The following is a 144,179-nucleotide window of genomic DNA, read 5'->3' as shown; positions in this document are numbered from 1 at the left end:
TCACTTGACAAATCTGAACCAGACTTTCAATTGCAAGAAAAAGACAAATCATCAAACCACTCTTGTAGATTTAAAATCCTGAAAAAGAGAACAAATCCTACTGTTCATTCTTGACTTTGAACACTACAACACTTTGAAAACACTTCCTAGCTAAACTGATTGATGATGAATCACTAGTAATATTGCAATCTTCATTCAACCTTCAAAGCTATTATTATCCTTGATAAAACAATATTGGGAGGCATGAAAATTTAGCATGACCTTGCTGCTAATAACAAACTTTGCACATGCCTTGTTTCTAATCATATTGAATCACCTTTCAGATTCAATACTCCTAGCAAAGTCACCATTTTGTTGGCTCTTGAATTAATATTTTTTGAATAACCCAATGATAAGAACACATACACCTAGGCATAGCTAATTCCCATGTTCAATGCACCTATTCAGACACCACGACCAACTATAAGGCTATTAACTCTCCTTCTTCTTTAGGCTCTACAAGACCTAAATAGGGGGACCTCTAATTCTTTATATGGTACCAGTATCAAAGCATATAACTAAATCTATATAATAGATTAAAAAAACCTAAATCTTCTATGTTTATGCAAACTTTCATAGATATGAAATAGCTACAGACATAACCCATGAATTTGATAAACTGAGTTAGGGAAACTTCTTTTCAATTCTTAAACATAAAGGGAAAAAATATTCAATTAAATATTTGAATAAGCATTATCCATGTATCTAATAGCACAAACATGTACTCTCTAAGTTGATCAGTCCCTTATCTATTGGGCATTCAATAAGTCAAAACATACACATGGATACCCAAAATACATAGATATATGATCTATCCATCTACCTTGCAAATAGACATCTATCTTCAAGCAAAATTCATACTTATTAGATCCTGTTATGATCCCTGCAGTTTTGTCAATGCATATGAAGAAAATTACTTGAGTCCTTGCCCCAAAAACAAGATACACAATGTCATACAACTTCATAAAACAAGCTACAACTAGACAATATGGACTTTGGGTGTATATTTGTTGATCTCAGATTAGTTTTGACAAGTGAGTGTCTATACACTTAAGTCATTTACTTAGTTGATGTTGAACAAGTAATACATGTCGAGCACAACATGCATAAAATAGAGCATGTCGAGTCCACAGTGAGTTTCGAGCCACTCATGTGCCAAGTAACTCAAGTGTCAAGCAAATAGTGTATGTCGAGTGATTCAAAATTCGAGTAAGAAGAACATGTCGATTAATATAGATGTTGAGTCATAGTAAAGAATTTAGTATATGCCAAGCATCAGAGACTTTAGATGTTGAGTAAGATAGTTTTGACATAGTTGTTTGTAATATAACAAACAACTATGTAAAGCATTCTTGAGCCAACTTAAAGATTGAATTACCATATTTTGGAGATAAGAATGAACCTTAAGTTGGATTCCTAGTGCATTACATGTAGCCAATTAGGTAAAGGGAAGGTTTAAGTAGCAAAATGGATGAATCATAGTCATTGAATAATACCTAACCCTAAGTCACCTAAGTCTTCTTAAGGAGGACAAACCCTAAACTCTCTAGAGGGTGAGAAGGTGTATGAAGGAGTGAGGAGGGAAGTTTGCATGTGCAAACAAAACATTCATGTTGGCTAAGGAGTTATGATCTGAGATTGCATTGTAGAATTAGTTAAAGGATAATAGAGGAAGAGAAGAGCATACAACAAAGGGACATCTTATCAAAAGGATCAAGAATACATCAATTTAGAGGTGATTTGTTATCAATCAATCAAATGTTAACCATGGGATTATTTTTGAATCATTCTAGCAAGTGAATCAATTAAATCTCTTAATGAAGAAGTCCTAATAGGTTATCTTGAAATCCTCTAACAAGATGCTTACTTAATTGTGAGTTGAAGTCCTTTAGCAAGGCACACTTCTAACAAGGTGTTGAAATCCTTTAACAGGGTGAGACCTAACAGTCTTTGTAAGCCTTTAATAGGGTAGACCTTTCATAGGGTAGATCATGTCTCATGATCAAAATATTGCAACCTTCATTGGATACACTTTATTACTGTAGTAGTGAAGATTTATGGGTGTCATCCCCACCCTAGTTTTACCTTCTAATCAGAGGGTTTCTAGGTAATCATATCTAGTGTCATATGTGTGTGAATCTTTATATGTATATACTTTACATGGCATTTCAATTTACTTTTTGAATGTATGAGATGGATGTGCGGTGAAAGTTTTATTAGTCAAAGTTTAAACTACTGATTCACCCCCCTCCCCCAACCTTAGAAGTTTACCTTTCCTATTGTAATTCCAAAAATTGGTATCAAAGCCATGTTCTCTAAAAGAGAAGCTTTGTAGCTTTGAGGAAAGATCTTGAAATGGAAGTATACAAGTTAGGAAAGATTATTGAGAATTAGGAGATTGAAATACATCTCATTCTACATCAACTGAATCAAGCAAGAGAAGATTTAAAGAAATCCTTAAAGAGAAGGAAGGAAATTTCTATTAAGGAGAATGACACACAATACAAAGAGATAGAGACTACTAATAAATTTGCTAATGGATATTCCAATGAATTTGATGTAGTACTTGCAAATTCAATGGAAAAGAATAGAGCCCAAGTTGAGGAAATTAGAAATCTCAAGTTAGAGAAAGAATCACAAGCCATACTACTATGTGAAGTGATTGAACAAAAGAAGAAAGTTATGGAAGAAAAAGCCATGATTGAAGAAGATAAAAGAGTATTATCCAAAAGAGTGGAAGAGAAATCATCAGAGCTAACCAAGATTTCCAACATGCAATTGGATACTTTCAATCAAATGATGAATGCCAACTATGAGCTGAATGTCAAGGATATTGAGATAACAACATTGAAGTTACAAAATGAGAAATTGAAAAGTGACCTAAAAGGGAAAAGGAATTTTCTAAAAGTTTCAATAAACCAAGTGAAGCCATCAAATACTTTGAGCAATTATTGAGATCCCCTATACCTAACAATGACACATCTGGACTGGGCTACACAAGTACTGAAGAAGGAGATTCATCCAAAAGTGTTGAATAAAGGAGCAACAAAGGTAATAATTACAAACCTACTTGTCATAATTGTGGTAAGAAAGGACATACTATTAATGTGTGTAGGAGCAGAACTACAAATCAGAATGTCAAGCACAAAAGCATGGTTCATTATCATAAGTGCAACAAACAAGGTTATTAGGCACATGAATGTAGAACCAAGACCATGCACACACAAAGATTTGAAGGATATTGATATAACTATCAAAAGTATGGACATGGAGCTTTTGAGTGCAAATCCAAACCCATGTGGTCATCAAATAGGAAAACAAAGGTAAGGACCAATGGAAACTCTTATAACTAGGATTATAATACAAGATATAGCTATCTCTATTGTCAAGAATATGGACATGTTCTTAAGAATTGTATAAGAACACACTTTAGAGGTGACTAAAAAAGGTGGTTGAGTTAAACCACATGTTTTAGCTATTTGAAAACTGGTCACATTAGAAGATATTTCCCAACAAGATCAAGGGCACCAAGTTGTGAGTTTGATAAAGACAAAGACAAGGTAAATGTTGAAAATGAAAGAAATGAAATGAACAAGACATGGAAGAAGAAAGATGATTGCAACACATCAAATGGATGAGGGATCACTTCACCCAATGGGTCAAGTGATTACACCTCATCGAACTAAGCAATCAAGATGTATGTGGGACTAATATTTAAAAGTTATATCATACATCAGTTCCAAAAGGATTTAATACTAAAATTTTTACATAAGCATGAAAAAAGATGCAAGATTTTATTAGGAATCCAAGAAAAATATTTAAGTTTTTCAAGTTTTTATCGAGCATGAAAAAGTTTCCTATATGTGCCAAGTGAAATGCTAGAGGATGTCGAGCTAATAGACTGGCTAGTTGATGTCAAGCTCACAATGGTTTTTGAATGAGAGAAATGCTAATGGATGTCGAGTGAGTGTAAAATTGGTTGATGTCAAGCTTACAGCTGTGTAAGCACTCAACATTGATTGCAAGTTTTTAAAAGGGTATTTGATCAATTTCAACTCATTTTTTATCATTTCAAAATTGAGAAAGAGAAAGGAGAGCAAGAGGTGATTTGGAAATTCTTTAGAAGTGATTACAAAAGATTTGTGTAGTGATTCAACACCATTTCATCAAATCTTGTAAGGTATTTATCAAGTGTCGAGTTACGATGTTTATATTTTCATAAACCCTAGTTTTTCATAATGGCATCTAGTTCAAAGAATGTAGAGGGTAAGGAGGTTTTGAATGTTCAACTAGTTAGTAATGAGGTTAAGCAACAAATATTCAAAGCCATTGCTAACATTTCTTACAAAGAAGACCCCTCTGGTGCATTATCCATGATACCACTGAATGTTTTAATGGTTCAAGATGTTAGAAAATGTTATAACTATAAGATTGGAAGCATTTGTGATATGGAGATTAGGCAAAAATATGATAGACTTTGTGAGAATGGTGTGTTGAAGGAAGAATTTAAAATTGTAGAAAAGAAAGGGTTAACTCATGCCCTAAGTTTTCTGAATGTGTTCAAAATAGAATGGATTAGGATAGTATTAAGCAAGATACATGAAAATTAACTTTGGTTAGACAATGGACCTATCAAAATAACCAAAAGGATAATCCATAGGGTAATAGGGTATCCAACCCTAGATCCGACTAAGACATTGAGTGATTCAAAAGAGGTTATTAAGAAGAATATATGAGTTGTGTGGAACAAGAGAGGAATGACTATTGATACAATCACAAATCCATTGATAGACTTTGCAATAAGGGTTATTTAACACAAGTTTTATTAATCCAGTACATTGAACAATGTGCCCTATATTGTAGTAGATGTTGGATATAAGATTGTTAAGAAAGATCACATCTATGATCTTGCAGAGTTACAATTACAACAATTGGTTGAGAACCTAGGAGCAATAAGAAAGACAAAGAGTGCTTAATGCAAATTTGGTTCTATTTTGATATGCATTTTCTTTTATGTTCAAAACACTTTTCCTACATTTGGTATAATTGCATGGAAGACAAACAAGTTAGTGGTAGTACAGATTGGTGAGTTCATTGAAAAATTAGGTGAGAATTTTGAGTCAGTGATGACAACTTACTTTGAAGACTTTAAGCAATCAATGAAGAAAAGATTGAGAATTCCAATATCACTAGCAGAAAAACACTATGATGACATTTTTTTCCTAGTGGATGCTAATTGCACATTTGTTCAAGCTGCTATTCTAAGGGTAAGATGGTTGAGACCATTAGGATATGAAATAAATGTAGATGAGGCCTCTGAAGCTATTACAACTTTACTAGCAGAAGAGGTAGATAAAAGTGCCAAGGCATTTGGAAACTATGAGATGGAAAAATCCAAAATTACTATGGAACTATGGAATTGAAGATTGCCTCTGCTATAAAGAATAAGGGGCATTTGGTGAAGAAATTGAAAGCTAAATTTGGTGAAGGTGTTGAACAAGAAGAGGAAGAGGAAGAAGAGGATGAAGAGGAAGAAGACATCTAGATAGAAGTACCACTAGCACTTACACAAGGAATGGGAGAAGATTAGGAAGATGAGGAGATAGAAGTTGTTGAAGGTGTCGAGGGAGAAGAAGTCGAGGAAGCACTTACTCCCACTAATCAAAAGAAGAGAAAAGCTAAGATCCAACCAATGATAAGGGCTAAGAAGATTTTTAAACCAAGCCAACCCAAGCCTAAAACATCTACCACAAGGACTAATGCATGTGTGACTACTCAAAAGGCTAAGGAGAAATCCAAACTAGTAGAGCAGGAAGGAAGAACCAAGAAAAATCCAAGAAGGAAATACATTGCACAAGCTAAATCTGATGAGGAGTCAACAAAATCAAATGGCAATAGCTAATTCAAAGTGGTGAGTCACAATCCATTATCAAATCTAGAAAATCTATGTGAAAATATTAAGAATAGTGCAAACTGGTTAGGATTATCTCATGTTGATTTTGACAACCTTGGTAAAGTAGAAAAGAATTAGGTGGAGGAAGCTATATATGCCATGATGGAAAATTTTAAGAAAGCCCAAATAGAAATTGCTAAATTTGTGCCTAAAAGTTTATATGAGAGAGTTGATCAAAAGTGGCACTATTGTTTGAGCTTGGAAAGACAAATAAAGGATACTTCATGTGCACACATGATGTCTGAACTTAATAAGGCATAAATTGCTAAGGCTATGAAGAAATATGAAATTAGGTTTGTACCTAAATATAGGGCATTTATCATATTGCAAAATAATATTGAAGATGTTGTTAAGAAGTCCACACAAATGTGGAAAGTCACATATGCACTAGCAACAATAAAGGTAGGTGAATAAGAGCCCATAGAGGTCAATAATGATGAAGAAGATGATAACAATGAAGATATTATTGAGGGAGGGACAGAAATGAAAGAAGATGACCAAGCAACAGCTAAGGCATAGCAGCAAAAATAATAGAGTGTACAAGATACACAATTGCCTAATATCAACCCTCAACATGTAACAAGTGAAAATACTAAAGTAATCATAGTAAAGCATGTTTCTAATCTAACGACTCAAAACAGTAATCCCTTTATAGAGGAAGATCTAAAAAATATATTAGATCAATCTACAGTACATGAAAAGTTATGTGATGATCATGTATTGGTGAATGTAGATGAGATCCAAAAATCAGTGACTAAAACAACAACAAGGGAAGAGGTGAATATAGAAGAACCACCTACTATCATCCCTCAAGTCACTCATGTACAACCTTTGGATAAAGTACATAAAGCTACATTAGAAAAGGTTGATACAATTGAAAAGGATGATATAGTTGAAGCAGATAAAGTGGAAACCTAGGCCACTACTAAATAACAAAGTCAAATAGGTCAGATAATCTTATTTGCACCTCTAGCACAAGTACAAAGTACATCATTGGGCATTGTGGAAGAAGGGGACAAGACTAAAGAGATCGATTTGACACCAAAGGTGAAGGAGCAAGTAGCAATTCAAGCCCTGGTAACTTTACCAAAGTCTGGCACACCTTAAGGTCATACTCTTCAGAAGCCGAGCACAGATTCAATGCCATTTCAGATCTTAGTGCCAAGTCCAAGTACATCAAAGGCTAAAAAAGTGATATAATATGGAGATGTAAGTTTTGATGAAGAGATTGTGTTACCCAAGTATGATTATGACATAATGAAAATTGAGTAGATGAGCTTACTCTAGGAAGCCCTAGCCAGAAAAAAGCATCAGGAACTGCTCAGAAGGGAACACAGGAAGAAGCAAGCATTGTTGTATATCAAAGACATCTTTTTAGATGTATTTAGTCTGCCTACTCTAGATGAGACCAAGCCACTCATTGAACAACTAATAAGTATAGTGGAAAAGGTTAGTGATGTAGACCTTGACACAAATGCTAAATTGTTAGAATGGTCTGAAAAGAAATTTCAGAATAAAGTAAATGAGAAAATATCAGGTGATATAGCACTCACACAAGTTGCATTGGCAACTAAGGTAGAAAGTGTGAAGAAGGTACTTGAGAATATTTTCTCATCATACACTAAATTGTGTAATCCAAAACTCTTCACACAAGAGACAAGAAGTCACATTTTGATTTTGGAAATCCAAATTAATGCATCAGGTGCAAAGTTTCCTATAAATCCAACTCAATGTGAAAATCACTTTATAACTTTGCTACAAACCTAGAGTTAGTTAGTTGCATTATCAACAGGTGAAACCAATATAAGGGCAAAAGGGATTAGAATCCAAACAACATTGACCCCACACAGGAGATTTTACACAAGGAATTAGGATGTTGAAACACTTATGAAGAAAGACCCAAATCTATCAACATTAGATGGCCTAGTCCACCTTGTTGTCGAGTTGTTCATCCAAATCAAGTATTTGGATGTAGCATGTGACAATTGGGATATAGCTCTCAAAATTATTCTAGAGGTCCATAAGTCTTTGTTGGACAAACACACTATCAATGTATAGCCCATTGACATAAGTATAAAAAAGGAGGAGTTATTTTGGGGGAGATATAAGATTTTGGGAGATATAGAATTTTGGAGGAGATAAAGAAGAATGGGGGAGAGTAAGAAAATGAACCAAGAAAAAGATAGAACAAGCTACGATGGAGCAAGAAAAGAACAACATGAAGTCAAAGAGTATCAGTTGAGACACATTTACTCAACAAAATTATAGAATTTTGAGTACAAAATAGAACAATCAACTCAGGGGGAGTTATCAAATTTTGAGGTATATAAGTTGTTACAAAATTTTGAAATTTTAAAATTTTGTACATATGTCAAATAAGAGATATGTTATGCTTGTAAGGATAAGGATATCAATTCATGACAAAGTGTTTTTGACATTCATGTTAAGGGGAGAGATTGTTGATCTCAAATTGGTTTTGACAAGTGAGTGTCTACACACTCAAGTCATTTAATTAGTTCATATCAAACAAGTAATACATGTCGAGCACAACATGTGTAAAATAGAGCATACTAAGTCCATAGTGAGTGCTGAGACACTCATGTGTTGAGTCACTCAAGTGCTGAGCAAACAATGTATGCTGAGTGATTTAGGAGCTAAGTAAGAAGAACATGTCGAGCAATACAGATGTTGAGTCATAGTAAAGAATTTAGTATATGCTAAGCATTAGAGACTTTAGATGCCAAGTAAGATAGTTTTGACATTGTTGTTTGTAACACAAATAACTATGTAAACCATTTTTGAGCCAAATTAAAGATTGAATTATGATATTTTGGAGATAAGAATGAATCTTAAGTTAGATTCTCAATGCATTACATGCAACCAATCAGGTAAAGGGAACGTTTAAGTGAAAAAATGGATGAATCACAGTCATTGATTCATACCTAACCCTAAGTCACATAAGTCTTATTAAGGAGGACAAACCCTAAACTATTTAGAGGGTGAGAACGTGTATGACGGAGTGAAGAGAGAAGTTTTCATGCACAAATAGAGCATTCATGGTGGCTAAGAAGTTATGATCTAAGATTGCATTGCAAAATCAATTAAAGGAGAATAGAGGAAGAGAAGAGTATATATCAAAGAGACATCCGATCAAGAAAGATTGAGAATACATTAGTTTAGAGGTGATCTATTATCAAGCAATCTAGTGCTAACTGTAGGATCATTGTTGAATCATTCTAGTAGGTGAATCAGTTAAATATCTTAACAAAGTAGTCCTAACAGGCTATCTTGAAATCCTCTAACAAGGTGCTTAGTTGTGAGTTGAATTCCTTTAGCAAGGTACACTTCTAATAGGGTGTTGAAATCCTTTAACAGGATGAGAACTAATAGTCTCTGTAAGCCTTTAACATGGCAGACCTTTCACAGGGTAGATCATGTCTCATGATCAAAACATTGTAACCTTCATTTGATACACTTTATTATAGCAGTAGTGAAGATTTGTGGGTGTTATCCCCACCCCAGTTTTACCTTCTCATTGGAGGGTTTATAGGTAATCATATCCAATGTCATATTTGTGTGAATCCTTATATGTTTACATTTTTTAGATGTATATGCTTTACATGGTATTTTAGTTTACTTATTGAATGTATGAGATGGATGTGTGGTGAAAGTTTTATTGGTCAAAGTTTAAACTATTGATTCACCCCCCCCCCCCAAGAAGTTTACCTTTCCTATTGTAATTTGAACAATATCATAGAAAACTACAAACCCACAAAAAGGAGATAAATTCTAGAATGAAACTCCCAGCAAAGCTCTGTATTAAATTCTATGAAATCAATACATCATGGTGTATGTAAAAACTCAAAGGATACACAATAGATGATAGTATAACTTAAATTCTTACAAGAAACTACAATAGTGTTGTTCATAATAGAAAAATAATAAAAAATATGGTCTCATAGTAGTTGGGGAGACTCTCGACCCAAAAATTGGAACCCCTACAATGAGAAAAAAGGAGAGATATATAGAGAATAAGAGAAGCATAGATTAAAATTTGATACTACCAAGTGTCCATCTAAGATCCTTCCTTTTTTTGTTTTAGAAACTAATCTCCTCTCTCTACAATTGTCAATTAAATCTCAACAATGCTATTGCAAAATCCTTGAAATATCTTTTTAAAACAATGAGAAAACCCTCTCTAAAGGAAAATCAAATATCAAATAAGATGTACAAAAACACTCTCTAAAGGAAAATCAAATATTAAATAAGATGTACAGGGGTTTTAATTTGATTTTATGTTTCCTTTTTGTCCCTTTGTCGTGAATCTCCATCTGCCTCTAGCGAATAAACATTATCAATTCTAACTACTCTAAAAAACATTCAGTTTATCCTTTATGATCATTCAATGAATCTAATCTCATGTAAATTTGATCATAGTTTGATCCTATCCCATCTAAAACAATCAAATCTATATAAATATTGAGGGTTCCCTAGAAAGACAAAACTTCTTATATCCTTTTCCATTGAAGACCTGTGTAAAATCTAATTGTAAAAATGAAAATTTCATCTTCTCCTGGTTCTGGTGGTATATTATAGTACATATTTCAGATAAAAACAATGCCTTTAGTATGCATCTGAAAAATCTAGGTTTGTGTCATGAATAGAGCATTAAAACTGAAAATTTTGAAAAAACTATATAGTTGAACTATATAATATATCAAATTTGAAACAAAATTTTCAATTTTAAACTTCTGAGCATACAAATTGGAGATTGGAGATATGAGTTTAATATTTCAAATTATTTTCATTTTATATTCTTTTCCTCTAATTACTGGATACCACTTGTCAATTTTCCATTGGTCGATAATCTTAGCAGGCCCCACATTTCTTTATGGGTCATTTGAAATTCATTTACCTTGCAATCTTATGATGACTTGACCGATGTTACGATTAATCGTAACATCTCAACCCTCATTAATCTTCCTTCCAACCATACAACAAGGTGGACCATCATAACATCTAAACCTTATTTATTTCTCCCTATGATCTCTCATCAACGTTGTAACATCTCAAGCCTTAATGTTCGATTCTCCAATCTCCCAATGGGCCTCCCAATCATAGCATCTCAGGCTTTTAACTTTCATCTTAAAATCTCATGCTATCGCAAGTTTGTAGCTGCCTTTGTCATGCCTTGAAATCTCCATATTGTACCACATGGTAATCCCTCCTCAACATTTGAAAGGTGAAGATACTTATTTATCACTCCCAATTGACCTCAATGGGTCTCTCCATGCACAAGCTCTACTTTCAAAAGGCAAGTGTCTTTCAAGACACCAAGCATGTGTGTGATTGTGAATATAAACACGATTAAAAATCAATGTCTCCCCAATGTGAGATAAATACCATCGTACTTTGTGCACAACCTACAAATCAATGATGATAGAGAAAAAACTTTTTGCTGGCATGTCCTATCCAATTTGTAAGTCCTTCTTTGCAAATAAAACTCCTTTCTATAGCTTAATCTATAAGTGAGATGTTAAGATTCACCACATAAAGCCACAAACTTTGCTCCATTCATTATATTGTGGATGCTCTATATCTCTTTACCGTGGGATGTTTGCTCCAGATCTTCCTCTCAAATTGCCACACCTATTTCATTACTCATCTTATTGTATGGAGATCTCTTCAAATTTTCATGCCACACCCTATCTAGATGCCTTGCCCCTAAGCATATGTTACCTCTCACATCTTTTAATGCCCCTATATCAACTAATCTATTCATGACCCATTGTTTAATATGAGTGTCAATATATGCTTCCATTGATTCAAGCCATTTTCGTTGATCCTCAAGAAGATTAATAATATCACTTCTCTTCTAGTCTTGAAAAATATGGAGATGGTCAATCTCATTCCTTTTTATATTTTTTGAATCCCTCATCTTGGCTTCAAGAGTATTCATGAACTACATAGGATGATCTTGAGAAACATGTCTCTTCCAGCTGCCTACGTAGTTTCTCTACCAAATCTCTAGAAAAGGTTAAATCCTCTTGCATAGAAACCTCATATGTGCATGTCTTCAAATATCACAAAGCTCACAATGCCTATAAAAAGCAGAACATGCATGACAATCATGAATCTACTTGTAGATTCATGCTTGGAATATTCATCAAAACCATTTCAAGAAACCTAAAGGGCATTAAAGGAAATGTTTGCCTCCACATTTTCAAATGTGAGAGGATTTAGAAGGAGTTCTAGGGAATTGACACCCCAATATTCCCATTGGCACCACCTCCCCATTGTTCTAAGGCTAGAGGTAGTTTAAATTTGTTAAGCTCTACAAACCTCTAATGCAAGGTTCTTGAAATGGGTGAAGAGTAAATGCCCTGCTTCTGCCCTTCCTCTGTGGATCCCAAGTATCTACTATTGTTCTTAATCTGGGCATCACTATATGATCCAAGATGTTTATGAAATGCTAAAAATTTGATATTAACTCATGTATTGTTTATAGCTAAGGGAACTGAGTTTTATAATTAGAGGTATTCGTGATCCTTCACTCTCCCACCATCATTCTTGCTTCAACTTCTTATATGACTTTTACTACTAGACCCACCCATGCCTCGGTTTCATTCCTTGAAGGACTTTTGTATGTCTTGTTGCTCAATTGCTTACTTTCTGCTCCTGGACAATTTTTTTTTTGAAATATGTAGATTAGTTGTAACTACAACCTTGAGGTACACACTAAAACTCACAATGATGGAAATCATTAAAATCATCTCATGGAAAGATTTTCAATCCCCGATGCCTTATCTAGGCTATTGAATTCACTCGAATCCCAAAGTGGATCTAGGTTTTAAAAAAATCAAATTGAAACACTTAACCCTTCAAATTTATCATTTAATCATCTAGAATAGGTTAAAAACGAATTTGACCACTAATTGATCATTTAAAATTGATTTTACCCTATAATTTGCAAACTATGATTTGTTGATAGGAAGGCCTAGAGGGTAGTTTAAAAATTGACTGAAATAGATAACTAGGCTCTGAAAACTAATGTGTTGATTCTTTGTTCCACCTTCTTGCACCCAGTTAGATCTCATCTCATGATGACTTCGAGGTCAAAAGACATTGACCATCAAAGTTACCTTCATAAAACTGTATGCAAGCAAACATGCTAGAAAATAGGAAAATGCATTTGGTTTCGGGATCAGAAACAAGTTAAATGGATACATGAAGGTACAAAAACTAGGGAATTAGTTAACTATCATGAGGAGAATATAAACTATGATTTGGGTTCATGATGAATAATAAGGCACATTTCACAAGCGTGCAAAGTGAGGTACTCAGAATTTCAGAACTGGAAACATCAACAGGATTGTGATTTTCACAAATGGAATGGACCTAGGAAAGTGTGTAGATGGATTTTTCAAGAGTTAAAAAATGGCACACTTAAAGTATTTTCAGAGTAGAATGTAGTGGTATGATTCATTTGGTTCAGATCATCATGGAGTCACAGTTATTACATCCTGAACAAGGGTACTGATCAATCTACATTTTAAGACACTAGTAAAACTTCACAGGTTGCATTTGGAATCGCATTTGAAGACTGATCAAATGGATTCATCATAAGCTCAAAACTGAATCATAGAGAGTTTTTGACCTCTAAAATGTAGTACAAAAGTAATTTTGTCAGTATGATCAACTAGGTCAAAGTTATATCTAGTCAAATAGGGCCTTCTAGAATTCACAACAAATATGCATCAGCGTGACAAAGATAAGTAACCAACTTTGAGGGATTCAAAACCTAGTTAAAACATATCAAAATGATTTGAAATATGAAATATAAGTTCTTAGATATGTATACAAAACACTCTCAAAGTGGTGAGTTATGAAACATAACTAGGTGCAAGATATTCAAATGTAAACTAGGCTTTCTGTCATTGTTTGACACTTAAGCAAAAATGTAGATCTAAGCAATGCTCAAAATAAAACTTCAAAAAATGACTTGAAAAGGAAATTTATCATTAGGAGATACATACATATGCTAAATGAAAGGTATTAGAAACATAAAAAACTTCATAGACCTTAAAATGATAGCCTAGTACACATGCAAGAAAAGCGCTTATAGGGCTCAAATGGACTAAAAAGTTTAGAATGGTACGAAAAACAAGAATGCAATTTTGAGTCCCATCAACTTGGGCTAAAGTTGATTCCCTAATTTTTCTTTCTATATTTATGTTTTATTGCCATTTCTGCTTTACTTGGTCATAAAGACTCTTAAGTAATGAGTTGGAAATCTCTATAGGAGTTGATTTGAATGTAGCCATCATCACATATATGGCTTCCTCTATAGTATTTTATTCAACTTTGCCTATCTTATCAAAATCTATGTGTGCAAAACTAGCCAAATCTACATTTGATTTTATATTGTCACACAAATTATCTAAATCAGAGGAAGGACTATGGCTTACCACCTTGAATTGACTTATATCATTAGATTTTTTCTTCTCCTCATCTGACTCAGCTAGAGCTACATACTTTCTCCTTTCACATGTCTTCTTGACTGGTTGGCTTGGCTTTGCTGAAGAAATAATCCTGTCACCTTTAGGTTTCTCAGTAAACTTGACTTTCTTAGTGGTTTTCATTGTGCTAGCCCTGGTAATAGGAGTTTTTGGCTTCTATTGTGATAGTTTCACAACCTTCTTCATAGGTTTCTCCACTTTAGGCTCTTTAGCCTTTCTTTTCTTTTCTACAGGCTTGGATGCTTCCTTGACTTCTTCTCCCTTGACACCTTCTTCATGAGCTCCCTCATCTTCTCCTTTTCCTTGATTAATTTCCAAAGGGACTTGGACTTGTCCTACATTTTCTTCATCTTCATCTTCTTCATCATCTCCCCCTTTGCCAAATCTTTCCTTTAGCTTCTTCATAATTTTTTTCTTCTTTCTTACCACAAAAGTTATCTTCATATCAATTATAATTATGGACTTGCCTTCCTCATAATTCCCAAATGAGGTGGCACTTTTATCTATTTCCTTTGCCACTAAGGTTGTAATAGTTGTAGAATCCTCATCAATATTTATCTCATATGGCAAGGGCTTAAGCCATCTGACACTAGGTAGGACTACTTGCACATATGTATAATCAACATCAACTAGAAAGCAAATCATAATGTTTCTCAACTAGTGACACTAGAATCCTTAGTCTCTACTTCATAGACTTCTTAAATTCTTCAAAATAACTTGTCATTACTGACTCAAAGTTATCTCCAAGTTGCTCTATGTATTCTCCAATCGGAACTACAATAGACCTGTTGGTCTTTCAAGCAACTATACCAAATGAGGGAAATGTGTTCTACACATAAAATAATATACAAACTAATAAAGAGCCAAATTTTCAAGATGCACTCTTGGTTTTCCTTATGGCCTACAAGTTTTCAAATACTTTCTAAAGTTGCAACTTGACAAGCTCATAGGTGTGGTCTCTCTTTACTATTTTGTATCCAAAATCTACAACCATGTAGGACACACAATTCAATCTGCTAGATTGAAAGAACTTGTGAGCTATCACTCTCACATCAAAAGAAATTAGGGGGTCTAAGATAGAATATATAGACATTCCTCATTTATTCCATATTGCACATGTGTTCTCAAATAACTCTTTTGAATCACTTCTCATGCTCTTGGGTTGATCAAGGGTAGAATACCTTGACACTCAGCTAACAATCCTTTTTGTGATCTTAATGGGTCCATCTTCTAGCCAAATGAAGTTGTCATGTATTCAACTAAGCATAATCTTTATCCATTTAGTCTTGAATACATTAGGGAAATCTAGGGCACGGATCAACCCTTTCCTTTCTATGATTTTATTCTCTTCCCTTAAAACTCCATCATCATAAAGTTGGTTGTACACTTACCTTATCTCCATGTAACCTATACTTCCAAGTTTGCATGTGAAACATCCGACATCCTAAATCATTGATAGCACACCAGATGGGTCTCCTTTGTATGCAATTTTAGGTATTACCTAGAAAGGTGTTTTTCTAATCTCATTACTAATTAATTACACGTTCAACACTTCCTTTCCCTCTTTCCTAACACTTGCAGAAGAGCTTTCTAGCATATTTGATGCCTAAGCTTTACGAAAACTTAAACATTGAAACTCAGCACTAGTAAAATAACTTTCCAATTTGATGAATATATCGAGTTGCAGTTGACTTTGGTTTGCAAATGCAAGAATATCCTATTGCAATTCACCTTCATGCTCTTTGTGCTCTCTTCAATCTGGAATGAATTTAAATGAGTCAAGAAACAACTATATAACCCTTAAAATTTTGCAATAAATGTTTAATGATTACACAATTGTAAGCTCATTCAATATAGGGTTTCCAACTCACTCGTCTTACTCATGACTTCCACTTCGCTCGGTCCACATAGCATGCTCAGCCAATACTACCATACCTTCACAACTCAACATCAACTAAAATTCCATTCACACTTGGTAGTAGTTGTGAAATCTTGCATGCTCGAAAACAACAAGAAAACTAACAAAACTAAAGATTTCTTCTAGGTTCTAACTATTTCATTGATTTTAATTCATGCATATATAATCTCTTCAGAACTTAGATTCTTGGAATTGATGTAAAATATATCATTGAGATATCAATCCCATACATAAATTTTGATTGCCTAGTTAGGGGTGATGTGATCACCTGATCCATTAGATGAAGTGACCTCATCTAAACTTGATGTGCTAAAATCTTCCTTTTTCTTCAATGTCTTGTTCATCTACACTTTCACTTTCTCAACATCAACCTCTTATTTTCCTTTATTGAATTCACTACTTGGTGCTTTTGACTTTATTGGACAGTTTCTACTAATATGACCAGTCTTCAAAAAGCTAAAGCATGTAGTTTGACTCAACCATCTACTGTAATCACTTCTAAAATATGTTCTAATGCAATTCTCAGCAACATGTCCATACTCTTAACAATAGCGACAACTATACCTTGTATTGTAATCCCAATTGTAGAATTTTCCATTGTGTTGTACCTTTGTTTGCTTGTTTGATGTCCACTTGGCATTAGATCTACATTCATATGCTTTATGTCCATACTTCTGACAATTGTGGCAATATCCTTCAAATCTCTATTTGCTTAAGGTCTTGGTTTTACATTCATGTTCTTGATGTCCTTTCTTTTTGCACTTATGACAATAACCCATGAATTTCTTCTTAGGGTTCTAATTTGCATTGTTTCTCCTACAAACATTTGTTGTATGACCTAGCTTTCCACTATTATGACAAGTGGGTTTGTAGTTCTTACCTTTGTTGTTTCTTTTTTCACCACTTTTAGATGATTCTCCTTTCTCAATACTAGTGTATCCCAATATAATAGTATCATTATTAGATCTAGGAGATCTCATCAGTTTCTCAAAGTATTTGATGGCTTCACTAGGTTTGTTGAAACTTTCACAAAATTCCTTTTCTCTTGTTAGTTCATTCCTCAGTTTTTCATTCTATAACTTTCGGGTTGTGATCTAAATTTCCTTTCCATCCAATTCATGATTTGCAATCATCACTTGATTCATAGTTTCCAATTGCATGTTAGCAATCCTTTGTACCTCTAATGTCTTCTCTTCTAGTCTTTTGGTCAGTGTTATTTTGTCATCTTCAATCATGACTTTGTCTTCCTTGTCTTTCTTTTTCTGCTCGATCACCTCACATAACAATACTAATTGGACTTCTTGTTTTATCTTAAGATTTATGACCTCTTCAATTAGGGCACCATTCTTTTCCATTAGATCTACAACTATTGCATCAAACTCACTTGAGTTTCCATTTGCAAACAATTCAATAGTGTCTTCCTCTTGGTAATGTGTGTCATTCTCCTCAATATCTATATCTTTCCTTCTCTTTAATGAGTGCTTCGACTCATCTTTTGCTTCATTGAATTGGTGTAGGGCAAGCTGGATTTCAATCTTCTAGTTCTTAATAACTTTTCCCAACTTTTAGACTTCCATCTTCAAGATCTTTCCTCAAATTTACAAAGCTTTCCTTTCTAGAGAACAAGGCTCTGATACCAATTGTTGGAATTAACAATGGGAAAGTAAACTCTGAGAGGGGGGTGGTGAAACAACACTTCAAAAAATTAACCATAAAAACATTCACCACACATCCATCTCATAAATTTCATGTAAATTGAAATAGCTAGCTATACATGTTCATCCATATCATGAAATAAATAACACATGACACAATAAATTTGTTACCCAAAAACCCTCCAACTAGAGCTGGGATGACACCCACAAATCTTCACTACTACAGTTGTAAAGTGTATCTAATGAAGGTTACAAATATTTGATCATAAACTATGATCTACCCTATGAAAGCTTCACCTTGTTAAAGGCTTACAAAGACTATTAAATCTTACCCTGTTAAAGGATTTCAACACCCTGCAAAAAGTGTGCCTTGTTAGAGGACTTCAACTTACAATAAAGTAAGCACCCTATTAAAAGATTTACAAAATCCTACTAGGACTACTTGGTTAAGAGATTTACACTGATTCACCTATTAAAATGTTTCAGCCTTGATCCTTTGGCTAGCACCTCTCTGTTAGATATTAGATCTTCTCTTTCCAGATGTGTTATTGATCCTCTTGATCAGATGTATCACTTCTATCCTTTATCTGCTCTGCTCTATTCTCTCTAATTGATTCTACAATTCATATCATTCTCACAACCTCCTTAGTCACCATGAATACTCTCTCTATACTTAGCATTTTCCCTTCTCTTCTAATCTACACATACAAACTCTTTAGGGTTTTCCCTCCTTAAGAAGACTTAGGTGAACTAGGGTTAGGTAGGAATCAATGATTCTGATTCACCCATTTTGTAACTTAGAACATCCCTTAATCTAATTGGTTGCATGCTCTACATAGGTATTCTCAATATACCTTCATATATATCTTTTAGAATCATAAAACAATCCTTAAGTTGACCCAAAAATGGTTTACATAGGAGTTTGTGCCATTACAAACAACTATGTCCAAAACTATTTTCTTGGCACTTGAAAGCTCTAATGCTTGACATTCACTACATCTTGAATGTTGTAACTCATCACTTGAATGACTCGGCATCCACTATTTTACTTGGCATATGAATCACTCAGCATATATGTCTTGCTTGGCACTTGAGTGACTCGGCACATACCATCTACTTGGCATATATTGGTGCTCGGTACTAATTGCATATATTGCTCTGCATACACTACTTACTTGACACATATAGAGTTTTGTTAAGTAATGACTTAAGTGTTTTGTTATTGCCTTGTCAAAACCAAAATGAGATCAACACAATTCACTCACATCTATCAGTAAACTTGTGCATGTGAGACTTGTAATGTAAATCTAGTGTAACATATAAATCTGATCAATCACATGCATGAAAATGGAACACATAACATAATATTTATTATCCAGAAACCCTCCAAGGTGAAGGTAAAACTAGGGTGGGGATGACACCCACAAATATTCACTATTGTAGTAATAAAGTTAACAAGTTAAGGTTACAATGTTTCATCATAAAATATGGTCTACCCTATGAGGGGTCTACCCTATTAGAAGATTAAGAGACTACTAGGTCTCACCTTGTTAGAGGATTTAACACTTACAAAAAAGTAAGGACTCTGTGAGGAGATTTACAAAGATCTATTAAGACCACTCTATTAAGAGACTTACCTTGATTCAAGTCGGTTAAAACTGATTCAGTACCTAACTCTCAATTTTCTCTTCTCCTTGCTAACTAATCCTCTCTATGGATCTGATATTACTTGTCTTTCCCTTTCACTACACTACCATGAATAGGTCACTTTCTCTATTAGATGATAACATAACCCTTTCATTGACTTCTAATCTCAATCCTTCAATTTAATCCATGTTTGCATGCATACACTTCTCTACTCTTGCTCTTGCTCTACACATGCATCTCTCAGACACTCTCTCTCTTCTGGTCTAGGTTAAGATCTTTGCTATTTAAAGAGTTTTATAAAGAGTTTTCTAGATTTTCTATAGTATCCTCTCCATCTAAATTTTTGATCACACAACATAGGGATTTTTAATTCACATCATTTAAATGTTTTATAACAACCTCTACAATCTTTAAATGTTCCTTACAAGTCAACTTGTAAACTACATTACCTCAAACTCTGTTCCATTCCTAACTTTTATGTAAACTCAACATTGCTTGGTCTTTACTATTTCTTGATGCTCAACATTACTATTTCTTGGCCTATATTACTCTTATGATGCTCAACATATAGTGTGCTTAGCACACACTATATAACTTAGCACTTGTACACTTGATACTTGCTCAATCATTGATGAGCTTGGCTTGTATTGAAATACTTGGTGACCATACACTTACTCGACTCGTATAGAGCTCAGTATATACTTGTTTATGTATATGATTTGGCCTATATAGAGTAGCTCGTTCATAGTGATGACTGTTTGACTCTACCTTGTACATGACTAAGTGGTTAACACTAATAGACAACAAATGGTTAGAGATACCAATAAATACACCATATAGAAACAAATCATTCAATATAGTTATCAACACTTGAGACCTCAGTTGGATTTCTTATTCAACATTAACCTCATTTTAAAAATATCTCTCTCATTTAACAGAGTGCAAGTACTAATGAGCTATATTTTTGTCAAATTTTGGGCTCATATTTTGAAAAAAAATTATATGTTATAAAGATTTTTTCATACTTTTATGTTGCTAGACAAAGGCATTAAGTGATAATTGTGGATAATATGTGAATCAATATAAGGACTATTATAATTAGTATAATATGCTATTATGATGAGTCTCTTTATATATTTCCATGGTATTTCTTAATGTTTGTTTATGAAAATATATGTTATGAGTTCATGAGATGGAATCTCTTTCCTGCAGTTATACCTACTTAACCATCCTACAACCATTGGAAAATTGTTGTGGTGTTCTTATTAATTCCTAAAAAATACACGTGGATAAGGTAGTGAATGATTTAATAAGAATTTTTTGAATCTAACTTTCTAGTATAGGAACAATTATTCATTTATGCAAATTTTAGGCCTCAAGGAGAAAATATAGCAACCACTAGATTGTTGTAGAATGAGTTCAAAGAAGACCAAGTTAACAACATGAATTAAGGGATAACTACAAGAACATATGATACATAAGGAGAGGTCTAATAAATAAGGATAAGAAGAATACTTTGGGTGCTCCATGAATCCAGAGAACGTGGCCTAAAAGACACAACAATCTAGGATAGTGGTATTTTTACTCCTACTAATTGATTTGACTGGGCTCTTCTTCTCATGCTTATTTCTTATTTTAAAGAGTCAAAAGATACAAGAAAGTCTCCCTATTTCTTTGGGAGTATTTAGTTAAGTCATTAGAATCTATTTGAATAAATAGCTACACTCTCTTCTAGAGGTGCATAAGATTTTAGTTTATTATTGTCTCATTGTAGTGAAGAGTATCATGTACTTGCAATTATATATCAATAAAGAGCTCACAACTTTCATCTTTTAATCTATCGTGTTCATAAGGCACCACCAAAGAGGGGGCACTTAGGGAGTTGCCTCTCTTTAGATTTCAATAAGTAGATTAACTATTCATCTTTATTATTATTTTCTTAGCATCTCAACATGAATGTTCATGCAGTAGAAAAAGTTGCATAGTTATCTTTTGCCCCTACAACAACTCGGGATAGAGCAATTCTCTTCTTTAAAATTGGGATTTATTTCCATTACAATAGTAGGATTAGAATTTCTTTCTAAAGTACTTTAATTCCAGTATTTAATTTTTATCATGATAATCCTTAGGATAAATTCCATGTCCAACAAGGGTGATTAGTGCACATAGTGTGTTGTTATCTGATTTCAAGTCCAATATCCCTAGATTGATGATTAAATGATGCTCTAGAAGAGAATGTAGCTTCCAAGAGTGATGCCCAATCCCTAAGTAGATGAACAATGAGTTCATAGTTAAGAATACTACATTTTTTGTGTCATTTTCAAGGATGGTGTCAAACTAAGAACCTCTTGTAGACATGATAGTAAGATTGAATTGCATTCCATAGTTAGATTTAGTTTCACTACATACATAAAACAAGGGACCAATTTAGAAGATTTATTCCTAGAAAAGACCCCCACTAAATCATATATTTTCCTGAAGCTAAACCAAAAATTCCAAAAGAAGAAGAACCTTATGAAGATGCTGAACAAAATTTAGTACCCTCATCTTCTCCTTTGAAGCTAGACTTGAACATATTTGATGATCCATGAGCGTTTCACTAGTACATTTTGACAAATATGTGACTACATGACTAAAACTTTTAATCACACGACTAAAAGTTTTAGTCACTAGACTAAAATTGATCACATTATACCATTTCTTTGTAGTTTGCAACTGTAGGTGACTAAATAGGTGACTAATCTAATAATCAAGTAAAATCACAAGATCAACCAAAAAAAAGTCACTAAATAAACTACCAAATAAATGACTAAATAAGTGACTAAAGAATTAGTCACCTAAACAAAAATGATTGAATATGCTACTAAATAAATGACTAAATAGTTAGTCACTAATGATCAGTCTCCCCAACAAAAATGATTGAATATAAGTTAGACCTTAACATTAGAAGATTCTTGGTCCTCTATTTTCTTTTTCATTTAATGGAACACAGTCGCATTCACTATCTATTCCTCCCCAATGTTGAAATTTTGCCCATTCACCTTAACCATCTCATCCTTCGAGCATTAAAAAAATATTCTCAACATCCCATATTGGTCAAAACCATGGAGCTATTTCATGTAGAGTATAATCCCACCATTATAAAATAATTAATTAAATTATTTTAGTATTGTAAGAATATTTGATTAAACTATTTTGAGAATTTTATTGTTTAAAATTTCCTCAATTTGTGGACACCTCTGAAGTGTTCTCTTCACCTTCAAATGCCAATCATTTTGTTTCACACTTTTCTTTTAAGAAGGAAATTGAAAGATTATGAAGTGATTAAGAAGTTAAAAGAAAAATACAATAGTTGTATTTTATAATCTTATTTTTTACCCATGTTCCACTTTCAATATATTTATCTCTATCCACATTGAATCCAAAATCAATATATCAATCAATTTTCTTGGAATATTAAGGTTTGCACAATGTAATACATACTTTTTTTTGTATAGTTTTGATGTGTTATTTAGTATATATATTTTATAATATGCAATCTCTATTCATGATGCTACTTATCTATATCAATATTATTTTTATTTTCTAAGTACAAATATAGATGCTATTCAAATATTTAGTAAGTTGCTCCTCAAAAGCTAGAAATCTAATGTAAACTTCTCATTGTAGGGGAAGAAAAATGCACCAACATATAAAGAATATAGAAATCTTAAGAATATAAAGGTTGTATGTTTGCATACATTGTAAACTTATAGAGTAAATTGTATGAAATGTTCTCATTCTCTATTTTTTGTAATGATTCATTTTAGAGACCCTAAAAGAATGAGTAATTTTATGGAGAATCCTACAGAATGCCAACAATATCAATAAATTTGTTTCTATTTTAAATTAGTTTCCGTTACTATGGTTTTCTATTTGAGAAACTTATATGTAGGATTATCTTCCTATGTAACTATTTTTGCATACTTTAATTTGTTAAAATAAAGTTAGAATTATATATGTAGCAACTCTGTGTCTCTATTATTTTTGATGTAATGAAAACCCCTTTTAATTTAGCCAATAGACTATGGTGGGTGGGAGCCCCACAAAAACCATTTAAAATTTGATGCTTGAGAAACAAATTCATTAGAAAGTCATTGAACTTGAGACTTATCAATGGTAAAGTCTTACCCAAACACCAAAACACCAGAGGTCGGTGTTGGTGATGGACCTTATATGAATAGCCAGTATCTTGACTGTGCTTGACCACTAAGGCAATGGTATTGAAAAGTTCACAATCAAACCAATTGTATATAAGTGAATCTAATCAATGCATGATAACAAATTTTTTTATCTATAGTAATGATCAATGTAGTGACTAATAATTAAAATAATAATGTAGTGACTAATAATTAAAATAATAACGTGAAACTTTATACCCCTCTTCAATATATTAATCCAGATATATCTTTTTTATTATCCTAATCATTGCACCTTATTAAAATACAATTACTAATCATAAAAACTACTAATATTCTTATAATTAGATCCAGAATCATATATTATAATTAAAATCATATTTTCTCCTTTATAATATACTCTATTAGAGCATAAATCTAAATCTAAAATAAAATAATAATAATAATAATAATAAGCTTTGTGTCATAAAAAAACATATTCTAAACACTAAACTTAAACCTAGGTCCATACGATGAAAGTGCAAGGAGGATTTCAATGGACAAGTTTTGGATTTTTGTTTGGCAGGAGATCTGGAAAAACAAAGCCATCTCTTGTGGGCATTAAGCGCTCTTGAATATGGCCAAGGAGATAGAAAGGCATTAAGATTGAAATCATATTATTTGAAGAATAGGTGGATGAAATTCAGGACATAGAGTAACAATAACATAAATCGCTGATGTTCAAGGGTTTGCAATTTTCAGTACAAGCAAAATACAGATCTGGATGCTAGCTCCAAAATAGGTATGGATCATTTTCAAGTTTGCTAAAATTCATATTTTAGACATAAATATATGTTTAATCCCTCTACTATGGATATTAAAATTTTCTCAAGTTCCATTCCCATATTTAAACCCTAGTATTACAGGTATGTTATATTCCAAAAACTACTAAACAAGGTTTCAATATATGCTAGAAGGAGCCCTTTAACAAAGTGACACCTTGAAACTACCCCAAAGGTTAATGAATAATAATTCAAAGAAAATAATGTTTTTAGCTGAACAAAAACAACCCTTTTGACCATAGGGTTATCTAAATACTAGGAATATGCAAAATGGTATGAAAACACCTTGCTATTAGAAGCAAAGTATTCTAAACCAATTCCAAGTAATATAGCATTTCAAGAATGTCTAGAGAAAACAAAGTGTCAAACTCTCACACCTGGTTGACTTAGATTTTAATGGCGTCCTTCAACAAGGTATTATAGATATTATCTTTGCTAATGAACATCTATCCCCACAATGCTCTAGTCTTACCAGGAAATCCATTATTTGCAATCTTCGGTAAACAATTGTATCGTTACAGACCTTATATGAGATGAAAAAGAAGACATGGGAAGGTGTTGACCAAATTCTTTACCTTGATGAGAGAAAAGACATTTTTGTTGTCTATTTCACCACTCATTTTCATAGAGATATAGTATTTCATACCAAATCATGGTCATTTAATAGTGATGGCCTTTGCATGAATTCTTGGATTCCAAAGTTTTGTCTTTCCAAATTTGATGATAGGTTCTTCTCATTCTATATTCAACTTCATAAGTAACCTTTGGAGTACGAAATTATGTATTATTGAAATCATATCCAATAACATTGGCATCTTCTTGTAGCTTGATACATTAGCATTTCATAATCCAAACTTGTATAGACTTTATCATTGTTGATGTTTCCAAAAAGATACCAGAAAAAAATATATTGAAATCAAAATTTGGAATATGGGAACAAGCAATATTCTTTGAGAATTTTAGGAATGTATTCTCTCATTTCTTCTAGTCTTCTTACATCTCTTCCTATTATGTAAATCTTGCAGTTTCAAATACAGTCCTGCAAGATTCCACTTCTCTCTTAAATAGAGATGAGGAATATCAAGAAACTATACCCTTATTAATGACAATATTTAAAAAGGGCTATTGGATTTCCAATATGAAATAAAATCACATGTACTTACTCATATCCCCAATCTCATACAGTATTTTTTTGTCAAAGGTAAGAGTTGTTCTCTTTAAAAACTCAACAAATAGACATTTCTTGCATTTTAGAAAGATTTATTGTGAATTTACCCCCTATCTCGATGGTATTAACTAATGTACAAAAATATTGCATCTAAATTCAAAGTTATGGATCATGTACTAGAGAACCTAGCTGAGGATTTACTAAAAGCAATTGGCTCAATTCTCATTGAAGAGATAGCTAATGAAGTTATGCTAGAGGAAAATCTACCACTTCAACAACATTTACCCCTTGTAACAATCCTTATATCAGCATCATTATCTTATTTCAGAAGCCATTTTTATCAACTACCATAAGGATCTAGAAGGATTCATACCTTGAATAACTTCTAAGAGCACTCAGATTCAAAATTCAACTCAATGTAAAGCTAATGGGGAGAAATGTAAATAATTCTCCTTATTATATTGTCATAATATAAGTGCTACCAACACAAAAAAAAAAAAAGGACATTGATCACATAAATATCAGCGTGGAGGATTAGGTTTACTGATTCTCTATGTTTTTTTGTTAATTTTAGTTATTTATATTTTGTTTACAGGGGAACAATACAGATGGTTGGAGCTTGATTTAGGTAATGTTGATAGGATCCACCTTGGTACAGTAGTAACAAAGCTCATTGTTGTGAAGTTGATTGCATGCGATAGGAAATGCAAGAGATTCATTACAAGTATAGAACTGATGCTATTTTCAATGGCCATGTAAGTGTTTTCTTTCCTATATGACATAATCAATGTAAAAAATGTGCTTGGACACCTTAATCATTAAACCCAATATTATTCTTGAGCTAGTGGGATACATGTTATTTGACCTCTCAAAACTCATGTTAAATGTATGGATTCTTATCCTTGATCCTTATGAATGGTAAGAAAACTAATTTTTTTTTAGAACCAACCCATGGAACAACCTCCTCAAATTTGGGAACTTTACATCCAAGTGACTCAACTTGTATATGATCATTGTTGCTTGATCGGATTCTCATTTATTGTGCTTACTCAAAGCCAAACTCTACTTTTGAATGCATACCTGCAAGTATTATGTTTGGATGATGGAAAAATGAACTCAGGTTTAAACTAAAGATGGATCACCCTCTTACTAGTGGAGTATGCAATGTCTAAGCTACTTGTACCTTATGTCACACATCTTTAGTTATCTCATAGCCAAGACTCACTTTGCTACAATGCTATGAAAGTTGGAAAATTAACGAATCAAACCAAGGGTCTGTCTTCAAAAAGAAGTTTAACTTTGGTTGGTTTCATTGATGCAGAGAATCTGAAAATTTCTCAAAGCTTCATCCAAATCTAAAAATCATCAACATTTATCTCTGTCAAATATAATGGTTAGAGGAAAATTAACCATTTGAAACAAATACAACAAATGTAGCCAATTATCTAATAGCCAAATTCCATATCAAATTCCCACCATCTATTTGTTCAAATTCAAGCTATCTTCTTTACCCATTCAACAAAGTACTACATCATTCAAATTAATACAATAGACATTTGGTTGCATGGTCATTAAAATTCAAGATATTCCTACTCCAAATATGATCTTATAAGTTTCCTCACACAAACTAATGTTATAAAGGCCAAAACCATATCAAGCCATGGTCTAAACTATGGTAAAAAAAAAACCTACATTCGTGTAGAAATTGGGAATAAATCACTGCTTCCATGAAGCAATCAAAAGCCCCATAAAAAAAATTAGATTTTGAAAACTAAAATCTGCTCCGAGAACATGGTTACCATTCTTGTCAAATCAGATTTAAAAAAATTTGATTTTCCAAACACAAAAACTGATTTATGGTTGCAAAATGGATACTATCCAAGACCATAGTTTAACAATATAAATCTGAAATCTACACTGAATGTGGTTGGAATAAAGAACTGATGTCTATCTCCTTAAAAATTAGAATTTATAAAATAAATTCTGCTCTAATGTTTCTACTTCAAATATCTTAATTTTTGCACAACTGAATATGTATCAAATTTCTTTACATTATACAGCCCATTTCATTGCTATGAAATTGGGACTTCAAACCCAGTATCATTCCATTTCCTAAATTGGTTTACAAAACCATAATCAATTCTTGTACAGTTATGAATTTAAATGCAGCCACTGAAAGACTCGATACCATGCAGCTAGAATTTGAAATTCATTTTAACTTTAAAAACCAAATGAAAATTTCAATACAGAAACTTAAATCAGAAACCTTAACTTCATTTGAAATTTCAACAAACTCTAAATCTGATAACATAGAATTCAAAACAACTATTACTTGAACTATTATTAAACTTGTGTGATCTTTGATTATACAATTCCTTCATTCCAATGGCCTGGGACTCTCGACAATCAAAGGTTGTATTAATTATTTTATATTTTCATATCTCCTCTGTTGTGTGTTTGTGAATACTTCCAGCCCTTTATAATCTTTCAAGGGCGATTACAAACTTATCCATTGTTCACTAGAATTTATAATTAATGACCAATTAAGATATTAATGACATAAGCAGATGATGATAAGTTTTTGTTGCACCATTCATGCTAATGAGACATCAAACTGAGTTTTCAACTATACATTGGATCCAAATGTACCTATGTACATAATTTTCGGAGATAGTGGTAAACCATAGCTAACCTACATATTAATAGTGCTTCCAAATCAAAAGTGATAGAGGTAGATTGTTCAAAAAGCATAATAGAGGATTCATTAACAAGGTCATTTAGTCATGTAAGTCAGATCACTGGAATCAACAAGACTAAAATTTAGGACAATACCTTAAAAAATCAAGCGTTCAGAATAATCAAAGAGTAAGGTCTTTTAGCAGATGTGTTAACTAAAGTTTCAAACTTTCATTCCTTTGGGGATGAATAGATTATGATACTTAAAAAATGTTGTCGAATGATCAGGCTTACATTTCATCACAGAGCTCAATTTCAAAGAATTTGAGCTAGATGGAGTAGTTGGAAAAATTGATAAATTGATACATTTTTATGAATCTCCATAATGACATTGATGCTATGGAAATAATTGACAGCTTCCAATCTTCCATTCTAGATTATGGGATACTTATCTTCAAAGATTTTGCCAAAAAATACTAATTACCTGGCAATCAACATTTTCCTAAGGTGTCTTTTAAAGTTAGGTATTGTGAAATGATGCATAATAGCATATTACACTACTAGAGGTAAACTTGCAAAGAGAATTATTGACTAATGGCTAGCCTTGGTAAAGTTGCAAGGCAATATATTTTTATTGCTTTATCATTTGTTGGGACTGATCTCTATTAAAAGAGATTGTTGTGTATTATATAGTAGGGTTCATTGCATTAAATCTATTTGGAAGTGATGATTTATTAGTGATTGTAATATTTGGATCAAGAAAATTGCCATTTCCTTGGTGAAGTTTGATTGTCGTTATAATCATAATTGACTATCATACAAAGAAGTATAAATTAAGGTTGTGTTTTGCATAAATTGTGTTGTTTTCATTTTAGAACACCGTGATCAGATTATACCAAATCAGTAGGGTAAATAACAGTATTAATTCAAACAATTGTACCTATCATAAATTATAGTATATATGATTAATCTAGGTAATTATAAAATGTTTCATGTTGAACCTTATTTTAAAATGTCTTGATTGTAGCATTGTCACTTCAATGTTCCTTACTATACAAATTGCTACAATTTTTATTGAATTATATGTTGTAGTAGTTTATGTTGCATATAGAGTATAAGTTTTTATAATGCATCAATCATATAAAAACTTGACTTTGGCTATAATTAGAGAAATTTACTATTTCATTCATTGGAATAAGTTAACTTGGTTCTAGGATTTGATAATTATCAATACTATAGCTTGCATACATTTAGAATATTGTCAAATTCTTTAGGTTATCTAATTGGGACAATGCATTGGTAACATTCACGCAAAGAAGGCAATAAGTGACACTAAACCAAGGGGAAAAATATAAGCCTATTTGGTGTGAAAAAAGTCATAGGTGCCAAGAGATGGAAATGGGAGTAATGAGCTAGAGTGACTCACAACAAGGAGATTTGACTCTCCATCTTGGGCACTCATGGGTAAACCAATCAAGCCAATACCAAGTTCTTATCCTTTCTGACTAACTATATTGTAATCAATGTTCTTTGAGTGTATAACCTAGGTTGTTATAACTTTGTTTCTGCTGGAAGTTGTAATGAGTTGTTGGAAATTAATCAAAGGAATTGTCAACATTATTATATTGCAACGTCATTGTATTCTTGAAGTATAGTTTGTAGGACTGGTCTTTTGTTCTCTACATCTCTGTACAACCCAAGTTGTAGTAAGGGTGTGAACAAATGATAGATTCAAAACCATATTCATGGACAAGCATTATTATTCATAATGGAATAAGAATAGTTGACAATTACATCAAGGGGTGGGGTATTACGTTACATGTGAGAAATTCCCTTTTTAATGGGACCAAGCCATGTATATGCAGAAACTATGTATACCACCTAATAAAAGGCTTTGTATAAATAGAAATATTCATGAGCCTTTCTTTTCACATTTGATATGTATTTTATTTTTCTGGAGTAAATTAAAATACATTTTATTAAAATGAAAAAGTTATCTTTATTTGTAAAGGACTTAATTTCAGAATTCTTCTTCAAATACAAGCTATATATCATAGTTTTTATTTCTTAGCTCAGAACCTCTATTTCCATGTCCATGGCTTTATCATCACAAGGAATCATACCAAAAAGGTTTAAGATCTCAAGGATGATTTGATGAAAAATGGCAAGAATTCATCTATTGCACGACTCTATTATTATCTCAAAGTAGAAGCAGCCAGTAATAAAATTTGAAGTTCACAGAAAATTAGTTGATTGTGTTTTGCATAGACAACTAGTTGGTTTCCTAATTTATCTCACTACAATCAGATCGATATAAGTTATTCTGTTGAAATGCTAGCCATATTCATGTTAGAAGCCAACCAATCTTTGGATAACTTCAAAGTGAATCTGAAGATGTTTTATGGGTAATTTGCATTATCAAATTTTGTTTTTTTATAGAGACAACTTCATCTCTAATAGTCTCTATCATATTCAGATTAGGTTGACTGCACAGATAGCAGAAGGCTTGGTAGTGTACATTGTTCGATATTGAATCAAATTTAACATCCTCCAAGAGTAAGGAACAAATATATGTAACTCTCTCATAACTAAAAATTGATTGTATATCGACAGTTGTAGCAACATGTGAAACCATATGATTTAGAAGGTTTCTTATAAATTTTAATCATTAGCCAGTAGAGCTAATCAAGTTGAAGATGTGATAGTCCATGTTTTTAATGCAGCTAAGAAACCTATTATATCATAGAAAAAGATCTAAATAGACATTAACATAGTAGAAAAACATATTTTAGACTTTTGACTAAGGATTTCCAAACAAATGATTCAACCAATTCCATATTGGGTGAATTGCTTGCAAGATAACAAATCAATTTTGATTTCATTTTAGTCTCTAGCTACAAAAAAAAAAAACAAATTTGTAATCAAGGAAATTTGGGAGAGTCCTTAAAAATCTTAGATCACATAGATTCAAGTGGCAATTGGAATATAAACAAGAATACAAACATTTGACAAGAATCCAATTCTTCATTCTAGGACAAAACATGTGACAAAATAATTAGAGGGGCTACTAAGCCAATCCTTGTTTATTACATTACAACAATGAACAATTTATTAATGATATAGACACTTTTATGTCATCTTAAATAATGTCTCAAATTATCATATAAATTATAACATTTTTTGAAAAAAATGTGCATTAAAATTACTTATTCATAATCAATGGATATATGACATCATTATTCTTTCATGTTCTATCTTTCATGTCATGCATCTCATAATAACACTAGCATTTGATATATAAACAAGAATCTAAATATTTTTACATAGATAGAACTTACAGCTTCAGGGTAACACACCTCAACATCTGTCATTGTAGTAGCACCAAGCTTGGCCCAACCAAATCCATTCCTTTGGTCCTATCAACTTCTTCTACAACACTTTCATTAAGTACATCAAGAGATCTATTGAAGGTGAAGTACCTCCATTTTATATCTTTCTTTATCTATTGACTATGATACAATACGTAGACTCTTATCTAATTTTTTATAATTATTATCTCATTAAATTTGTGAGGTGGTTATGTAACATGGTATAGCTTTGTTCCTAGATTTCATTTAAATATTCCACAAGTAGTAGTTTGTTCACTATAATCTTTGTGCAGATCATCAATAATAATAAAAATTGCATGTGAAATCTATTATGGCGTCACATTTGCACTACTTACATGTTCAAGAGAACTAAAATGTAGTGATCGTGGATTGGGAAAGGTCTACTTATGGGTTGATCATTGGACAACCTTTTTCCAAGTGATATAATTTTCTTCTTCAACACCAGTTAAATTTTGCTGCATGAAGGGTGGATTGGAGTTTTCTAATGGATTAAAGAATGTATTGCAATTTTTATTTTTTTCTAAAATAACAAAAGTTATCTCAACATTATCTATTTCTTTTCTATATTGATTTTGGTTTGGTTTCTAATTTCTGTGTTCAGGGATATCTTGAGCCAACTATTTTTTGTCATTGAGTTCATACACACACAACATGTAAAGATCTCATATATGTTACCATTAGTAATTAAGTTCAGCATACCACATAGTGTTATATATATTATAAAACCACTATAAAAATAAAATAAAATCACAAACTTAATTTTCCAAACTCAAACATCAAGCTAAATGTTCATTATTTCAACTTTAATATTAAAATACATATAATGCCAATGCCTGCAATCAGTCATTATGCTTGCATATCCTCATCATCAATGTTACCTAATGTAGGTACTTGTATTTTGAAAGAACCACAAATAGTGCCATTGGGGCTTTTATGCTTTCTATATTCATTTTGTTCAAGTTTAGCATGTTGGAAATTGGTGAACTCAAGCAATTATGCTTTGGCCTAATATCCTGCATCCTTGCACCCCTTTCCTTGTAGCTAGTTTACTTGTGTGGAAGACATTACAAGTTGGAATATCTCTACACAAGGACCATTTCTTTTCTTAAGTGAAGTCAATTGTGTCTTATTTAGTTGATGAAAGATAATGCATTATATTTACTTTAAAATATGGATAAACTAAGTCAAAGTTAGGATGCTATAGCTACTCCCAAATATATATGAACTAAGTCAAAGTTATAGAGTTATAAGCTATATAGGTTAATCACAAATGAAGTGTAAAAGATTTTAAAAGTAAAACTTTGAATGCAAGAAGTTATTGGTGTTTGAATGCTTAGCTATGGAATTACTATTAATTAATGTGAGTGTTTGTTATGATCATTTAATTACTTTTCAAAGCTATGAAATTGTTAATGGTACAGTGGATGTTGAAACTAAAGGTGAGTCCTAGAATGAAAATAGAACAAAAGAAATTAAGGAAGAAAGTAAGGAGAACTGTATTCATTTGTAGATTTGTATCATGGGAGAAGTATGTATAATCCTTTATAATTAATTTCAAGGGAAATTTAGTGCAACTTGACTAATATTGGTTGATTTAAACTTTAGATTATTCTTGTATGTTGACTTGCTAAGTTTTTTCCTCTAGAGAAGGGTTCTTGAGTTTTTTTTGACAACCATGAAGAAAAATAAGGTTCTTGTAGTGCAGGTGAGATTTTAGTTTTGCTCGTTCCATCTTGTTAAATATTACATTTTCTATTTGATCATGATTCAATCAAGTTTAAGGTTGTGAATATTTTTATTGTTTTTGTTTCTGCTTATTGAAGGATAGAGTATCCAAAAGGTTCCAAGTTTGATTTTTGCTTTGATACAAACCTTTCAAGAATTTAGTGGTAAAAAGTAACTAGTGAAGAACATTCTTTAAATTTTCTTAGATTGTGCAATAGAGTAGTTATGATATGTTTCCATGTGTTAGGCTTCTATGTATATCTTGCTTGAAATTTGAGTATCTTATTGAAAGGTTTATTAGGAATGTTTATGCTGCTCAAGGAAGTTGTCAAGTTGGAAATTAGTTCATGTAGTTTTAGTTGATCTATAAATTCTTCATTTTTCAATCACCAATGGCTAACCCCCTTCTCCTTTATATTTTAACTTTCTATAGGTACATTTGAGGATGTTAGACCTGAGCCTCTATCAACCTCTCAAAGATGTTATAGTCCTCAATTATCAAGAAATGAAGGATGTACCCCTTACTCTTTATATTGTTTTCTATACATTAAAAAATGTATCTTTCATACTATTTTAGCATTCATATTATGCTAGCTTTTATTAGTGTATATCAAAGAGGATATAGAAATTTCTTGTTTGTATGATTATTCTTTAAAGGGTGCTAGCTCAATGGAAGAGCACTTACTTTACAAGCAAGAGGATGGTTGTTTGATTCCATCGTTCCATCGTGCCCTATTATGATGAAATATACTGCTAAATATGTGACTAAATGTGTTACTGAATATAATACTAAATATGTAACCAAATATACTACAAAATATGATACTAAACATACTACTAAATATACCACTAAATATGTGACTAAATCAACTATCAAATATGTGATTAAACATGCTACTATATATACGACTAAATATGTGACTATATCAACAATCAAAATCAGTGACTAAAATTGTTTAGTAGTAAATCTAGTGGTGTTATAAATGACTAGATATTAACTACTATTATTCACTTAACTAAGTTTAGTCATGTATATACACTTTTTAGTGTTTTTTTTAGTCACATATTGTTATTTTTGTACTAGTGTTTTATTCAATCATTGAGTATCTTGATGATCTTCAAGCCTTTAACAATCAATTTCTAGATTATAATCTCCTTTCCCCTATGGTCTATCAGATAAGAGTCAACCCAAGAGTTAATCCAAGAAGACCACTAAGGATAATGCAACCTAATTTTCCCTCTCATATCCCTAAACTAGATGACAACAACAATCTTAAGAATATACCTGCTTCTGCACTCCTAAAGTTTTATGGACTTATTACAGAAGACAATGACATTATTATATTTGAATTTGACATTCTTTGTAGGAGTTATGACAAGACAATTGATGCACATAAGTTAAAGTTATTTCCCTCTACCTTAAAGTATTCAACCTTAAGATAGCTTATGGGGTTAGGAGCTAATGTGACCACCACTTGGGATGAGTTGAAGAATCTATTCTTAGGGAAGTATAAGGAGTATTGTAGGGGAAATGATATGAGAGGGGATGAAATCTTCAAGATTCCAAAGAAAGAAGATGAAACCTTGGAGGACTATGTGTCAAGGTTTTTCTTTAGCCTATAGAAGAACACTCAACATCTGTTGATTAAGGAGTCTCTAAAGCATCTTTCTCTAAGAAGGGTTAATGATACTTGTATAGAGGTACTCAACCTCATGGATGGAGGTGATAGCAAGAAAAAATTTCTCACCTATTCAATAGAATTAGTGAAAAAAGAAAGAGGGGTTAGACCCTCTGTTGTAAAAGTGGCTCTAGAGTATCAAAGGGACATATTTCCAATCTCTTTTCTTATTTCAAACAAGATATTATTAACAACATTGCTACTCAACTTGACACCATGCAAGCCAAAAGGAAGAAAGATGAGGATGAGCATCAAGAATGCCAATACTTATTAGCAAGGGGACGGGAGTGGTTCCAGATCTAGGGAATGATCATTGAGACTATTTCACTATAGTAGTCAACCCACATTGACCCAGTGTAACCCAATTTAATAAAGTCATGTAAAGAAGCCTTACAATAAGATTAGGCCTACTTCTACATACTAGAGAGAACACTGACATAACCTAATCCCTATCTCTAGACCACTCGACTCGACCATATTCAAATCTCCATGTCCTAGAATTAATTTTGCAGTGGTAAGGGAGGACACCATCCAATCCCGATCTGTCTGACTAGATGTCATTGAGGACTGAGCAAAGGGGGTGTAGGAAGGCAACTATTAAATCTATCCATCTAGAGTAAGAAACAAAAGAAATAAATGCATTAGGAGGACCTAAGGGCCTTCATGATAATGTGTGGTAAGGGCTTCCCAACCAAATTCTATAAGTAACATTCAAAATCACTATAATGTTGTGCTGATGAACCCCACCCCACTAGAATGGTAGGGATTCTAGTCGAACCCCATTCTAGGGTTCCTTTCTTTCTTTATCTATTTAATTTGTTGTGTTGCAACTTATTGTTGTAAAGATTGTAGTTGTTAGGTGTTTAAGGTGGGTCACTTTTCTCTAGGTTTAGGTGGGTTAGGAGGCCCTACCTTTCTTTCTATATTAGGTAGGTAGGGATTCCTACCTTTTTTTCTTGAAAGAGGTAGATGGGTCACTTCGTTCTCACCCTCATGTTACATAGAGAATCTTAACCCCCCTACCCCTAAGGTTATTTCTTACCTAAACTCTATGAAGGTAAGGCCCCTACTATTTATGATAAAGATCACTTTTAGGTAAGGTCCAGTTGAGAGACCCCTATTATTCATGTACTATGGGTCCTAATTAATTGTAAGGGCATAGTCATATAACCAAATGCCCTATATTTGGTAGGGAAAATTATGATCTATTCTTAAGAGGGGAATTTGGACATGTCCCCAATTGATTGTAAGGGAACAATCATATAACCAAACTCTTGATCAATGGATAGATGTTGTATTACATTAATTTAGGTGGATCACTTTTGTAGTCATATCACCCAAATCGACACATCAATTTCAAGATGATCCCAAAGCCAAATTATTGTGGGTCCCCATAGAATAGTAGGTATAGTCATATGAACTAGATGAATGGTAAATGGATAGATGTTTTATTAGGGGCCCTACAATTCTATAGGCTCAAGGTCACTTTTGTAGTCAAATCACCCAGAGTGGAAAATCAATGGAGGGTTGCAAAGATGCCCCGCCCTATTCACATGTAAAGGTTAGGGCCCCTACTATTTAGCAAGTTAGTCACCTACTATTCTATGCTACTATTCTATGGTTATTCTGTATGTTAGGTAGAGAATCTAGATCCCTATTTAGCATGTTATGTAGAGAATCTAGATTATGCAAGTTGTCATGCATGCATGTAATAGGTTGATTAGGGTTCATCTCCCTATTAATCAAAATCAACTTGATCATAGATGGGTATCACAGATGGGCATCCCGAGTGTCATTAAGTTGGGTGGGTAGTTGGGAGAGCTGCTCTTATAGAGTTTGGTTTCTGCATTCGGAGTATCTCATTGGCTTTTGGGATGGACTCAAGACAGGCACAACCTGAGGTAGCAAAGAATCTTGAGCTGATCATCTTCAGTCAATGTTTCATTTTGTGTGCCCCTACCATACTATAGTAGCTAGTAGCTCCTCTACATGCATGCACTTGAAACTAATGGGGGGGTGATTGATGACCTCACCTTCAAGAATTCGTCAACTTGCAAAGTGAGTAGCCTATATTGAAAGGGGCACCAAGTGAGTAGAGAAAAAGGATTTGTTAGATTTTTTCATGTCATGTTCCATCCCACTATTACATGCATTACATCAGTTGCTTCAAACCAGAGCTATCACTCCATTTACTAAGACCTTTCTGTGAAATCAACCAATTGCATCAAGTCAATAGAGAGATTAGTTTAATGAAACAAATCAGGACAAGCATAAGGACCAACTGCTTCTTCAAGTATTCTATTGGTTGCTCATTCTCCCTATGTTAATTTCTCTGTTGATATTTATGAAGGTATTTTTGAAAGGGGCATTCAATCTCTTGACTACTTAGAAAGGGGGGAATGGTTTGTTGAAGTTGAGGCCCATACTTGTACTTCAGCATGGAGAGAGATGTTTTAATCATCATCCCCAACTACTTGAAGAAACAATGTCACACACACCATTCGAACAACCCTCTAAAGTGCCAACCATTTTTGCTAAAACAATATGTGGCTATTTATTCAATTACCTTCTCATTATAGCCCATGAAAACCTCTCTAAATTGTTCCCCTTTCCCCTTTCTATTAGTAGGGGTAGGGTGGGATGCTCATCATTTCATAGAGTGGGGTGGCCCTACTATGACAATAGACATGAGTTTGAATTCTATTTTCTTTAGAATTTGTTTCAATAGGGAATTTATGAACACTTGATTGTCCCCATCTAATGAAATAGAAAACCCAAAATAATATACAAGACGACCACCCATTTGTGTCACACTTATAGAAAGACCCAAACAAAGGTTTTCCCTCATTAATTTTTGGACCATAGAGACAATTGGAAGGGGGGCCAATGATTCCATGAGTCTGATGAGAAGATCGTTAGTGTATCAGACATAACAAAGAAAGGGATAGATAGCCAAGATAAAAGAAGTGGGTTTGTAGATGTAAAATAGTGGCAAACATGGAGGTGCAACATCTACCTACTAAATTAAAGACAATTGATGGTGATGATGAGGAGTTTTATGTTTGTCAATGCATTTCATGGGCTCAAAGACAAGGTATTCTTCAAGACCCTCTACAAAATTTTGGATCTTTTAATGATTGATGGAAAAATTTGTACTCCCAGAATCTTGGTCCCCAAGATCAACCTTATTGGAATAATCCTTGATCTCACCAACATCAAAAGTAGTGGAAGGCACCACAGTAAAACTAGTGGAAACCTCAAAATCAAAATCAATGGAAAGCAACCTATTAGTGTCAACCTCCACAAGGAAATTGAAAATAATCTAATTAGTGGAGAGGAAATCAACAATGGTCTAATCAAACTATTAGTTTCCTACAACAATCTCAACAATAGTTTTTTTTTTCACCCCCTTCACCAAGTCAGAGCCAAAATACTTAGCTAACTCAATTGCTTGCTCAACCATCACTAAACGCAAACAATCAACCCTAGCATCAAAATTTTTACTCTACTGATCCTAGTAAACAACCTACATATGTCATCAATCTAAGCAACATTAGTATTGTAGATGCTTAAAAACATCCCAAATGTTATATTAATTCATTTAATATTTCCTTTGACATTATAATTATTAATTAATTAATTAATTAATTATATTTGTCATATTCTTCTACTTATTTAATTAAATTGATTTAATTAAATAGGTTCATTTCCTGAATGTATTTAAATTTAATTAAATGCTTCCCGCTCTAATGTATTAAATTCATTTAATGCATAGTGCTCCATAAATCCCATTTTAAATAAATTCTAATTTATTTAATTCCCTCCACTTTATTAAATTCTATAATCCTCTGATTAAGTTAAATCTTATTTAATTTAATTATAATCTCATCCTAAAAATCTAGTCTACAACCATCACTCTCATCGTTCTAAGTCTATCCATTAGTTAATCCCACTTATTTATCTTAAACATCTTTATAAACACCTTTTAGCTCCTAAGTGTTTGCTCACACATGTGTGAGAAGCTCATGATCCAATAAAGCTTCCACTTCATTTACACCTCTTGCATTTTTATCCCCCACTCCTTTCCCCAAGGTTGTTCACACCTATGTGAGCACACCTTGAGCCTCTCAACCATAAAGGCTATTTTTGACTTTTGCATGGCTTTTTTCTTTAACCCATGTGTCTCCCTTGTGGCACTTATGTGGATGGCACATAGATGCCACCTCCCCAAGGCCTCTGTCAAACCTATAAATAGAGTTCTTGTCTCAAGAATTTTAGATCTCTCTCATTTGCATTGTTATCATGTTAGTTTAGAGTTAGAGTTTTCTTAGAAATTTGCATATTGCTACTAATTATTTGGCAGTTGTTTGCTTCTTGCATTGCTTTGCTTATTCATGATAGTATTGCACTCTTAGATTTTTTTTCTACATCCACTTCCATTATCCATTGAGTGCTCTCAAGAATGGTTGCTTCCATAGCCATCTCTTGAAGCATTCTTCATCATTTAGCTTAATTGCATGATTCATTATTGCATCTTTCATATTATTGAGATTCATAGTTGTGTTTGGGAGAGCACACCCACATCCCACAATTCTAAAGAACACAATCAAGGCCTCTTATGGGTGCCACATAAATGTCACCTCCCCAAGGCCTCTCTCAAACCTAAAAATAGAGCCCTTGTCTCAAGCATTTTACATCTCCCTCATTTGCATTGTTATCATGCTAGTATAGTTCTAGAGCTTTTAGATATTTTATGCATTGTTACTAACCTTTGGTAGTTGCTAGATTTCTTTTCATGCTTGGAATGATAGTTTAGTTTTCTTCCTTGCATTCACCTCCACTTCTTAGAATGTTTTGAGAATGGCTTCTTCCATAGCCTCCTCTTGAAACATTCCTTACTCATCTTAGTTAAGATTCATATCTCATGTTGCATTGTATTTTAAACTCTTTGGTATTCAAATTGTTGTGTTTGGGAGAGAACATCCACATCCCTCACACTTAAGCACACCAAAAAGGCCTCTTATGGGCACCCTTGTTGAGCTGCTTTGAGGTTGTGTGGGGACTCTTTCATATTGGTTGCATTAGTATTAAAACACAATATTAGTTAGTAGTTTTCTTGATTTCAATATGGTTTTATGCACATGCCACTAACATTTTATTGTTTATGCATGCTCCCGATAGGTTAGGTTTTCACGCATACAAATATAAAGTTAAGCTATTACTTACCCTTGATCCACCTATAATAATAGAAATGATGTCTAAAGAAACTAAACCAAAGGGTCAAAGTATCCCAACACCAATCAAAGAGTTTGTGAAAATTTCACCTTTGCCTAAGGTGGCTAATAAAACTTCATCTCTATTTCCACAAAGATTGTAAGGTGAAATTATACAGAAAATTGAAGAACCTACCTTTGATATCCTAGAATAGTTATAACACATTTTTGTTAAAATACCCCCATTTAAAGAAATAAAGGATGTCTCTATCTATATCAAGGCTATCAAGGAAGCATGTCTAAAGAAGCCAAGTAGAAAAAGGAAATATCCTCAGTCTGTACATGTCCTAGGACAAATCTTTGGCTAATGCTAGGGAAACTTACCATCCCAAAATATTTAGATCCTATTAGCCCTATGGTGGAGGTTACTATTAAAGGAGTTAAAGTTAGAAAATTTATAGTAGACCTTGGAGCTTCTATAAATATCATGACTAAAGGAATTATGGTGTAGTTAAATATCTCTTACTTATAATTACACCCACAATTTTGTAACTAGGTGATAGTTCAACTGTAAAGCCAAATGGGGTGGAAGAAGATTTTATTATTACTCTAGATTCATGGAAGTATCCTACTATTTTGTTTTGTTTCCAAAAGATACATTGGGAGGGCACCCTATAATTTTAGGATGACCTTGGTTGTCTACTTTTGATTCTTACATAGGTTGTAGGTTTGGTAATATGATAATCTCTTATGTATATAGTACTAAGAAGCCCAATTTGTATACTCATGCTCAACCTCAAGTTGAGTATGAAGAGGTAGTTTGGCCTAATTTAAAAATATTTAGGAGAAGAAGAAGAAGTGGAAATCAATTCTATCATGAGATTAGGAGGGAACCATTTATTGAAAAAAAAAGAGGAAGAAAAGGTGTTGTCCAATGTTCTATAAAACAATTATGGGATAGAATATCCTTCCCATGAATAAAGCCCATGTTCATTACAAACCATTTTGCCTCTATTTTCTTTAGCAGATTATCCTACAACACTTGATTACTTACATACTCTATTGCCTCATGAAATAGAGATATCTTTCCCATCTAACATATCCAATGTCGAGTTGACTATGCAAGTAGAAGTAGTTGTAGGAAGAATACTTAAAGTTAATAGTAAGCTTACAGTTGAACAATAGAATTCCATAGTCCAAATACCTACAAAACATAAGTCATCCTTTGGAGTGGATTACAGTGACATGAAGGAATTAGATCGTAAACTATGTACCCATTAGATATATATCAATAGTGAATTCAAAGCCATTAGACAACCCCAAAGAAGAGTTAATCCAACCTTAAGAGAGATAGTCTAGAGGGAGTTACAAAAATTGCTAAATGTTGGTTTCATTTACCCTATTTCAGACAACCAATGGGTTTTAACCATTGGTAATTGTATACAAGAAGCGAGGAAAGTGGAGAGTATGTGTGGATTATAGAGAGATTAAATATTGCAACAAAGAAAGGCCATAACCCTCTTCCCTTCATTGCCCAAGTAGTGGATAATTTGTCAGGGAAGAAGTATTTTTCTTTTTTTGATGGATTTAGTTGGTACAATCAGATAAATATTGCATCAGAAGACTAAGAAAATACCATCTTTACATGTATTTGGGAAATATTTGCTTACTTGGTCTTTCTCTTTAATCTCTACAATGCTCCTACAATATTTCAATGGACTATGATAAGTATATTTTTTGATATTTCATATGATTGTATATAGATCTATATTAATGACTCCATTATTCATGGAGAAATTTTTGAGGAAGCTAAAGACTATTTGGAAAAGGTGTTATAGAGATGTAAAGACATTAATCTATCCTTCAATATTCATAAATTCTTCATGATGATGAAGGAGGGAATTGTCTTGGGTCACTACAACTTTGTTGGAAGAATTCAGGTAGACCCTTCTAAGGTAGAATTTATTTCTATTCTACCTTTTCCTTCTAAGAAGAAGGAGCTAAGAAGTTTTTTTGGTCATGTTGGTTACTACAAAATTATTTCAAGGACTTTAGTCAAACTATAGGACCCTTATACAACCTTTTGAAAAAGGATTCAGAGTTTGATTGGACAACAAAATGTGAGAAAGCATTCCTTGATCTCAAAATTGTCTTCATCCATGCACCTATATTAAAAGGACCAAATTGGTCCCTTCCTTTCCGTATACATACAAATGCATCAACCTATATTATTGGTGTTGTCCTAGGTAAGAAAAATGGAATAACATAGCATGTTATATATTATGTTAGTAAAATTCTACAAGGAGTAGAACTCAATTATATTATTATAGAAAATGAGATGTTGGCAATAATCTATGCCCTCAAAAAATTTAGGCACTACATCATAAGATATCTAATAATTTTTCAAATAGATCATGTATCAATCTAATACATCATGAATAAAATCTCTATCATAGGAAGATTGGATCGATAGTTGTTGCTTATGCAAGAATTTGATATCATGATTATGGACAAGCTAGGGAAAGATAATGTAGCAACAAACTTTCTTTCTAGGATCTAGAGGCAAGATAATCCTACCATCATAGAGGATTCATATCCTAATGAGATATTTTTTTCCATCAAGACTATACATCCTTGGTATGCAAACATAGCTAATTACTTAATTGAAGGATGGACTCCTTCACACTTCTCACCAAAAGAGAAAATGTTATTGGTAGAGAAATGTTCTAACTCTTTTGAGGTAGCAGATTATGTGTTTTATATAGGTCTTGATCAGATCACAAGGGGTGTGAGAGAAGAGGAGACCTATGAAATCCTACATGCATGTCATGATGGGTTATGTGGTCGAAATTTTGTTGCTAAGAGGACAAACATGAAAGACTTAAATTCTGGTTACTATTGGCCATCCTTGTATAAAGATTTGGCCAAGTATAATAGAAGATGCAATAGGTTCCAAAGAATAGGAAAAGTAACTAGATCAAATGAGATGCCCCTTTTTTCACAAGTCATTATAACACCTTTCGACAAATAGGGACTGTATTGTGTTGGTTCTATTGATCCATCTTCAAATGGTAAGTGTCGTATCCTTATATGTACTAAATATGTAACTAAATGGGTAAAAGTATGAAACATGCTAGAGATAAAAAAGTTGCATGATTCCTCTATGAGGAAATATTTACTAGATTTGGTGTTCTTAGGGAAATAGTTATAGATTAGGGTGCACATTTCATTTCTACCCCGTTTATAGACCTAGTAAATGAATACAATGTTAGGAATAGAAAGTATACCTCCTATCATCCTCAGGTCATATGTCTAGTAGAAATTAACAAAAGGGATATAGAGATCACCTTAACAAAAATAGTGCATTTACATAGAAAGGATTGGGCTAATAGATTTCATGAAGAAAAATGGGCATATAGGATTACATGGTGTATGCTCAAAATGTGAGGCACACTTCTATAAACCATTACACTTGAGAGAACCCATGAAGTAGCAAGTCTCAAGAAGTAGCTTATAGCTTCCTACATGTAATGTGCAAGGGAAACTAATAGGATATTATGCTTATGGCTCTCAAATGAACCAAGATAAGTGACACTTGCAAGGTGCACTACAAGATGGAAAATTCAATGGAGTAAGAGCAATGACATGCTAATATCTAAGGATTCCCAACTGAAAATGCAAATGAAAATGAGAGTAACCAAGATGAAGATGGAAGAGATAATGTATGGTGCAATGCAAGTACAAGGAAAACACAACTAATCTAAGTACAAGGAAAGTAAAATCTGTTCTAACAAGATGAGAGTTACTCCTAGTTAGACTATATTATTTAAGCTAAATACAATAAATGAAATGTTAAGCTAATGTGCAAGTAAACTAAATGAGGATACAAATGTAAGTGTCAAGCACTCAAATAAAAGTGCAACAACATAAAAACATCATGGAGTCTAAGATATGAGAGAGTGAGGAGAGAGCCTCAATTTAAAGAGAAATGGATAGTTAGAGATTAAGAGGCGAAATAAAGGTGGAGAATTGTTCCCATTTAAACTTTACTCACAAGATTATCAAGAGGCAAAATCAAAGGCTATGTTTAAGAGGAAAAATAAAAAATCGAGCAGATTAAGAGGCAAAAGAGATTCAATTGACCTTGGAAAGTGTGCACTCAATGTATAGAAAAAAGCCTTTTTATTTTATTTTTAAATTAGGAAATTCATTTTTCATGTGCACACATAGGATAAAGAGGATTTTCAATAATAAAAAAGGAGCATGTTCTTCTAATTAAATAAAGACTGAGGATGAGGTGGCCAAACCAAAGGATAAAGTTGAATAAATGATAAAGTGATGATTTGATCAAGGAAAAATGATTAATAAATTATGCAAAATTGATTAAGTGAAAGATGTAGTCTAGCATAGATATTAAATTACTAAAAATGGGGCTTATAGTTTACTAGACCATGTTTGGGTGATTACATGTGGAAGTCTACTATGAGATTTATACCATTTGAAATGGTGTATGGAAAGGAAGTTGTTATACCCATAGAATTTGAGCATATGACTCTAAGAATAGCTCTGGAACTTGACTTGAATCTGACTACAATACATAAGGTGTGAATCATTTAGCTCAACACTTTGGATGAACTATGGAAGGAAGCTCTACAACATACATAACTAGTTCAGAATCAATGAGTTAGGTGGCATAACAAATACATCAAAGAGAATAAATTCAAAAGTGGAGATTGAGCTATGTTGTATGACTCTAGATATAAGTATAATCAGGGGAAGCTACAAAAAAGATGGGCGGGTCCTTATGAGATTACAAAAGTATTTGACAATGGAGCAGTATAGTTGATCACCATAGATGACATTAGGTTTAAGTTGCTAGTCAATGGGCACAGAATGAAAATGTATTTTAAATCTCATTGATAAAGAACAATTTATGAAACAATTTAAGTAGGTGTAGGAATTTTCATATCCTACAACTGAAGGTGGGGAGATGTGTCTCACTTCCCAAGGAGGTTTGTAAGGTATGCATAAATTCTTAATAAATTGGTCACTTTTGTTAGACCCAACTCTTTTTCATCACCACCTCATTATCCACTTCATTCCTCTCTCTTCCACCTCATCCATCCATCATCAATCCATCTTTTCTCAAAAACATTTTTTTACAATAAATGAGTTAGAGTACGATGAGATGGAACTATCATATACACTCATGGGAGTAAGGTACGCTCCACTTTAACTTATGATTGATTTATTGTTTCATTCATGTGAATTAATTAGACATTAATTACAAGAACACAAATCTTTTTTGGCTGCCTCCTTTTTAGTCTTATCACATGAGTGAGATGTTGTCAACCCTATAATTCCCTTACTACCTTGAATTTATAACTTTTTCATTTCCAATAATGATTTTTTTTTGAAATTTTTGTTTTTCCACTTCCCAAGTTTTTTAAAAATTTGAGCAAGGAAGTACTATCATGACTCCTATGATAAATCTTTTTGAATAAAATTTGTTGCCCTCAAACTAACCTTGGCTATCTAAACAAAATATTTTGAATTTTTTTATGTCTAAAAAATTGAGTACGACTAAGGATTTAGGTTGAGGGGAGTGATGGAAAAGCATTTTGATATTGTTGAAATAGAATTGTGGTGAAGAGAGGAAGGTTTCTGGTTGAAACCTTGTGGAAGTGGTAAAATAGAGTTCAAGCACAGAATGGGTGGCCAATCGATATGACATGAGCCTACTAACCATAGAGGACTACTTCAAGATGCACAAAACACACCTTCATTTTTCCAATATGGATGGCTAAATTATTTTCTCAAGCTAGTCACTTATGATGATGATATTATAGAAGAGTTCATTAGGACATTCTAGAATGGATGGGAAAGGGTGAAGATGATTGTGATTGATGCTTCTATGGACATAATTTATGAAGTAACAAGGTTACCCCAAGTTAGTGAACCATTTCCATAGAACAAAGGTGCTTGATGTGCTTGACTAAGTTCCAACATCCCATTATCTTGCATGGAAACTGACAAGAAAGGAATTAAGAGATTAAGACTTCCACCATAATGGATTCCTAGAGCTATGCATGTTATGAAATATTTGATGTGTGAAGGAAGGTACATTTTTCTTCAATCCCATCAATTTAAATTTTTGTCTCATTTATGCCATGGTATATTAATGAATATCCCCAATTTCTTGTATAATTGTCTCTCAAACACTTCCACTCAGTATAGGAGGGGAAGGATTAATTCTATTTCACATCACTGTTTAATTAATATTTTAGTGGAAAGTGTTGTGATAAGTGCTCCTCTTATGCTCTAGGAGGAGTTTTTAGTTTGTAAGATATTTGACTTGGAAATTCATAATGTTGGCCTTAGAGGGCAATCAATCACTCATAAAAGTAGTTTCCCAACCTCAAGTTGAGTCTTGTGCATCTAAACCCTCTAAAGCTGAAGAATCTAAATTCACTTCTGATACTTCTAACTTTGATAACATTGCCCTTTGTGAAAGAATCAAGAGAGTTAGAGTGCAAACCCTAGCTTTTGAAGTTGGACCTTCTAGCTAAAAAAGAAAGAGTGTTTAAAATGCATGAAGAAACCCCACAAAAGACACTCCCATATCTACTAAAAAACCTAAGAAATAAAAGGATCCAAAAAAATATTCTACTCTTATAGCTAGTGCACTTAAAAAGAAAAGAAAAAATTCCTACCCCTCCAAGAAGAAGCATTAGGCTTCAAAGTCAGTCAAGTCAAGAGTGATGTAATACCCCTCCTTTGCTATCATTGTAGACTTAATTGTTAAAGTTCTATATGACTCTTCTATAAATGTGTTAGCCCTTATTTGATATTTAAAATGGGATAGTCATATGAGGATACATAGAAAGGCATCCAAGAGATACCAGAAGTAAAAATTACGAAAGTAATAGTTATAGATTAAGTTTATTCTAAGATAGAAGAATAATTTAGAATTAACCTGCAAAATAGTTTTACTAAGGAACAAAAGAACAAACACAAGAAATATTTGAGGTGTGATTTCCAGAAGAGCCTCTATAAAAGGGGGAAGTATTGATTGAAGAGGAAAATATTGTGCAAGAGGAGAAAATAGCCATAAGAGATGGTCTTGGGAATAATGAAAGATTAAATGAGGAACAACCTCTTCCTAAGGTACAAGAACTTCAAGTACCACTTGACAGACAACCACCCACCACTGAACCAATGCATATGGTCCCTGAACCTCCTTAGGAAGTAGATATGCATGATCTCATTGAGGTTGATATGTGGCATGAGAATGTTAATGATTTAAAAGTAGTTCAAGAAGCACTTGTAGCAGTCCCTAGGGTAGAAACAAAGGAAACATGTGGCCAATATAATCAACAAGTAGAAGGCGAAGAAGAAACAAAGCAAGAAGAAAAGAAAGATATTATCAAACTCCCTCTTCATGTAACCAACTTTGTTGCAGGGATGGAGTGTTATATAGAGATGAATGATCAAAAAATTTCATACAAGATGGATATTAGGAAGCTAAAGAAAGAAATATATAACAAAGATGTGGAAATTGCTAATCTCAAAGACAATTAGGCAATCAAGTTAGTTCTACAAATGTTTGAATGTAGGTCACCATCTCTAGTATATGCAATGTACCTAAGGAGTTGTATTTAAATTTTCAAATGATAAGGTTATGGAGAGGGGAAAATGCCTCATTAAAAATTCCTTATGAGTTTTATAAATCATACTGAGATTCCTCCGAGCATGTAAAATATTTACTCTATGAGTTTTACCTACATAATTGTGTTGTTTTACAAGACAAAGAATGGAATCTCCTATGTTATGTTGGAGATATCTATGCCAATGCTTCGATCCTATGGATTCAAAATGATGTCACTATAGGCAACAAAATTGATACTTATAAATGTGCAAAGATGACTAATCCCCTTCTACTTAGGAAGGAATCATAGAAAAGGGAGAGGATATATTTTGATTGGAAAAAGTTATGAGTTGATTAGCAGGCCAAAACACACATAGAACCTCTCAAAAGGTAGGTATTTGATCAGTACCATGGGATTGTGAATTTAGACCTTCATTCTTCTTTAGTTCATAGTATTGTTAGGTGGGAAGACATGCCAATATGTTTGCAATAGAAAGAATCCACTTCTCCTAGAAACCTTCGAGCTGCTTCTAGAAGAGCCAAGAGGTACATAAGGAATGGTTTGGAAAGAAATGAGAACCAAATTCAACTAGTGATGCAAAACCCTATTCTTCTATGGCCATTTCTTTCTATGTGAGGAGAAAATAGTGTATATGACAAAGAATCAGAGGAAAAGAGATGGCAATGCCTAGAATAGATGAAAGGTCACTAACAGAGCTTTGTGGACAAGAGTTGAATGTAGATCTAAGAGGATTTTATAGGAGACATAACTTAAATTGTTGCATGGTCCAACAAGATAGAAGATTGAGGGGAATGATGAGCCCTATTTTTGTCATATTTTGGGCTCATATTTTGAAGACTTTTTCATATTTTTATGCTGCTAGACAAAGACATTAAGTGATAATTGTGGATAATATGTGAATCCATATAAGGACTATTATAATTAGTATAATTTTCTATTATGATGATTTTGTTTATATATTTTCATGGCATTGCTTGATATCTTGTTGTTTATGAAAATATTTGTTATGAGTTCATGAGATGGAGTCCCTTTCCTATAACCATTCCTGCTTAACCATCCTACAACCAATGAAAAATTGTTATTTTATTCTTGTATTGTCTAATGAATACATGTGGATAATATAGTGAATCATTTAATGAGGCAAGGTATGAAGCCAACTTTTTGGTGTGGGAATAGTTATTTATTTATGCAAATTCTAGGCCTCAAGGAGCAAATATAGAAACCACTAGATTATTGTAGGATCAATTCAAAGAAGACCAAGTTAACAACATGAATCAAGGGATAGCTAGAAGAATATCCAAAGAAGAAGAAGAAATCTTGGGGTGCTTCGTGAATCCATCAGATGCAACCTTGAAGACATGGAAATCTATGATAATGGTTTATTTTCTCCTCTAAACTGATTTGACTCAATTCTTCTCCTCGTACTTAATTCTTATTGTAAAGAGTCAAAAGATGCAATAGAGACTCCCTATTTCTTTGGGAGAAGTTAGTTAAGTTGTTAGAATTTGTTTGAATAAAAAGCCACACTCTCTTTGAGAAGTGCATGGGATTATAGTTTATTGTTGTCTCATCGTAGTAAAGAGTATCATGTACTTGCAATCATTTATTAATAAAGAGTTCATGAGTTTTGTCTTTTAATGTGTTACATTCATAAAGAACTACTTAAGGGTGCCCACTTAGGGAGCTATCTCTCTTTCAATTTAAATAAGTAGATTAATTATTCCTAATTTATACTATTATTTTCTTAGCATCTCTAAGTGAATGTTCATGTAGTAGAAAGAGCTACAAAGTTATCTGTTGTTCCTACAACCACTCAACACAGAGCAGTTCATGTGCTTAAAATTAAGATTTATTTCCATTACAATAGTAGGATTAACATTCCTTTCCAAAGCACTTCAACTCGAATATTTACTTTTTATCTTAATAATCCATTAGGATAGATTCCATGTCCAATAAGGGTGATTAGTGTGCATACATTATTGTCCCATTACAAGTCAAACATCCTTGGGTTGATGATCAAATGATCTCCTATAAGAGAATGTAGCTATTAATAGTGATGACCAATCTCTGAGTAGAGGATCAATCAATTCTTAGTTAGAACACTACAAGTACCACCAAATATCATGCCTCACTAGGGAACATAGAAGGACAATTCTAAAAGTTGATAAGTTTTAATGATTTTTTCTTCTTCCATCAGACTACTTATCATAATAGAGAAATGAATTATACATCATATACATGTTCATAGTGCAAATCTCCCCTTCCCTCCTACTAGAACTACCCTCCAAATTACATCAGTTTTGCTTGAATTTACATATACAACATTTTGCATTTTGGGTCTTAAATTTAAATTGCTTTGACACCAAAATGGAAGTAACAAAAGGAGATCATCATTTGCATCTGGGTTTGAATTGCAACACATCCAATACCTCAAAAAGGTTTATTTCCCAACCATGCGAACCATAAATAGTCCACTTCCTTATACTAGGAGATGATATCATGATCCACATACTTTCTAAGGCAATCTAAGGCACACACAAGGGGAAAAAATCACATAGACTTCCAAAGGTGACTAAACTAGAGTAAGGGCTTATAATGCATCTAGGTGAGTGTCATCACACTTTCCTTAATGTTCAGATTAACATCATGAACTCATGACACGTATTGGATATCAAACCTTCTGTAGGATGTCATGTAGTCCTAGTACTCCAACAGGACAAGTATGGCCCAAAGAATCACTTATCTTGATTAATGTGTTAATCCCAAATCCCCAAAACCCATTCATTAATTAATGTTTTTACTTTGTTAAAACCTCACATGTAGAGCCAACCTCCTCTAGGTTCTGACCTCTTCTACATAGGATCCCCTATGGTACCACTTTGGGGTGCTAGCACCTATGGTGAGCTACTCACTTAGGACACCTGACCCTACTCCACAATATCAACATTGAAAGCTTAAAAAAGGGAAACTATCAAGGTAACATGTTCTTAGGTTCACCCCAAATCGTAGCATTTTCATCCAAGATACCTAGAACATGATTTGGAACATAAAAGCTTACAACAACTTCAAGAGTTGGAAGAAAATACCACAAATAGTGAAGACATCATATAATAATCCATTCGTTTACCATTAGTACATATAAAATACATAGGAACATATTTTAACATTTCAAGACTCACTCATGGAACCAAACAACCTCTAGTGACTATGGGAGGGTTGTTATGGTTAACAAGAAAACTAGAAACAAGGGTCACCAAGGAAATGAAACTAAAGATTCAATTGAAAAGTCTGCTCAATGATTCCATCAACATAAGTTAAACAACGATCCCCCCATCCTCTAATATACTTTGATTTGAGCACTATATCTATCTAGGCATTTGTAAAATCCTTGAATAATATTATGTTAATAACAGGAATAAGTTTTGGTAACATTGTTATAAGATAATTCTCAAATATGTAAAGACAAAATTTGTTCTTATAAAGTTCTCTATCTTCTAAACTGCTATTTATTATGTCCATCATAGAAACTTCTTAATTCCAATTTGATCTATTTCTAAGTGATTTGCCACACCTATACCTAACCTGTTTAACTTAAGGTCTTTTCCATAAATAGTTTTGATCTTACTCATACACTTTTAGCAACATTGTTGATATAAATTCTTAAATGTTCTCTATTATATATTAATTTCTAACTTTATGAAATGTAAATAAATACACTATAAAGTCACATATTTAGTTAGCCTCATAAAACTTATAAATTTGTAATGTCTCACTTCGAAAATGAAATAAAAAATAATTAAATGACAAGATTTAAGATGAAATAAATACATGAATTAAGTAAACAATAAACAAATAACATAACATAACATAAATAAACACTCATTATAAATGATAAGTTGATTAAAGATTAAATAAATAATGATTAATACAATTAAAATATAATAACACATAAAATATGTATTAATAACTAATTACCCAATATAAAAAACATATTAAAAATCTCTTAGAATTAATATAAGCTAATAAAATCTAATAATAACATAAAAAATAAGACCCTCTTTCCTTACAGTTGAGGCCCACAATGAAAGGACATACACCATTTTAAAAACATATAGAAATTATTGCCATTATGTAAGTGAAGGAAGAAATATAGAAGATAGGATATATTTAAAAAATTAGGAAAATTGACCAAATTAATAGGGAGAAAAAGAGGTCAAATTAATAGGGTGCCTATTATTTTGGAGAATAAAATTTGGTATGGTATTGAGGGAACTTGATGGAATAAAAAAATTGAATTAAGAATGGTTGGAAAAGCTTAAAGCATCCAAAACAAATAAGATAGCTAAGAAAATGATAAAATGATAAAGAAAATAAAGGTGAAAAGCATATAACAAGCAACTAAAATATGTAGATGTTAATACAGTTGCCCTCACCCCTCTCATATTATTGTATATTATTATCACGGGCTTTGGGAGGATCTCGTGCGACACTGGATACACTGTCCTATTTGGTTGCAAGGTAACATTACAAATACAAGACATTGGTATACACCTCTCCTATGTGCAATGCAACAGCTTTAAAATGAACAAAACTGACTACCTCCCAATTATGCAAGACTTAAATAACACCTAGACATGATGACATGTGCTAATTTCTACCTTGTAATTGCATAGTCTAGTATGGGAAAATTTAATGGTACAATCCTAGATAAAGATGCAAGCAACACAAAGCAAAATGATATATGGTGGGATGAATTGCCCAAATCTTCAGTATCAATTGCAAACAAGATGTTACAAATACAAAGACAGATCCAACCATGCATTGAAAAATATAGATCACCCTTGTAAAATATGACCTCGCCAAGGATTCTTGATGTAGGCCTATTACAATGCTATGAAAAAGAGCCCTTGGCTCAAATACACAAGTACACAACAACAAAACAGTTATGTGCCAAGGATGCTCGACTTCAAGATGGATCAAATCTACTCCTTGTCATACTTTGTTGGCCCTTCATTGCTCCAATGCTTCCTGCTTGATCCCAAATGAATGAAAATTGTCCTTATATAGGAGAGTCTTGGGTATGCTTCCAAGCCAGTCTTTGTAAAATAGGCCTAGACCCATTTCCATAATTAATGTAATAGTCATGCTACATCAATTAATTTCTCCAACAACTACATTAGTGTCAACTCTATAGCAATATCCAAGGTAGCAATTAAGATACATGTCTCATGAGGTCAACTTGCCTCAGTATGCAAATTTTTGATGCAAGGAAAAAGGGAACCCAGGCCTGGGACCCAAAATACCCATGCTCCAAAATAAATGCAGGTTAGCCTCATATGTTGACTCCTAGTCAAATATGAAGGACCTAGTCATCTCACATAAAAGAAAATGCCCACTGTCGACTGTGCCAACAAGAAAACTTAAGTCTCCAAGATGAATCAAGTATGGTCCTATTACATCCTCCCCCACTTAACTTGTAGCAACATCGTCAATGCTTGCACATCCAACAATGATGCACACGAGGTGATCCCTTCTAGAAGTCCAAAACTAACATTAACAATAAACATAAGAATTTTACATTTTTTTTTTCTTTCCAAGAAAAACTAATGTGAAGTAAACCACCTATAAAACTATTAAATTCAAAAATGCATATTCTTTACATAAATTGTTTGAGTTTTGTGCTTTAAACAAGGTTTAAAATTAAGATCCATGAAATAAAATGAACCACCTTGGATTTATTTCTTCTTTTTCTAACAATTTGCTTTCACTTGTGATGTTGCAGGTGCCTACTCCTTATTGATTGTTGTAGAATTATACAGGGCACTTGCAATTTGAAAACATCGAATGTAATAAACCTATTTGATAGAACCATTTATTAAATGCAAAATATTTAAGTATAGAAGTCATGAGTCACTTTTTGCGCAACCCATATGCAAACTATTCAAGCACACAAAAGCCACATGATAATGCATGCAAACCTTGGAAGCACAGACAAGGCTTCTATGTTCTCAAAGGTTCGATTTCTTCTTTCCAACAATTCCGCCCCACATGTTTTCTAAAGTGCCCTTTCAAATTTTGAGACAGTGAAATGGTGAAGATAAATACATCGCCTGCAAAATTAGCCATAATAACCACAAAAAATCAAGCCTGTTTAGTCAATAAGTTGTTTAATGTACAAGGAAAAATAAACACAAACTCAAGTTGAAGTGAATTTAAATTAATAAATAGAATGATAGGAAGACATACAACTACGAGCTACTAGATAAAAATCTAAAATATACGATCTATATTTACATTCTACCATATGTTATCCAAATGACAAGTCAAGACCACAATGTTAAATTTAATGAAGCTCTTTCAAAACTTTCGCCCCTGAAAATTGGACAAACATTTGGCTTCCCCAAATCTTCTCTCTTTCCACTGACAAAGGAAGATTGGAACAATGCATGGACAATGAGAGGAACTTAAAAGAACAAGGGATATTTTTGATTGTCCTATTTGCAGGTGCGTGCAGGCATGCCTACCAAATGTAGATTTAGATAAGAGTAGAGTAAATGTAGGCATGCATACAAACTGTGGAAATACAAAATGGACACATAATCTCATTCTGGCCAATTGTGAAATTAAAAAAAAACTAGGTACGTAAGTTGGAATTCAAAATGCCATGTTTCAATGAGCCTTATTTTCATTCAATTTTTGGGAGAAAATGAAAGATTACTAGAAAAAGGAAGACATCCAATAAGAAAATAGAAAATAAAATGCAGAAAATATCATTTAATGAGAAAATTTGGACATACCATAGTTTAAGCAAGAAATTTAGGAATGTGCGTGATGCATGAGGCAATGATTAATAGGGAATAAAAGATTGAAAACTTTAGTCTCCTGCCTTTATGATAGAGACTAAAAAATGAACTCTATAAAAACCACACACCATAATGGAATTACAAAGAGAAAGAAGAAGAAAATCTGAGTATGGAAAAATGGTATATGTTTTTTGTGAACTTTTATTGTTGATTTTGATAAAATAAATAAATTTATAAGTGCAAATATAACTTTCTCTTATGAATATCTTTTAGTTTCTTTAGTCTCTCTAAATTCTTTTATTTAAAAGTTTAATTAATTTTTTAAAAAACCTTTCAATTTCATAATACACTAAAAATCTATTAACATATAACATATTTTAAATTACTACAATTTAATACAACCTTTAACTATATTTTATAAACTCAAAATAAGTTTCTAATAAAATAGTAATAAAACCTAGCACTAGAGTCCTTTTACCCAATTTTGACCATGCCATCTTCCTAGCTCATGTCCACTCCTTATCTCGACTGATTAAGGAGTTTTAGTATTATTAAAAAAAATTGAAACAGTATTATTATGGCGTATTTTGGCTGCAGCGATCGAGATCAAAGATTATCGCGAAGGCTTGTGGAGGAGAGTTGGCCTCATCACAGGCACTGCCCAATATTGATTTTTCAAGCACATAATAAATATAAAATTTGCAAGCTTCTGATTCAGTTTGAGAAAACTATTTTTAAAAAAATTTCCACATTGTCTTGTTGCCAAGACCACCTTCTGTTCTGTTTTGGTAACATATTTACCCGATTTGAGTCTTCAAAATGCTGCACGGATTATGATGGGATCATCTGAGTTTTCGTGCCACAACTTATATCGTCACTATTCTACGTAAGTCTCCAAATTCCAGACCCATGGAAACAGTGGTCGTTGGAATTCAAGAAGCTTAAGGGTTTTGTATAGAAACAGAATTAGGCCAATGGAGGACCGTTTCTGGTAATGGATGAATTAGGTTATTACCTGTAATGCCGTTTTCTGAAGGTCATTTCAATACCAAATTAGATAAAGTGAACTTGATGGTCAGTTTGGAAGAGCTCGCTGTATACAGAAAGGAGCTTGCATTACATTTTAGGATAAATAAGTGTTCCAAGAACGAGTAGACTGTATTCCGTCATGATTTGTTTTTATTAGTTTGTTCTCATAAGAAGCCCTTAGGTTACAAAAAATGTTTTTATTGCCAGTTACAGAAGTATAAATTACATTAAAAACACGAATTCAGTCGTAGAGCTGAATTGCTTTGAATGAAACTACTTCCTATGGCTAGCATCATATGTCCCACATTTTCACTCGAGGCACCTGGGCTTGGGTCATTTGTTTGACTTGTTTTAGGATTCTGTATAGTCTTGTTATTGAAAGCTGATCAATATGATTAATATGGTTCCAATGAAAGTAAGCCCCGCCTTTATTACACAAGTGCGACGGGGCGACTCGTTGAATAGAGATAGGAGGTTTTTATCAATTCCCACTGATTTTCAACATTTAAGTAGCCTGCATTTTTGGAATTTAAAGAGCGTCAAAGCATTATCGACACCAGTTAAAGATATCAACAATAGTGTTTTCTCACCCTTCATAAGAAATTCTGTAATAAGCTTTTCCGGATCAACCCCAAACAGAAGTAAACAAGAATCATTAAAGCATTATGCTCGAAATGTGACCGTTGGAATAAGAAAAGGGTTAGAAGAAGCTAGAGCTTCAACATCAGCTGTACAAGAAAAGGAATTAAAGTATTTGGCAAGTGACTATGGATGGAAAGTGAGGCTTCTTACACTAGAAAAGGAGGAGATGGATGCAGTAGCAGAGATTCAATCTGCAGCCTTTTACAGTCCAGCCCCAATTTGGGACAGCTTTTTCTACATGCTTTTTAAGGTTAAGCCCATTTTAACAGAAGATTTTGACAAGTTGATACATTCCACTTCTTTGTTGTTCTTTTACTGATTCTGATGTCTTGGCGATCTATTCTGTTCAGAACATTATAGAAAACATATTATGCTGTAAAATTAAAGTGTGTATACTTTAATAGACAATCTCTGCATATTGGATACTGTGGTTTGGGCAATAACTGGTCTTGCTATTGATTGAAATGTGGAAAAGCTGTGATATGCTCAGACTTATCTCAAACTAAGAAACACTTCAACTGTATATTTTGGTTGACAGCTGACTTTTCCTAATTCTATTTTTTGGAACTGGATTTTATTGAGTGATCTACGCAATTGTTTAAAGGAGTATAAAATTGCAATTCTCATTTCAGCCCTTTGGTATCCATTAACAGGCAGAAGTACTCGCCGCTCTCTTGTACAAGCTGAGGAATTCACCACCAAAAAGGTACGGTGATTTTTTGAACGGGAGCATCTGTTCTTTTCAATGTTACAACATGGTTTTTCTTTCTCATTCTCATTCTCATTTCTTGAGGAAATCTGTTTCACTTTTTTCTGTTGAAGTTGAGAGCCTGTGTCTATTTGACACGTGGAGTTAATCATTGTTTCAATCAGACTATTATTTACGAGAATTGTTGATCTGACCAAGTGATTACTATTTGACACGTGGAGTTAATCATTGTTTCAATCAGACTATTATTTACGAGAATTGTTGATCTGACCAAGTGATTAATTCAGAGGACAGAACACTACTTGAAGAACTTATTTATTATAAATAACAGTTGACAATGTTAATGTTTTGCCCTGAAATAAAGATGAACAACAATAAACAAAATAAAGAACACTTAAACACAGAAAGATGGAAAAATTTATCCTAGGCAAACCATCCAACTTGAGGAAAAAACTCAGCCACACCAAAAATATATCTCTTTTATTAAATATTAGAGCTTTGAGTAGAATGTCTCTAATTGAATACAATACTCATCACATAAAGCAATGGTATATATCTAGAATTAAGAGACTCTTCATATTATAACCAAAAGTGTCTTCATTTACCAAATGTGTGTCTCTTCATATTTCCAAATGCACGCCTCTTCGCATGTTGCATGTTTCTTCATATTTCCAAGCACGTGCATATGAAAGACCACCATTTAGGTAATCAGGATATCTCCTACAGCTTTAAGCATCAACACTCCCTCTTATCAAAGGAGAGACCATTTGCTGATTTCATGAGATCTTGACAAACATAATGGCTACACCCATGTGTGGATCAACAACAAAGCTTTATCACAGATTTTCTCAACATGATATTCACCATGGCTATTCCTAGAGAGTGAAGAAACAAGAAACTAAGTCATGGCGTCTTACACATGACTTCCACCATGCCTATAGGCAAAGGGTGGATCCACAATATCTTCTCGCAAAGGGTGGAACGAGGGCTTTCAGCTCATATTTCTCCTAGAGAAGAATGCATCTCCACCATGCTTACTCGCAGAGGGTGGATCCACCATACCTACTCGCTGAGGGTGGAATGATGGCTTTCAGCTCAAACTTTTCTCACAAAGAAGAATGCATTAACAAGGGATTGCACCTTGAACTTCTCCATCATGGAGAAGAACTCATTAACAAAGCATTGCACCTCAGACTTCTCCCTCATAGAGAAGAACTCATTAACAAGGGATTGCACCCCAAACTTCTCCCTCACAGAGAAGAACTCAACAAGGGATTGCACCTTGAACTGTTCCCTCTTAGAGAAGAACTCATTAACTAGGGATTGCACCCTGAACTTCTCTATTGAAGCTACAAAAAACTCATTGCAATTTGCAACATATACACGGACTAATGAACAAGAGAAACTCCCTCATTTGCTGTTATCTTACCTGCATTGATACCATGTTAATGTTTTGCTTAGAAATAAAGATAAACAACAATAAACAAAATAAAGAACACTAAGATGTAGAAAGACAAAACAATTGATCTTGGGAAAATCATTCAACTTGAGGGGAAAAAACCCAACCACACCAAAAATATATCTCTTTTATTAAATAATAGAGGTCTGCGTTACAATGCTTCTAACTAAATACAATACTCATCACACAAAGCAATGGTATCTATCTAGAATTAAGAGACTCTTCATGTCATAACTGAATGTCTCTTCCTTTCCAAATGTGAGTCTCTTCATATTTCCAAACAAATGTCTTTTCACATATCGAGTGTCTTGTTATATTTCCAAACACGTGTATATGAAAGAGCACCATGCAAGTAATCAAGATATCTCCCACAGCTACAAACATCAACAAACAACTCAAACAAAACAAGATTAACAATTACAAATTTTTATATTAATTGAGACCTTATACAAAATGGGCAATTTTCATAGAAGAGATGTATGCCTTTTACAATGTTTACATGCTTCAAATCATCTATTCCCTAATTTTACACTAAGATATCAAATGTATTTCATAAATTATGATTTTTGGTGAGAATTGAAGAGTCACACAGCCTATTGACCTATGACAAGGATAAACTTTAAAAAAAACTGTAAATGTTTTTTGGATTTATTCTAAGTTGCTAGTACATGTACAAGAACCAAGTACACCAATGTGGGAATTTTTTTCACCCTTGGATGCAGTACATTTGGGTATGTGTGTGTAATAAATATACAAAATTATTTAAAGAAATATACAAAATTGTAAAACTAAATATATTTGATAGTATGATACTCATCATTGATCAATGCCAAGTGTTGAATTTGTAGTGACGAGGATAAATATAAATGCCAATTAATAGTTAAATATCAAATATATATCTTTATCAATTGGCATTTAATATTGTTGATTATATTGTCTAAGTTCTTGATTTTGGTCTCCACTCCTACACCCCCTCATTGCAATTAAATTTATTATATTGCAAGAGACCTTAACAACTAGTGCAGGTTTAGGAGTAGAGTGTTTCATATTCCTGTACTTGCTCTAAGACAGGCTCCTCACCAAGTATGACCTGTTGTTGTGCTGGAGGAACTTGTGTCTCTGAGAAGAGGACTTGATGTGGGAGGTCGGGGAGGACTACCCCTGGAGATATGGAGATTCGTCATGCACTAGAGATTTGTATTTGGGAGCAGATGAGTGGGACATCATCAACAGGCGACATACTTACACTATCCTCATCTATGTTAATTGGCCTTATTGTTGGCTGGGAGGATATCCTTCCCCATTGGTCCTTGTGCTTGCACTTTAGGCTTACCCATTCCAAGGGCCGTGAGGGGAGGGGCCATCGACGCAATTGGCTCTGCCAAGGGGGATGCTACTCCTTGGTCGACGACAGAGGCCAGTTTCTTTGAACGCCATATTTTCTCCCCTAATTTCTGCATCAGCTCTCTGGGGGTAGTGCTCTAGGGATCTACATGTTTGGTGGTCTTGCCACCTTTATATTCTTTATCTTTCCTCCTCTTGTATGGAAAATAAAAGCTAAAAATGTCTTATTTTGTTACTTTTTGAGCTCACCACCTCTGGGTATGCCTGAGTATGCCCAACTATGCTTGGGACATTGATGCAGGAGCATACTAGGCTTGCCTGCAATCCTGCATGTTTGGAGGAATTTTGGTTAAGTGTTGAGGAGCATCGAGCTTGGATTTCGATGGAGTTATGTTTTCATGGTTAGGGATGTGTTGGAGACACATTGGAGAACCTTTTCTCATGATTGCATAGAGATTGGATGGATTGAGTTGAAGTTTGAACTGTTTTTACCTTGCTACTGGAACTGTGTTTTTTCTGGTTTCTAGGTGCTTGTTGTAGGCTGTATAACTAATTTTGCGCAATGAATGAGAGGCTGCACACTTTAGGGATTAAAGAGGGCTTAGAGTACTATCTATGGTCTAAGGTGCAAGTTCTAACTCCTTATATGTTGGGAGATATGGCAATTCTCCTAGAGTATCGACTTTTGGCAGTTCTGTGCGACAGGTTTCTGTGCTTGACTTTCGAAATGGATGCGCAACTATCCTTAGTGAATCAACCTTTGCGCCTTTAAGGGGTTGTAGAGGACCTAAAGTTCTACCTTTGGTTCGAAGCACGAGTCCTAATTCAATCAGAGCAAGGAGATATCACAATTTTGCTCGAAAATAGATTTCTGGACATTTAATTGCTGTTGCAGGCTGACTTGTGGCTCTTCAAGTATTTAATGTTAAGTTTTATTTAATTTGTAATTGCTAGGCTGACTTGTGGCTTAGATTGGTATAAGTAGGGGGCTTGTGGAGTCTTTTATTCATTCAGTTGGGATGGAATGAATGATAGACGTGAATTTGAAGAGCTAGAGTTGCGGCTTAGGAACTAGAGGATCTCTTGGTGGACCTAAGGGTACAAGTGTGGATTCTTCTTGGTGTTCTTATCTAGTTGTGTATCTGGGCTAGCTGAGATTGGTTTGTAAGTTGGATCTTGTTGGATCTTGTAGAACTGATTTTGTAATTGCTTTTTGTAACTGGCCCTAACCCGGCAGGCCTTACAGCCGGGCATATTGCATGTAATCAGTTATATTTTATGAACAAATTATTATCTGATCTTGCATTATTGCTTCTTGCTGTTGTGTTTCCGTTGTGTGATTATATTGCTGGGGGCTAGGACATCTCCTTTGGGGATTCTCCTGCCTTGCACTACATTAGACACACCCTGGGTGTATCCAAATGCTCAAGTACATGCCGTGGGCTTACCCCCTGCAAACCTGTACTTGGATTTGCCTGGTACAGGTGTGGGGCAGGCTCTAGGCATCTATGATAACTTAAGATTTATTCAATTTTTTATGTGCTACTTGTCAGGGTCAATACACTTTGCCTGTATGGTGCAGGGGCACCAAAACATTAATCAAATTGATCACATCTTGCAACAACCCCAATGTTGAAATTGCTAAAGTTATACCCATGTCAATACATATTAATTAAAAAGCACAAAATTACATGGGAATATAAACAGTTTAAAATTGTAACCGCCCAAAGTTATTTAAATAGGGCATGGAAATGCACAAAGACATAGTTCAGAGGGAGAAAAGAATGTAAAAGATATATCCAGCCCTCTGGTTGTCGACAGTCGTAGAAGTTTTGTATTGTGATGTTTTAATGTTGATATTGAATAAGATCTGAATGTATTTGGAAATTATATATGAGTGAATTTGGGCTCTGCAAATTGATTTGAAAACCCGATTCATTTCTCAGTTTATTTGTTGTCAGTTCTTAGTGTTGGGCATTTTATGGTGTTTCAAGAATCAGTTTTTTTAATGATTCATAGGCCATCGGTTCATATAGACTGATTTGCTTTGGGTAGAAAGCCATCAACTTGTGAATTCCAGATGGTTCTCACATTCTTATGATTCTTTCTCAAACCAACCAAGGATCGGTTATGATTTCAGTCCAACTTGTTTGCCTGGTTACAATTGATCTTGCTTACATTGCAAGCTCTGCTTTCAATTTCTTTTGGTATCAATTTGTTAATTTGGTTACACAGTACATTCAAATTTCCAAAGATTGATACAAGAATTGGTGGATAACTAAAATGAATATTTTTATTTGAGCTGTCATAATCCAATTGCAAAGTATCAATTTTTAAAGGCTTAGCGTTATTGGTTATTAGTTATAGCCCATTCAGTCATTATTAAATTGCAGCCTTAACCCAATTCATGGTATCAGTTTCACATTTCTTATGTCAAAATGAAATCTTAAAAACCAATTTTCAAGAATTGGTTATGGAGCTGATTTAAATTTTAAAAGTTTGCATGTTTCTATTGGCTTTCCTGTAGCTGATTTTACTTGGGCAAAATCTGATTTGTATTAAATTCTAATTTGGTATAAACATCAGATTCTAAGTGGGCTGCATAAAGTATCATCTTGGTTTAGAAACCACAAATGCAGATTTTATTTCAAGGTTAACACATAGTTGGGACAAATCTGATTTTTAAGAGTCTTTTGTCTAACTCATGAGCATCGGTTTTACAAAGCATTATGGGGTGCTATAGCCAAATCTTAAGAGCAGCTTTTATTAGTAAAATTCTGTTTGGTTTCGGGGGTTTTGATTACTTCTTAGAATTGGTTCCTCTGCCATTATATTGAGTGCAGATTTCAGCATAAATTAATATGATTTGGGATTCTAGAATGCTTGTATGCATTGAATATCAAATGGTATCAAGAGGATTGTGTTCGGTCATGAATATTTCAGATTTTGGTTTAATGCTATCTGAGGGTGTTTGGTACTGTTTGGTATCGGTCCTGTGTTCTGACATTTCTATCTTATAAAGTAATTTTTGAATCTTATCGACTTTCTCGCTGGAATCAAGTCAAGCATGATGTTGCTTAATCTGAAATAACAGTTGAATGTCAATGTGACAAAAACAAATGACTACGCTACAGGAATATGAGTGGATAGGCAGGGTTTATATGAAAGAATATTCAATTGTGTATTGTTTGCCTTTATGTTGGTCAGTGTTATGACAGTGAATGGAGTTCAAATGTGTAGATTTGGAGTTATTCTCTGATGCTCTGCATCACTGTTAATCAAAATTCAATTTGTATGTGTAGGGAAGTACAAGTCATGAACTAATTAATCTGTGTTGCATTATACCAGAAGCATGGTCCAGTGGTTGCACTGCTAAATTCCGCTCCAGAATAGTAAAATACAACAAACACAAAAATTCCCCAAAAACAAATATTCAAAATATTCAAAATTTCTGTCCAAAATTGTCACGTTGATGATGTTGAATGTTTTCTGGCTCAACTGTGCCATTATACTTCTCATTATTTTTGGGAGGCTCTGTCTCCAATGCAATTTTGAGATTGAATTGTCTCAAATCTCAACAATGGAATTCATTATGTACTGCAATTTAACACAGAAACAAATCTGAAGCTAGATTCGTATGAAATCAACATTGACTGGTTAATAAATTTACATTGAAATCAATATCTTTTTAATTTTAGAGCTATTGAACTTCATTTTCTGTTCATGTCTGCCTTCGATTGGAATGCAACTTTGGCATTTGCTACCATAATATGTCTCATTACTTCTTTGGCAGCTGTTCCAGATCAGTACATATAATTATAAACTAGGATTGCTTCAATGCTTGTTGAATTGTTTCAGAATTTCGAAGGATATAGAGCTGTGATCTGAGTAAATTTTTGAATTGTGAGATTCTCTAAACATTATGTATTTTATGGTATTATATCCATCTGCACCTCTCTCAGTTTGGATCCAAATTCCATAGTAGCACTAGGAAAAAGCTAATTAAGTGTCTCATCACTTCAAGAAAGATCCAGCAAAATAGAACTTAATGCACAAGTAGCTATACAAACAAAAAGACTATTTTAGTCTTTGTTCTTTTGTAGGTCAACCTGGAAATATGGATTTATAGTGATCCTAGGTACTTTATTCTGACTCGTGTAAATAATTTGCCATCCATAGGTGAAATTGGTCCCGAATTTGTGGTGACTGAGGCTTCCATTGTTTTGTTGACCTCCTTGTTTTGGTCATCAGCATTAGTTTTGTAAAGATCACCATAAGTTAAAAATAACACAATTTCATATAATTTAACAAATTACAAAAATCAAGTTTACATTAACGTCGTGTTTCAAAAATATACAAGGTCTGAATCATGAAATTACAATTCAACATAAGATGAAGTACATAAGTTGATAGCAAGGGTATTCACAAAGACACAAATATCTTTACAATGGACTGCATGGTCGAGTACAATAAAACCATAATGTACCAAAACAAGATGACCACCCTGACATGATCTCCTGACACCTGCAACCCTTATAGACAAAATGGGCGAGAATATTGCTGGAGTGCATTACCACCCTACCACGAAGCAATTACACTTCCTTGTAATCTTTCATGACACAAAAGATACCCTGCCCACCACGAGGAAGACTAATATTGTGGTACCGACAAGAGTAATGGAAGTTGTAAAATATGATATATCCAAATACGAATATAACAATATCATGAGAACAGAAGATGCATACAACATACATATGAAGACAAAAGAAATAACTTTGCTTAACTAACAAAAAACTTTTCAAGACCTCATCTCCATTTTAATCACATTTTCCCCAACAAATAAACGGAGAATCATGAGAATTCATGCATACACGAACATATGATGATTGCATGAGCAGGAGAGCAGATATGGGCATGCCAATGCCATCTACTCTCAACTTTTGATTATAATTCCAATCTCAATTATACTAAGATAATAAACATAAACAGAGAAGTTTTCAGTAAGTAAAGCAAAAAATGAGGAACTTCATAATGGGTGCTTCCACATTTAGTCATGAAAGTTCATGAAAAGTCCTCATTGATTAAACTCGCACATCTCTATATATGAAAAAAATAAGGTAAGAGTCTTTACTCTTAATTGTAGAAAATTATGTGTGGTAATTAAAGAAATATTAACATTTAGGAGAAAGGATCGAACATGTTGTGAACTAAAAAGTTGCCTTACTACAATACATGTGCCCTTATAGTTGGTAGATCATAAGCTTCTTTTTAATAGTAAGGTCTGTGTAATAAGAACAAGTGGAAGCATCACTGTCTTGCATAGGTGTTCTTACCCTAAATTTTCCCTTTCATTATGGTGCTATAAAGTAAATACTCTAAAGTTTTATCATTAAAAATCCTCAGAGAACCATCTTTTCCTTCACTATTTAAGCAAGAATAATTATCATAGTCAGGAGGTTGCTCCAGACGTGCAAATCTGACTTTATATTGCAAAATTGATATAAGCTATACAAATACTGCAGTACCAAGAATTAAGCTCTGTACATTGCTTACTACATAATAAATGTACCTAGGGATGAATTATTGCACTCATGAGACACTTTAAATATGGACTGGAATGCAAGACATTCTAGATTCCCCAGAGGCAAATGATTCTAAAGAGATTAGTTTAACTACATGGTATCTTTCATAATACATGTAGTGGAGCAATATTAACATTATTAACCATGCTCCATTTACCTCTCATTAATAATCTAATTAATCTTGAATAAGAAAATAATGGAAATAAAATGACTTAAGTATCAAAATCTGACATATAAAAATTACTTTCTTATATAATTAAGATAATTATATATGTTCTAAACTTTAATCAATTTTAAAGACACTTCCAACTAATTTTTAGTATTTGTTATCTTTTAAATATGCCATTCTTAACATATTAATATATATCTCAAGGCAATAATAATTTCCAGACTTAAATAAACTTTGTTCTTTAAATGCTCTTCATAACAAGTTAATTTTATGTAGGCTTTCTAAGTCTTTAGTAAAGTTTAGTATGTATAAGTTTTGGCATCGATGATATACAAGAGGGGGACTTCAGACCTTGGCCTCAAGTTTACTGTATAATGGAAAAAAATATATTGTGGGAAACATGCTGTGACAATAGAGAAGAAAAACAATATATTGTTAAGTAATGTGAGATCTTAGATAGAGAACAAATTTATATTTCTTCTGATCTTGAACAGTAAGACTGATGTATGCACTTTAAAAAAATTCAGATTCTTATATTATATTTGACTGAATTGATATATGCTTTCACAGAATTATGTGTAATCACTTTTTACTGTGATATGTTTGATTTTTGCCAGGAATAATAATGGTTCAAATACTAAGTATCAAGTGCAGAAGTGAAATTGCCGTCGCTATTGATTTCACTCTTCACCTATACCTTGGCAATATATATTGTATTGGAGAGTGTAACATGCCATTTTTCCTAAGCTTAAAGAAGAAACATATTATAAGGTAAAACTGGATTTCATAACAGAATGACATAAAAGTAGTTATATTCATTATTTTGCTTAGAATGAAAAGGTATCAACTGATTTCATTATACAAGAATAAGTTAATAGAAATAAAATAACAATCCTTTTCTAATTCACATGAAGGGAAACTAATTTAACTTCCATAACTAACTACTCAACGCATTCGATAGGAACATCATAAGGAAATATTAAATTAAGATAAAGAATGTACAAAGGAATCATACATGTATCAGATAAATGTCATTGTGTTGCTCAAGCTTCAGCATCTAGTGAAGAGGAGAAGCATTGGCATGGGCTTAACCTCCAAACTATGGACCTTAACTTATCGCCACACAATCTCATTCGAGAAAGGCCCTTCCTACCCCGGGATTAGGCTTGGGGCACCTTGTGTAACATCCAGATTTTCTAGGTCTAAATTAACATCTAACATAAGCATAGAATACAATTATAACTTCAATGTCATAAGAATGCAGTTACATCATTCATGTTCAAGTGAAGAAGATTTATCGTTAAAGTCAGTTAAACAAATTTTTTTTAACTAAATACTTGAAATACCATTAAATGAAATTACTTCCGAAATTAATAATCACATACCTCGGAAAGCTGAGACTGAAAATCAACAAAGGATGCTTTTGCAACCATCCGGATTAGTCCACGAATACACTATAACAATTTCATAAGTCGACTATCATCTAAAAATTGCTATCTCAAAAATCATTTGAAGATTACAACTAAATACCACTATAATTTGAATTAGGGCATCACATATCATTTACCAATTAGGGCACCAATTACCATCGGTTTATTTAGGGCTTCTAATACCGCTTACCACTTAGGGCTTCCGTGACCACGAATTCAATTTAGGGCTTCCGCGACCATGGATTTTATCTAGGGTTTTCGCGACGACGGATTCTATTTAGGGCTTCCCCAACCATGGATTCAACTAGGGCTTTCGATACCACAGATTCAGTTAGGGCTTCCATTACCACTGTATCAATTAGGGCTTCGGATTTCTTTTCCTTCCGATTGTTTATCTGTGACAGTTTCTCAAGATTAGATAAATACTTATATTCAATATTCATTTAAAGTAAAATGATGATAACAATGAAATACTTCAATTTAATCTTACCTTGTCATAAACAAAAATGATAATACTTGTATCCAATAAACATGATGCAGGAGCATCCAGAGGTATAAGGGCAATCCTGTGTCACCCAAAAAAATGTACTTAGACTTAGTTTCTGTTTCATGTGTTTTCATTTTTGGACACCCATTTGGGTCAAATAAAGGTTCCAACTCTCACAGTTCAACTATCAGTGTGCTAGAAAATCCTGAAAAAATAGGAGCATGCAATTTGGCCATCATTTTGGTGACCTAGAAGGTGTGAATTGGCCAGATGAATGTAATTGTGATTTAGAGCATTCCAGAAAAAGAATCAAGTCAAAAGGCCCCACGGTTTGAAAGTTATTGCAATTTTTTGAGTTTTGGAGACCTCTTAAGAATGCTTCAAAGTCAGGTTAGGGGCATTAAATGACCTCAAAAAGGGCCGAAAAAATGGGGGACGAGTGAAGCTTGTCCATAGGGCTATAGAGTGCTTTGAGAGCTTTCCGAAAATGTAAACGGTTCGTCAATCGGAGCTACGGTTCAAAAGTTATGCCTCCCGGAAGTTCGGAGTGGAGTTTGAGAGGAGGTACTGAAAGGAGAAATTATCTCCGGATTTATGCTATTGTAAGCCCTTAGGGAATGTTTTGAAGTTTATTTTCTCTGTACTATTTGTACTAGCTTATTTTCTCAATTAATATAATTTCCCCTTTTCTGTTGTGTCCATTCTGTTCTTGGGTTGTGTCCCCATCAAAACAATTGAATGCATGGCTTATCTCTGTCTGACGCATGTCCGATATTTGGAGAGAGGTGAAACATTGTCAGGGGCTTTACCACCCAACCTCGGACCACAATATGTATATCCCCACACGATCTCTAACGAGAAAGGCCCTTCTTACTCGGAATTGACAGAGAACATCTTACCATCCACTGGACTTCAAAACACCCCATACGACTTGGCAGCAGGAGATCACGATAACAGGATTATGCACGAGTTATTAATTTGTTTAAAATATTGAATGTCATAACTGATACTGATTCATACTATTGAGGATTCCTTTCTTACCACATCACCCATCTTCTTGGCTTCACAGCCGGGTGAGTCCCAATATTCGGAATTCTTAGAGCAGACAGCTCTGTATATTCAAAAGATTACATACAACTATTACTTCGTATTCTAAGATTATGTTCTTAAGAGATCTCAAAATGTCAACATTCCTGTATTTCTTTTAAACAAGTTCATCTACACCTCCTCACCATAATAGGGCATCAAGTCGGTGACTCTTTGGTGCCTGAACATTTATCTTTATTGGTATAGCTTACACCTTCATCATCTCATCCAAGCATTAGCCGGGTGACATCCTTGGTATTCTCAATATTGTTTATCAATATTAAGACATATTTTCTAAAATGTAAAAGTAAAGTTATAAATGAAAAACTTTGGAGATTTATTCAAGGATTGACAATCATTAATATCCGACTAAGTTTAAGCTTAGCAAAATTATGTGGACATAAATAATGACTTATGACGATTTACTTATGTTCTAAAACATATGGAAGACATCTTGTTTTAATATTGACCAGAAGCATGGATAAAGACTTAAAAACCGTCTCAGCCTAAGCAAGTTTATGCAAGAAATAAGGTAGAAAAGACAAAACATCTCCTTACGTGGTTCACTGCCCTGCAGATAAATTACTTTGACTGGATTCAACGCCTCCTTTAGATTCCACAGAAAGCAGTCGTTTAGGGATGCAAGGAAGTAATTATTCTGGATGCAAAGTCGTATACACTCTGAATGCAAAACGTTTAAACTCTGAAAGCAAGACGTAAAAACTCTGGTGCTTATTGGCTCATGGCTCTACAGTTGAAAATGCTTTTCCTAGACTCATTACTTCCTTCTTAGACTTCCACGGCAACAAGAGATTATAGATTGCAAAAGAAAATGATAAAAAATTAGGTGCTGGTGGCAACGTAGCAAGAAAGGGCATTGCACAGAAAAAGTCGTATGGAAATAGGGAGTCAGATTGCAGGGTTGGTACCTCAGAACACGACAAAGCTCCCATTAATATATTTCAAGCCGACCTTACGGCTTCCTTGTTGTTACAAGAAAGATCCGAGTTTCTTTTGTTTTCGCCAGTTACCAAAAGATTTACAAAATATTCGAATCCAAGATAACCAAAGTTATTAAATCGACTAAGAAAAGAGAAGGGAATAAAAAGGAAATGTTTGAATGTCTGGAACGATTATGGGAGTCTAGAAATAAGCCAAAGTTTGACTCGGCGACTTCCAATACAAGGAACTACCCATGACTTCCATAAAAGATGCAAAACCATTCGAATCCCTAATAAATAAATTGAAAGGAGAAAAGAATAAAAGCAATTAACAAGTTGGAAAGGAAGATCATAATTATTCAATCATTATAATTCGAACATAACCATTAATGTACAACTAAACATCATTCTAATAAATTATTTTAGTATAATGATGCTAATTCATTTTTATATTTAAATGCACAAGTTTAAATATTTACAATTAAAATCTTTTAAGATACGTTTTATAAATAATTAAATTATTTTAATTAAACAATTTATTAAAATAACTCATGCAGTTCCACAGGTGTGTCCTATTTCAAATCGCTAGGTCCTTTACTCGTTTGCAAGTGATGGTGATGCCCTACCTAATTCTTTTTTGACAATGCTTCCACCCCTTCGATAAGCTCCCTGCAAAGAATTTCTCTGTAATTAAATTATAAAGTCATTCCATGAATTCGTGATTAACGATCAACTAACTTGTCATCTTCTCTTGAAATCATAACGACTAACTATCTTACCATTTTGCCAGATTATATCAAATTAAACTGCCAACTGACTTCATGTGAACCTCAACGTCTATATTTCAAACTAGGTCAAATATTGGGATGTAACACCTTGATCCTGCCACCTGAGCATTCCGGTGTCAGAGTGTCAGCTAAGCAACAAACAAGGCAGTGGATATCCTCCATCAACCTCCCCTCTGTCAACTAGCACTTTGACCTCTAGTGATCAATTGTGGCAAGTATGCCACTAACCTACCTTGGCCAAGGATTTAGATGGGCATTGTATAAGCCCGATCACCTATCGCTCAACTTGACAACCAAAATGTTTTTTGGACAACCATGAGCTGACTCGGTATATGCAGTTTTAATAATTCATTTACTCTCATTATTGACTCGATATATGTCGTTTTATCTCAATGGCACATGGACAATACCACTGTATAAGTCAGATTGATGCCTCATTGAATATATTAGAGCTGACTCCTTATTTAATGTACATAGTATGCATTTTAGAATGTGTTTGCTAAACATTCACAGTGGTGTCAAACTGTTTATGGCAGTGTGGATTTGTATGATTATCAACACCCGATAGACTTGATAATAAATGAGATGAAACAACTCTATACTTTCTAAATCATCATACTATGGCCTTTGGTTACGGCCATTATTGCTTCATCCATGATTGAGGATGCATATTGATACTACAGTCATTCAATTTAATTAAGATAACCATCTTGAAACAACCAAAATGACAGAGAACATATGAAAATGAAATTTGAGCAAATGGTTGCATGACCTGAGAATGGTATTTGCGTTCTGTTACTGCAGTTTGAAATCACAAGCTCCAACACGAGAAATGAGGTTTGTACTGATAGCAAATAGAGTGGCTTATCCTGTAGTTTGGGATGCCTCAATGTGTAACAAAAAATAATGATATACTTCGGATGGAAGTTGCAATTAGAGAAGGAGAATGAATTCTTTGCTAGATAAAACTCAGAGCAAGAAAAAAAAGCGAATAGAAGAGAGAGTCTTTCTCCAACAGCGGGGAAAGATAAATAGATTACCCGCTCACTCCCTCAGTTACATGAAAAGGAGTCATGGTGCATGGTCATTCATTGGTCACAAGTAACTCCTCCAAAATTAAAAGATTTAAAAACAAATAATGTTGATATGAAGGTGGTAATTGCTTATTGAAATGGATACAAAATTAAAGACATAAAGATTATACTTTCTAATGGTTTATATATCAAATATATTGGCATCATGTTATTGGTATCACTAATAGTTTTACGTACACACACACACACATATGCGTGTGTAATTTTGAATCATATAATTCCTTTTATCAACATATTGATTGTGTGTACACACATACATATATACATGTAGGTGCAATTATAGATGTTACAAATATCATGATGTCAATATATAGAGTTACATCCTGACGACCACTTAACAGTATCAAAATAAAAAGAAGGTAACAATTTTTTTAATGTTATTAAATGTTTAATGTTTTTCTTGTACTAAGAACCGACCGAGTTGCTCATGATTGTCCAAGATATACTCTGTGTTTTCTAGCCATTAAATCCTTTACCAAGATGGTTAGACCCATACTTGATGGCCTATCAATGGACCTTTTTGGTGCCCCATCCCTTAAATCCCATTTAGCAATGCTTTCCCCTCCTTCGTTTGCTCCTACATCCAGAAAGAATATTTCCACAATAATAACATATTCCTCCATTTTAAAGTCAGTATAATCAAAATCAAAAGTAATTCATAACTGTCATAATGGCTAACCTCCATTACCATTAACAACTACTACTTTTATAGTTTCTTAAAATACAGGTCTTCATTTTTTTGTTGAATTGCAACAAACAACTAACAAGTCATTTTCACATGAATCAAAACAGTTAACCGTAATTTCCATTTCATATGATCATAACATTCAACTGTTTTAACTAAACAATTATCATTCACATAAAAAAAATACAATGGCTATAAGGCTATTTTAAATGAGCAAAAAATTGGGATGTAACATACCCTCACCCTTGTGTTTCATCGTCCCCGATGAACTTTATAATATAAAAGACCAAAATTCTATTTAAACAAAACAATCCAAAGTTCAAATGACAATTTAACAGGATTTATTGTTGGTTCTAGTCTTTGAGAAAAGGTGGGGAAATTTTTGGAAGGTCTCATCATAATCTTCCTAGGTAGCATTTTGCTCAGTGTACTGGTCCAACTGGACCTTGCACTCAATTATGTTCTGATTTCGCAAGCGAAGCTTACGCAACTCGAGTATTCTGAGTGGCTCTATTTCCACCACCCTTGGCTCTCGCACCTGCAAGAGATTCTAGTCAATTATATGCTCATGGTGGGTAATATATTTCTTAAGATATGATACGTGGAATACATCATGCATTTTGGCAAGGGGTGGAGGTAGTGCAATCCTGTAGGCTACTACGCTCACAACTTCTAACACCTCAATGGTCCCACGTATCTTGGGGCTAGTTTGGCATTCTTCTCAAACTTGATAGTGATCTTTTGTGGTTTTACCTTTAAAAGAACCTTTTCTCCCACTATAAATGCTCGAGGTACTCTTTTTGCATCTGCATAACTTTTTTGTCTTTCATTGGCCTCCTTCAGTCTTTGATGGATTTGAACTACCTGTTTTTCCATCTCCATTAGCATCTCTGGCCCAATGATAATTTGGTCTTCAATTCGGTTTCAACTTACAAGAGTCCTACATTTGCAATCATATAGGGCCTCAAAAGGTGCCATCTTGATAGAAGATTAGTAAGAATTGTTATAAGCGAACTCTACTAAGGGAAGATACATTTCCCATTGGTATTGTTGATCCATACAATACACTCTTAGGAGATCTTCTAATACCTAATTTACTCTTTCTGTTTGGCCATTGGTTTTCGGATGATAAGCGAAACTTATATTTAGCTTGGTTCCCAAAGTTGAGAATAAAGTTTGCCAAAATCTAGATGTTATCCTAGCATCTCTGTCAGATATAATCTTTTTTGGAACCCCATGAAGTCCGAAAGTTTCTCTGACGAACTTGTGAACGATCTTTGGTGCTCCATCTGTTAAATTACCTGGTACGAAGTGGGTCACTTTGCTTAGTCTATCCACAACCACTAAAATGGTGTTGTGTCTGTTCTGAGTCATGGGTAGCCCTTGAATAAAATTCATAGTTATTATCTACCACTTCCATTTAGGAACCTCATTTGGGTGTTGTAAACCTGCTAGGTAATGGTGCTCTGCCTTGAATCTCTGGCACTTGAGGCATCCTACCATGTAATTTGCTATTTCTTTTTTCATCCCCTTCCAAAAATCTTGGTCACCCCAGGATGTCCAGAATATGGAGCCGTGTGAAATTCTCCTAAAATCATCCTTCAGACTTCCAAAACCTTAGGTATATACATCCTACCTTTGTATCTCAAAAGTCCATCCTCTTCTAGTTGGTAATCTCCATACCTGGGGTCTCAAGGATCTCTATGAAGTGCTTGGCTAATCTTGCTATAGAAGTTGTCACTGAATAGGTGTTGTAATACTTGCTCCCTAAGCCCGGTATTTATTGCTACCAGAGCTGATATATGCCTTCGCCGTCTTAAAGCATCTGCTACCTTGTTTTCCTTGCCCTCAATGTAACTGATCTCAAAATCATAATCGGCTAGAAATTCTAGCCATCTTCTTTGTCAGGCATTAAGGTTACGCTGAGTAAATTTATATTTCAGGTCGTGATGTATGAATGGAGCTCAAATTGTTTCCCTATCAAATAGTGCCTCCACATTTGAAGGGCATGAATAATGACGGCTAATTGCAGATCATGTGGCACATAATTCTATTCATAATTTTTCAACTTATTGGATTCATAGGCAGTAACTTGATCTTCCTGTGTTAGTAGACCTCCTAACCTCTCCTCGGATGCATTTGTTATAACCACGAATTGGCCTTGTGGATCATGTACTCTAAGTATTGGGGTAGTAGTTAATTTCTCTTTCAGCTATTCAAAAGTTGCTTGACATTTTTCAGTCCAAATGAACTTGTTTCCTTTCATTTGGAGTGAAGTGATGGGGTATGCTATCCTGGAGAAATCTCTAACAAATTTTCTATAAAATCCAGCTAAGCCCATGAAGCTTTTGACCTCTGTCACGTTCCTAGGTACAAGCCATTCTTTGATCGCCTTGATCTTAGTGGGATCTATAGTTATTCCTTGAACTGATTTAATGTGCCCCAAGTAGTGAATCTCCTTTTGATAAAAAGAACACTTGGATAGTTTTCCATACAATCTATGCTCTTTTAATCTCTGTAAGACTATCTCCAAGTGCCTTTGATGTTCCTCCTCATTTTGAGAGTAGATGAGAATGTCATCAATGAAGACAAACACAAATTTATCTAGACAATTCTAGAATATGCTATTCATAAGGTTCATGAAAGCTGATGGAGCGTTGGTTAGCCTGTAAGGAAGTACGATAAATTTGTAATGGCCATATCGAGTTCTGAAAGTAGTTTTATGGATATCTTCATCTTTGATGTGGAGCTGATAATAACTAGATCTTAAATCGATCTTGGAAAATACAAGTACACCTCTCATTTGATCAAATAAATCATCGATTCTGGGAAGCAGATACCTAATCTTGATAGTAACCTTGTTAAGCATCCTATAGTCTATGCACAACCTAATTATCCCATCCTTCCTGACAAACAATACTTGAGCTCCCCAAGGTGAGACACTGGGTCGAATAATTTTCTTATCTAATAGTTCTTGAAGTAGTATTTGAAGTTCCATTAATTCAGTAGTGGTCATCCGGTAGGGTGGTCTTGATATAGGCTCTGCCCCAGGTATCCAATCTATAGTGAAATCAAACACCCTAGATGGTGGTAAACTAGGGAGCTATTCTGGAAACACATCTTGAAATTTCTTAAGATATGGATACTTGTTCTCGAAGGATTCCTTAAAGTTCCCTCCAATTTCTCCATCCTCTAGAGTGTGGTCACTCTGGTAAGTATATCTTGACTGCAAAGATTTCACACCCTCTCCTACCACATCTCTTAGGCTGCATAGCCGAGATTTGGCGAGATTTGATCTCATGCATAATTCCTTTAATACTCATGGGGTTCCGTTGTTCATCTAGACATTATATTGCCTTGGTAAGACAATCCACCTAATCCTTATGTTCACTAAGCCAATTTATACCCATGATGATGTCATAGGACCCAAGAGGTGCTACATACAGATTCACTTCTATAGTGAAGTTTAGAAAGTCAACCCGGGTCTCAAACAAACACTGCTCTACCTTGGTCCTTGACTAGTTCGCATACTCAAGGGTCCACGGTTTGCCATAAAACTAGTTCTCTTAGGAAATCTACTCAACAATTTTTGGGAGATAAAACATTCAATTGCCCTTGTATCAATTAGTATAGAAATAGGGTTTTTATAGATCTTACCCAGAGTTTCTATTGGACCTATGCTACTGTCCTTGCCAATTATCCAGTGCTGCATGAATCCTATGCTGATAGATGACTTGCTGTGGTGGTAATGGGGGTCGAGGTGGCTGATTGGTATTTGGCTTGCCAGGGCACTTGTTGGCATAATGGTCCCCACCACATGTAAAACATCTTGACGGTGGTCCTTTCTTTTCATTTCCTTTATTGCCTTAGTTGAAATTGGAGTTATCCTTGAACTCTTTACTACCATTTCCTTTGGTTTCTGGTTTATTGGTCTTGAAGTTCTTAAAATGCTATTTATGTTACCCTAAATTTGAGCTTTCTGGGTTCCAGCTAGTTTTCCTCTTATTATCCCGAATAGAGTCATCCCTTTTTATTTTGTGCTCTTGTCTGAAGGCTCTCTTGAGAGCTTCCTCCATAGTTTGTAGAGCGAGGACATCCATTGCTCCCCCTATCCTATTGTTGAAACCCATAATGAACTTTTTAACTTTCAGGTTCTTGTCTTGCTGCTACGAGGGTACATACTTCAGCAGTTGAGTAAACATTTCCCAGTACTTGTGTCTAGACAGATCTCCTTGCTTAAGGTTCTGGAAGTCTAATAGTTTCTAAACATAGAGTAACTTTAGTTGTCTAATAATACCTCTTTCGTTGTGGCTAGAATTTTTAGGTTCAGTTCTAGGTGGAAGCGGGAGTGTCTCTTCTTGGTGTCGCTTGATCTGGGCTGTCAGTTCATTCATTTTCTTTTCCATTTTTTCCATCTTTGTTTGCGTGTCTTGCAAAACTTGAAGCAATAGATCCAAGGGTGTTTGCGGATTGACATCATTGGTCACTTCATTGTCTACAGTGTTTCCACTCCTGTTTATATTTCCTATGTTTTTCTTTTCTTTTAGAATCTCTTGTAATGTACAAAATTTTCTTAAGTCAATATCATGCTCGCATTTAGATGTATATTTTTTCTTAGATAAATGTAAAGACAACAAAGATGTTTTGCTAGTTGCTCATTTTAATTATATTATTCAAAATTGTTGGTTACATTTGTAACAACTTTTTATTTACAAAAATCTCCTTTTCTGAGGACACATTTACAATTTCAGATACCCTATTCTTGGGTATTTTGTTCAGTTTCATTCTTGGACTTATTCTGCCCTATCCATGTTTTACTAGTCATGAGGAGATCAGTTTGTAGGGCATTCCATGCCTCGATAAGTTTGTTTCTTAGTGTTGCCTTCTTAGCAGGAGTCTATTTGACCCTTTCTTTCTTTATTCACCGTAAGGCATGTGCTAAGGTTTCACCATTTGGGGGCATGGAGCAATAGGAATAATCACGATTCAACATGTTCTTTATTAGATAAAAGAATATGGGGTGCCGGGGTTTCTTGCAAGGAGTCTTTTGGATATACACCCTGCTAGCATTTAAATTTATATTTTCAGTTTTCCTAGTGTGGTTAAGTGATGAGCCCAAGGTTCAGAGTTGAATCTAGCACTTTGATATCATATGTAACATGCCATTTTTCCTAAGCTAAAAGAAGAAACATATCTAAGCTAAAACTGGATAACAGAATGACATAAATGTAGTTATATTTGTTACTTTACCTAGAATGAAAAGCTATCAACTGATTTTACTATACAAGAATAAGTTAACAAAAATAAAATAACAATCCTTTTCTAATTCATATGAAGGGAAACCAATTCAACTTCCATAACTAACTACTCAACACATTTGATAGGAACATCGTAAGGAAATATTAAAGTAAGATAAAGAACGTACAAAGGAACAAGTGTCATACATGTACCAGATAAATGTCCCCGTGTTGCGCAAGCCTCGACATCTGGTGAAGAGAAGCATTGGCTTGGGCTTAACCTCTCAACTATGGGCCTTAGCTTATCCCCGCATTATCTCATTCGAGAAAGACCCTCGCTACCCCGAGGTTACGCTTGGGGCACCTTGGTCCTGCCACCTGAGCATCCCAATGTTAAGAGTGTCGGCTAAGCAACAAACAAGGAAGTGGATATCCTTCATCAACCTCCCTTCTATTAGCTAGCACTCTGATATCTAGTGATCAATTGCGGCAAGTATGCCACTGATCTACTTTGGCCAAGGATTTAGATGAGCATTGTATAAGCCTGATTATCGACCACCTGACAACTGGAATATATTTTGGACAACCATGAGTTGACTCGGTATATGCAGTCTTAATTATTCATTTACTCTCGTTATTGACATTCAATTGTTCTTGCAGGAGTACTCCCCACACATTCATGCTTGACCTTCTAGGTCTTGGGCATATCCTGGGAGATTTCTGTGTGTGTAATGTAATTTAAATATATTGATCTGAATTACTTCCTCCAATCTGTTCTTATCTCAATGACATATGCACAACACCACTGTATAGTCAGATTGATGCCTCATGAAATATATCAGAGCTAGCTCCTTATATAATGTACACAGTTTGCATTTTAGAATGTGCTTGCTAAACATTCACAAACATTCACAGTGGTATCAAACTATTTATGGTAGTGCGGGTCTGTATGATTATCAGCACCCAATGGGCATGACAATAAATGAGATGAAACAATTCTATACTTTCTAAATCATCATACTATGACCTTTGGTTACGACCAGTATTGCTTCATCCATGATCGAGGATGCATATTGACACTATAGTCGTTCAATTTCATTATAGATAACCATCTTGAAACAACTAGAAAGACGAAGAACATATGAAAATGAAATTTGAGCAAATGGTTGCATGACCCAAGAATGGTATTTGCATTCTGTTATCACAGCTTGAAATCACAAGCTCCAACACAAGAAATGAGGTTTGTATTGATAGCAAATAGCATGGTTTATCCTGTAGCTTGGGATGCCTCAACGGGTAACATAAAATAATGATATTCTTTTGATGGAAGTTGTAGTTAGAGAAGGAGAATGAATTCTTTGCTAGATAAAACTCAAAGCCAAAAAAAAAAGCGAATAGAGGAGAGAGAGCCTTTTTTTGACAGCAGGGAAAGATAAATAGATCACCCGCATGCTTCCTTAGTCTCAAGAAAAAGAGTGACGGTGCATGGCCATCCATTGGTTACAAGTAACTCCTCCAAAATTAAAAAAATTAAAAAGTAATATTGCTGATATCAAGGTGGCAATCGCTCATTGATATGGAGCCAAAATTAAAGACATAAAATCATACTTTCTCATGGTTTATATATCAAATATACTGGCATCATGTTATTGGCATCACCTATAGTTGTATGTACAAATACATACATACATACATATATATGCATGTGTAATTTTGAATCATATAATTCCTTTTATGAACATGTTGATTGTGCGTGTGCATATACACACACACACATACATATACATGTAGACCTACAATTATAGATGTTAAAAATATCATGGTGTCAATATATAGAGTTACATGTTGACGACCACTCAACGATCTCAAAATAAAAAGAAGGTAACAATTTTTTTTATGTTATTCAATGTTTAATGTTTTTCTTGTACTACGAACCGACCAAGTAGCTCATGATTGTCCAAGGTATACTCTGTATCAGGGTATTATTTAGTGGCTAATATTCATGAATTGGCTATTTAAAAAAAATTTGGTTAATAATTTAGTTCTTAAAAATATTTAAAATCGCCATATGTTAATAAAATTTAGTTCTAAAAATATTTCAATAATGTAAGATTCACCACTTAAATAATAGAAATTATTTTATTTTTCAAAATAATGTAAGATTTCCCAATATTTTTATATCTTTTTCTGGAGGGGGTTTGCTTAAAGTTTACCTTGCTCTGTGTTGCCTAGCTCTTAAATCCTTCACCAAGATGGTTAGAACCCATACGTAATGGCCTTTCAATGGACCTTTTTGGTGCCCCATTCCTTAAATCCCATTTAGCAATGCTTTAGCCTCCTTTTGCTCCTGCATTCAGAAAAATTATTTCCACGATAATAACATATTCCTCCATTTTAAAGTTAGGGTAATTAAAATCAAAAGTAATTCATAACTATCACAAAGACTAACCACCATTACCATTAGCAACTATTACCTTTATAGTTTCTTAAAATATAAGTATTCATTTTCAGTTGAATTGCAACAAACAACTAACAAGTCATTTTCACATGAATCAAAACAGTTAACCGTAATTTCCATTTCACAAGATCATAACATTCAACTATTTTAACTAACCAATTATCATTCACATCAAACAATATGACTATAATATTTTAAATGAGCAAAATTTTGGGATGTAACAGAGAGTCATGCCAATGTAAGAACATGACACTTACGTGGTACGACCCATGAAGGGTCATGGCCTTATGTGGCCATGATTTTAAGTTTTAACTAATTGTATGTTAGTGTCTTAACAATATTCACGATGTATTGAAGAACAACGATAAAACACAATGTGATCCAATATGAAGAATGCCAATAATATATGGCAATTTGTTTGCATGATTAATCACAATACAATATGCAGTTCCTTGTATAATTTGCCGATGGAAGGAGTCCATGACAATCATTGAATCTGAATACAATTTGACAACACGAATACTTTTGTATAGATACCAACATTAACATACAGTTCTCAAACTCGATCATTGGGTGAGAAAAGATAGCAGATCACAGATTGATTCGTATGAAGCCCAATTTGAGCATACTCAGCTTCAGATATTGATATGTAAGGGAAATCAATTACATGAGTATATATATATATATATATATGTATGCATGCATGTATGTATATGTATATTATACATATACATACATACATGTATGTGTAGATTTGTTTTACATACTGATATCAGATCCGACCGAAGCTATTACTTCAACACTCCCTCTTAGCGAGGGAGGATATGGTCAATTTCTCAATCTTAATAACTCATGTTGGAGTTTAGCATCAAAAGTACCTATACACAGTGACATCCTTTTAATAATATAGTCTATCTGATTTCCAACACATTTCGGGACAAAACCTAGTCTATCAAATAGATAGTCTTGATCTCAAGTGACAAGAATCATGATCTCCGGCTCACTTCGGGGCTGAAGTAGTCTATCATGATCACCTTATTGTCATGATTTCCAGCACAATCTGGGACAATAAGTGAATGTTGTCTATCATGATAGTGAGTCAAGAACTCAAAAGAAACAATACAAGTAGCATCATGATTTCTGATTCATTCCAGGGCAACAACTTAATGAAGTCATATGATAATAGGTCAGTCTATTGTGAAGGTTGTCACCTTACTATAGAGACCTTACACTCAAATAAAGGATCGTCATCTTCATAAAACAATAGACATGTGCACAAGAGTATTCACAAAATAAATAAATAAATAAATAAATAAATATATATATATATGAATTAAACAAAATTGAGATTCAATCCCAGAAGTTACATTTACATATTGACCATACCATGTTTACCTCTAACATATTCTACTTTTAATTTTGCAAGAGGTTTGGTAAATATGTCGGTAGTCTGCTCTTCAGTGCTGATATATGTCAACTTGATAACATTTTTGTCCACCATATCCCTTATGTAGTGATAGGGAATTTCTATATGCTTGGACCTGTTGTGGAAGATTGGATTTATAGAGAGTTTAGTGTAGCTTTGATTATCACAGTGGATAATTGTGGGATTCAGGGGTTTCCCAAATAGTCTGACTAATAACTTCCGTAATCACATTGCTTCTCGAGCTCCCATAGATGCTGCTATTTGTTATGCTTATGTAGAACTTTGAGCAACTACATATTGCTTCTTGCTAAACCAAGATACCATCACAGATCCCAGACTAAAATAACATCCTATAGTGCTCTTCTAATCAGTAGAAGTCCTGGCCCAATTAGAATTAGAAAATCCAAGAAGCTGTAGCTCAATATGGTGTTATTTTAGACCAAGTCCAATAGTGCCTCGCAAGTACCTCAAAATGTGCTTGGCTGCCATGGGATGAATCTTCTTCGATTCACACATAAATTGACTTAGTGGGTTTGTAGCATAGCAAATTTTAGGATGAGTATTCACCAAGTACATTAGAGATTCAATAATCTGCCAGTAGTATGTAGGATCAACAGTTTTAGATTTAGACGCATCACTCTCGAGCTTAAGAAGATTTGTCTTCATTGGTGAAGACAATGTTTTACAATCCATCATACCAAATTTGTTTAATATATCAATAGTATACTTTCCTTGATTCAGGAAGATAGTCTTCCTTCTGCCATACTTCTAACCCCCAAAAGTAGTGAAGTAGACCTAAATCTTTCATTTCAAATTCAGATGTAAGATCTTGTTTACACTTTGTAATAAGGTAATCTTCACTTATTAGAAGATCATCAACATAAAGAACAAGTATTATCATATCACCCTTTGATTCTTTGAAGTATGTATTAGGGTCAACTTCATTTCTTGAGTACCCCAATTTGATAGGATAACTGTCAATTCTCTCATACCATGCCCACAAAGATCTTTCTCATACCACGTGGCTTGTTTAAGACCATAAAGAGCTTTCTTTAGTTTACATACATGTGTGTTCTTATCATGGATAATAAACCTTTCTGGTTGTTGCAGGCATAGTTGGCGTAATCGCCAAAAAATCGGCGAGTGGCTACTAATTGTTGAGTTTTTCTGACCGACAAGTTCTTCCCAGATTTTATCGCCACTAGGCTGGCGAAAAATTGTTGACTAATCGTTGAGTTTTTGCAAAAAACAAGTTTTCCAAAAAAACTCTTTTTTTTTTAATTTAAATTTTTTTTTTTTTTTTTTAAACTTTTTTTTTTCCGTTAAAAAAAGAGAGGCAAAAAGCCTATATACATTATATAAAATAGAGAATTATAGTATGCTAGTAGAGTTGGGAAAAGGAAGATGTATTGTAATGATGTATTTACTTCTAGTTTGACACAAACTATTTATTATTTTGCTTCCTGGCATCAACATTCCCCATTAGAATGTGATTTTTTACCCACTATGCATTTATATATATTTAAACTCTACTTATTTCTTTTGTGTTCTCTTTAATTAACTCATTACATGCATCTTCTTGTTGAATTTTGCAAAACAAATGTATTTTTAAAATTAAATTTAAGTGGCTTTTTAGGTTCTCGAGCTTTTCTGAGAAACTGGTCGATTTTTTCCTGAATAAACTTTTTGGGGCTTGGCGAGTTGTTGCCAAGTGAGTGTTTTCCAACTATTGTCCCTGGTATATGTCCACTTCAATGACACCATTTAGAAATGTTGTCTTTACATCCATTTGATGTATTTTCCACCCTTTGGAAGCAACAATTGCAATGATAGTTTTGAGAGAGGTATATTGAGCAACAAGAGCAAATGTTTCCTCATAATCTATTCCAGCCTTTTGGGAGAATCCTCTGGCCACAACTAGCTTTATGTTTTTTAGTACTGCCATTAGGTGCTTGTTTAAAAATGAAACAGCCACTTTGAGGAAACAATGGATTTGTCTTTGGGTCTTGGTACAATTTCCCAAACATCATTTTTTAGTATAGATTGATATTCCTCAATAATGACATCTTTCCATGTTTGAGATTTTAAGGCTTCTTCAATGTTTGAGGGCTTTTATTGAGTGGGCTCATTTATATGAGTGACATAACATGAGTGACTTCTTGTTTTCTTATTTTCTCTAAATATTTCATCAGGAGCTACATTATTTTCTTTAATAGTTTTTCTTCCCCATAATGGTCATTCTTGTTGAATGCATTTGAGTCATTCTTAGGATTAGAGATTGTGGGTCCATTATCTTCTGTACAACTCTCCCTTTCAATCATAATCTCCCTCTCAATCATAGAAATTTCATCTAATTCTGGGATGGGTTCATCATTTGTTTCTTCTATATTTTTGGAATGTTTATATGCAACATCTTCAAACTTAACATCTCTACTGATTTCAATTGTTCTTGACCTTGGTATGTATACTCTGTAAGCTTTGGAAGACTCACTATAGCCAATAAGTATACCTTTCTTTCCCGAGGGCTCTAGTTTAGTCCTTTTCTCTTTAGGTATATGAATGTATATAGGACACCCAAAATTCTTAGATGACTTAGGTTAGGTTTGATTCCCGAGAAGACTTCTTCAGGTGTTACATTTTCTAGAAATGAATGAAGACATCTATTTTGAATGTATACTGTAGTATTAGAGGCTTCATCCTAGAATGTTAAGTGAAGATTTTGGTCATGCATCATAGCTTTAGCTGCTTCAATAATAGTGTTGTTCTTTCTTTCAGTTACTCCATTCTATTGAGGATTATATGGTACTGTATACTCCCTCTTAATCCCAACATCTTCTTTAGACTTAACATCTCTACTGATTTCAATTGTTCTTGACCCTGGTATGTATACTCTGTAAGCTTTGGAAGACTCACTATAGCCAATAAGTATACCTTTCTTTCCTGAGGGCTCTAGTTTAGTCCTTTTCTCTTTAGGTATATGAATGTATACAGGATACCCAAAGATTCTTAGATGACTTAGGTCAGGTTTGATCCCTGAGAAGACTTCTTCAGGTGTTACGTTTTCTAGAAATGAATGAAGACTTCTGATTTGAATGTATACTGTAGTATTAGAGGCTTCATCTTAGAATGTTAAGTGAAGATTTTGGTCATGCATCATAGCCTTAGTTGTTTCAATAATAGTTCTGTTCTTTCTTTCAGTTACTCCATTCTATTGAGGATTATATGGTACTATATACTCCCTCTTAATTCCCAACAGATATGCAATTTTTTTTGAAGTCTTCAGAAATATACACTCCTCTATTGTCAGATATTAGGGTTTTAATCTTCTTCCTTGTTTGATTTTTGACTAAGGCTTTGAAGTTTGAACTCTTTGAATTTAGATAGAACTTCAATTAATTCCTTTACTTTCAAGAAGTCGATCCAAGTTTTCCTAGAATAATCATCAACAAAAATGATATAATACAAGTATCCTTCTAGGGAGGCTACTGACATAGGTCCACATAAGTCAGTATGAATGAGTTCAAGTACAATCTTAGATTTATGTTCACTATGAGGGAAAGATGTTTTACAGTTATTTTCTAATGCACAACCTTTACATGTTTCTTTCATGTTCAAATTTTAGGGTAGGTATACCTTTTACAATTTTCTCTATGGAGGGTAGAGCTCATAAATGTAAGTGACCTAGTCTTCTGTGCCAGATCTCATTGTTCTTTATGACTAAATTTTGAGTATTGCATAGTTTATATAGACTTGCGCCTTTATTCCAATTGAGATTTCATTTTTAATGTTTGAATTTTTAGGCCAAGATAGGACCTTATCTTCTTGAAAGGTAATGCGATACCCTTGATCTGCTAAGCTTGAGATAGAGACTAGATTTCTCTTGATACCTGGTACATATAGGACATCCTTTAGTTGTAAGGTAACTCCAGTTTTCAGTTGGACTAAGTGGGTCCCAATTCCTTTAACAAGGTAAGTGACGTTGTCTCCTATTGTGACTTCTTCGGTGGAATGTCTTTCGAAGGTTTCAAATTTGTCTCTAAATCTTGTTATGTGTCTAAATGCTCCACTATCAGCTATCCAGGTACTTTAATTGGAGTTTAGCTCACTTGATAAGGCAAGGAAGAAAAACAAGTTTTTAGGTTGCTTGACTTCAGAAATGTTGACAAGGGCTTTCTTTCTTTTTGGACAATACTTGTGTGTATGTCCAAATTTGTCACACTTGAAACATTCAACTTTTGAGAAATCTCTTTTCTTATAATTTTGATTTTTCTTCCCTCTTTTCTTAAAATGTCTCTTCCTTTTATTGTTGGAGTTCACATGCAAGGCTTGAACTTCCTCTTGTTTATTTGGTACGATTCCTCTTGTGATTACTTCCTAAGCACAATCATTGTTAAGTTGATGAAATTTAGTTTAGAGTAGGACGAGCACTAACCCCTTGAATGAAGGATTCCCATGTAGGCTATCAAAGATAATTCTTCATCATTTTTGATAGTTCCAAGAGAAGAAAGCTGATCTCTTAATTTTGATATCCTCAAGAAGTATTATGTGATAGTTTCTCCTCTGTTCATCTTGATGTGAAGGCGTTGAGTTTTTAGAGTAAGCAATCTACTGGTGTTATTGATTTCATATACATTTTGAATTGTCGTAAACATTTCATATGCCTTTGAAGATTTTTCTATATATGGAAGAATGTGATCATTTACAGAATCAATTACACTCTTCATGGCCTTATTGTTGTTTCTTTTCCATACTGTTTTGTCAAGTTCATTTTCAGGCATGGATTTGTTCTCTTCCACATATTGCTCTAATTCGAGTTCTCTGAGAATGATCATGATTCGTGTTCTCCAGGATATGAAGTTTGATGCTCTATCAAGTCTGTCTTCTAGCTTGACTCCCTTCACTATGATTGTTCTTTTGAGTCGATTAAATAATTCAGGAACCTTTTAAAAATGTTTTCACAATCTGTTTTAATCTCTATCTACCAACGAGACTCTGATACCATGTTAAGGAATGTGAGATTTTAGATAGAGAACAAATTTTATTTCTTCTGATCTGAACAGTAAGACTGATGTATGCACTTTTAATAATTCAGATTCTTATATTATATTTGACTGAATTGATATATGCTTTCACAGAATTATGTATGATCACTTTGACTGTGATATGTTTGATTTTTGCCATGAATAACAATGGTTACAATACTAAGTATCAAGTGCAGAAGTGAAATCGCCATAGTTATTGATTTCACTCTTCACCGATATCTTGGCAATATATATTGTATTGGAGACTATGTCAATGTAAGGACATGGCCCTTATGTGGCATGACCCACGAAGAGTCATGGCCTTACATGGCCATGACTTTAACTGACCGTGTGTTAGTGTCTTAACAAAATTCACAATGTCTTGAATAACATCGATAAAACACAATGCGATCCAATATGAAGAATACCGATAATATATAGCAGTTTGTCTGCAACTTTAATCACAATACAATATGCAGTTTTCTGTGTAAACTGCTGGTGGAAGGAGTAAATGAAAATCACTGCATCTGAACACAATTTGACAACACAAATACTTCTGTATAGATACCAACATTAACATGCAGTTCTCAAACCCGATCACTGGGTCAGAGTAAGATAGCAGATCACAGATTGATTTGTATGAAGCCCGATCTGAGCATACTCATAGCTTCAGATATTAGTATTTAAGGGAAATCAATTATATGTGTGTGTGTGTGTGTGTGTGTGTCTATGTATATATATGTATATATACATACATATCTGTAAGTGTAGATTTGTTTTACATACTGATCACATCCGACCGAAGCTATTACTTCAACATATATGTCAGTCAAAATGTATGTCTTGCAAACAGATACGAACGTCCCTTTCAGACAGGAAGCCATCCCTTGTAATGGTCGCCCATACTGCCCATACCTCCTTATTAAGTTGGTAGTTGCCAGTAAGTTAAATGGGTAAACATTGCGTAAACATTATGAACACGAAGGTCAATGAATGCTATGCCAAAGTTTGCAGAGATATTTATTTATTTTTCTCTAGTTAAGAGAATTTTTTAAGGTTGTGACAAGTTTGGACATTGTCCTTTTTTGCTCTGGTTTCACTTCACTCAATATTGCAACCTGCTAAATAAACATTACGTTTTGTTCTGAACTTCTGATAGCCTATAGACACTCCCCAAATTTACATTGACACTTTTCAAACTTGGTTTCTTTCTGCAAATCATATTTCCAAATTATCATGTTTCAACATAGTTTCCTAGTTGCATTAATGATTTGCAGCAAACACTCAATTTACAATATCTTAGTCTGTGAATAGATTTTATTATGAATAGCACTACTTATCTCTTTCTGAAGATGAAAATGGTTCCTTAATCCCCAGCTCTTCTTAGCACTTCTTGTACTGTTGGCAAGTCAGTAGATCAAGGCATGACATACTGTTAGTATGAAATCCCAACTTTACGTCTTTGGGAAAAAAAAACACCACCCATCTCTCGGAATACTTAGACTTGTTCCATTACTTGAAGTAGCACACAGTACTTCAATTTTTGGTCATAGGTAGGGCATCTTTTGTAGCACAAGGAAAACAATTCTCTGAACAACATAGTGGTTTATCAAAGACCATACCAAAAACGGAAATCTATTTTTGGGCTATATGTTGCCTTTCTAAATCATGCAGTATCATCCTTGTCATATAAAAAAATGCATGGAATACTGCAGCATAACCCAAAAATGGCATATGTCTTTTGAATACAGAGGTCACTGGTTCACAATAAACCCAAGGAATCATCAATCTTCTCTTTAGGTCCCTGCTTCTTGTTAATTTCTTAAGTCCAGTATCTAGGTAAATAGATCAGATCTTGATTTACACTAATGGATTTATTTAACGAAATAAAGCAGCGGAAAACCAGAAAAGAAAATCACATGCATGCACAGTTATTCTGCTCTTCAGTCAGTTCATCATTCAAAATTACTTAAGGACTTACAAGAGCTCGCAATACTTGGGAAAATGGCTCTGAGACAATTTCCAATCAGAACAGAAGACCTGGAAAATACCTCTACCTGATCCATACAAACTGTATGGCCCTTTTACTGAATGGTCTGCACAAAAATCAAGGTGGCCTGTTTTCCTCCATACATGTAGACCTGCTCCTTGAACTCTGTGCTGCTGGATGTCTTCCCGGTCACTGCTAACTGCTAAAACCTTTCTGTTTACCCTGCTGAAAATTAAAAAAATCTCAACTGATTTTCGCACTCAAAATCCTTCTTGAGAAAGATAATCAAGCTGTCCTCTCTAACTCTCAGCTTCCTTTTATAATTTGAGTTGGGCCAAATTCCTGATCTCAACAGTCAAGATTATGTTTAATTAAACTCACTTAAAAAAAAAACATTTACTTTATTAAATAAATTAATAAATTGAATCTTGAGTGTAAAAGACATTTGATGGTGATTTCCACGAGCATGTTACATCCCAATTTTTGCCCTAATTTCTTTTTAAAAGATAGTCGTTGTGATCATGTGAAATGAATATAGTTTATAGCCGTTGTGTTCATGTGAAATGAATATAGTTTATAGCCGTTGTGTTCATGTGAAAATGAATATAGGTTATAGCCAAAACGAATATAATTTTTCTTTAACCATTGTTCAATCAGTTATTATGTATGATGAAATTCCTAACGATATTATTTAATTATAAAATTGATGTTTTGGCGAGAATGATTGTTTTTGAAGGTTGCAGGATAAATACTCGAAAAAGAGGGGTAGCATTACGAAATGAGGTCATACGGAAATGGAATGATCATATGATAGAGTTATCAGGAATATCAGGGTTGATCAAAAGTCGCCATGGCAGGACTGTTAAAGCTTGACAACAAATAACAAAGTGGGAATTTACATGAGCTAAAAATAATATAAGATTTAAAAAAAAACTAAATAAGAAAATTCTTACCTTATTTAATAGTAATATCATTTAATAATATATCATTATTTTGATTAAAATCATAATTAAATATTTTAAAGTGGCACTATTATATTAGATCTATAATACAATAATGTCACCTTATTTATACTTAATTATAATTTAACCAAAATAATAATACAACATTAAAATTTATATTAGCAAAACCTTTATCCACCTCTTGTTCCAACTTTTCGTATTCCAATCGATGGAATTTCAAAACGCAATGCATTCTTGTAACGGCGGAAGATGTAAAGCCTTGCATATGAATTTATATGTTGTCTTGTCGTTTTCGGGAGACAAGAAGAGACATCCGCCTATTCACGTTCTTGCCTTGGTCTGAGTTTTTGTTTTCTCTGTAACCTGAGCTAGTGCATGAAGAAGTCTCTCTCTCTGTTGTGAGAAGCCGGCCCTGGGTCTTCCACCCAAATATCCATCGACCTCTCTGATTAGTCTCCAACGTATTGCTTTAAGATCTGATTCCATTACAAAGCATTCAACAGTATTTACGTGAAGCATCCTTGCATACAGTTTGAGCTACAAACTTCAGTGTGGGCTGTAGACTTCCTCAATCCGAATGCACAAGTATACTATAGACAAGTAAGAGTGAACTGAAAACGTTTACATTTTCTTGCATACGATTCATTTTTCCATCTCATTTCCTGTCCTCTTTTCTGAGCCGAGTTGAATCACTGTGAATAAGATAAATATACAGATTGAGTCATATTTCATCACTTGTGCTTATCACGTAGTTGTTCAGCAATAACAGTGAGCAGTGTCTTAGACTGAGTTGATAAAGAAATTAATAAAACCTCTGATCTCTTTTATTGTCTGACTCTGCCTCAATGATATTTCTTTCTTGTCTGAAAATTATACCAATATCAATCCATGACATAAAACTGTGAAGTTATGTTTTAAACTGTTCTATATAAATCCATAAAAACCAGTAATAAAGATCAAGTCTGAATACTAAGGAAGATTTGAGTAGGTAGAACCAAAATCTTATAATTAAGATGTAATGGATTCAGGCACCGAGGAATCACCGATCTAACGATTTGCTGATGATGAAAAGTGTAGATGAATCTGTCACAAGATAAATAAGAAAGGTTATCAGTAATTGTTATTAAATATATAATCCGATTTAGCTCATGTAAAACCCTCTTTGAAGAATTAATTGTCAAGCTGAGCGGTGGAGATCAGGTTATAGAAACCCACCTCTGAAATCCCTGGCCAGGGCGATAAAAGGGCGAACATGCCACAACAAAATGATCATGTTGTTGTCCTGATACTTCAACTATTCAATCGAATAGTTGTTGGGACCTCAACCCACCTAAGTACTCCGATGACTGGATCGATGAACATCCCAAGCCTGACCTCAGGGTAGGGAGGGCCATTCTATTTATTTAGAACTTGTGGGGACAAGTAAAAAGGTCCGTGGTTGGGAGGTTAAGCCTATGTTAATGCTTCTCCTCCCTCCAAAGTCAGAGCTTGGTCAATTAATTGGAAAAATCTTTCGAGTAAATCAATACGTATCTTTGTTTCATTTTTTCTTTATTTCTATAACTGATAGATTCTTCCCTGTAATTAGATGTTTTATAAATTGGTTCTTAAAGTAGAATAGATACAGTTTCCTGTCAATAATTTAGAATAAATTTGATAATCAGTAATGAAATTAGATGTAAAATTTTAGGTTAACTTTAGTATTAGTTTAGATATTTCTTATCAGTAGAATTGTAATTGTAGAATAATCTGATGTTACATATGGAGGTAGAGTACTCTGATGTTACAGAGTAGGACAACCCCTGTAGAAATACTTGTTTGAGCTATAATTAATGATCATCAACACTTCAAACTTAATTTTGAGGAACATTTATATAAAACCCAGGGGAAGCAGTGATAGGTAATTCATCAGAGACAGCCATGGCTCTCCCCAGCTCTGTGAGAGCATTTGATAGGAATCCTCCGAAATGTCCCGAAATTGGAGTTTACATATTTTATAGTTAAAACAATAATTCCAACAATAAAACACTAAAGTGAACTAATTATGAGAAATAATGACAATTACATCAATTAGTAACTAAGGAGAATAAGATATGCATTATGACTAGCTAACTATTTCAAAAGAAATCATAACTTAGTCTGGTAGGAAAATCAAAAGGGTGCCAGTAAACTGCCCAGCCCAACTAAGTTGGAGAGCACGCAACATTCGCATCATGGCAAGTTGCCCCTTATCCCGCAAGCAGTAGGAATGTCCAAGTATGACCAGTTCCATCCCTTGGGATATCATACAAGTGGCAGGGATGTCCAACTTTGACCAATTCCATCCCTTGGGGTGGCATACTTAGTTCGGGGGAGCTGGTAAACTGCATCTCCCTCACTTATGTCCTCCAACTTACATTTGATTGATTATAGAGTAATAATATATATGTATGTATATGGCCTCTCTACTTAAAGAAATATGATTCAAGGAATACTCATATTAGAAACAAGGCCTATGAGTAATGCATAAAACTGCTGTTGGCCTTATAGCAATCTTTTCTGCTGTTCCTTTAGATATGTGTGTGAGAAATCCTCTCTCATTCCTTGATTGATTCCTTATATTAGATTAACCTTCTCTTGATGATGTCTGCTGCTGCTTATATTCCATATATAAAGATCATATAATAATATTATATTCTCAGATTTTTTGTACACATTACCCAAAGTGCGTAATTATGCATAAGATCCTCCATGCTGTCTATCATAAGAATCAATACTTTGTACCAAATTGGAGTTATAATATCAAGTTCCTGTATTTCGGGGTACGACTGCCTTGAATCAGATCTTATCCTATTTGATGCTATGCAACTGCTGATGCTTATTGATGTTCTGACATCATTGTTCATTCGATTGTTGCTGAATGATTGAATAAATTCCTTTGATTTGACAATTCAAGGTATTGCTGAATTATGATTAAGTAATTGTGATTAGATGATTGGAGAATGATGATATATGTTAGCTAGTTCGATATATTTGTGGATGATGATTGAATGAATATTGATTAGATATGTATTGCTTGATTGTTGAATTATATGTTTTCTTGATCCCAAGGAGTGATGGCTGATGTGCATTTGATGTTTGTTTGCTTGATCTTTGTATTTGATTGTTTGCTTGATTTCTTGAGGGATTAATCGGTGATAAATGAAGGACAAGGAATGAAATCTCCTTTTTACTTTATTAGTGAAAGGGTCATAAACTTTAAGAATTAAGTCACTACTCTCCCTTGTTGCCTTTGAGAATGATATATTATTCTCCAAATTAGTCTCCCTTGGATTCCCTCCTCAATTGAAACCTTCCCCCCTTTATATCTTCCATTGTGAAGGAGAGTCACACCTCTTTATCGTGTCTGCCTTTTGTGATGGTCACAACCTTTCAATTTTACTACTCTTTGGAAGAGTCACAACCCTTCATAATTGTCACTCTTTGAAAGTCACAGCCCTTGTAACTTTTTCTCTTTGAAGGAGTCACTTCTATAGTTCTTTTCATTTCTTTTTCCTTTTCCAACCAATTCTTACTTGATTCACAACTTCCCTTTTGTCTTCCTTCCTCAAGTTCCCCTTTAAAATGAAGTTCTCTTCTCCTTTTTTCTCTCATGTACTTTTCATGCCTTTTGACCCTTCATTAAATTAACTAAATTTTAATTATATTTATTCTAATTTTATTCTTTTATATTTTTAATTTTAATTTTATTTTTGTTCTCTTATATTTTAAATTTGTATAGCTGTTTCTTATTAAATCTTATTTCAAAAAGGGAACAATACAACCCACCCTTCCCAAAATTCCTTGCTGTCAAGCAATGCCAATTTTATCCAATTCTTTCGATGTGAGGGTCCGTAAACTAATAGTTGAAGATTTGTCATCCTTAGATCCTCATGGGATGTAATTAATTCCTCTTGTGCAACTTTGTTATTAACTCAACTTGCAAATTTGATCAAAATATACCCTTTTGTCTTTACTCCTAGATAGGATGTCTCGATAAGTCTTAACAATGTGAACAAGAGTTTATAATAAGACGAGGATTAGAGGCATGACATACATAAATTCATATCTTGCCATTGCCTTTAGTCATTGTTGTATATTTGGATTGGGCTAATAGATTCTGCATCATTGACTAGAATGCATCCATTGATTTATCCATAGTTTGCAGACTTGGACTTGGGGAGTACTCGTTAAGCCCAAAATTTTCAGGTCAACAAAATATTTGGAGAAAATTTTCTTTTTTCCTTTTGCTCTCTTATGCTTGGTGTCATTCTGATGATGGATCACGGAGTGTCATTCGAAAAGTTGATGATAAAAATCTTTACACAATCAAATCCAGAAGTTCCTTTTAATAATTATCATGGATTGTAGAAATCTGTTCTCATTAACTTAAAAGAGAATTAAATCTAAAAATCTCTTAGAAAAACACATTTTTTGTAAAATTCAATTACAAAATGTATTAAATACAAAATTGACATCTTGAAAGAGAAAATGCATGGTTATATAGCAACAATAGCATGTAGACATTTCAACCAGTGTTCTACTTGCATCAACATTTTTACCCATGGTTTTATGTGCCTATAAAACTGCGAGAGTTAAAACTTGTGAGTACTTGCCCAACATAAAAGATAGAGAGTACTCAGCAACTCGGGGAGTACTTGGAGAGTTTGTAAACATAGTCATTTATCTTTATCCTATAGGCTGGTAAGATCAATTCTCCAACACTACTTGTTATGCCCCCAAATTGCAGTTTACCTATTTTCACAATTGAACAACAATTCCAATTTCCAACAATAACACACCAAAGTGAACTGCGTTAGTCATCAACAAATTTGACAAATAATGAAAAAAATACATCAATTAGCGGCTAAGGAGATTAAGATAGGTATTATGACTAGCCAAGTGTCTCAAAACCAAACATAACTTAGTGTGGTAGGAAACTTGAATGGGGTCTAGTAAACTGCCCAGCCCAACTAAGCTCGAAAACATGCGACATTCGTATTATGGCAACTTGCCTATTTTCCCACAAGTGGTAGGAACACCCATGTATAACTAGTAACATCTTTTGGGGTATCCCACAAGCTGTAGGTATGTGCAACTATGACCAAATCCATCTCTTCGGGTAATCAATCTACCTCTTGGCCCACAAGAGGTAGGAATGTCCAATTATGACCAATTCCATCCCTTGGGGTGGTGTACTTAGTTTAGGGAAGCTGGTAAATTGCACCTTTAACTCACATTTGATAGATTATATTCATGTGTGTGTGAGAGAGTATTGTTTGAATTATATTTATTTAAGTGTTAGTTTAGGGAAGCTGGTAAACTGCACCTTTAACTTGACTGGGGTCTAGTAAACTGCCTAGCTCAACTAAGCTTGAAAAAATGTGACATTCATATTATGGCAACTTGCCCATTTTCCCAGAAGTGGCAGGAACACCCATGTATAACTAGCAACATCTTTTGGGGTATCCCATAAGCTACAGGTATGTCCAACTATGACCAAATCTATCTCTTCGGGTAATCAATCTGCCTCTCAGCCCACAAGAGGTAGGAATGTCCAACTACAACCAATTCCATCCCTTGGGTGGTGTACTTAGTTTAGGGAAGCTGGTAAACTGCACCTTTAACTCACATTTGATAGATTATATTCATGTGTGTGTGAGATAGTATTGTTTGAATTAAATTTATTTAAGTGTTAGTTTAGGGAAGCTGGTAAACTGTACCTTCAACTCACATTTGATAGATTATATACGTGTGTGTGTGTGTGCGCACGTGCGTGTGTGCGTGTGTGTGTTTGTGAGAGAGAGAGAGAGAGAGTATTGTTTGAATTATATTTATTTAAGTGTATGTACTATGTACACACACACTTCAAGAAATATAATTCAAGGAATACTCATAGTAGAGACGAGGCCTATGAGTAATGCAGAAGTCTGTTGTTGGCCTTATATCAATCTGATCTGCTGCGCGTTAAGACATATATAAGTGTGGGAGAAATCCTCTCTTATTCCTTGATCGATTCTTTTCATCAGATTAAACTTTTATCGATGTCTACTGCTGCTTATATTCCACATATAAAGATCATATAATAATTATGTATTCTCAGATTGTATACACATTATGTCATTATCCATAAGTGAGTAATTATGCACAAGATTCCCTGTGCTGTCTATCATAAGAATCAATACTTTGTACCAAAATGCAATTATAAGTTCTTGTATTTCTGGATATGACCACCTTGAATCAGATGTTATCCTATTTGATGCTATGCAATTGTTGATGCTTATCAATGTTCTGACTTCATTGTTTATTCGATTGTTGTTGAATGATTGATTGAATGAATGAATTCCTTTGATTGACAATTCAAGGTATTGGTGACTTATGGCTAAGTAATCTTGATTGGATGATTGAATACGGACAATATATAGTGGTGGGTGATGATTGAATGAATGTTGATTGATGGGATGATGCTTTATTGCTGAATTGAATGTTTTCTTGATCCCAAGACAGAGTAATGATTGATGCCGATTTGATGATTTTTTGCTCAATCTTTCTGTTTGATTGTTTGCTTGATTTCTTGAAGGATTACTGATAAATGAATGAAGGACGAGGAATGAAATCTTCTTTATACTTTATTGGTAAAAGAATGACCACCTTTCATAAGAATTGAGTCATCACTTTTCATTGTTGCCTTTGAGAATAAAATATTATTCACCTAATTGATCTCCCTTGGATGTCATCCTCAGATAAAAACTTCTCCCCTTACAACTTCCAATGTGAGGGGGAGTCACACTCTTCATCATGTGTGCCCTTTGCTATGGTTACAACCTTTCAAAATTACTATCCTCTGGAAGAGTCACAACCCTTCATCATTTATGCCTTTTGGAAGTCACAATCCTTCATAGTTGTCACTTTTTGAAAGAGTCACAACCCTTCATAACTTTTTCCCTTTGAAGGAGTCACTTATTCTCTTATGATTTCTTTTTCCAATTCCAATCTTTTTACTTGATTCACAACTTTCCTTTTCTCTTCCTTACTCTCTCCGTCTTTCACTTGTAGTTCTCTCTCCCTTTTTATATCTCATGTTTGAAGGAGTGACAAATTTCATTTCATGCCTTTCGAGCCTTCATTAGCTTAAATAAAATGTAATATGCACAAATTTAATTTTTTTTTCTCTTATATTTTAAATTTATAATGTTGTTTATTATTAAATTATATTTTAAAAAGGAGACATAACATCCTCACAAACAGTTGGGCAGAAATCAGGCCACTCTTTACAAGAATTCATTTAGCAATTGAGCACAATGTTAACAATTTCTACATTTAAGGGAACAATTGGCTAATCATTAACCTTGTCCAAAGGCAATACATTATAAGTACAAGGTCATAAATGGCATGTTACAAAAAAACAAACGTCAACAAGAAGAAGAAAATCATTGTCTAAATTCACAAGAACTGAACCTGTTGAAGGCAGTTTAAATCATAGTTGGAAAACTCTTCCTTGGCAAAAACTAGCCAAGCCCACCAAATAAAACTCAGGAGAAATTTGGCCAATTTTTTAAAAAAACTCAGGAACCTAAAAAATAGCTTAGATTCAATTAAAAGTACTTTTTAAAAAAAAATTTAATGAGAAGATGCATCCAATGAGTTAATTAATGAGAAACACAAAACAAACAAGAACAATTTAGATATATATAAATGCAAAATGGGTACAAAATCAGATTTCAAGCAGAATGCTGATCACAGGAAGCAAACTAGTAAATAATTTCTATAAAACTAGAAGTAAATACATCATTGTAGTTAGTTTCTTTAAAAATAGAAGTAAATACATTATAGTAAATAGTTTATTTAAAAACAAAAGTACTGTTGGACTAACCGCCAATGTTCCCCTTTGAGATTCATGACATGGCTTAACTGCTCCTATGTTCTATAAGTCTAGTGGTTGTATCAGGCATTAACAGGTCGATCTTTTGGTGCAACGATAATTCTAGCTTGTAACAAGTGGTATCAGAGCTTGGTCACAGGTTCGAATCTCCTCGGGTAACCCTGGGGGGGGGGGATTGTTGGACTAACCGCCAATGTTCCCCTTCGAGATTTGTGACATGGCTTGACTACCTCTTCTGTTCTATAAGTCTAGTGGTTGTATCGGGCATTAACAGGTCGATCTTTTGGTGCAACAACCCTAGCTTGTAACATGTACATCATATCAAAATAGTTCGAGCGTGAGTTTGAGCAATTTTGGCCTAGTGGAAAGTAATGCTTGTCTTGAGTGCGAGCAAGTGGTTGAGCTAAGTCTATCAGAACTCAAGAATATATAATTGAAACCAAGTAATTTGTGAGAAAATGAGGTAGAATCATTAGAAAATCATTATTCTAGCTTCAAATTTGCCTCAAATAGTCAGGACAATTTGTGGGAGATAACACTACTAAATCTTGAAATTTGGCTAAGCCTGGAATTTTTTGAAAACTCCTACAATCTAGAATCTTCATTTTAACTCCTATGAAGCTGAAACTTGTCTCAAACATCCTGACAGTATTTATACAAATAGAACTTAAAAGTATAACAAATTCTCATACTTAAATGTTATATTTGTATAAAAACTCCTGCTACTGAGTTGCAAAAATGACTAAACAATGTTGCAAATGCAAACTGGTATAAAAAATGACATTTTTGGGCTTTTGACCTCTAATTTCATTTGTAAGGGCAAGTGTTTTCCCAAAACTTGCCGAGTTAAATAGTTTGCACATTACAGTAAGAGAGGTTGTATGCTTTAAATTTCCTGCTTGGATGGGATATTTGTGGAATCGCCCATCGTTGATTTGCATCAGAAGGTATCAAAACGGGTTTGATGGTGAAATGTAAGGAGAAGAGTTTGAGGGTGGGTCTCCAATAAGGATAAAGATTTGGGTAGAAGCTTAGATAAATTCCTTTATGGTTGAAAGTGGGTAGATGGGATTTTGAGATTACATCTTCTAGAGTCATTGTTGTCTAGAGGACAGTTTTTCTTTGTGAGTTTTATTGTAGATGTGAGATATACCCTCGTAACCGTAGAGGGTTGACATCCCAAAGTGAGAGAGGTAAATGCAAGGAGGACTTGTAGCTGCAAAGGGATTTGTGAGTCTTTCAAAGAAGAGAATAGGATGGGACATTAGAAGAGCTATGAGGTTTTTATTGTTGGAAGAATGGCATGCTAAGAAGTTTAAGAAATTTCTTATTAAATAATTAAAGAAGATTGAGGCTAGATTGGATGTGATAGAAAATTAACAAAGAAAAGATATTGAAGAGGCTAAAGTTTGAATGAAGATTATGTGAAAAAGGTATGGTGGCTATTGAGAGGTTAAAAGCTGAGAGACATGATGAGAGGGTGAAATGCTATCCAAAAGTAGAAGTAGATATATATCTTGTGAATAGAGAGATTGGGTAAAGAGGATAGCAACAAGAAAGATACATTACTAAAATTGTATGATGAGAAGGTTATAGAAAGAAAAAGATGTGGGAGCAGCCAACACAGTTGTAGCAAAAAGAAAGGAAGAAAATCAGAGAAACAAAAAGAAAGAGTGGAGAAAGATATAGGAGAAAATGGTCGTAGTGGACTAGTAATTTTGTAAAGTTTATTTTTTTCTAATGCTTTCTTGATGCAAAAACTAGAGAGGACAAAGAAAAGGTGAAGATGAAGGTATGGAGAATGTAGAAGTAAATGTTCTACGAAGGCAAAGTTGGGACCATAGATAAGATAAGATAAGATAATGATATTAATGTCCAACAAAAGACCAAAAAGAGGTCTATGGGACTGAAAGGATTACAACAGTGAGGCTGACAACAACAGGAGCACACAAAGGTGTCCGAACAAAAATAAATACAACTAAGAAATAGCAACAAAGAACAGAGACAGGGAAAGCACTAGGAGTCTTTCTTGGGCGAGAAGAAATCTGTCACTGAATGATACGTATGCCAAAGTGTAGAAGCCCTGCACTGTCTCTGGCCTCTCACCGAAGAGTGTCGCTGGTACAAATAGTCTGAATGAGATCTGACACATCTGGAAAGCCTGTTAGACTGAATAGAGCTGGAAGGTCACACCACACAAAGGGGATAGTGGTGTGAAAAAGGTATTAATGAGCTGAATAGATGAGCGGCTGTGAGGAAGCAGTGTCTGGATCGTGCTATCACGGAGCATGGTGGCCTCACGAAGATAAAGTGCAAGATATCTCTGATCATAGTAGCTGAAAAAGTCATGGAGAGAGAAGCACTCCCTGAACAGACAAAAAAATCTACCTCTAATCTCATAGTAAATAGGACATCGGAAGAGAAAATGAGCCTCATTCTCCACCTCTCCTAAAGTACAGAGAATACAGATCTGCTCCCCACTATCAATATGATGATTAGTTTGAGCCCGAAGATGGTGAGAACCAACTCTAAAAGAACCTAACGAGATTTGCAGGGCATGAGACCACCACTGTGAAAGATAGCTAGGACGGGCAATAATACCATCAGAAATCTCCAAAAAGTGCTTTGCATAAAAAGACATACGTGGATGTAACCCGCTAGGAGGGTTAACCCAGGTAGTAGTAATGTAATGTCTATAGATATCAAGATGAACATGCTCATTTAACTCCTGCCGAGAAGGGAGAAGATGAGCAGGGGCATCAAATGAGAATTGAAAAGGAGGGAGATGATCAATGTCAATCCCAATCGAACTTAGCAAAGAAGAAACCTGCGCATACCAACAATGCGCTCGAGAACCAGACTCAACATTCGCAATAGAAACAGAAGAGCAATAAGCTAAATAGGAGTAGCGGTTTTGGTCCCCAGTAGTATCAGCAAACCCACGAAGACGATGAAGGAACCAAACCAATTCAAAAATGGCCGAGAAGCAAGAAAACACATAGGTAAAGGGTCATTTTTTATGACATTTGTGAAAAATGGGTTTGATGTTAAGTTGCTTGCAAAAGAATTTGATTGATTTGTGGATGTGGAAATGAGTGCAAATAATAGTACTGTTGTAGAAGAAGATTGCAGTTGGATAGATGAAGAATAGTCAAGTTGCAATAGAGTTTGGTATTAACAAGGACATGGAAATGTTCAAAATTTGGGACAGCAATGTGAAAAAGAATGCATGGAAGACATTACAAATGAAAGAAGTGAAGGGGCAGTAGAGAATAATGAAGACGATGACACCATAATGTGCATTGTAGAAATTGAAAATGAATAGCTTGCATTGGCAATAGATAGAGAAAAAGTTACAACAGAAAATGAAGAGGTGAAACATGAGTTTTATGAATTCTTTGTTGATATTGATTTGCATACAAATCACCTAGTTAAAATGGCAAGATATGAGGAGCTTGAAAAGGATTTTATAGCAACAGATGAATGAGGTATTATTGAGGAAGAAGAGAATGAAGGAGACATAGGTGATAAAGATAATGAGATAGATTGGGTGGATGAATCTTGGTATAGTGAGGCAAGTCTTGTGAGAGAGAGAAAGAGAGGAAAGATGAAGAAGGGATGAGACAAAAAGGTGCAGAGGATGGCGAAGGAGGAGGAATAAGAAGATAAGGGAGAATGATGGATGGAGAACAAGCACAAGACCTTCAAATTTTTATGAGTGCAACTCATGAAGCACTTCTTACCTGTGGTGTTTGATGAATGAGCATCCAAGGGTATATGTAAATCTTGCATCATCAAAAATTATTTTATTCTATGATGCTTTTTTTGTGTGATTTTCAGCCATGACCAATTTTTGAGCTCTTGATTCAGGCACCTTATGAGCTTAAGAAAAATTGTCACCTAATTGGTTGATTAATTTATGGATAAATGTTATCCTAAGGTGAAAAATGGGGCTAGATTAATACAACTTATATTTTTTTTATGGCCCAAACTTTACAGTTCAGTGATCTATGAAATGCATATTTTAATGTGCTAAAAAGGCCAAAATGTTAAGAAACTGAAGCGACGGCCAAAAATAAATGTTGGAATGATATTTGTTTGTTTGAGAGAGTGTTCCACTATCCATCCATGTTCAGAGTTGAATTGGGCACTTAGGGAGTTACTGGAATGATTACATGATCAATTTCAGACCCTAGGAGTTACAAAAACTTAATGCAATTGCTAGGAGGATTTGAATTCCTCTTTGGGGTTTGTTTGGTATATTTTATTTGTTGCCAAGAAAAAAAAATACAAATGCCCATGTCTTGAGTAGAAGAAAATCAAATGAAGGGTTTGACCTGTGAGGTTGTAGGAAGATGTTGCAAAAGAAGAACACACTGCCCAAGATGAGGGTGGTAAAGGACTTGTTGATGGGAGCATGCATAATCAAATACTCAATGTTGTTGAGGTGAAACAACAAATTTTGGGCCCTTTCCTAGGACTTCAGAGATGGTCCACCTGTTTGCAGCGTTCATCAGAAACAACAAAGTATTGAAGTCGTTAGAGGGTCCTAATGTCTGGACTGCATAGATTTAATAGCCTCCCTAGTGCATAAATAGCCTTTCATTCTGTATAGTTTGATGGTTAATTTTTCTTGATCATATAGTCCAGTAAGTGTATGTTATAAAGCTCTGTGATATTTGAAACTTCTCCGCTGTCTCCATCTTGGATTTTTTGTATGTCTCTGGATCTGAACTGAAAATCACTGGTATATTGGAATGCTTTTCTGCTTTATATTTAATAGAAAAAAAAAACTGTCAAAAAGTTAATCTTCTCTTGATATAAGGTCATTTCTCATGCTAAGCTTGCAAAGTAAGATCATGAAATGACTTCAAGGTTCCTTCAATTGTGGACACTCACTCATCGAAATAATGTGAATTGCTGGTAATCACCTAGGGCACTTATGCTTGTTCATTTGAGACTTGTCAACTCATGCACTTCTAAAGATTTGGCTTCACAATGTGCAATGAATATATAGTTTTTATTTTCCAACTTTTCTACTTTAATTCAAACTTAACTTCTGCTTCTACTCCTAACTATGAATGCAAGGAATCTACTATATGCAATCTTGTCACCGACTCAACCCACCTAGTGCAAGCTTCTAAGGTATAATTAAATGATTTCAAATCAATATTTCCTCTTCAATCTCATCAAGTGGATGCAAACTAAATATTAGATTTCAATTGAAGTTAAGTGTTATCAATCATTGGCTAACCACACAAGGCAAACTTACAATCAACAAGAGGCTAGTGGGCTAGATTTGTTCTAGTCAGGCAAGTAAACATCCACAGTTTCTTTCATTCAACTAAACTACTTCTAAATGAAATCTACTTCAAGTGAAAGATTGACAAAAGCATGCAACACTTAAAAGAAACATTAAGTAATTCACCATGACGAATCACGTAACTTCAAATGTTCACGGGTGCAACTCATGAAACACTTCTTACTTGTGGTGTTTAGCATGAGCATCCAAGGGTGTATGCCAATCTTGCATCATAAAATTTTGTTGTTGTTCTGTGATGCCTTTTTTGTGTGATTTTCAGTCACGAGCAATTTTTGAGCTCTTGATTTAGGCATCCTACGAGCTTAAGAAAAATTGTCACTTCATTGGCTGGTTTATTTATGGATACATGTTATCCTAAGATGAAAAATGGGGCTAGATTTATGTAACTTATATTTTTTCAATGGCCCAAACTTTATAGTTTAGTGATTTGTGAAATGCAGATTTTAATGTGCTAAAAATGCCAAATTGTAAAGAAATTAAAATGACAGCCAAAAATAAATGTTGCAATGATATTTGTTTGTTGGAGAGAGTGCTCCATGATCCATCCATGTTGGAAGTTGAATTGGGCACATGGGAAGTTACTGGAATGATTACAGGATCAATTTCAGAGACTAGGAGTTACAAAAACTTAATGCAATTTGTGAAGTTAAATTTCTAGTTTTGAGTTACTACAGGAAGTGAATGCTAGGAGGATTCAAATATCTCTTTATTTATTTGTTTGTTTGCAAGAACAAAAAACAAAAATGCTGATGTCTTGAGTAGATAAGATAAGATAATAGTATTAATGTCCAACAAAAGACCACAAAAGGTCTATGAGACTGAGAGTTTACTATAGGACAACAGCCAACAGCAGGAGCACCAAAACGGTGTCCGAGAAAAACAAACAACAAGAACAAGAAGATGAAAAGCGAAGAGTAGTGCATAGAAATGCCAAGACAAAGATTAGGAGTCCTTCGTTGTTGAATTGAAATCAGTCACAGAAGGATAAGATTGTGGGAGGACATGAGCCCTGATCTGCCTTTGTGAGCTCTTGGAGGAGTGTTGCTGACAAAAGCAATTGCTGCAGGGTCTGATAGATCTAGAATGACCGGTAGAACTGGTAGAACTTGATGTCCTTTTCACACCCCATAACGGGGATATGGGTGAGAAAAAGGGAAGTACTAAGCTGATTAGAGGAATGCTGGGAAGGAAGAAGTGACTGTAAAGTACTATCGCGGAGCAGGGTGGCCTCCTGAAGATAAACCGCGAGACACCGCTGGTCAATGTAACTGAAGAAAGATGAAAGAGAAAAATAGTCCTGGAACAGACAATGAAATCTACCTTTGGTCTCATAATAGACAATGCAATGAAAAATAGAGTGAGTCTCTGTCTCGATCTCCACTAAAGTACACAGTTGACAGATCCGTTCATTGTCAATATGATGGTCGGTCTGAGCCCGAAGGTGGTGAGAACCAACTCTAAAGGACCCCAAAGAGATACGCAAGAGCATGACACCAACATTGAGATAGGTAACTAGGACAAATAATAACCCCATCACAAATCTCCAGAAAGTGCTCAGCATATAAGGCCATCCTTCGACGTAACCCATCAGGAGGGTTAGTCTAGGTGGTGATAATGTACTGTTTGTAGATATCTAGTCTAACGTGTTCATTTAACTCCTAACAAGAGGGGAAGAGATGAGCAGGGGCATCCGATGAGAACTGGTATGGAGAGAGGCGGTTGATATCAATCCTGATCAAGCTCAACAGAGAAGATGCCTGTGCATACCAACGAGCACGAGAGCTAGTATTAGACTTTGCAGTTGTAGCAAAAGAGCAGTATGCTAGGTATGAGTATCTATCTAGTTCTCTAGCCGAATTTGCAAAACCACGAAAGTGATGAAGGAACCAAATCAGGTCAAATATGGTTGCAAATCTGAAGGTATGAACATCGAACTCAGCAAGAATGATACTACGAGAAGTGAACCTATGACATCTAATGATACCCTGTAGAAGCAAAGTCCGCAACCATTCGATTGAGGCCTAGCAGAGACAAGGAGAGAAGGCCCCCAAACCATAGAGCCAATGAAGTTGTAGTGGAAGAAAATCAAATAAAGGGTTTGACCAAGGAAGTTGTAGGAAGAGGTTGCAAAAGAATAATAGATTGCCCAAGATGAGGGTGGTAAAGGACTTCTTGATGTGAGTTTTGTACCACTACAACATGCATAATCAAATACTCAATGTTTTGAGGTGAAATAACAAAACTCAAGCCCCTTCCTAGGACTTGAGACAACCCATTTGTTTACACTGTTCATTAGGATCATTAGAGTATTGAAATGGTCGGGGGGTCCTAATGCTTGGATTGCATGGATTTAATAGTCTCCTAAGTACATAAGTAACCTTTCATTCTATATAGTTTTATGGTTAATTTTGCTTGATCATATAGTTTAGTATTATTTGTTATGAAGCTCTTTAATATCTGGAACTTCTCTGTTGTCTCCGTGCTTGGAGTTTTTGTAAATCTGAATTGAAAATCATTGGTGTATTGTAATGATTTTTTTTAAATCGGTAAAAGGCCGCAACTATATTATTTATATTTATTAAACATAAAATTTACAATGTCTCCGTTCAAACGGGCACTGATAGGAAAGAACGAAGAAGAAAACTCTAGTCTTGCCCGGGATGATTGTCCTATACACTTTTACATCATAAAAGGGGCATACCCCAGTTTACAAGTTTTACAGAATTATCGTTTCTTTACAACAATGTACATGTATTCATTTCTGTACAATTATTTTGATTCCATTTACAACTTGAAAGGTTTTACTTTCATTATTATTCCATGTGTACTTCTTGGTGAAATTTGAGCTCTCAGTTGATTTTTGCTTAACTTGGTATATCCTTTCATTTGAATTCCCTTAGCTTTGATGTTGTTACATTATTCGTGGTCTACTTCTGTATTTGAAAGAAAGGATATGCTCCCTTCCTCCCTTCCTGCAGGCACTAGCATAATACTTCTTTAAAGCATTAGTATTGAGAGAAAATAATTTTATTTAGCAACCTTTTTGTGCCTAGTTGATATTAATTGTTTTACTTAGGTATTAAAATCTGTGTTTGAGTTTTATTAAAATAATATAAACTGCCCTTAAGCCTGTCCACATTTGATGATTCTTTGCTGAGTTTAAATTGTTAATATGATTCTTGCTATTTCTTTGTTTCAAATTTCTAAAGATTTCAATTTAATTTATCTGTGCAAATTTGTGATGAACAGGTGCTAGCTTTATAATGCGATCCGTGTATGTGATTGATTGAACATAAGCTACAATGATAACTAATAAAATATTATGACTGAAATATCAGGGGTATGCGGTAACAACCAATAATGAATACAATCAATGATCCAAGCTTAATCACCAAATTAGTCTAAATAGAGAAAAAAGGGAGACAGTAGAAAAGAATACCCAACTGCTACTACAGTGGCAAGATAAAGCTAGGATCCAAATCAGCGATCAACATGAATGTGCAAAGGTAGACAAAACCCATGAATGAATAAGATCCAAGGATGCAAAGCAAAGACACAAGACCAAACTAGATCTGTGATAAAAGTCGATATATTGCTATATTCAAAAGATCATATATGAAGATATCTACAAAACCTTATAAGCTGAAAGCCAAACAGGAATATACAAAGCGGATCTTGAGCAGAACTGCCGAGAAGCCAAATAACGGGAAAACAACACAAGAAAGATAGAAACTAGAGGACAAGTTACCCAAAAAGGTAAAACACCAAGTAGATAAAGTCATGAAACAAGCATAACGCCGAGAATAGAGAACCAAAGAACCACTTTGGAAGCTCAAAACAAAGAAGGGAGCGAGCCCAACAAAAGCAACCACTGAAGGACAGTCGAGAGCAATACAGAGTTAACCTCCCAAAATGTCCTCCATTATGTAGTACCATTCCATGTCCCTCCAGTCAACACAGATGCGTGTGTTGGTGGCAGCCAGAAGAAACATCCAGTTGCAGGTGATTTGCTCCATACACTGCATAAAAGCTCTTTGGTCTTGCATAATCAGGGAAGACTTCAATCGACTTATCCCAAACATTGAACTTGCTTCTTTTGGGGATGCAAAGGTCATCATCAATATTACCCAAGACAACATCTAGTTCACAGAGAAAGGGAAGTTTAAAACCAGCCTTGCAAAAATTCCTAAGCGCCATTTTATCCCTATCCATGTGTGAAATGATAGCTATAAACATAGCCACTATGTCAGAGTTATGCTCGGGCCTATCAACTAAAGCAGAAAATTCCTTGCCTAGTATGATCTTGATGGCTTGATGAACCAGAGGGTCCTTGGATTTGACCATCTTGCTAATTCTAAGGATAGAAATCTCCCCCCAAAATGCCATCTCTCTATGACCAGGCTTCATCCTAATCGACCTATCCATCCTATATACCTGACAGTTAAAAAGCTCAAAAGGATCACTATCAAACCCCTACAACACACGACAATCTCAATTGCAAATTCACAGACTAAATGTTCTTAAATAGAAGGGGCATCAGGGGATACCTTCCCTTTGGGAGCTTGTGCCGAAAATTTGGAAGATCTTACAACAAGATATCCATAATTGATCGCTGTTCAATATGTCCTATATCAAGTGCATTGTCCATTATTCGGGAGTTTGCAAGAAATAGGGTACCAAAAACTATATTGAGAGTGATCGGTGGAATGTGTGAAAAGGTCTGCCAAAATATGGAAAGGGAGTCGCAAGTTTCCATGATTAAGTCCCTCCCATCTTACTTACCAATAAGTGTCTAAATTTGATGATTAGAAAGAATAATTATTGAGCATCCACTTTGGACGGTGGATCCATAGAAATGGCTATTTAAAAGTTTAAAATTTGAGTGAGTTTGGGCTAGAGCTATCCTAAAGGGTTGCATAACTGACCAATTATTGCACCGATGAAGATTCATCAGAATTGTAGATAGTAAAATTTTGACCATCAGCTCTAGAGTTTGCTAAGATATCTGCTATTTTGTTGCCTTACCTATATATGCTGAAACCTAATCTCTTTAAATTTGTTCTCCATGCTTAGTGCTATTTCGAGTTTTGAGTTTAGTGACCAATTTGGCATGCTTCTTTTTCGGAGTGCATTAAGGATAATTTGTGAGTCCTATAATTAGTTTTGTAATTCCTACTTCCAAGCTTAGTCGAAGCCCTTCTGAGAGGTTCCAATTCAGCTAGGTTATTAGTTATCCTCCCTAGCGGTTTAGCCCGTTTGAGGATCCATTTGTCTGAGATGGTGATGTAGCATCCTAAACCAACTATACCTAGGTTGCCCCTTAATGCACCATCAAAATTTACCTTTGCCCAACCTAAGGCGTAGGTAACCATTTACAGTTCTCTCGGGCTTGTTTGTTAGTTTTGGTGTAGACCCTAGGAGGGTTGATTAGATTTTTCCAATTCTTTTTGGTTAGTGCATCCCATTTTGAGAAAACTCCTTCCTTAGTGTGATTTCTCAAGTGATTATTAATAACTTCTGTGATGCTAGATTCTACTTTGTTTAGGAAAGAATTAAGTTGCAATGCCTCCTTGTTGAAGATTCTCCTATTTCTTTCCTTCCAAATCTCCCATAAGAGGATGGATGGAGAAGTTTTCTAGAATTTGATATAGATTTTGGATTGTCCATCTTTTGGCCAGCTTTTAAGATGTTCCCAGAGGCTAGAATGGAGAGCTGAAGACCGGTTCAGTTTCTTACATAGCCAATACCAGTATGATTTAGCAAAGCTGCACTAATAGAGAAGATGATCTAGTGTCTCTGATGCGGTGTATTGTAATGATTTATTGCTTTATATTTAGTAGAAGAAACCATCAACAACTTAATCCTCTCTTGATATGAGGCCATTTCTCATGCTAAGCTTGGAAAGTAAAATCATGAAATGACTTCAAGGTTCCTTCAATTGTGGATACTCGCTCATTGAAATAATATGAATTGCTTGTAATCACCTAGGAGACTTACGCTTGTTCATTTGAGACTTATCAATTCATGCAATTCTAAAGATTTGGCTTCACAATGTGTAATGAATACATAGTTTTTATTTTCCAACTTTTCTACTCCATCTCAAACTTAACTTCTACTTCTAATATTAAATATGAATGCAAGGAGTCATGGATGAATTTGGACTCTACTATATGCAATCTTGTCACTGATTCAACCCACCTAATGCAAGCTTCTAAGGTATACTTAAATGATTTTCAAATCAATATTTCCTCTTCAACCCCATAAAATGAATGCAAACTAAAGATTAGATATAAATTGAAGTGCTATAAATCATTGGCTAACCACACAAGGCACACTGATAATCCACAAGAGGCTAGTGGTCCTGATTTGTTCGAATCAAGCAAGCATCCACAATTTCTTTCATTCACCTAAACTACTCTAAGTGAAATATCAAGGAAACCATGCAACATTTAAAAGCAATATTAAGTAATTCAACCTGAAGAACCAACCATAGATTGATATATCACAGATATATCTACAATATTTTAACTTAGCATAAGAATTTTCATGTGCCGACAAATTGTGTCAAGTTCTTGTGCAAAGAAGTTTTAAAATATCGCTGAGATTTTTGGAAGTGATCGGCGATAAATCACCACTTTATCATGTTAAATTGCCAACTTATTGCCTATGGTTTCTATATAGATTGTGACAACCCATTAAAGGGAAAACCATATCAACTTGTTTGGAAGAACAAGTATGGAGAGGAGAGAAAGGATTTGGAGGAGAAAGAAGATCATTTGCAGTGTTCTAGAGCAATCTCTTGTGGATTTCAAGACAATTTGCTTATGCTTTTACAAAGACAATGTACTATTTTTAGTTTTCTTTAGAGTTTAGACTATTAGACTATGGGTACAAGCCATCAACAATCCACATGAGGATGCAATTTTGTGCCCTATTTGCATTTATATATCTCTAGATCCGCTTTTTTGGTTTGTTTACTCATTAACTCATTAGATGCAACTCACTATTGGATTTTAAAAAAATGCATATCTAATTAAATTTAAACAATTTTTGAGTTCCCAATATTTGCCGATATCATTTTTTTCCCTTGGCGATACGTTGTTGATAACGATATTTTCAACTATGGAACCAACAATGAATTATCAATCACTTTGATAGCATCATAGCAACGATTTGATCAAATCTCTTTGCTAATCTACTCTAATCTAACCTCCTAGTAGCTCTCTAGCTTCTAACTCCACTATTCCTTTGTAATGTTCTGTTCTAGGATCTTGTTAGTTGAAACCAGAAGTGGAGTCGAATTGTATAGTAATGACTATGCCCAACAAGTAGGGTCGTATGGCCGTACGGTAGAGTAGGTGACAGTGGGGAATGATGGAGGAAGATAGCATATGGAATGACAAGGAAATGAGTCTGTACAATTGTGTGAAATGACCGTACGGTGGTAAGGAAGTGGATGTGGCCGTACGGTGGAACCAGGATGCCCATATGGTGGAATTTGAGGGGTCCGTACAGTATGGCAGGAGAATAAAGTGAAGGTCGTATGGTAGCAGGTGGAGGGGGGGCTGTATGGATGTTATGTGGGGGCCGTACGTTGTGTAGTGGGAGGCCGTAAGTCTGATGTATGGAAGGCCATACGGTCTGTAAGGGAATGCCGTATAGTTGGATGGAGGGCAATTTGACTGAGTTTTGGGCCGTATAGGTAGGTGGTGTAACAGTGATACAGAAGGTTGCGAGTTGTAGAGGGAGTATGGAGGGAAGACAATTTCTATTATAGACAATAAACTACTAACCGATATTATTAATCAATGCCAAACAACAATGTAGATTTGAATACGAATAACCTCCAATGAATATTTGCCAGAAGATGGTGCTCCGATTTGCCAGATCCGAGCAAAGTATTACATGCAACAACAACAGAATAGGGTGAGGGTTGAATCCTGCCGAAACTGCACGAGCCAAATAGGGAAGATCTTTCACTTCCAAAATGGCAAATAATCTCGAACTCCAACAAGAATTCGTAGTACAGAGAAAAATCAATCCAAAAGCATACCTACTACTACCTACAAGCCGTGCTTAAATACCGTTCGGATAAACATCCTGAGGGTTTACAAAAATAGCCGACAGCCAACACCTATGAAATAATTAAATAAAATAGGTCTGAGATATACTAAATCAATCGGAACCCCTAAATACAAACATTAATAACTTGAGCCCAAATTAATTAAAATTGGGAATGTTACAAATCCTCGCCGCCCAAAAATCGCTTGTCCTCAAGCAATTCGCAACGCCAAGATCCCAAACCGAACACTGACGTGGATAGCCATATTTGCTGAAAACTCCATGCTTCTTTAGGATCACATGAGCATGATTGAATTCAACTGAGGTTAGTAGACCACCATTAGGATTCTGATGCACCACTCTGATATAAATGTTGTTGTATACTGAGTCACCGGGATCCCAAGGATGCCAATCATAACATATATAGATGTCATCATGTTTATCAATTTCTTCGGGTATGGTCATACACACAGACATCGATGTTGGTACAAACCCAACAATTCTAATTGTAGATAAAACCTTGGCAGCACACAGAACCTTGGTTGAAACCTTGACGATGGATAGAGCCTTGACAATGAGCAATGTCTCAATGATTATAGTTTCACTGGCAGGCACACAATGATGACATGGATGACCATGATGGGCACAAGCTCGACGACAGACATAGACTCGGTGTTGGTGATAGACACAAACTCGGTGTCGGTGACAGGCACAAACTCGACATCGGTGATGGACATAAACTCAACGATGGACACAAACTCGGCGTTAGTAACGGACACAACGACGGTGACTGACACAATGATGGTGACAAATGCAATGACGGCGACAAATAGAAGGACGGTAATGATGGTGATGGATATGACGATGACGAATACAAACTCGACGACGGTGATGAACACAACAACAAAGATAGGCACGATGATGGCGGACATAACGATGACTGACATAAACTCGACGACGATGATGGACACAACAACGTTGATAGACATGATGACGACGGATATGGCGATGGACTTTGCAACAAACATGGTGACGATGATAGACACGGCGACGGCCATAGTAACGGTGACGAAAACAAACACAACTATTGTGATGGATACAACCACAATGATGGACATACAACCTTGGCGACAGACATGATGATGGACATAGCTTTGGTGAAAGACACAGTTTCAGCAACAACCTTGGTGACCGGTATAACTTGATTTGTACATGTCTTCACAAGATCCATGCGAGAAACTTCTTCAGTTTTTTGGTGTTCTCCCCTGGTTGGTGTAGAAGAAAGTTTTAGCAATTCCTCTTGGAGCAGCCCTGTAATAATGTCTTCCTTTTGGTGTAATGCATCGTCCTTATTGCTGCCATCTATTTTCTCCCACTTGTGCAAATGAGATATTAGTTTTTCTTCACATTGCTCGAAAATTTGACTAACCAATTTACATGCGGCTATAGAGGGGACACATTCAAGATTACGAACAACCCATAACATAGATGTGATGCGTTGGGATATTTCATCCATCTCCTCAATGCACGAAATCATAAGACTCTCCATAGCAATTGGAATCTTAGTATCATGATCTTCCTTGATGGTGACCAAGAAGTGATGAAACATATCATGGAGCAAATTTTGCAATTCGAGATCTAAGAGAAGATTACTTTGACATTTGCACAATTCTCCAATATTGTAGATCTCCTACCAAAAGGGTCACTACTGAAGTCATCAAGACTTTGAAAGCTGTCAACTATCAATTGCAATATCTCTATCATGGTGTTATCATCATATGATGCTTTAGGAGCCGAAATTCTCAAGACCTAGCTGAGACATGCTACAACTGCCAATCTTTTATCCTTGTCATGGTGTCTCAAAAGCTTGGGTTGACTTAGGGCATCCTTAATCGGCGAGAGGATTTTCTATATAAATCTTGAAGGTAATTGGTCCACCTGCACAAACATACTTCCAATATATCTAATGAAAGATCAACACCCTCACTGAGCTCTTTGCCAATCCTTTGTAGTGTCTTCAATCACCACTCTCCATCGCTGTTCGGGGCCATAGTGTGATCCAAGTACCAAAATCTCTTAATCATCCTAGCAAGTTGGCAAGATCACCAGCTCTGATACCACTGTAATTTTCCGTTCTAGGATCTTGTCAGTTGAAACCAGAAGTGGAGTTGAATTGTATAGTAATGACTATGCCCAACAAGTAGGGCCGTACGACCGTACGGTAGAGTGGGTGATAGTGGGGAACGATGGAGGAAGATAGCATACGAAATGGCAAGGAAATGGGTCCGGACGACTGTGTGAAATGATTGTACAGTGGTAAGGAAGTGGATGTGGCCATACGATGGAACTAGGATGCCTGTACAGTGGAATGTGAGGGGTCTGTATAGTATGGTAGGAGAATAAAGTGAAGGCCGTACGGTAGCAGGTGAGGGGGGGGGGGGGGCGTACGGATGTTATGTGGGGGTTGTATGTTGTGTAGTGGGAGGCCGTAAGTCTGATGTATGGTAGGCCGTACGGTCTATAAGGGAATGCTGTATAGTTGGATGGAGGGCAATTTGATTGAGTTCTGGGCCGTATGGGTAGGTGGTGTAACAGTGATACAGAAGGTTGTGAGTTGCAGAGGGAGTATGGAGGGAAGACAAGTCCTATTATACACCATAAACTACTAACCGATATTATTAATTAGTGCCAAACAACAATGTAGATTTGGACATGAATAACCTCCAATGAATATTTGCCAGAAGATAGTGCTTCGATTTGCTAGATCTGAGCAAAGTATTACATGCAACAACAACGGAATAGGGTGAGGGTTGAATCCCACCAAAACTGCACGAGTCAAATAGGGAAGATCTTTCACTTCCGAAATGGCGAACAATCTCGAACTCCAACAGGAATACGCAATACAAAGAAAATCAATCCAAAAGCATACCTACTACTACCTACAAGCCATGCTTAAATACCCTTCGGATAAACATCCCGAGGGTTTACAAAAATAGCCGATGACCAACACCTATGAAACAATTAAATAAAAATAGGTCCGAGATATACTAAATCAATTGGAACCCCTAAATACAAACATTAATAACTTGGGCCCAAATTAATTAAAATTGGGAACATTACATCCTCTACTAACAGTTACAAATGAGAAGGCCTTGAATTTTTATAGTTGTTCTATTACCATGAAGGACCAAGATTTATCCCTACAAACCTTAGTTAGGGTTGCCATAATATCAACCAATTGCATGAAGGCACCAATTCGTGGGCGAATAAAGAAATTACAAAGCTTTTGATAACCATGTATTGGGCTTGGTTGTGCTTGAATTTGGAATTTTGTGACTAGAAATGACAACTAGGTGCCACCTCATCATTCTTATCATGTAGACTTGATCAATCTTTTGATGAAGAGAATCCCTTGATACTCAACGTTGTCTAGCTCTCCAATATGATGACATTCCTGGATTGCTTCATATTTTAGATCTTCTTCTTTGAAATTTTTCTTATGGTTTTGACCTAAGCTTGGTTGAACCTTCAGAACCTCATGATGATGTCTTCATGTGATTCGATCTTTCTTGCAAACTTTGATTCTTCCTTGATCTCAAATTGGATTTTCTTTGGATGACTTTGATGTTGAATCTTCTTCTCATATGAAAGTCTTTGAGCTAGACTTGAAGCATCCACTTATAGCATCTGCTTGCTGGAAATCCTTCCCCTTCACTTGACGTTGAGCTTGAAGCATTTACTTGCACTCTTGAGGTTTCGAGCATTTTCTAGCCTTTTAGCTTTGCTGGCTTTTTCTCTCAACAATTCATCTTGCAAGACGAGAGACAAAAAACATGCACTAAGCTTGTGAAAATGACAAGCAATCACAAAATAGTGGAAATCTGAAACCTTCTATGAAAACAAATTATATCACATCAAACAAGAATGGACCAAATCATGGATTATTTCAGGTTAGAAGTTAGATTCTTCCATTGTCTTGCAAAATTTGAGATAAAATGAGGCTAAAATCTGGAAAGTGAGTAAATTTTCTAATCAGTATCATATCATGCCCAGGTTTTGTTTTCAACTTTTCTTATAACCTTTCACCTCTAATTTTGAAGGATTGCCTGTACAGTAGTCGTCCAAAATTCTTTCCCTTTGATACTACAAGATACGAATTCTGCCACATCTTTTTAATTTTGAAACTATTTCTGATGACTTTAAACAAAAACTTCCTAATAATATTCCAAGCTTGTAACTGTTGCACTTTGATTAGTAGAAACAATTCTTTTTCAAAATCAAGAGCAGAGCATGTCACAAATCTTTTCCTTTTCAGCATCTTCCAAAAGTAGAGGCATTACCAATTCCTTTGATACCAAAAGAGTGTCGTTGGGGAATATACTATATATTTTAATATGCAATTTCTAGTAATAAAGTTAAAATGCTTTCTGCTGTTTGATATTTGTCAAAATACACAAGAATCTATGTAGCAGATGACATCTCAAACATCTGGAAAGAACAAGTGATTGTCACCTTTTTCTTTTCATTTGTATGCTTTCATGGAGCTCAATGTTTGTCCTTCATTTGTGTGAACATGTTTTAATTGAGAAATTAGTTTTACTTTTTATCACATCTGAAACATCTACCTTTAGGCTCAGGAGATTTATTTCTAATCATCATTTTTCTTTCACTTTTTGCTAGAATTTAAACAGGAGTTTTCTTGCTCAGTCATATTTTCATATACATCATCTATTTCTGCTTACTAAGTGCTAAATTGGAAGTCATAATTTCCTTTAAGTTGTAATAGAGATGGTTGCTCCATACTGCGCTTTAGAAGGAAATAACATGTCATATACAACCTGCAAGACCTGGAACCAGCATGATATTGTGTCTGCTACCATGTTTAAACTAGCATTCTGCACAAATGAATAATAAACTGCAGGATTCTTTGCTCGACTCATTGACTATATTTCTTGTATGTCTCATGTTTTCTTATCTATCAGCCAGTGACCTTGTTGTAATAATGTAAGCTGATAAATATTCACCAGGTTTACTCTGACTTATAAGAATAAAATCAATCATATGATTAATCCTTATCTGATGAATTTGGGAAATTCCTATTGTATAAAATATACAAATTGGTGAAGCTTGAACAAATCTCATCTAATCGAGGTAAACCTAGCGTACCATCATTCTGCTAAATATTATCTGATCACATGCCTGTTGATATGTTGCACAAGAAAAAATAATATTATATGGCTATCAACATTTACCTTTTGGTATTGTGGATTCCTTAATGCTTACAACTATACACCATTGTCAAAAAACCTGTCATTTACTTACAAAACTTGGGAGTAACTTGCTAAAAAAATCACGAGTGATTGTGTAAAGATTCTGCAAATTCCTTATCTCTGAATCAGACTTTTAATCCAGTCTTTAAATGCTGAGAATGGTCTTCTAAGAATTCTGAATATTGATGGAGTTAATTCCTAATTTTATGCAGATCCAATAATGAATATTCGACTTTTGTTTGTGAGCAAGTATCTCTGATATTATTTGCAGGATATAGATACTTAGAGGGCAGACTTTGTTGTAGCTGTGTGTCCTTAATCTGCATCTATAACCTCCCTATATATCCTTCCTAAAGGGTATTTCCCTCAAAGGGACATAACCCTTCCTAAACTAACTAAACTCCCTCTAAGTCGGCGATTAGAGAAGACAAATTAATAACACCTAACTAACGATGTGTTAGTTTAGTTAAGCATCATACTATTGCTTCTTGAAAAGTCGCTGGCTCCTAGGAAGAGTTATATATATAATATACTGCCAGTTTAGAGATATATAATAAGAAGAGGAAGTATGGTCTGTACTATTAGACTTGTAGGTTATGTGGTTAATATTCTTAATACTCCCTCTTAACCTAATAATCCTACAGAGAAATATTATATCTAGCAACACCAATACAGATGAATAAGCAAGAATTAATACTCTATATCTGTCTATTTCTTCTTAGTATGTGAGATATTATATCTAGCAACACCAATACAGATGAATAAGCAAGAATTAATACTCTATATTTCTATGTTTCTTCTTAGTATATGTTATCATAGAACACATGATACAAAGTCATAGTACTAAACCGGTGATATGACAAATCACTGCTACTAGTGATATTATACAGGATAAATCTGAAGAGTAATCTGTTCATTTGTCCAAGGTGTGATTTCATAGAAACTGGTATTTCTATATCACAACAAGATCTTGAGTTTTAAGATCTATCAGAATATAGGATAAACCCGAAGAATACTAAGATTCTTCCTTTATCCAATTTGTGACCCATGAACATAGCAATGTCAATATCACAATATGATCTAAAACTCATCTAGATCTTACAGTAAAATCTACTGTTTAGAACATTATCTAAAAGATCATCATCTCTCATAATGCTTTTTATACAAGTGTTCATTATTTCAAAGATCGTCACCTCTTTAAATAAGAAATACATATGGTGGAGCGCATAACAGTCAATAGCCTGACCAAATAAAATAATTCTATTAATAATCAAAAGAGTACAAATAGATTATAACTCAACCATACCAAGTCTCCTCTTGAAATGTTCTATCTTCACTCTAGATAAAGGTTTGTTGAGTATGTTTGCTGTTTGATCTACAGTGCAAATGTATTCCAATTTTACAGAATTCCTGTTTACCATATCTCTTACATAATGGTAAGGAATTTCAATATGCTTGGACTTGTCATGGAAAACTGGATTCACTGAGAGCTTGATGGAACTTTGATTATCACAATGAATAATCGTAGGATTCATGGCTTGCCCAAATAATCCCACAAGTAACTTCCTCAGCTAGACTGCTTCTCAAGGGGCCATCGCTGCTGCAATATATTCGGCTTCTGTGGAGCTCTGAGCTACTGAAGATTGCTTTCTACAAATCCAAGATATCATAGGTGATCCTAAACTGAAATAGCATCCTGAAGTACTTTTTCTATCTTTAACACTTCCACCCCAATCTGAGTCGGTAAATCCATGCAAGTCTAAAGCAACTTTCTCATATTTGAGTCCAAAATTAAGAGTGCCTTGTAGGTATTTCATTATGTGTTTAACCGCAACTAGGTGAATCTCCTTTGGTTCACACATAAACTGACTTAAGGCATTAACTGCATAGCAAATATCCGGCCTTGTATTTACTAAGTACATAAGGGACCCAATCATCTGTCTGTAGAGAGTAGAATCTATGGAAGGTGATTCTACTACTACTTCCTTAAGTTTATGTAGATTAGTTTCCATTGGAGAAGACATAGGTTTGCAATTCCACATTCCAAATCTCTTCAAAATGTTTGATGTATACTTTCCTTGATTAAGTATGATACTATCAAAATTCTATCGTACTTCCAGTCCTAGGAAGTAATGAAGGAGTCCCAAATCTTTCATTTCGAACTCTCTAGTTAGATCTTTCTTGCACTAATTTATGAGATGATCATCACCTGTTATTAGTAAATTATCGACATACAGTATCAGAATTACCATATCATCTTTATCTCTTTTATAATATAAATTTGGATCAGCTTCATTCTTGAAGAATCCTAAGCTGGTGAGATACTTATCAATTCTTTCATACTAGGCCCTGGTAGTCTATTTAAGCCCATAGAGAGCTTTCTTCAGCCTGCAAACAAATGCGTTACGATCATGAGTTTCAAATCCTTCCAGTTGCTCCAGATATACTTCTTCTGAAATCTTTCCATTTAGGAATGTTGTTTTTACATCCATTTGATGCACCTTCCATCCCTTTGATGCGGCAATTGCTAAGACTGCTCTTACAGAGGTATATCTAGCAATAGGAGCAAAGGTTTCTTCATAATCAATCCTTTTTTTCTGAGAAAATCCTCTGGCTACAAATCTGGCTTTATACTTCTCAATACTACCGCCAGCAGCATGCTTTATTTTAAACATCCATTTGAAAGAAACAACAGATTTTTCTTTAGGTCTTGAAACAATTTCCCAAACATCATTTTTCATAATAGATTGGTATTCTTCTCTCATAGCTTCTTTCCAAGCTCTATGTTTAATAGCATCAGAAGGATTGGTTGGCTCTATTTTGGATAAATCACTCATGTTTGTTGTATAACTAGAGAATCTTTTAGGTCTTTTTCTTTCTCTGACTGTTCTGAAAGGTACATCAAAGTCTTGTGCTGCTTCAATTGTTTTAATGGCCCAAAGTGGTCTTTTCTTTGAATTTTCTTCAAGGTTCGTATTTAGAATTTCATCTTCGATTTCTTCTAAGTTCTCTCTCTAGGACCTAGATTCACTATTTCTTTCAGAACTAGATAAAGGAGAAGGTTCATCAGAACTTATGGCTCTTTTGAATGCAAGATCTTCAAAAATTACATCTCTGCTAAGTTCAATATTTTTCTGTCCAGGTATGAAAATCCTATATGCCTTAGATGTTTCACTATACCATACAAAAATACCTTTCCTCCCAGAGGGTTCTAACCTGGTTCTCTTTTCTTTTGGAACATGGATATATACAGGACACCCAAAAATTCTAAGATGACTTTTATTGGGTTTTACTTTAGTAAATACTTCTTCAGGGGTTTTATCTTTAAGATAGGAGTGAGGACTTCTGTTTTGAATATATATAGCCACAGATGGAAAAGTTGCCAATTACTCGGCAAGTTTTAAACACTCGCCGAGTATTTTAGCCTAGTGAGTAAATCCCCCAAAAACTCGCAGAAAAAAAAAAACTCGGCAGCAGGGGAAAAACTCGCTGATTACTTGGTGAGTTTTTAAGAAAAACTCGACGAGTTTTACTTAAAAACTCGTGGTTCAGGAAACCCGCGCCTAGTGATGGCTAAATAGGGCAAAAATCATTTTTTTTTGCATTGTTTGTTGCATTTGTGTGGAGGGAAGAAGGTTTTAGCTGATTGCAAGTGATTCAAGGCAGATTTGAGTGAATTTTAGAGGATTCTAACCAGATTTAGAAGAGAAATTTCTTTCTAGGTATGTTCATCTTATCATAGTTTGAAAACTTTTTATAGTTTTAAGTAAAGTTTCTATTGTTTTTGTTGTTGTTTGTAAATGATTTCAAATCATTTAAAATCATTTTAACTATATGCTTGATCTTTGAATCATTTGAAACCCTAGTTGTTCTAAACTTCTAGCTTTTAAGTTCTAACTTTGTTTATTCATTTTTCTATAAATTTATGTGTAGGGCAGCGGTCAAGCATTAAAAAAACATGACAAACCTGCAAGAAGAGTGGCCACAAACATCATGCCCATCTGGATATATAGGCACTTGGCCTAAAAATGCAAGAGATAAGGCATGGCGGTATGCCTATGAAGCTCCAACTGATGTTGGAAAAGTGATATGCATTCCATATGAGAGAATTATTTCTGGAAGCATAAACTGCCTCAAATACCACTTTGCAGCATAAAGAAACATGATTCAAATCCTTGTCTCAAGGTAACTGATGAAGAAAAAAGATTCATCAATGCCCTACTTGCAGCTACTGAAGAGAAAAAATTGAATAGGGAGAGGGCGAAATTAGCTATGAAGGTAGCCATAGCTGAATCTGAAGGAGCTCCTTTTGATATGCAAGAAGAAGAAGAAGCACTTAAAAACATATCAGGATCTTTTCGTGGCCCACGGATCCGCAAACAAAATATCTCTTTTACCGGTTCCACTTCTTCTACATCTCCTACTTCTTCATCACTATCCATATCAGGGATAGGGGGTTATTTTGTGCCCAAGAGCACAACCATCATTAGAAGGCACTCCATGGTTCAAGGAGGTGCATGAGCAAACTGATATTGCAGCATCTGATTTTTGGTTTTTCAACAATATCTCAATGAATGCGGCTGATAGTCCCTATTGGGTCAATATGGTGAATGCAATTTCAATATCGGGCAAAGGTTACAAGCCGCCTAATCGCAAGGATATGAGTGGAAGGTCAGTATTTTACTATTTAGTAATTGTAAATAATTGTGATTCAATTTAGTTCATTGTTATATTTTAAATCTTAATTGTTATAACTTATTTCCTATTTTTTACTAACACTTTATTTAATATTACACCTAAATTTTGTAGGTTGCTTGACAAAGCGGTTGGTAGGGCAACAGTATTGATAGAAGACCAAAAGAAAGAGCGGAAGAAGTATGGTTGCACCATTTAATCTAATGGGTGGATAGATGGAAAAAGTAGAACCATTATTAATCTTTTGGTTGCTTGCAAAGATGATGTGGTGTTTTGGAAATCTATTGACGCCTCCAACAAAGTGAAAAATGCAGTTACATTGGCTTTAATGTTGGAGAATGTTGTCATGGAGGTGGGAATAGAGAATGTGGTGCAAATAATCACAGATAATGCAACAGCATATGTGGCAGTAGGCAAATTTAATTTTTTATGTTTGAATCAATATGAATCATGAATGTAATGCTATGGTATTATTCAATTTAGATTTGATGTAATTTGTAAATACTAAATATGGAAAGTTTGTAACTAATTATTGATTTTTTGCTAATCTTTTAGGTAGAATCCTCCAAGAGAGGCATCCCACACTTTTTTGGTCACCTTGTGCAGCACATGTCCTTGACCTTCTTTTGGAGGACATAGGAAAACTTGATTGGGTGAGTCCAGTTGTGGAAGATGCTAAGCGAGTCACCAAATATATCTATAGTCACCCACGAGTTCTCAGTTTGATGAGAAAGGCCACTAAAGGCAAAGATTTGATGAGACCTTCTATGACAAGGTTTGCAACGGTCTTCTTGATGTTGCAAAGTATTCTTGACCACATATTGGCTTTGAAACAAATGTTTGTGTGTGCTGATTGGGTTGCTTTAGCTTACTCAAAGAAGCCCGAAGGAGAGGCTATGGCACGGATGGTCTTTGATGATAGTTTTTTTGCAAAGGCTAAAGAGATTGTGGAGGTAACTTCATGTTAGCCGACTGGATGGTTCCGGCGGTATTTTGTATTCTGTAGTCGACGGTCCGGCGATGTTTCTGTAGCCGACGGTCCGACAGTAAATAGTTTGTAATGGATAGAATAATTGTGGCTGACGGACTCCTTCGGGAAGGTTCGGCGGTAGTATTTATATCCCGTCCGGGATCATTGTAAGTCAGGAATCTACTATTGCGAATATAATTCTGCTATTCTGCTATTATTGTCTGTATGTGTTGACTTCTTTACCTGTACGGTAAACACTTCAAGAATCAAAACATTATATTTTTAGTTTATTCAAGTTTCATTAATAATTCATAACTTACTATGTTATTAACTAATTTTTATTTTTCAAATTTCAAATGTGGAACAATATGCTCCACCATTTGGGAAATAATTGATAGGAGGTGGAACAATATGCTCCACCAATCCATTCATGCAGCAGGCTACTTCCTCAACTCCAAATTCAGGTACTATGATTGTCCTTGAAGTTGGGATTTTACTAAGACTTTATTTTACTTTACTTTTTAAGATCATGTAGTAAGACTTGATATCATTTTCTATTTGTTTTAGGGCTGATGATTCCCACTCAGATCCTAATTCTCGGTCATGGAAGGTCTCTGTAAATGCATTGAGAGAATGATATCCAGTGAAGCAGAGAGAGACCTTATTGTGACCGAACAACAAATCTATGTGGAATTGAGGGGTCCTTTGTTCTCTTCTATACTAGCAAAGAGAGCAAGATCTACTCAAGCACCAGGTAAAGCGTCAAACTTTAAAACTTTTGCTAATTGATAAGTTGTGCTTCTGATTATTATTTTTTATTGCCTTATAATTTTTTATATTTTGTTTTGCAGATTCTTGGTGGGCAAGTTGGGGTGGTAATACCCCCAATTTAAAGAAATTTGCTCTCAAAGTCCTATCCCAACCTTGTAGCTCATCCCATTGTGAGCACAATTGGAGCTTATTTGAGTCCATCCACACAAAGAAAAGAAACAGAATGACTCAAAAATGGCTTAATGACTTTGTTTATGTGCACTATAATCTTAAGTTGCGCATAAAAAAGACATAGATCTCAGAACTACTTGGTCCACTTGATCTAGATGAGATAGATCCTTATTTTGATTGGACAGCACAGGAGCTAGGTCCATTGTTTACACCAAATGAGGTCGCTGATTTGGAGAGGCAAGCCATGGAGGGGGATGCTGAAACTGATTTTCAGTTCACAATGGATGACATTGAGGATGAGGGCGAGGAGGATGGTGATTTAGGCTCAGAGGATGAGGCATTACCATTAGGAGGAGATGCATCCTCTTCCAAGATGCCGAGCCAGTCGAGCAAGGGGGCATAGCCATAGAGTTCACAGTCACGCAGCTCACGCCCTATCCCAGTGCGGGGCACTTCTTCTAGGACTAGACCCCCTCGCTTTCTTGCTAGTGCAAGTGGAAAGAGGAAGATGTGATTGTATTGATGTATTTAGACTTTTAGTATTTACTTCTAGTTTGATAGATTGAAACTATTTACTATTTTGAGCATTCCACATGAGAATGCAATTTTGTACGCACTATGCATTTATATATATCTAAACTATGCTTGTTTCTTTTGTATTGTCTTTAATTAACTTATTTAGATGCATCTTCTCATTAAATTTTGCAAAATAAATGTATATTTATTTAAATTTCAGCGATTTTTTAGGTTCTCGAGTTTTTCCTGAGTTTTTTTTTTAAATTGCCGAGTTTTTCCCGATTAAACTTTTGGGGGGCTTGGTGAGTTTTTCCCTTTGGCGAATTTTCCAACTATGTATACAACAATACAAGAGGCTTCTGCCGAAAGATAATATTTTATATTTTGATCAAAAATCATAGCTCTAGCAGCTTCTATAATTGTCGTATTCTTTCTTTCTGCTACCCCGTTTTGCTCTGGATTATAAGGAATAGTGTACTCCCTCTTAATCCTTGATTCTTTACAAAACTTTTTAAACAAATCTGAGGTATATTCTCCTCCGTTATTAGTTTTGATGGTTTTAATTTTATGCCGTGAAAAGTTTTCAGTTAATGTTTTGAATTCTTTAAACCTTTGTAGGATTTCTTCTGATTACTTGCATTTAAAAAAATAAATCTATGTTTTCTTAGAGAAGTCATCTATGAACAAGATATAATACTAGAATCCTCCAAGAGAAGGAATAGACATGGGTCCACATAAATCAGAATGAATTAATTCTAGTATATTATTTATCTTCCTTGTACTATCATGAAAGGGACTTCTGGTGTTCTTACCTAGAGCACACCCTTTGCAAATACTTGGGTGGTCTTTATTTAGTTTAGGTAATCCAGTAACCATCTTCTCCATAGTTGATAAAGTTTTGAAATTTAGATGCCCTAATCTTATATGCCATATTTCATTTGTATCTGCAACTTTGTGAACTAGGGCTTGAATAGAACGACTAGGTTCTGTCTTCAATTCATACAAATATCCTTTTCTTTGACCAATTAACTTTGCTTTCTTGATAGAGGAGTTCTTAGCCCAAGTTAATACTTTGCCATCTATGAATGCAACATTGTGTCCATCATCTTCAAGTGCTGTGATTGAGATTAGGTTTCTTTTAATTCCTGGTACATAGAGTACACCTTTAAGAAGAAGAGTATTTCTTGATTTTAGTTTCAAAGTACAATTTTCAATTTCTTCAACGGAGTGTGCTGATTATCACCAATGGTAACTTCACTGTTAACCTTCTCTGATAAAGAATCTAGAGTTTCTTTGTATCCCATTATATGTCTAGAAGATCCACTATCAATTACCCATGCTTTATTTGAAATTTCATTTGATAGAGGGGAATACAAAATACAGTTCTCAAGATCATAAGTATCTTCTTCTCTAATGAGATTTGTACAATTTTCTTGTTGTTTGGAATTTTCAGGACAATTAGATCTATAGTGTCCAAATTTTTCACATTTGAAACACTTTATTTTAGACAGATCTTTCTTGGGTTTTCCATTCTTTTGATTTCCCTTTTTCTTCTTGAAATGCTTCTTCTTGCCCTTATAGGAGTTTGTATTAAGAATGTGAAGTTCTTGATCCTCTACTTTTGGTTTCCTTCCTTTCTTTAGTTTTCTGGATTCCTCTTGAAGACAATCATTCTTGAAATTGTTAAAGTCCGGAAGCTTATCTTTGGCACTTATTCCTTGTGCAAATGTCTCCCATGAATCTGTCAATCCATCTATAGCCATAAGTGTTAATTTTGTGTCACTAATGATGGTTCCTATGCTTGATAGTTCATCTCTAATGCTGGCAACTCTTAGAAAGTAAGAATTTATCGATTCTCCTTTCTTTATTTGAATGTGATTTAGTTGCCTTTTTAGTGCAAGAACCCTAGTTGCATTGTTTACTTAATAGGCATTTCGTAATGCATTTATCATATCAAAGGCAGTTTGATGTTTTGTAAGCATAGGTACAATATCATTTTTTATTCCACCCAAGATGATTTGAATAGCTTTTCTATTTCATCTGCTCTAGATAGATTTGTGAGGTTCAACTGGGGGTTGTTTGGATGCTCCATCAATGAATTGTTTTACATCATTCTCTTCAAGAATCATCATGATTCTGAATTTCCAGGCTTCAAAGTGCTCTTTCCTATCAAAGCTGTCCTCGGGTCTGATTGAGTATGCCATTGAAGATAGAAGATAGTTGCTAGATATATATAGACTATAGAGTCTGATGATTGAATTTTGCAGAGCCTAGGTTCGATTACCAAAGCTCTGATGCCATGTAAAGATTCTGCAAATTCCTTATCTCTGAATCAGTCTTTTAATCCAGTCTTTAAATGCTGAGAATGGTCTTCTAGGAATTCTGAATATTGATGGAGTTAATTCCTAATTTTATGCAGATCCAATAATGAATATTTGACTTTTGATTGTGAGGAAGTATCTCTGATATTATTTGTAGGATATAGATACTAAGAGTGCAGACTTTGTTGTAGCCGTGTGTGCTTAGTCTGCATCTATAACCTCCCTATATATCCTTCCTAAAGGGTACCCTTCCTAAACTAGCACTAACTAAACTCCCTCTAAGTCGGCGATTAGAGAAGACAAATTAATAACACCTACCTAATTATGTGTTAGTTTAGTTAAGCATCATACTACTGCATCTTGTAAAGTCGCTGGCTCCTAGGAAGAGTTATATATATAATATACTGCCACTTTAGAGATATATAATAAGAAGAGGAAGTACGGTCTGTACTATTATACCTGTAGGTTATCTGGTTAATATTCTTAACAGATTGGTGAGTTGTCAAAAATCAGAAAAAATCATCTGTTACTTTTACATCAAGGAGTTCTATACTGAATGGTTCATAAAGCTCCACACTTGGTGGAGGTTTTGCAAGTGGGGTAGCAAGCTAAGTGGACTTGATCTTGGGGGAAAACTCCATGGTTGAGTGCGCTTGAGTCAGAGTAATACTAGGGTAGGTGACTGCTTTGGAAATCTCAGTTCTTTGCCCCTATGAGCACTGCCTAGATGCAATGAGTGCTAAGTAGACCATTCATGTTAACGAGAGATGGGTTCTTGTGAGAAAACTACTTCTGAAGTATGGGTCAATGTAGGTTCACTCAAAACAACACAGTTGAATCCCAATAAAACATTACATAACCATCAATTACTTGCCACAAAATCTCAAATTTTGTGAAGAAAACACATTGATGGTTTCATGATGTGATTTTGTGTGAAAAAGAAGGGATCATTTTGCATTGTTTTTGAGTCTTTTTTTCAGTGTAGCAGTGTTGGAGCAGGATAGTTTCAGTGTGTGGACATTTGGAGAAGAACAAATCACCTCTTATCAATGCTTATTTGGCTCTTATTCAGTGTCATTTGCACCTATTTCAAGCAGGCAGCATACTTGAAATTGTGGCCATCAAGGCAGGGTGTGATAATTTTAGAATCTTTGCGAATGATGGAGACCCACTGCTTCTTGTGACTGAATCTAGGTTAATTTTATACTTACTATATGGGAATATACATGGTATTGTGTTTTCTTTGCAATGTTTTATTACTTTAGGAGATAATTGGGCTTCCCATTTGTGATTGTTTACCGTTTTATGGATATGATGCATTGTACTGCTGAGTATCAGATGTAATCTTAGTTATTGTACTCGTGTCAAATACAAGATCCACAAACAAGATAGTGTCAAATGTGATAAACATTCATTTATTACCTAGAGGGCTCTTTCTTTCCTTGGGAATGATTTTTCCATTAAAAGAGACAAATGAATAAAACCAGAGGAAGGCACCATTGCATACAAATCTGATGAAGAGCATGACATGGATGCTAAACCATTTAACTTTTACTATTTGATAAATAATTTAAAAAATGTTTATGCACATTTTCTTTAACTTAAGACATTATTTTGGCTGTTTGTTATTATTCATCAATAATCTGTACTATAAGCTGAGTTTTGTCTCTTATTGTTCTGGTGAAATTTGAATTTTCCATGAAACATGTGAAGGGACAGGATGCTACATCAAGTATTACCTGTAGATGTTCATATCCCCTCACTAACTGTCACACTTTTTCTTGCAATAGTTACATTTAGCCAAAAAATGTGCAGATATGCTTGCTTGGTTGCTGAAACTGATTGTGATACTGTGGATCATGGAATGGCCAATAAACCTAGGCAGAAAATAGTTGGTGTTGTGGATGTGACAGCATATGCAGATAAGGATGTCCTGTTTCATTTAGGAGGAGCAGTGGAATATCTCTATGTTAGTGGTATAGCTGTCAGAGATAACTACAGGTAACTTGCCACATCATTTTCATGCAGTTATCATTTTGTCATATAACCATTGCGAACAAAACATATGTATGCAGGAGGAGAAAGGTTGCAACAGTTTTACTCAAAGCATGTGATTTTATAGCGTTTCTCTGGGGTTTTGAGTATCTAGTCCTCCGAGCATATAAAGATGATGTAGCTGCAAGAACCCTGTATAGCAGAGCAGGCTACCAAGTTGTCTCACAGGATCCACCTTGGGCAAGTATTTGGATAGGGCAGAAGGAACGTGTCCTAATGATTAAGAGGACTTCAAATGACAAATGGTAATGCTGATATACCATGCTACTGCCAGTGTAACAATGAAGTTTGAGCACCTTAAAGGCTAAAACGTTAGAAGGATAAAAGCCAATTCTCTATGTAGAAGTAAATGTATAAAATGCATTCCATGTTGTAAAGTTTTCCTAACCTGAAAGTTCATTTCAGCCTTCTTGTTGCTTCAAAGGTTAGTGACACCTTTTTAAAATTGTGGCCAAGGAGTTAAAGGCTTGTATTCTTGAATGCAAAATGGTGGTTAAAAATGTAAAACATGTACATAATTATAAGGGCGGTTTTTTTAAAAATTGACAATGTAGCCTTGAGATATATTATCCATGGTGCTAGTTCTATTCTTATATCATAGTTGCCAACTTCTTTCCAGCTCCCCATCTGCATAAATACACAGCCCCAACAAAAATGCATACATGGTTAACGTGTGTCAAATTGTTTTATGCCAATCTTTAACAAACATGGAATGCACTAAATGATACATAATTCTCAGTGTTTAGAAGGTTGTTATACTCCACATTACCATTGTTTTGTGCCTTTTTTCTGTTCCATTAAGCTCCCCTTTGGGTATGGGAAGAGCCGGTAAAGGAAACACCGAGCAAATGATTACTGATTAGTTAAGGAATAGAACAATAGATAAAATGAATATTTCAATTGAGTGCCTTTATTCATTTTTAAGTTGGAATTTAACTACCTTATATATATATATATATATATATATATAAAATAAGCCGAGAGATATCTTTGTTGAGGCGCCTATTTTGATAATCCCATAAATTTCATCATCGCATATTTATGTGAGTCTAAGAGGCGTGAGGAAATGATTCGAAACTCTTGATCTGCCTCATTTTTACTTCCATTTCCTCTCTGTAATTTTCACAATTTTAATTATTATTATATTTAGTCTATTTCTATTTTGTTTTTCTGACATGAACTTCAAATTTTTTTGAAAATAGAAAATGTTTACATTGAAGATTGCTGCCACTGTAGAAAGCCTCTCGGCTTAACCAATAGACAATGCTAGCAAGCAAATGTCATAAGCATATCTGTATCTATTTACTCAGTTTTATAATCACTGTTAATAAGGAATTATTGAAGAGAAAAAACTGAGGCTGGCAAATGTGCCCTTCCATTTAAAAAAATTTGGCAGCTCTTTCTGTTTGATGCAGATTCATTTTGAATATTATAGAACCATTAGTATTATTATCGATTTGTTAACCATTTTTAAAATATAATGTAAACAGCCATTTTATTATGATAAAGAACAGATACTAGTTTTTTTGACAGCATTATATTTGCTGCAAGGACAAGTCACGTTGCCAATTCTTAAAAACATATGACAATGTCTTGCCAGTTCCCTACAAGTTGGCCTCGAATGATAAATGAATATGGGCATTTTTGTAACATCCAAGTTTCCTAATCCTTAATTCTCTTATATTTTGTAAATCAAAATAAGCAATCTACATAATCACATGCATGGAATTACTAGTTATAACATATTAACTTATTTTTAACTACCAATTGAAGATTTACTTTATTTAATAACAAATAAAAATGAATAATTTGCACGAGAGAGTGATCATTAACTAACTAAAACATTTAACTATCACTTCATATATTGCAAGGAGTGTATATATACATATATATATATATAGATAGATAGATAGATAGATAGATAGATAGATAGATATATATATATATATAGAGAGAGAGAGAGAGAGAGAGAGAGAGAGAGAGAGAGAGAGATGAACTTGAAATAAAAACATGAAAAGAAATACAAGCACATGCTAAGATCGAATCAAATGAGGCTAAAAATGTAGACCAATTATGTCTTGAGCAAGTCTTGGCATTGGTGGAGAGAAGCATTGTCAGAGGCTTAATCACCCAATTATGGACCTAGTGTATCCCCCACTCATTCTCAACTGAGAATGACCTTACCTTTCACGAGATAAGACGTGTATGCCATCTTGTTCTGCCACCTAAGCAACTTGGTGTTAGAGTGAACTAACAACTGGCTAGACCGTAAAATCCTTCTAACCATCTATGCATTCGATTGCAAGTTGTCCTGACCTCTAGTGATCACAACATCATTTGCCACTAAACCTACCATAGCTAGGGATTTCCATGGACATTGTGTGCCTGATCACCTACCACTCGACTTGACAAACAAGACATCACCCAAACTGCCTATCATGAGATGACTCGGTTTATTTTTAGTTTTCTTATCTTAATGCTGATACAATTTCCTTTCTCTTTGCAAGGTTGTCCCATAATCCAATGTTTGTAGACTACACCATTCATCTTAGCTATGCTTGGCCATCCTTGATGATTCTTGGTTTAATCATCCATCTTCCATTGTTCTTGTAGGATGATATAAGTAATAGTTTTCCTTGCCTTACATAAAAGTTTCTATGGATGAAAATAAGAATAAGACAAGACTTTAAAGAATTTAAAATAGTATATTGCAAGGGGGAATGTCCCTTTGTCTTGACATATAGACTTGATGCCTCAGTACAAGGGGTATATGAATGTGCATATTTCTCTCCTTATCATAATACACAGTCTCCCTTGATTGAGATACTATGAAAATAATGCAAATCACAGCTCTATGTAAGGCTGACATGATAAATTCTCAATCACACATGATGGTTGGCATGAATCATCTGGTCGATTAGATCACATAAATAATATTACATAGATGCACAATGATTTGTTGTCAACTGAACATAAGCTTTTACGAATGATAGACCATTTAATAAAATCATATGATTCATATGCTAGGAAATAAATATGAAATAAGTACAAGACTACCATGAAATACACGAGCATTGCTAAAAAAACTACTCGATAGAAAGCTGATGGAATAAAAATATTTTAGTCTTGAGTGCTAACCGTGAGTTCTAGAGTCTAGATTAATGACCACTATTTGGCCACTAGTAAAATATGATTATTATGATATGAATTTTTAAGGGAAATGTATGGTCTACAAATGAGATTTCAAAACAAGGAACTAGTCCTCGAGTGGCTGTCGATTTCCATAATATAGAACCATGCTCGGTTACAAAGGAATCGATCATGAGCAAGAATAAGTTACGTGCATGGATGGAAATGCGAGGTGACACATCATACACTTGAATTCTTGACAAAAATAAATAGCCAAGGTGGCCAAAATATTAAAAGAGTTTAAGGGGCTGATAGACTTAATGAGATAATTTAATTCCTTTGCAATGTGTCTCAACCCAACCTATTAATATAGATAATTTTCATATTATATAAGCATAGTTGCATGTGATGTGTGTGTGTGTGTGCAATGAATAATAAAATTGAGTACACATGTATGTACTTGCATATTAAAGTACACATGCAAATATTTGTCACTCCAAGTTGCCTACACACATACATATGTATGTATAATGATTGTGTACAATAATACCTAGGTACCATGGGTACTATCTATTACAAGGCACAGTTTGCCAACAAATGGAGTAGATTCTTCAAGTGGAATACAAAAGTAATAATCTTACTCTCTTTTATTTGTTTATGTGAAATATAAATATGTAACGAGCATTTAATGACCTAGTTATCTCATTGTGGACACTTTGGCACTGTCTAGTTTGTCCCAGTCTGCTTTTCCTTGACCATGGTGGTATAGACTCATACTTGTTAGTTTGGTAGCAAGTTGGTGCGCTCGTGCTCTATTCTCTCTTTGCCAATGCTTTGCCCCCTTCACTGCACTCTTGTAGGAAGAACTAACATGGCGAAAGCATACTTCCACATTATTCAAATGAAATTTAGTTATCATAACTAATAACCATATTAACTAACCATTTCCAATTCATGTAATAACATAATGATTTAACAACATCTTCCATTCCACATGAAACATAATGGATAACCAATATTTCCATTCATATGAATTCAATGATGAGTAACTAATTTAACAAGCCATTTCTGATTAGCTTGAATATCAACAACTAAACTAAATCTTCAAAATCAACAAAATAGGAGATGTAACAAGTTTACAAGCCTTGGTAGCTTATATTTTAGCCAATTTTGCCAAGCTTTCCTTGGAAATGGGACAAGTGCCCATGTAAGACGAGATGGGGGATGTGGAGGGGATGTCCAAGGGGGGCATATTGGAATGTCATCAAAGCCCATCTCCAAAGGAACTAAAGTTAGTAATGTGTCCCTCCAAAAAGCATGAAAATCATGTTTGAGCTCAAGCTCGAAATTCATGTTTGAGCTTTAGTTGAGTGATTCTATTGTGTTCCAGTGGATTGCTAATGGGATGACAAAATGAGATAATAATGCAATTCATTGCCCCATGTTACTACAAACAGGCTTTGAGTTACTAGTCAAACTATTTTTGAATTAGAAAGCCAACAAGACATGGTCTCATTTTCAACTAAAACTATTGAGAAGGATATTTTATGATTTATTTATTAGAGATTTTGATAATTACCTCATGCAGTTTAATACAATTAATTTTTTTTTGGCTTATTGTAGTACAATTTCTACGAACTTAATAGATTATTAGAAGAGAGATTGGTGATGATGACAATGTGAGAAGAAAAAGGGTTGTCGTCCAACAAGCCATAGAGTTAGGTTTCACAATTTGCTAATTAAAAATATTTTTTAATACTTGAAAAGAAATGAAATCATCAAAAAATCATTGGTAATAAGGAACACTCCAATTTCATGGAAATCCTCGTTTGGGGAAGAAACATTGAATAGGTGCACCAATGCCACTTTCATCAAGCATGGGATCAAACCATTGGAAAAAGAAGGGAGCTTCTCTCATTTCCCAAACAGGTGAATTATACATAAAAGGGATCTTTTTCTTGTGCACTTGGGTCTTCTTTTTAGAAATCCATCTTTGAGTTTGTGTTTAGGAGAGATAGATGAGAATATATAATTGACTTCACAACATGACTAGGAGGAACCATTTTTAGGGGTTTGTATTTCCATGACTTACGGTCCTTTAGGCAACACAACCTTTTTCTTTAGGCATTCTGAGAGTGATGTCGATTGATAATGTTTTCAGATAGCTGCAAATTTAAACTCTAAGCTTCAGTTATGCTTTCTTTCAATGCATTCTAACATGATAGCAACAACTTATCATTTGTCTTCCAAAATATGAGAAGTACCCTTTTACAAGCTCATTTAGGGCTAGAGTGAAGGACATGTTTGAAACAAGAGTCACTAACTTAAAAAGAAAGATGTTAGGGAATTTAAAGGCTACACAATATCAATAATTTAATTTCCTAATGGAGTCGTAATAAAATCTATTGATACATGTTTCGTCACTTCAAATTCAAGTGTTTGAGATGACCCTATAAGCCCAAAATCATAATAAAAAACTTACAAGAGACATATGGGAAAACATAGTCATTGACCTAAAATGAAATATGCTAAGGAAAAAAGGCTACACAATATCCATGATTTGATTCCCCAATGGAGTTGTTAGAAAAAATATTGTTAAATATTTTGTCACTTCAAATTTAAGTGTTTGAGATGACCCTATAAGTCCAAAATCATAACAAAACACTTACAACAGATAGATGGGAAATGCAATTACACCGAAATTGTCATTAAATTTTAGAGGTACAACTCCCCCATATAAGGTATACAATGAATGAATTCTAGTACACTTTAAAAAAGAAAACGAAGAAAGAAAGTAAACATGTACACAAAATAGTAAAATAAATCTACCCTAGACAAGATGATGAGTGTAAATGAAAAAAAAATCATTCACATTAATTTTTTATATACTGTAAATAGGGGAAGTAACTCTTGAAACACCCATTCATTGTTATTTATGGATAACATAATGCATAACTTTGATAATTTTTTGGAAATGGAAGTAATTCAAATAGAGAAACAGAGAAGAGGCACAATAGTTTTTGCTTCATCATCTCATCAAATGGAAAAAAACATCATGATGATTGTACTTTGAGAAACCCACCATCAAATAGTTATCTGCTTCACAAAGTTTCAAGCCTTCATTCAAAAGTTATTAAATTTGAAAAAAAGAGTGACTGAGAGACAATGTCATTAGGTAGCAAGAACATGAAAACATCGAGGCTATTGTTGTTGCTTGCGGACTTTGTATAATTGATGAAAATGTAACAACACAGGTTGTGGCATTAGAAAAAGTAGCAAAAAGGAAACTTGAAGAGCACTTAAATTGCAAAGTGATTTTGTTTGAAACTGAGGGTGGTGAAAATTGGTGCAAAAAAAAAGATAGCTAAATCTTAATACTTTGATTCTTAGAAGAAGGATCCATTCTTCGAAATATTGTATTATTGTCACTAAGTTACAAGAACAATCTTTAGTAAAGGGAAAAGAAAGAACTAAGAGACTTCAAATTACAATCTATTTTTAACTCACTATCCCATGCAAACTATGAGGTAGTTAAAAGTGACACTCAACAAGAGAAGAGTGAGAATATAGGTAGTGGAGGCAAGAATAGTGTCAACTCTCCCTTTGTCAATGTGGCCCACCTAAAATCACCCCCAAAATAATGGGCGTGGCTATCCTCCCTACAAATTGTACCATTGACTAAATTTCAAAAAAACGAAAACACAATTATTTTATTTGAAATTCTCTGCATTTGATCTTCATGATCTGTATATTTTGTGTTCGAAAACAACAAATTTTTTGAAAAAATTTCCCTGTATTTTTTGTGAATCTGAAAAAGAATCATGTTTGACTTTTTGTTTTGTTTTGTTTTCTTTGGTGCATTTTGTTTGGAGATTAGCCAACGCCAAAAATAATAGGGGACTGACTAATCTCTAGACAAAATGCACCAAAGACAAAAAAAAGAGTAAAACATGATTCCTTTTTCAGATTCATGAAAACACAATGAAATTTTCTCAAAAATTTTGTTGTTTTCGATCACAAAATATACAGATCATGAAGATCAAATGCTAAGAATTGCAAAAAATTTCTTTGTGTTTTTGTTTTTTTGAAATTTAGTCAATTGTGCAATTTGTAGGGAGGATAGCCACGTCCAAATAATAGGACATATTGATAGTACCGATAAAATAACCTCCATGAACCCATCAAATGACAAGACTTAACATTTTATGATAATAATGTTTATTGCATGCTAAAATGACAATCATGCGATAATTATTATTGTATTATGGTGCTAATGCTAAGGGACACATATCAATGCATGGATATTAATATATTAAACATAATAAAAGTGGGGAATAGACACTCAAACCATAACATAATACCACACTCGTGGACTTTAAAGGGAAGATAATATAGAAAATAGTGAAACCATATGGAATCTATGGTAAAATAAGGTTATGAAAACCTTAAATGAAAATTTGTATTTCTCTTATGTCATGATGCTATAGTTTTACCCATGGAAGGTTTATGTGACTTGCATGGAGTCTTCTCTGTGATTCATGGGTTCTCTGCCTTCAATACAATGATAGGGACGTTAATACTAACATGTAAGGGCACATCTAAACATGTCCTTGGTGTCTTTATAGTGTTTGATCTCCTTGTGATGACATACTACTATTTCTTGGTTTAATATATATAATAAAATGATCTCTATGGTGGCTATGTGTGTTTTCACTTCTTTCTGTAACATGCATGTATATTCTAATGTATATCTATTTCTACATTTTGAAATTTCATGGCACAGTTCAAACTTTTCTTGATCTCAAAAACCCTCAAAATCCTTGGTGTTATAGATTAGAATATGCAACTTCGATTTTTTTTGCATATCGTTTCCTTTATGGAAAAAACCCTTGTAACTTTTGGGAATGCTCCATTTATGTTATACTGTGTTGAATAATATCTTTCCCCATTATTCTACTATATATGGTGAGGGTTTTGGGACACACATACTATTGTTTTCACCTACAACTACCATTGAGACATGATGTGGTTTTCTCAAGTGTTGTCAACTTCATCTCAAAACTCCTATGGTTCATATTTTGACCCTAGTACCTTTGTAACATCATAACACTTACTTCCATTACCATCTTTGTATTGAACATAAACTTAACTATTTAGTTCATTGTTCCTTATATGGGGATCATGCATATTGAGGATATTGTGCATTCTTGCACGAGGAACTAGAAATACTATAAAATCCTTGGAACATGAACCCACTATATATTATATTGAATCTTCAATATTTAAATGTTTGTTCATATTTTTTCTTTTATGATCTGCTACTTTAATCATTACTTGCGATACTATTTTAGTTATTTCTAGTACTGTTAGAAGGGTATCTTGATTGATATGTCTTCATGTATCTCTACGTATCTTTCATTACACATGACTGTAATATGATGCATTTACTTCAATAAGGATGTATTGATTCAATATTCAATCTTTGTTTGTATCCTTTGTTGTATATTTATCATATCCATTTTCTTGTTTGATGATTCTATTGCATTTTATTCACCGCTAAAACACATTGTTCATGAAATCGTAAGCATGGAATCTACATGCCTTTGCCTTCTCTACATTATAAAATTTCCTTTTTAAATATATTGCACACGTAAATTTGATTATGACGGTAGTAGAAGCAAATTACTTAGAGCTTTATAATTCTCCTTTTTATTTGATGGAAACAATAATCTATTCTACTAATGAACTTGCTTACTATTTAGGTAGTTACCTATCTTGATTATTTTCTCCATACCATTTAATCTTTTTTCTATAGTTTTGTAACATTGTGAGACTTCCTTCCTATTTCTATAATATTATGATAATAATTTTCCATAGAAAAATAGGAAAGACACCATTTAATTCTTTGTAGTACCTCTCAATGTGAGTTTCATTGTAGACTATTTATTTTTCTTGTTTCCTTACTATCATGATGATGCTCTAATGTATATGCTTGTTGTTTTATTATGTTGGATATTTTCATAGATTGCTTGTTTAGTTATGGAATTGTGGGTTGATTCCCTCTGAACTGTATCACTTTATGCCCATGATTGTATCCTTATTATTCTTTGATACCTATTTATTAAGGCCAAAAGATTTCAAACTTTGAATGTATGTCCCTTTGATGGTGAATTGTATATCTACATTTTCTTGTCAATACTATAAGGTTTTATACTTATAGGGTATGTCCCTTCAATAGGTTTTTTTTGTATGCATTCTGCATCTACAACTTGGTGGATAGACTAAAAGGTTTCATACAATCAAACTATGTCCCTTTAATAGTCTTCTTTGTCTCCTACAGATCTACAACTTAAGCTAGAATGTTTTATGCATATGGGGCATGTCCATTTAATATATTAGAATCTCCATCCTTTTATCTGGACAAGAAATAGACTATGTTAGACCTATAAATGTGGATCTCTTTTCTATTTTTGTGCTTCTATTTTCTACAAATGTCATGCTCATTGCCAATTTTGTATGTCATGAGGAGTATGATAATGTTTCAGTTGTAGGGCTTTTGAAAGACCCATATATGAATTTCTAACAAAAAATTTATAGGTACCTCAAGAGCTCGAGAATGGGATTGATCAGTTGCAACGAGGATCAAGTCATTAACCATTCTAGGCAACAATGCATAAATTTCTTTACTTTCTTTTTTTCCTTTATGTCATCTAAATTTTGCCATGCCTATTATGTTATATTGGATTGGCCATGTCCATGGCTCGTGTGGACCCCTTGTTACTTCTTTCCCTTTTTAATAGAATAATATAATTTAAAAAAATTGTATCTCTCATGTGCCTAGTTCTTTGCCATTATGATGAAACAAAGAAATTTTCATAGAATAGAACAACATTTTATGCCTTATGTACTCTCTTTCTTTATTACTCCTAGGCATCATGAAGCAAACATAATTCATGACATAAATCTAATATCCATAACTCCATTTGATTTAAGTGACCAAATTCTTTACTCAAACTAATAAAAAAAATCTATATGAATATTAGAAATTGAACCTTGTGTGAAAATGGGTAATGCCAACTACATTATTAAATTATGCAAAGATTTAGAAAGTGGAGAAAAATTATGAGGTCTCAAAATAGTTGACAAAGGAGCCACATCTTTGGATGTTACTACCACTTGTTCATCAATACTATTCGACAATTTTTTGATCTTGATCTAATTGTTAGGTTTATAAAACTTGTTAATATTATATTTGTGATATTGCTATCAGGATTTATCAGTTTGATTTTGAGTCAAACTCATTGACCCATGTTTCATGAGTAGTGATTCAAAATGAATCCATCTCTCATGAGAATAAATGAAACACTTAGCACTCATTGGATCTAGGTGATGCTCACAGGGGTGAAGCATCAGGACTTCCTAGGAGTTCACCCATCGCAGTACTACTCCAGCCTGAGCATGCTTAACTACGAAGGATAAATGGGGTTGCAAGCTTTGGGTTTAACCATGGAGGAAACTCCATAGTTAAGCACACTTAGGCTAGAGTAGTATTGGGATGGGTGACCTCCTGTGAAGTCCTGATGCTTCACCCCTGTGAGCATCACCTAGATCCAATGAGTGCTAAGTGTTCCATTTATTATCATTAGAGATGGTCTAATGGATTCATGTTGAATCACTACTCATGAAACATGGGTCAATGAGTTTCACTCAAAATCACACAATTAAATCCTGATAGCAATATCACAATTTGACTTGCTGTGGAAATTATCGCCTACTTATCAACATTATATTCAATATCACTCTTATCAATGGGACATTGTAGCATTTCTCTTGAATCAACTCAATTGTAGTTGAAAATTATGAAGCAATGCACAAAATTGTGAAAATGAAGAAAACTTAGTAAAGAGAATCTTATCTCTAATATCCTTCTATAAATTAGAAACAAATACGCATTTAATATCAACATCAGACACATGAAAAGAAACATGAGAATGCAAATGCTTAAAAATCTACCAATAAAGTCACTTAATTTTTCTTTAACACCTTATTTAGCATGCATTAAATCAATTAAGGGAATTTGAGGGTGAATTTTATTTCAAAATTATTTAATAAAAGTATTAGCAGGTTTTTGAATGGAATCAATGTGAAAAGAAGGAAAATAAAAATACCATTGAAAATCTCCATCTTGAAAAGTCCTAGTGAACAACTTAGTCATGAGAAAAAGTGCTACAAAATATTTGAAAGGTTTTAACAAGAGTCACATGACCACCCTTACTACTATAAGTCTCAAGAAGAGGAACCTCAATATTTTGAAGAATAACAAGTTAGACAATATCCAAGGAAGAGGGATTGATAATACCACATGTAGGAGTATTGAATTTAAATTGAGTCAAGGAATCAAGTTATTGCTAGGAAGAGGCAATTTGAACTAGGCTATTAATTGTGGATTTGGTGGAAGAAATGATAAAAGAAAAATATTTCAAAATTCTAGGAAAGTTGTCATTATATGCAAAATGGATATTTGGAGAAGTGTGAAGAAAATTAGGATCATTCATTGGTATTTGAATAAAAATAGAACACTATGTTATGAAGGATTCAATGTAGGCAATGAGACACATGGAACACTTGTAGGAAGTAAAGGAAGAGTAGGATTAGGGAAAATCAAATGTATATGATTAGAAGATTGAATTGTGGTTGTTATGAGTGGTGGAACATAGGTGGCTATACTAGGGATGAAAGTAGATATAGGCAAAGAGCTTACAACATGTGTAGTGGATAGTCTAATTCTTTCAAAAATTCATAAATAGATTTGGCATTAGAATAATAAGGTGGGAAATACTATGCAAGAGGTGAAGACCATGTTCATCATTACAAATTATCTCCCTTAGGGATTCTAAAGTAGAAATATTTTTAGGACTACAATTCTCTTGTGTTAACTAGTGTTCCAAAATTTCAAAATCTTTACTATGTTTTCCGAGTTGAGAGATAGGAACTCTTAAAGATTTAACTTCATAATGAGAAGAATGAGAATGTTTTTTCTTCATGAGAGGATTAGGATAATAAGGGAGTATGTTTATTTTATTGAGATTCCTAAGAAATAAAGTGGATTAAAGATCAAAATTAGAACCCATTAGTCAACTTATTCTATGTAGAATGCTATAAGTTGGACTCAAAGTAATAAATATCATATGTAAATGGGTGAAAAAAATGATAATGCAATTTAATATGTAACAAACTATCAATGTAGTAATGCAATGTAACAAAAAATTAATAACAAAGTAGATCTAGATATGAAAGAACCATGCACAAGAAATATGACATAATCACAATACATATAAAGTAGATCTAACTACCAAATCAAAAGAGGTTATAAGTTAGATTCACAAAAATGTAAGTGTTGTGGACTTACAATGCACACCTCATTTTGAGTCACAAAATGGGGACCCCCTAGTTTCAAAAATCTCTACAAGGCACCTAGTCAAGACCCCATTTTGAGTCACAAAATGGGGACCCCCTAGTTTCAAAATCCTCTACAAGGCACCCAGTCAAGTGCCTCGGTCATTTAGGACCTCCTATGGGTTTAGGTCATACCCTATTCTTCGATCGCACAATGTCAAAAAGATTAGAGGGGAAAAATATCAAATTTGGGAGAGATTATATATAGTGCTAAGTGTGCACTTGTGCACCCTTGAAGGTGTGCACTTACACACCCTCGAAGGGGCACACTTGCGCACCATTGTAGGAGCACGATGTTTGTGTCTAGGGTCTACAAATAGACCCTCTCTCCCCTCTGCTCTTCACTTGTTTGTTATCCCCTCTCTAATTGCACACCATCACACCCCTATCAGGTGTGCACCTTCGCTTGTTTGTTATTCCAAGACCTCCAACCACCAAAGTAAAACATTTCCTTTTGAATGTGTGCACATGCAAACCCTCAAAAGGTGCACATGTGAACACCTAAAGAACAACCCACCTTGAAAAGAATACAAAAATTGATTAAGACCTCCTTTACACAACAAACTCCACAATGTGCTTAGTTGTGCACGTGCACACCTTGCACAGGTGCACAATGTACAGAATTGCACACATTGTCCTCAAGTGAAAAAAATGCTAGTGCACTAACACAAGTGTAATAGGTGCGCTAGGTGTGCTAGTGTGCAAAACATACTCTTAAGGGGGTTATTGGTCAATTTGACTAATTTTTTGCTTAGTTTTTCGTTATTCTAGTCTTGGCTAAGCATCATTAAGGTCTTACTTACATCAAGATACTAATGTTTCCCCCTTTTGTGAAGATACAATGGCATCATCATTGTCTTCCATGGCAGCTAAGGTAACACCCAAGCCAGTGGCTTTCAAGTGCCAAGGAAGCCCAAAGAAATCCTAATTCCAGGATAAAAACACAAAGATTTGAGATACAAAACTAGGCCAAATTGACTAAAATGTTTTCCTCACCCTCTGCAACAAACTGAAAGAAAGATCAATGATGGTGTCAGCCCTAATCTAGAGTGGATTGGTGAATGTTGCTTCACACCCTACATTAGTTCAATCCTCTGAGTTAATCATGACACCGACCCAACATTATGTGTCAGAGGAGAAGGTCGTGAAGAGCATGACTAGAGAGATAGTCCTTGATCTAAGGCCACAAAACATTGAGAAGATTTTCCACCTTCCATGGGTAGAATAATACCTCCATATATCCTATGAAGGTGCAAACATGTGGTATAGAGAAAACAAAGCAGAGGCCAAGGAGTTGGTACAATCTAAGTACCTAATTAATAGGACACCTTTGGGCAGAAGAACATGAAAGGTTGATATGACACATGATATGTGATTGATGATATTGGGTAATCAATTGTTCTCCTTAGCAGAGCCATGGGCCTTCCTGTAGAAAGTCATTTAGAGACATGGATGGTATACTTTATTGAGACTGTCAAAACAACTAAGATGCCTATTGATCGGGCCACTATCCTGAGTGACAATCTGGATGAGCAACTGATCTTTGTGAAGAATGATCCACATTTTTACATGACATCTTATATGGTGTATCTATTGGCAGCAAGAACCAAAGACTACCTAGGGTTATATAGGAAGGGAAGCATGCAAGACACAAATGCTTGGCCCTATGTAGTATATCTAGAACTTGTGAAGAAGAAGTTCCCACTACAAAGTGTGGAATATAGGGTGGTAAATGATGGTTTTGTATTTTCCATCATCAAATTCATGGAAGGCAATTATGCGAAGAGGATGTTAGTAGAGGCCACAACAAGGATAACTAAAGTTTGTGCCTACTACATAAAGTTCAAGACCTTTACTTATCTTTGAGTTGTTGGTACTCTTTTGTGTCCTAAGAAGCTCCCAAAATACCCATGAGGTAGGCTTATCCTACTGGAGATAGCTCGCCAACTCACTTATGCATATATCATATTGAGAAAATAACATAAGAAAATATGGGTATGGCCAATCACTATTGGAACATTTGAAGTGAAGAAGAAGAAAGATATTTCTACATTTAACTCTAAATGGGATCAATATCCCCTGCAAAATTATAAGGCTCCACACCCATATTTTGATAATAGTGGAATGGTGCAACATCTAGTAGAGAAGAAATTTGTACATAAGGAAATACTGGAGGTTCATTGGATGAATGCAATAGATGACTACAATGTCCTTATTAGGGACTATTGTAGAATGAGTTTACATATGATAGAAAAAGTGCTAAACATGGAGATAACCTTAAAGGCATGGGACAAGGATGTTCCTAAGATAATGGATCTCTTATACAATAGGGATAATATCTATGATTGATCTATCATGAATGTAGAAATAGGGCGTTAGGAGAATAATCACTTGGATCATTAGGTTCAATATGTAGTCAAAATTACAAGGGAATGGATTAGGAAACCATTTTAAATGGATCTATTTCCCTAGGCCATATCTCTTCAAGTTACAACCTAACCAAAAAAAGAAAAGGAACGAAGGTCACTCTTCTAACCTATTCTGCTAAATTACTAGTGAGGTTGGAAATGATACACCAACATGAGCAAGATGTTGAGTATTTTGAGATTGGAAAAGGAAAGGGTAAGAAGAGAAAGGTAGCTCGAAGGGTAAGAAAGAAAGTGGCCAAGACCTAAGAAAAACCAACTACCTAGGAACCAGAAGCCCAACAAATGTCAGAACAAGCTCAACAGGAGGAACAATAATAGGTACAACTAGAATAACAGGAATCAATCCCACCACCTCGAGCCTTCAAGGAAGAAGCCTCCCCATCAGTGCCCAAAAGAGCCCAAATAGAAATGACAGTGGTAGGAGTAAAAAGGAGAAAATTAAAGAAGAAGAGCACTACCTCACCACAAGTGCTAGAAAATATTTCTAAAGTGGAGGATGAGGAAGAGGGAGAGAAAATTGAGTTTATCCCTTTGAATAAGAGAACTTGCTTGACTACTACAACCGAAGAAGAGAGAAGGATAAGCTCTACTCAAACACCTCCTTCTCTTCCTAGGGATCCCATCTAGGTTGAAACCTCTAAAGACAAGTATCATAAATGGATTGAAGAAATGGAGGGCAAGGGAACATACATTTTTGACCTCTCAAATTTTGATTTTATGCCAGTAGGCACCGAGATGGTAGGAGAAAAAATAAGGGATACTGCCTGGAATGAGTCATTATGAAAGGATTGGAATCAATTACCTCCTCTACCTAAAGGAACTCTTGGAATCCCTCATCTACAAGTATAGGACATGACAGTAATACTGGATGAAGGGTCAGTAGCTCCACCTCCTCTAGCAATCAAGCAGAAAGAAAAAGTCAGAATATAGAGGAAAGAGAATATGAATAATTGCATACTGATGAAGTATCTGAAGAAGGAAAAATAGTAGAATAAAGGAAACAAGTTCCTCCAAATATAGAGGCTAGGTCCTTAGCCCAAAATAAATAGAAACTCTCTCTAAAGATCTTCCTCAACATGGGAAGACTTCAGAGAGGAGTAATAAGGGAAATGAGCCTTCTATGGAACCAACTTCTTTAGCACAATACATGTCACCAATGGTGACAACACCATCATGGCTGAAAAACAAGGTCATTTTCAGAAAAAAGATGCATATGGAATTGACAAAAGATGAGGGAATGACAAAATTGATAAAAGTGATGAGGAATCCTGAGCTCCCTAAGGGTGATGCTAGAACACTTGCCTTAATAATGAAGAATCAAGATCAAGACCTTCCAGCACACATCACCCTTCCACCTCCTCATGATGACACCAAATAATTGACTTCAAAATATTATTAGATGAAAGAGGTCATATTGGGAAAACCGACAGTGGATACGACAAAGGTCTTGATTATCATGAGCCTCAAGCAAGTGTTTTCACACATGAACATGGATGAGTGAGAGCTAATAATGCTGTGAA

At 34.4% G+C, this 144,179-nt stretch overlaps 2 protein-coding genes across 2 annotated transcripts; both read left to right on the top strand.

Annotated features, from left to right (window-relative positions):
• Positions 1-55,597: 55,597 nt before the first annotated feature.
• On the top strand, positions 55,598-128,187 carry LOC149568843 (Acyl-CoA N-acyltransferases (NAT) superfamily protein). The gene is made up of 4 exons (XM_089821717.1): positions 55,598-56,974; positions 57,378-57,430; positions 127,406-127,591; positions 127,666-128,187. The coding sequence occupies exons 1-4, from the start codon at positions 56,474-56,476 to the stop codon at positions 127,892-127,894; spliced, it is 969 nt and encodes a 322-aa protein (XP_089677843.1). The 5' UTR covers positions 55,598-56,473; the 3' UTR covers positions 127,895-128,187.
• On the top strand, positions 122,259-123,260 carry LOC149568844 (uncharacterized). The gene is made up of 3 exons (XM_089821719.1): positions 122,259-122,275; positions 122,379-122,565; positions 122,663-123,260. The coding sequence occupies exons 2-3, from the start codon at positions 122,415-122,417 to the stop codon at positions 122,875-122,877; spliced, it is 366 nt and encodes a 121-aa protein (XP_089677845.1). The 5' UTR covers positions 122,259-122,275; positions 122,379-122,414; the 3' UTR covers positions 122,878-123,260.
• Positions 128,188-144,179: the final 15,992 nt, after the last annotated feature.

This window comes from Cupressus sempervirens, chromosome 3 (assembly GCF_028749045.1).
Source record: "Cupressus sempervirens isolate cs-2001-9-10 chromosome 3, ASM2874904v1, whole genome shotgun sequence".
In the NCBI taxonomy this organism is placed as follows: domain Eukaryota; kingdom Viridiplantae; phylum Streptophyta; class Pinopsida; order Cupressales; family Cupressaceae; genus Cupressus; species Cupressus sempervirens.
This window is presented reverse-complemented; position numbering and strand designations above follow the sequence as displayed.

Bases quoted from the DNA above. Each gene is read 5' to 3' on its own strand.
- LOC149568843 (XM_089821717.1), top strand. From the start codon at position 56,474: ATGATTAATATGGTTCCAATGAAAGTAAGCCCCGCCTTTATTACACAA. The intron at 56,975-57,377 runs GTTAAGCCCATT...ATCCATTAACAG, and splicing joins TTTTCTACATGCTTTTTAAG to GCAGAAGTACTCGCCGCTCT. The intron at 127,592-127,665 runs GTAACTTGCCAC...ATATGTATGCAG, and splicing joins GCTGTCAGAGATAACTACAG to GAGGAGAAAGGTTGCAACAG.
- LOC149568844 (XM_089821719.1), top strand. From the start codon at position 122,415: ATGGAAGGTCTCTGTAAATGCATTGAGAGAATGATATCCAGTGAAGCA. The intron at 122,566-122,662 runs GTAAAGCGTCAA...TTTGTTTTGCAG, and splicing joins AAGATCTACTCAAGCACCAG to ATTCTTGGTGGGCAAGTTGG.